This window comes from Peromyscus californicus, unplaced genomic scaffold, assembly GCF_007827085.1.
Source record: "Peromyscus californicus insignis strain IS unplaced genomic scaffold, ASM782708v3 Scaffold_6__1_contigs__length_162567912, whole genome shotgun sequence".
Taxonomy (NCBI): Eukaryota; Metazoa; Chordata; class Mammalia; order Rodentia; family Cricetidae; genus Peromyscus; species Peromyscus californicus.
Window position 1 is genome coordinate 115,953,964 of NW_026294584.1, and position 128,167 is coordinate 116,082,130.

Below are 128,167 nucleotides of genomic sequence, written 5' to 3' on the forward strand. Positions count from 1 at the left end.
AGTGTCTTTCCCTGCTGAACCATCTTCCTGACCTTAAGGTGAGCCCTCAAGGACTGAGGACTTAACTCAGCGGTGGAGCCTTACCAGCATGTGCGGGGCTCTGGGGGTGTTGACCTACACACTGAGGCTTTGGGAAGTTCTTGAGTTTAGGTCACTAGCCCAAGGTCACACGGGGAGAGGAGATGAGATAAAAATCCAGCGTCTGGATTTTCAGGCTTTTGGTCCACTCAGTTGTAGTTCTCACCAAATATCAAAGTTCGGTCCAGGCAGGCAATAGTAAGTCTGTTTTATTCTGAAAATGCACAAGGCCAGGGAGATGCCTCAGCAGGTACAGGTGTTTACCAGGAAGCCTGAGGGGCTGTGTTTCATCCATGGAATCCACAAAGGGTAAGGAGAGAACCAACTCTCAAAGGTGACCTCTGACCTCCACACACAAGCTGTGCCACACCCCCTCTCCAGCACATAAATAATAGAAGTAGATATTTAAGGAAGAAAAAGCATACTGGGCTGAATGTGGCTCATTTGGTAAAATGCTTGCCAAGCCCTGGGTTTGTATCCCAGCACTCATAAAATCAGGAATGGTGGTACACCTCCATCCTCCCAGCACGTGGGAGGTGAAGTCAGGAGACTAGCCTAAGGTCATCTTCCAGTTTGGGAAACGTAAGATCCTCAGAAATAAAAACAAAATACATCGAAGGTGGGCGGTGGTGGCCCACGCCTTTAATCCTAGCACTTGAGAGGCAGAGGTAGCTAGATCTCTGAGTTTGAGGCCATCCCGGTCGATAGAGTGAGTTCCAGGACAGCCAGGGCTACACAGAGAAACCCTGTCTTGAAAAACGAAACAACCCCCCTACTCCACCAAAAAAAAATTTTTTTTTTGAAAATGCGTTCTTTGAGCTCCAGTGATCATTGCAACAGTACACAGTGGTCGGCACCGGCGCCGTCAGTGTACGGGTGGGGAAACCGAGGCTCAGAAAGGCGAAGGGACCCACCCCACCCCACCCCCGCCCTCCCGTCGGGCTCGGCGGCGGCTTCAGCGCCCACCGGGCAGCCGCGGGCTCCGAACTCGCGCCTCCGCCCCTCGCGCCCCCCCCCTCCCCCCCACGCCCCGCCGCGCACGCGCACTGGGCCGGGCGCACTCTTGGGCGTGTGGGCGTGCGCGCGCGCGCGCGAGCGAGCGAGCGAGCGAGCGAGGACGGCCGCCGGGGGAGGGGAGGGTGCGCGAGGGAGCGTGCGCGCGCTGACGTGCCGGGCGCCATGTTGGAGGGCTGGTGGTAGCGGCTCGGGGAGGTGCTCGCTCTGTCGGTCTCGCTCCGTCTCTCGCTTCCCCCCCCCGCCCCCGGTTCCCTCCGGGACCCTTCCCCCCCCCCGTCCCCGGTCGCCGGCGTGTGGCGGAGTGTGTGCGAGGGCGGGGGCGGGCGTCGGGGGGGGGCGGGGGCGGGCGCCGCGGCCCCCGGGACGGCGGCCGAGGGAGGCGCCGGCGGCGAGGGACTCCGCGGCGCCATGGACGTCGAGAGGCTGCAGGAGGCGCTGAAAGGTGGGGGTCGCCGCGCTGCCGGCCGCGCGCGCTCGGGCGGGGGGCCGCCCGCGCCGCCCCGCAGCCCCCCGCGCCGGGCTTTGTGTGGGCCGCGGGCGTGGGGGGAGGGGAGCGCCTGGCACCGGCGCGGCCTCGTCGGGCGGCGGCGGCGGCGGCGGCGCCGATGCCGATGTCGATGCCGCGGTCGCGGCCTCTGGGCCTGGGGAGCCCCCCCCCCCGCTCGCCCTCCCCACGCCGGCCCCGAGGCTTGGCGAGCAACAGGCTCGAGAACGCTGCTTCCCAAACTTGGAACCGCGGGGGTCCCGGCGTTCTGAGAACCCCTTCTCGACACCCAAGCCGCATTTGGGGCATTGGCGGCTGGGTGGGGGTGACTTGGGGGGGGAGTGGATTCATTCAGGTATACACGGCGGGGATCCGGGCTTGGGTCGGACGCCGGGGCTCCCCTTGGGAAACTCTTGGGAAACACCGTGAAGGATGGCGTGTGAGGTGGGGTGCCCCCTGTAGGAGAACTCGCGCTGTGGGTGGAAAAGGGTGGCGTGGAGGTAGGAACTCGGGGTGGCTGTGGGTATTTGGGTGAGAGGGTCATTTTCTCTCTGCTCTCTCTCTCTCTCTCCTGCTCCCCCCCCACCCCCGGTTTGTTTTTCGGGACAGGGTTTCTCTGTGTACCCTTGGCTGTCCTGGAACTCACTCTGTAGACCAGGCTGGCCTCGAACTCAGATGCGCCTGCCTCTGCCTCCTGAACGCTGGGATTAAAGGTGCGTGCTGCCTCGCCACGCCCAGCTGAGGCTGATTTTCTTAATTGTTTTCTAATGTAGAGCAAGACTTTGAATAAAATTGGCTTGTAGAGGACATACTGATAAACGTTCTTTTCTTTCCCTTATCTAGATTTTGAGAAGAGGGGGAAAAAGGAAGTTTGTCCGGTCCTGGATCAGTTTCTCTGTCATGTAGCCAAGACTGGAGAAACAATGTAAGTAGAAAGCATGGGTTCATGGTCACAGGCCTACCTATCTTCACAGTTGTTTAGGAAAGGGGAAAAAGAAGGTTTCAGAACACTCATATAATAGGTCTGTCAAAATTGGAGACCCTGGGGATGGGTGAGACTGCCCAACTGGTTAAGGTGCTTGCTGCCAGGCCTGAGGATATGAATTTCATCTGGAAATTCCACCTAGGGAGTCCCACATAATGGAAGGAGAGAACTAACTCCCAAAAGTCGTCATTGGACTCATACACAAAAATAAATAAGTAGAAAAATATAATAAAAAAAAATGGAGATGCCTTAAAGATCACAGTAAAGACAAGACTCCTTCCTGTGTGTTGCATAACAATTGTTAGAATTTATCAAAATTTTCTGGATATCAGCTTTGGCACAAGGAGAACCTACCAGTTTGAAAGAACCATAGAAAAGAATGTTTCGTTATGGGTTCTTCATCATTGTAAACAGGTTTCTTCCCACAGTTTTGTGACTTTGATACTGATAGGGATTTGTTGTTGACATTTTTTGGTACTGCCCAGTGTCCAGCCTTTTGTTGTCAGACTAATCCATGTTGTTTAAAGTCTAACTTGGATTTGTTGTCTTGAGGACTTAAGAGATTATCTGACGCATTCCAGATGGTGAAGTTGTCACTGTCCTGACTTTCTGGGTTAGCTAACTTATTACATATGCCAACATCTTACTAGGCTCATTGCCAAATGTTGCCAATCCGAACCTATACTGTATTTTTCAAAAGGAAAAGTCTGGTTTATTCATGTGGTACAAGTTCTTTCACACTCTGGCTCAGTGACTTAGTGTAAGACAGCCTGTCTTAGTACAATAAGTCGTGTAGGGTAGGGGGCAGAGAAAGGTTATTTAGGGTTTAGTGTTGGTGAGCTCTCTGCTTAGTTTTGAGTATAATATTCAGCAAGTGATTATATATCTTCTCTGTCATTATCTCATTCTGTAGCCCTGGCTGGATTTGAACTCAGTGATCCTTACTGGCTCTGCCTTCTAGGTGCTGGGCAGCCAAGCCAGACAGTTTTAATTTTTTTGAGATAGGATCACACTCTAGCTCAGATGGCTCTGAATTATTAGGTAGCCCAGACTGACCTCAGACTCTAGGCAGATCTATCTCAGCCACCAAGTACTGGGATTGCAGATGTGAGCTGCTACCCTAGCTTTCCCCATTCTTGTCATCATCATCATCATCATCATATTGTTATTATTATTACTATCTTCACTGGAGCTGGAACCTAGTACCTCATGTGCTAGACAAGAGCTCCACCACTGAGCTACATTCTCTGCTTCCTTAAAAATTTGAATCCTTGTTTCTTTAAGGTACCTACACTGGCTTTGAACTTAGGTTCATTCTCCTTTCATCTATGTAGTGCTGGGATTACATGCATGCCCCAACATGCTCTCTGTCTTTATTAACAAGTGTTCATTTTTTACAAGATTTGTTTATGGCTGTGGTTTAGCTTTCTAATAAGTAGCTAGATTTTAGGAAGAAAATGTATCTAAGTGTAGTACATAATTTAGTAGTTATATAAGCAGAACCTCTTTAGTAGTTTATTAAAATATACCCATCGGGGCAAGAAAGGTGGTGGCACACACTTTAATCCCAGGATTTGAGGGCAGGTGGATCTCCATGTTCAAGGCCAGCCTGGTCTAGAATGAGTTCCAGGACAGTCAGGGCTACACAGAGAATCCCTGTCTTAAAAACTAAAACAGCTGGACATGGTGGTGCAGGCCTTTAATCCCAGTACTTGGGAGGCCAGCCTCTACAGAGCGAGTTTCAGGACATCTAGAGCTGTTACAGAGAGAAACCCTGTCTTGGAAAAAACAAAAGCAAAACTAAAACAAACAAATAAGAAGATGAAAATATATTCATCAACCTAATGTGACTAATATTTCTGTGCATGTCAATTTTAAGAATAGAATCCTTGCCAGACATGGCGGTGCATGCCCTTAATCCCAGCAGAGGGTTAAAGTCAGAGATAGGTAGATCTCTATGAGCCTGGTCTACATAATGAGTTCCAGGACAGCCAAAGCTACAGTGAGTCCCTTTCTCCAAAAACAAGAGAATCTTCTAGTGAAGAAAGTCATTTACTGGACTGGAGAGATGGCTCTTTGGTTAAGATCACTGGCTGCTCTTCCAGAGGACCCAGATCTGATTTCTTGCACCCACTTGTAGGCTCAAAACTCTGTAACTCCAGTTCCAGGAGATCTGATGTCCTCTTCTGGCTTCCAAGGGCACAGTGCACGATCATGGTGCACATTTTTATGTGCAGGCATAACACCCCAAAAATGGATGCAGGTCACTAGTTTTACTTATAAAGAAAAGCCTAAAAATGACTAGATGCCATCTTTCAAAAATAAATGAGTCCCTAAAATATCATTCATTGCTTACATTGTCTCTTTTCCTTGAGCTGTTGACTGGACTAAGCTGTTTCCTTATCAGAAGAAAAACATTTTATTTCCTGAAGTTTTTTTTTTTTTTCCATACAAAATTATTTTAGCTGGGTGGTGGTGCACGCCTTTAATACCAGAATTTGGGAGTCTTAGGCAGGCAGACCTCTGAGTTCAAGGCCAGCCTGGTCTACAGAGTGAGTTCCAGGACAGTTATGCCAAGTTATGCAGAGAAGAAACCCTGTTTCAGAAATAGAAGGAGGGGTGAAGGTTTATCTTAGACTGTGATGCTTATATACAAACTGCCTTAACTTTTTGATAAACATATTGCTCTAGTTGATTCTAAAAGGTAACTTTAATGTTCTGTCTTACCCTGTCCTACTGGATCACCAGGTAGCCTGCGAATCAGTCAGATTTTGAATCTTCTACTTCCTACATTGTTTGGTTATTGTGTATTAGATGTTCTGTATTAAAATGATTGGTGCTTTTATATTCTTGATTACATTTGGTGAAGTTTGGATAATATTTTCTTCCAAATTAGATGTAACCTTTGCTTGCTTGCTTATTTTCCACTTCTCCCTGGGGTAGAACCTGGGCCTTGCATCTGTTAGCCCCCTGCTCAGCCATTGAGTCATAACTGTAGAACCAGATAGTGATTACATTGTTTTCCTGGTGCTGGGGATCACATCCAGACTCTTCTGCATGCTAGGCAGGTACTTCACCACTGAGCTCCATCTCCAGCCTAATACTGTGGAGCTTTTCAATGGACTTTCCCCATAACAAAAATCTCTGGTTCTGGAGATGGAGTGATTGGATTAGTATATCCCGAAATTGTTTCATGGGTCTGTCAGTACACACTGGAAAAGGTGGAGATAATGCCAATGTTACTTCCACAAAAGAAGAATGTTAAGTTTTAAATGTGTATGGGTGTTTTGCCTGCATATGTGTCTGTGCACTGTGTGAATGCCATGCCTACCATGATCAGAAGACAGTGTGTGAAGTTACAGATGGTTGGGAGCTGCCTTGTGTTTGGAAATGAATCCAGGTCCTCTGGAAGAGCAATAAGTACCCTTAACTATTTTAAGCATCCAGCCCCAAGAATGTTACTTTTTTTAAACAAGATGTACCCAATTTGTAGTGCTCACCCACCAACCCATTTTGAGACTTCATCTTGCTGTGTAACCATAGCTGTCTCCTCATGTGGAGTTGGTTTCTAGACAAGATCTCTTTTGTGCCACATTCAGGAGCTCAGTGTGAGCAACAAAGTGGTCCCTTCAGATCTTCCCTTTGCCCACTGGTAGGGTGGCCAAGAGCATGTCATTTTTAACTGCTGCTCTCAAGTTGGGCTGCCATGGTTTCTGGTGGTTGTTTTCTTTTTTTCTGTTTTGTTTGTTTTTTGTTTTTGTTTGTTTATTTTTTGTGATGATCCTTAGTTTCGGACCTTGATCTCTGTTCTTTTACTTCCTCTTGACCAGGTAGGTCTCAGTGATCTACAGCTGGTCAGCTTCTCCTCACCCTTTGGGGGTTTGTTGGGCTTTTTATTTTGTTTTCTAGTGTGTCTGACGGTGCTTTGAGAGATGAGCTAAAGCCAACAATACCATTCTTTCTGATTTCCTTCTTTAAAGAAAAACATAAATCCTTGCTAGACCAGTGCGGTGTGACAAAACTTCCTGGGGAGCGAACACACTTGTCTACTCATCCCAGATGGGGAGCCCACGGCAGACCAAAGTACAGAACTTGGTGAACTAATGAGTTTTATTGGGGTTATTTACAAGGATATATATGGGTGAGGAATTATTTATAGGACAGAAGTGACTCAGAGACAGCTGTCACCAAAGCCTACCCCAGGATGGGTGACAGCTCACAAAATGGGGTGAACCTGGAGTACCGCACAGCAGCAGCCTGCAGACAGGACAACAGATGGAGTGCCCTTTGCTGGTGTGTCGGGGGTCTGCACCTTCTCCAGGCAGCCCTGCTGGTTTCTTCTTTCAGGCAGTGGTCTGGCCTCAGAGTCGCCCTGGCAGCTTCTCTCTGAGTCTTCTGTGAAGCTCGGCTTTTCTTCCTCTGAGAGGTGACTCTGTGTTTGTTTACTAGGAGGGGTCTAGTGAATCTGGTCAGCTTCAGGGAGTTCGTAAGGTGTTTACCTCTGCTTAGGAGCTAGCCTGCAGGGTGGAATGTTTGGATTATGGAGGAAACTGTTAGACAACAACTGGTTAAAACAAGGGTACTAATAAAACCTCAAACTATGAAAATAATACGTAAAAACTCAGTATACTGCCTGGTGCTAAAGAAAGAATAGCTGGCAGTAGGGTTTGGATTGGGGGGTGGTGGGAGTTTGAGGTGGTCTAGCTGTTGTCCAGATTAGCCTGGAACTTGCTTTAGAGTTTAGGCTGGCTCCAGCTGGCAGTCCTGTCTGACCCTCTGTGTTTATATATTTGACACTTCAGGAAGGAAGGAAAGTTAGACAACTTAAAGGCAGTCACTATTACATTATTACAAACTGTGAGGCTGTTTGGTCCTTCCTTAATTTTTTTCTTTTTTTCCCCTTAATTTCCTTCCTTCCGTCCGTCCGACCAGACAGGGTTTCTCTGTGTAGTTTTGGTGCCTGTCCTGGATCTCACTCTGTAGTTTTGATGCCTGTCCTGGATCTCACTCTGTAGATCAGGCTGGCCTCAAACTCACAGATCCACCTAGCTCTGCCTCTCGTGCCCGGCCCCTTAATTTTCTTAAGGTGGGGAATGTTTTGTCTGATGTAGTACTTGTGTCTAAAATGTCCACTGTATCCTGCTTTTGTGAATTTTGTCCCCCCCCTTTAATCTATTAGTAATTAATGTTGGGGCATATTGATTTTTCAGTCTCTCTTTTTTTTTTTTTTTGAAACACATTTATCATTTGTGTGTGTGTGGGTACCAGTGTGGAAGTCAGAGGACACCTTACAAGAGTCATTTTATCTCCGTTCACCCTGTGGCCCCAGAATCAAGCTCAGGTCAGGTGGGGTGCCATCTTCCCAGCCCCAGTTTTTGTTTTGTTTGTTTTTTTATGGAGGAAACTACAGATTAAAGGCTTTGTGTTTCCCCTTTCCTCAGGTTGAACTACTGTTGATTTCCCAGTTAATTTTAAGAGTGTAGCATGTGAGACTTGGTCTGTTGTATGAGCTGTACTTTTATAAGTTAATTCATTGTCTGTACCTATAAACCGTAAAGTACATACTGCTTTTGTGTTAATTGTGTGAGCTTTGGAAGCACACCTGTGCACACACATGTGGATGCCAGAATTGGAAGCTCACTTTTTTGGCTAAGCCAGGTTGATTGGAGCTTTTAGGATCTCTGTCTCCACCCTGTAATGCTGGAGTTACAAGCTTGCAAAGCCACACCCTGCTTTTTATGTGGAAGCTGAGAATTGAGACTTAGGTCCCTTAAGTCTCTTAGCTTCAGAACTACCACCGTAGGCGCCTTCCCAACCGCCTCCCCTCCCCACCCCACAAGGTTTTCTTATTAGCATATATTACTTAATACAAAATAGGTTTCAGTATGAGGTTTTTGTTTTTAGGTAGGGTTTCTTTGTGTAGCTCTGGCTGTCCTGGAACTTACGTAGACCCAGCTAGCCTCGAACTCAGAGAGCCGCCCGCCTTTACAGTGCTCGGATTATAGGCACATGCTACCACCTCCGCCTGGCATTTTTTTTTTTTTTTTTGTAAACTCTTGCTCTGTCTCTGTAGCTCAGGCTGCCCTTAGACTTGTGATCCTCCTGCTTTAGTCTCCTTAGTACTGAAATTGCAGATGTGCATGCAACTGGCTTACATGGGAATTTTTGCTTTGGTTTGTTAACTGTCTCCCACCAAACCCCAGGAGAGACAGATTGCATGAACATATTTTGTGTAAGACATCAAATATTTCCCATGCATACCCTGCTTTAGTCTTTGTGACTGTTCTCTGTGAAGTATATGTTCTGTTTATTAAAATGGGGCAAGACGTATAAAGCTTAAGAGTGTACAGATGGTAAGCGATGCAGTTATGCTTGGGCATGGTCAATACCCAGGCCCTGTTAGAACTCATTCCTTTAGGCCCTGCTTGTGCTGTGTTCATTTGTGACATTCTGTGGGGCATTTACCCACCAACCCCACAGCTCCCCAGAGTTTTCTTGAGTGTGAACAGCAGGAAATATTAGATAGAAGGATTTATTGTGGAGAATCTTGCAGAGATAAACAGATAGAAAATAAAGGATAGCCTCAAGAGGGCCTGGAACCTTTTCCAACGGGCCCCGACTGTCTCTGCCCCAGGGTTTTTATAGAGACGCCAAGGGGTGGAGCAAAAGACCTCCTCCCCCAGCACAGCCAAGTGCAGACCATCTCAGACACCTGCACTCAGGCCCGTGGTCCTAATCATCCTCTATGCAGACCTGCTGGGTAAAGCCGCGAGGAACCCAAGAACGGGCTCTCACAACATCCTCCCTCTCCACTGCAGCAATCTTATTTAATACCACCATTAGAATTCAAAGCTTAGGTTTTTGGGTATGGGCTTCCATTATCATCATTACTTAGGTGGTGGTTGTTTAACGAAGCTGACCTTATGTACCTGCACAGCTCTCCTTTCCTTGTGGTACAGCACATGTCCTGATGTTTGAGCCTTGTGGATGAGAGAGGTGTAGGAAAGGTTGTGTATGGTGATGCATGAACACTGCTTGGAGGCACTTAGTAAAAGGCAGTAAGATAGGTGACCTGTGTGCTCTTAACATCTCATTTCGACATTTCTGGTGACCTCAAAGGCTAAACACTATGAGTAAGTAAAGTTTTTGCAGAGGCATACATTTGATTAGATTGATAGATGTTATTTTTGAAGGAACCTGCAAACCTGAGAGTGTTCCCTCTTTGACCCTGGATTAGGCACAGGCCATACCCAAACACCTGTTTTCACAGGGAGATTCTTTATTAAGCAGGGAAAACAAAGTGTCTGATTTCTGACCCAGGCAGAAAAACAGTAGCAAATGACCTTGCAGGTGTAATTTTTAAGAGGAAAAAAAGGGGGAGGTCTGTGTTAGAATGGGGGAAGATGCAGTGGTATATTTTGATTGGGCATGTTAAAGGGGACTTTTGATTCCTGGACTTTTTGATAGCTGGACCTCGGTAGTCAGTCTCAGGAGGAGGAAGTGGCCAAAGGGAATGGATTCCAAAGGGAATGGATCTTGGTGGCTATCTTTAAGAATGTAATGTAGGAAGAGGGAATGGGGGAAGGGCAAGACCTGCCAGAGCTATGGTTACCATGCTAGGGCCTGCTAGAGCCCTTTCAATTTTAGTTTGTAGTACATAAACCTGGCCTTTCCTTTATTAATGTGAAGAGGGCATATATTGTAGAAGTATTTGAAATTTGAGGGATATGAGACATTTTACTGACACTTGATTCCACGACTGTTCTAGTTCATATTACTGTTGTCTTTCCTGTCTTCATTCAAAGATTTTGATATTTTTTAGTCTTTGCCCCTGTTCATTTAGTAGATTCATAACTACCTTGTTGCTTGGCTTTCTTGTATTTTCTGTGGTCTGTGGACTTGCTGTCCTACTCACTGTAGGAAATCACTGGCACAGCCCAAGTTTGGCAACTTTAAAAACATTGTTGATGGGGCTGGAGAGATGGTTCAGTGGTTAAGAACACTTAGTTTTGCAGAGGACTTGTGTTTGTGTCCCAGGAGCCAGTGGCTCAAATTGTCTATGTAACTCCAGTTCCAGAGGAGCTGACATCCTCTTCTGACCTCTATGGGCACTGATGGCATGCACATGGTACACAGGCATACATGCAGACCAAACACTCATACTGCCAGGCAGTGGCAATGCATGACTTTAACCCAGAATTCAGGAGGCAGAGGCAGGTGGATCTCGTGAGTTCGAGGCCAGCCAGGGCTACATACAGAGAAACCCTATCTGGAAAAACCAAGCCCAAACAAAGCACTTATACTGATAAAATAAATCTTTTTTTAAAAATTTAAAAATGGGGCCAGGTGAGAGGCAGAGGCAGGTGCATCTCTGAGTTCGAGGCCAGCCTGGTCTACAGAGTGAGATCCAGGACAGCCACCAAAACTACACAGAGAAACCCTGTCTTGAAAAACCAAAAAAAAATTAAGTGTATGCTGACAATATTTTCCGTTTTTCTTCATGGGGTAACTTCAGTTTGTCATTTAAGACTGTTCAAAAGACTCTCTATAAACAGGCCTGCACCACTTAATGGGGATACTTTCTGAGAACCTTGTTGGGAGTTGCTATTGCAAACATAGCAGATTGCAGTCAGTGAGTGGGTTCTCTTGGTGTCTGAGGCTACAGCTGGCACCATGCAATTTGCTGTTACACAGTCAACTTTGCTTTAGCTAGATATTCTCTAGCAATAAAATGTATGTAGATCAGTGAGTCACATGTTTTGTTTTGTTTTTTGTTTTTTTTTGGTTTTTCTAGACAGGATTTTTCTGTGTAGTTTTGGTGCCTCTCCTGAATCTCTCTCTGTAGACCAGGCTAGCCTTGAACTCACAGAGATCCGCCTGGCTCTGCCTCCCGAGTGCTGGGATTAAAGGCGTGTGCCACCATTGCCTGGCCAGTCACATGTTCTTATCAAGTATTATGCATCGTAGTAACCCGTATAAGTTGGACTGTTCTAATATATGCAGTGCAATGGATTGTTGGGAAATTCACAAGGACCATCTCGTGTTGTTAAAGCAAATTATTTTGATGGCATAACTGTGTCATATTAGGCAATAAAGTTTTTCATTTCCATTGTATTCTCTTAGTGCTCTGTTGATGACCAAAATACAGCTATGTAGTGTATGACTGAATATTTTATATGCAAATTTTTTCATGATTTCATGTCTTTCTCCATAGATACTTCCATGTTTCATATATATGCATTGATAGTTTTTACACTTTCGTAGCTGAGTGAGCAGAACTTGACTTGCTCTTTAGTGTGGCACACAGAGAGCTAGGTTAAAAGATAAAAGGAAAAGCTTTTCCTTTGTTTACACACACAAAAAAAACTCATTTTATGTACATGCTAGTACAGATAGGTAGGGGGAGGGGTTGGGATGGGTGTTGGTCTTCAGTATCGATAGATAGATAGATAGATAGATAATCTTCTGAGTGCTGATATTAAAAGTGTGTGCCGGGGGCTGGAGAGATAGCTCAGAGGTTAAGAGCACTGGCTGTTCTTCCAGAAGTCATGAGTTCAATTCCCAGCAACCACACGGTGGCTCACAACCATCTATAATGAGATCTAGTGCCCTCTTCTGGTGTTCAGGTACATACAAGCAAGCAGAACACTGTGTATAGATAATAAATAAATCTTTTTTTAAAAAAAAAAGTGTGTGCCATCACACTTGGCACCTTGACTTTGAGACAAGTTCTCACTGGGACCCTGGATTCACCAATTAAGTTAGGTTGCTGACTACAAACCCTCGGAATCCTCTGTCTTCAGCTATCCAACACTGAGATTACAGGTACACATCACCATGTCTAGATCTTTCTCCAGACCCAAGACAATACTCTTAACTTTAGAAAATATGTGAGCCTGGCGGCAGTGGCCCCAGTGCTTGGGAGGTAGAGCGAGATCCAGGACAGGCACCAAAACTACACAGAAAAACCCTGTCTCGAACCCCCGCCGCTCCCCAAAAAAGGAAAAAAAAAATATGTGAACCTTGACTATGTATGTGTAAGTATCTAGATCTTAGATTGTCGAAGAAAACGGTGATCTTGCCTTTTAAAATCTTTTTTGCTGTTCTATTCTGCATTATGAATATTACGTTAAAAGCAGATCTCATGCCTGCTGTGGGATATTCTGTATGCTGTGAATGTTGTTTTGATTGGTTGATAAATAAAAAGCTGATTGGCCAGTAGCCAGGCAGGAAGTATAGGCAGGATAAGCAGACGAGAATTCTGGGAAGAGGAAGACAGAGTCAGGAGACGCCAGCCAACTGCCCAAGGAGAAACATGTAATGGGATGCAGGTAAAGCCACGGAACATGTGATGATAGATAGATTAATAGTTATGGGCTAATTTAAGATATAAGAGCTAGCTAGCAAAAGGCTTGAGCCATGGCCATGCAATTTTAATTACTATAAGCTTCTGTGTGTTTACTTGTGGGACTGGTGGGTGAGAGATTTGTCCGACCACTGGCATGCTGGGACACAGAAAATCTGACTGCACATGCCAAGCTAGGCTCCTTTGGTTGTCTGATCGATCATATCATCTGTCTCTCTGTCTCAGTGTGTGTGTTTAGTTTTATATTATTTTGGAGTCAGGGTCTCTAGTTCTGGTTGGCCTGGAACTCGGAACTCAGAGATCTTCTTACCTATGTTTAACGTGCTGCTGGGGTTAAAGACATGCACTGCCTTGCTTAATATTTTTTAAAATTTTTATTGGACATGGTTCTGTTAGCCCACAAAGAGCTTGAACTTTTTGTCCTTATTTGCACCTGTAGTCTATCTTCAGCTTCCAAATACTGGGATTATAGGCCTCTGCAACCACGTCTAGCTTGCTTTATTTATATATGTATTTATTTGGGACTAGGACTTGTTTTGTAGTCCCAGCATTCTTGATACTTGTTGTGTTTCTGTCAGGCTGGCTTGGAACTTGTGATACTTTTGTTGCTGTCTCTCAAATGCTGGGATTATAGGCATGCACTGTCAATCTACCTGGGATCATGCATTTTGTATCATTAGTCTTCAAAGTAGTAGACTTAACTATTTTCACTTGGCCTGCTTAGTGAGAAGCTCTTTTTTCCCAGTTTTTTTAGACTGAGAAGTCTAAGATGAGGGTATCTGTTGGGGTGTTCTCTGTTATGTGGGTTGGTCGAAGAAAGGTTACTCCAAGATGAAATTTTAAGGCCTATGTGGCAGCAGGAAGATCCAGCCTCTGATGAACCGAACTGTACTGAATTTCAAACCGCTGGACAAAGGCATATTTATTGATTGTTACACAAAGTTTTTTTTGGGGGGGGGGTAAAGTATTTGCTCATACCAAGGTCCCTAATCTAATCTCTATGTCTCTCTAAAGGAAAGATTCACATGCCCACATGACTTTAGCCCTTCATTGTGTGCCTCTTGAAGTACACAATACTCCTAGAGCTTAAGGTGTGCCAGAATCATCTTGTGATGCAAAAGCCTTAGACTCCCCCTCAGAAAAACAATTCTACAAATCACAGAAAACAATCAATGTTTTCCACAATGATTCTTTAGGTGTAGAAAACAACTATTCACTCTTAATGTTTACCCCAGATACAGTGACTGCTAAATTCCTACAACAGGTATCATTAAGGTCCTGTGGTGGTGAAACTTTGTTGTCCGCCTTGTCAATATTTCATCACACTTCAGAGAATGTCAGCTTCTCTTGTCTCTAGGCACTAACCTAATCATGAAGGTTCTATGCAGATGACTTCATGTAGCCATAATTACCTGTGAAAGGTACCATCTCCATAAGTCATTGCATTGAAGTTTTAGGGTTTCAAATTATATGAATATTGTAAGATCAAATTGAGTTGATACTTGGCCAGATTTGTGCAATAAGTGAATCTCGGGTTTACTCATTAAATTGAAGTATGGGTGTGTCTTAGGGTTTTTATTGCTGTGAAGAGACATTTATAAAGGAAAACATTTAATTAAGGTGGCAGAGGTTCAGTCCATTGTCGTCATGGTGAGGAGCCTGGCGGCATGCAGGCAGACATGGTGCTAACTACATCTTGCAGGCAACAGGAAGTGATCTGTCACACTGAGCCAAGCTTGAGCAAAAGAGACCTACCCCCACAGTGACACACTTCCTCCAACAAAGCCAGCCATACTTACTCCAGCAAAGCCACACTTTCCTGATAGTGCCACTCCTTATGAGCTTATGGAGGCTAATTACATTCAAACTATCACATTGTGCAGTGTTGAAGATGGCATTCTTTTCAAGTGTATGTTGAGTTGTGGAAACATTGTTGCTGTTCCTTCAGCTGTGTTTAAAGATAGGAGAAGGGCCCTGCATTTATTCATTACAGCCTGTGTGGCTAGTTAGGTATTTGGACAATCTGTATACATTTGTAGTATTTGTAAAGAATTAAATTTCACTTACTCTTTTGCTCACAACCTTTATCAATAGTTTACTGTCCCAGATATACTACATTTTGAAAATTAGGCCTTAGAGGAAACTTTTATAAATTGGTTTTTCTGTTTACGTGAGATGCTTTGTACCCCTTTATTCTCCTGCCTCAGCCTCTCAAGCAACTGGAATAGTGGATATGTGCCACTGGGCCTGACTAAAAATGTAGTTCTTTAAGAAATGTTTTAAGTAGTCCTTTAAATGAGTTCAAGACCAGTTGGGTCCAGAATGAGGTTGACAAATGACTGCATTTTTACTTAAAAATGATGTGGTTTTTTTGCTATGCATTTCTAATTAAAAGGATGTAGTTCTTTTCATGTATATAGGGAGGGGTGTTTGTGTGGGTGTGTGTATGCATGCAGGCACATACATCCTTATGCTGTATATTTTTCTCCATCTTGAAGCAGAGTCTCTTTGTCACTGCAAATACCAGGTAGGTTGGTCCTCAAGCTTGTGTTGAAAGTACCCAAGTACCTTAGGGGACTGGGGAGATGCTCAGTGAGTAAAATAAGTTTCAGTGTCATGTTGTCTGTACTAGCTTTTTTAACATGTGACATACAACAGGAACATGTAAAATTGAAATCAGCTTTATTTACCTTTATAAAAAATTTTCCTGTGTTTATGAATATGTGAATTCTTTTATGAATATTTATGTGAATTATTTTTAAGATTTTGACATAATTATAAACTTAACCTGACTAATGGCTTAATTCTGTACTCTCTTTGCTAGGTAGACATTATTAAAAAAACTAAATATATGGTTTTTTGTCAGTTTTTTTAAAAGGTTTATCAGTGTTCTGCCTGCATGTATGCCTGCAAGCCAAAAGGGGGCACCACATCTCATTATAGATCATTATAGGTTGTGAGCCACCATGTGGTTGCTGGAAATTGAACTTAGGACCTCTTGACGAGCAGCCAAAGTCATTGTGGAAAACAGTGATTGTTTTCTGTGATTTGTAGAGTTGTTTTTCTGAGGGGGAGTTACAGCCTTTGCATGACTTTGGTCATAACCTCTGAGTCATCTCTCTAGCCCTCTGTTCCCACATTTCAAAGGTTTCTTTTAAATCATTTTATTGTGTATGGGGGGGTTCAGTACGTATGCATCAGTGTGTTGCCAGCACAGGCCAGAGGAACAGAACTCTCCTCTGCCACAGCAAGTCCTCTTAACACCTGAACCATCGTTTCAGCCCCCTCCCCTGCATTTTAATGTATAAATGAAGCCTTTGGAACTTCAGTTTCCCTCTCTGTCCCTTCCCCTCCCCTCTTGGGGATAGAATCTTAAAGTTAGACATGGTACTCTCATACCAAGTTTCCAACATTTTTTCCTTTATAATGGAGTATTATATTTCATACCTAGATTTAATAGCCTTAACTGTTTGAAGTTTACGAGAAGCATGTATTTAAATGTATTGAATGATGGCTCTAGAGCTTAAAAGAGCATTCACTCTTTTTTATTAAGTCTTTTTTTTTTTTTAAATACTTTTTTAAACTTTATTTTATGTGCATTGGTGTGAGAGTATCAGATCCCCTGGAACTGGAGTTACAAACAGTTGTGAGCTGCCATGTGGGCGCTGGGAATTGAACCCGGGTCCTCTGGAAGAACAGCCATTGCTCTTAACCGCTGAACCATCTCTCCAGCCCGAGCATTCACTCTTAAAGGATATTTATTTATTGTGTGTGCCATGAGCTGGATCCTGGAAACGTGACTGGGGTGACTAGGAAAATGAACTAGGACAGTCACACAGACAAGCATACCTGAAGGCTAGCTGGTATCAGGTGGGTAGGAGTGCCCTGATGGGGATGCTCCTGAAGCCCTTGCTGGGCTGGGCAGTTCAGCTAATCTCAGTAGTCTGAATATACTGCTTTTAGCCAAAGGCTAAAGGCTTTGACATTTCTGTGAGCCTGATTTGGGGAAAGCCTTGCCCTGGCCATGCCTATGTCAACAATACATATTCTCTCAGGACTTCATCTCACGTGTGTGCCACACATGTGCATGTGCCTCACAGAAGACAGCTTGCAGGAGTTGGTTTCACCATGTATGTAGGTCTTGGGGATTGAGCTCAGGTTGTCAGACTTGTAGGGTGAGTGCCTTTGCTGCTGAGCCATCTCCCTAGCCTTAAATTATGCCCCCCCCTTTTTTTAAAGATTTATTTATTTATTTTGTACACAGTGTTCTGTCTGCACGTATCTCTGCAGGCCAGAAGAGGGCACCAGATCTCATTACTGATGGTCGTAAGCCACCATGTGGTTGCTGGGAATTAAACTCAGGACCTTTGGAAGAGCAAGCAGTGCTCTTAACCTCTGAGCCATCTCTCCAGCCCCCCCCCTTTTTTTTTTTGGTAAATTATGCCTTAAGTGTGAAAAAGTTTTACATTTTAATGGATAGTTGATATAGTTTAACATTCCTTGTCCAAAATAGAAGTTTTCTGGACTTTACTAGTTCAACTTCCTTAATCTGAAAATCCAAACCCCAAAATGCTCTGACATCTGAAGCTTTGAGCCCTGAAAGGAAAGCTAAGTTTTTCAGATTTTAAGGCTTTTTTTTTTTTTTATGTTTATTTAGGGATGTTCAAAATGTGTGTACTGTTTTGGGGTAGTAGGATTTATGGGGAAAATCACCTTAATTTGTGACTAGTTGAAGATTGTGCTATATTAAAGTCCAGATTCTCTGAGTGCTGAGGTGAGCCTTCAAGTATTGGGTAATCTGCTAGGGTGGATGTTTAAATGGCTCTTTGGGGAGTGTTCTCAAAGACTTGAGTTAATGTACTAGTGCTCTAACATTTAAACTATACAAAATAAAAATTTAAATTATAATGAGAAATTCAGAAGAGACTCCTTTACCTCTCATTTCTGTTTGAAATATGCATTCTAGATATTCTAAAAGGATACTTGGGTTTTAGGAAGTATAGTTAAGTATAAGGTCCTTTGCATAACTGATGTTGATTCATTTAAATCCAAAAGGAAACAAGAGAAGAAAAAGATACATTTTTGGGAAAGATGTTGTTAGCAACATCTAACAATGTTGATAGGAGGATAAGGTACCTGTGGAAGACTAAGCCACTGTAGTTGGTGGAGCTGTTCCTTGGGCTGTTGCCAAAAGGCTTGTTAGTTAGGCACCAATGCTTTCCCCTCCAGTTTATTCTCTGTTCTACATTTCTGAGGGAGAGTGTATGACTGATCCACTTGGATTAATCCACTTGGATTAATCCACTTTTTGTTGGGAGACCTGGTGGGCGCCATCCCACCGAAAGAAAATAGAAACAATTGGAGGTCCATCCCGCTATTTAAGTCTTTTTAGAAGAGTAGTGAGTGCAAATGAGTTGGGGAGCCAGCTCCTTTGTACATACACTGTAGCCAGCAAGCAGTGCGGTCTACTCAGTTACTAAGTAAACTCCAGTAGTTGGCTGCAATTACAGCTCTGTTGTAGTGGGAAGAGCAGCTCCTCCTTGGATCCAGATACATTTAGTACCTCAATCTGCAGAAATCTTTGAGTTGGTATTATGTACTTAATGGGATCAATCCACAGAGTCTATTTAATGATCAAAGGAATTTATTTGGGGGTAAACTCACAACCATGGAAGATTTATTGTAGGGTCTGGGAAAGCTTAACTATGTCCCATGCTGAATGGCTTGGTCCAAGATCTCAGCATCTAGAACCACAAGGTAGCCAAGAAGAGGGCCAGCATCCGAGGTCTTAAGGGTCCCTGGTTGCCACGTCCCCAGAGGCCTGTACCTCAAGGTCATAAGCAGGTGTAACAGCTACAGCTGCCTCAATAGGGGCGGGCTTCAGGGCATGGATCAAACAGCTACCTATTACACCTTAATGTTTTCATGACAAGGATGTTGCCTCCTAAAAAAAAGAAATGTATTATTCTCTCTCTCATCTCCTTTGTAGACAAGGTTTCACTATGTAGCTCTGGCTATTCTGGAACTCACTATGTGACCAAGCTGGCCTGGAACTCACAGAGATCCACCTGCCCCTCTCTCTCTCAGTCTTCCAAGCACTGAGACTAAAGATGTATGCCACTAAGGTGGACTAAGAAATAAGAAAGGTCATTTCTCATGATACATGTCTTAGCATCAAGGTATCTGATGCTTTAACAGAATTACAAAGTGGTTTTTTTTTTTTTTTCTCTGTGTAGCTTTGCGCCTTTCCTGGGACTCACTTGGTAGCCCAGGGTGGCCTCGAACTCACAGCGATCCGCCTGCCTCTGCCTCCCGAGTGCTGGGATTAAAGGCGTGCGCCACCACCGCCCGGCTCAAAGTGTTGTAGTAAGTCAATTAGGTCAAATGCCTAGGAAGGGATCAGCAGTTTTTACTGGTTGTACAAGGAGGTGAAGGAGATGAGATGGGGAGGTGGGGTCTACAGTGATCAAAGGAAGTCAGGAAATGCAAGACTCCTGTTGATGTGGGGGTCAGAAACTGTAGCTCTGATGTGGAATTTTTAAATGGAGAAAGATGAGACATGGTTACTTCAGGATTTTGTGCAAGAGAGGGATAAACCATAGCTTTGCTCTTGGGAAATCTAGCATACTTTGGAGTGCTAGGAAAATTCTCAGGAAACTACTGTAAATTTGAGGAAATGAGACTTGCAGTAGGGGAAATAAGATTCTCAGAGAATTTGGGCTTTTCCATCAGGGAACATTTGTACACCATTCTCATTGTCTTTGGATTTCAGCACGGGCTTTTTTTTTTTTTTTTTTTTTTTTTTATTAATTTATTTTGCAATACAATTCAGTTCTACATATCAGCCACGGATTCCCTTGTTCTCCCCCCTCCCGTCCCCCTCACCTTCCCCCCAACCCCCCCCCCCCATTCCCATCTCCTCCAGGGCAAAGCCTTCCCCACAGACTGAGGTCAACCTGGTAGACTCAGTCCAGGTAGGTCTAGTCCCCTCCTCCCAGGCCGAGCCAAACAATCCTGCATAGGCCCCAGGTTTCAAACAGCCAACTCATGCAATGAGCACAAGATCTGGTCCCACTGCCTGGATGCCTCCCAAACAGATCAAGCCAATCAACTGTCTCATCCATTCAGAGGGCCTGATCCAGTGGGGACCCCTCAGCCATTGGTTCATAGTTCATGTGTTTCCATTCATTTGGCTATTTGTCCCTGTTCAGCACGGGCTTTTTAAAAAGGTTTCCTGAAGTACAGTTTAATTTACTCTCTTTGGACATCATGTTGAAAATCCTCATGTGCCTTCACTGTTGAATTAGGCCCTGTGAAGTTTGAGCGCCTGTGAGCGTATGTCTGATTAAGTTGTGGCCCTCTGTTTTCCTGCTTACTTAATTCCTTAGTTCTCTAGTAGATAATGCTCCCTTGTCACAGTGACTTCATTTTCCTCCATTGTGGGCACCCATCTTTAAAGACATTCTAAGGCCTTCTGGAAAACCTCCATTCCCATGTTAGATGTGCTTGTGATACTTGATGACTTCCTTAGTCATGTGTTAAATTTGTTTTGCTGATACTTCTGGTGTGAGCTCCATGGAGTTAGCTGGACCCTTTGGCCTGCAGTCACATGGTAATATAATGCATACTTTGTGTTTTGTTTTGATATTCTTCTCCTGTACTTAAACAGTAGTGGGGGTATGCAGCATTTTCACAGACTAGGGAGGGGTTGGAGTGGGATGACAAAGGGCTGGAAGAGGTGACAGAACCAGATTCATCTCCCCCTGTGGGTCATTTTGGACCTCTTGAAAACTTTGGTCTTTACTCTTAGTGAAACTCAGGTTTGAAGCAGAGAGATAATGTTAGATTGCCAGTGGAATTGTTCTGTGGATGGTTGTGCTGAAACTTTTCAGGTATTGTAAGGGAGAGGTGGGTGTTGTTTATTCTTTTGTTCCTTCATTGGAACTGAGGATTGAATTCAGCACTCAGGCACTGCTCCACCATTAAGTTATACTTGTAGCTCCATGCAGGCATAGCTTTAATTCAGGGTAAGGAATAGTTGTGCTTTGGAATAAGTAGTACTTGGTTTTGAACAGGATTTCACTGTATGGCCTGGAACTTGCTATGTAGACTAGGCTAGCCTCCAACTCTTGGAGGCTTTGCCTGTCCTGAGTGCTGGGCTTAAAGGTGAGTACTACCATACCCAGCTTTTTGTTTTGTTTTTGAAACAGGATTTCACTCTAGGCCTAGCTGCCCTTGAACTCACAGAAATCCTCCTTGCCTTCCTAGAGCTGGGATTAAAGGTGTGCACTATCACGCCTGGCCTCAGCTATTCTTTCTATATTTTAAAGTTATAATAAGATTTTTTTTTTGACTGGAAGATGTGGGGGAAAGGAGTCAGTGGTGATTTAGGAATTTCATTAAAGGGGGAAGAAGATGGTTCAGGCAGGGACTATTGATGGGAAAAATCGGTTAAGTATCGGATACTGTTGGCAAAGTGTAAACATGAACTACATGGTTGAACAGATGAATTTTAAGGAATTAGATCCAGTTGACATACAGAGGTGTAAAAGTGACACTGGGTGAAACCACTAGCTCTACATAGAGAACAGGTAGGTTGAGCTCTTGAGTGCCACATTGGGCAGCTGAAAATGAACAATGGTAACCTTGCAGAATGCTCCTGGGAGAGCAGGGAAGTTGAAGTGTGAGTTAACCACTGGATACAGCAACATGGAAGTCACTGGTGATCTTGATAGGGACAAATTAGTTTTAGTGATAGAGCTGAAAGCCCGACTGAGAGATATCACTAGGAATTTTACTGTATAGGACAGTGAAGACATGAACCAGGAACTAGGGGAGGAGGAGTAAAGAAAAATGGTGAAGATGGGAAAAACACTGGGTGGGGTAATCTACCCGAAAGATGTGTATGTAGGTAATAAGAGGGAAGGTTGCTCATTATTTATGTAGGGTGAGCATGAGCACATAGATTGTTCATCAGGAGGTATATATGAGAAAGTAATTGGGCATTCCCTACCTATACTTCAGTATTAGAAAAGAAATAGGAAGTGAGGTCATTAAATGTGGCAGTATGCTTTTCCCTCACCAAGTACTATAGCAGGAATCTTCTTAAAAGTTCTTATTAATAAAAATCAAAGGCCGGGCGGTGGTGGCGCACGCCTTTAATCCCAGCACTCGGGAGGCAGAGCCAGGCGGATCTCTGTGAGTTCGAGGCCAGCCTGGTCTCCAAAGCGAGTTCCAGGAAAGGCGCAAAGCTACACAGAGAAACCCTGTCTCGAAAAAACAAAACAAAACAAAGCAAAAAAAAAAATTCTTATTAATAAAAATCAAACCTGGAGCCAGGTTTTGGGGTGAATGCTGGAAGATCAGAGAAGCAGAACAGGCCACAGCTACCTCACCTCGCCAGTTCCTCAGCTGATCCTGTTTCCTCAGGCTGGAAGCCTCTGAGTCCTCATCCAGAATGAATCTCAGCTGAACTGCTTCTCGAAAGCCTGAAAGCTTAGCCAGCCAAATGCTTCCTGTTCCTGGTCTTCACGCCTTATATACCTTTCTGCTATCTGCCATCACTCCCTGGGATTAAAGGTGTGAGTCACCATGCTTGGCTGTTTCCAATGTGGCCTTGAACTCACAGAGATCCCAGATGGATTTCTGCCTCTGGAATGCTAGGACTAAAGGCCTGAGTGCCAACATTTTCTAGCCTAAGTATCTAGTGACTTTTCTGTTCTCTGACCCCAGATAAGTTTATTAGGGTACACAATATTTTGGGAAACACAATACCACCACAAAGTCCTGTAATAATAAATCTCACTAGACTTTGAAAAAGCTAAGTGATAACATTTTTTCCCTTATTTTCTATACTGGTTTGCCAGTTGACATATTTATCTTTAAAGAAATAGAAATGAGTTGGTAAGTAATACTGAGAATTTTCTTCTCTTTAATAAGAGAGATTACTTAGAGTGCCTCTGAAAGTATTTCTAGGGTAGAGACTTCTTGAAGTTAGTTACTTGTTAATGTAACAGTACATATTCAACTTTACACATTTTTGTTAACTGACACATTTTCCTCTTACTAATGCCATCCCAAGATGTTACCCATATCCCTAGGTTCTTACATTTCTTTCTACTTTATTATTTTTAAAGATTTACTTTATGTGTATGAGTGTTTTGCCTATATATGTATATATGTACACCACATGCATACCTGGTGCTTCTGGAGTCAGAAGAAGCCCTTGGAGGTCAGAAGAAAACATCAAATTTCCTGGAACTGGATTTACATATGATTGTCAGCAGAAGTGTGAGTGCTGTAAACTTAATGCCGGCCCTCTGCAAGAATAGCAAGTGTCAGTAGTCTGATAGCCAAAGAAGGGAGTGTATATGTCTCCTTAGAACAGTGGTTCTCAACCTTGCCAACGCTGTAACCCTTTGATACACTTCCTCATGTCGTGGTGACCCCCAATCATAAAATTACTTTTGTTGCTACTTCATAATTAATTTGCTACTGTTATGAATCATAAGGTAAATGTCTGTGTTTTCCTATGCTCTAAGGTGACCTCTGTGAAAGGGCCATTGGACACCCAAAGGGGTTGTGACCCACAGATTGAGAACCACTGCCTTAGAGTATATTCATTCCTGCAAAACAGGCCAAGTACACCTTCTCACTCTTTGTTTTAACACCTCAATCTTGAGGTGAAACATGCCACTGTCTGATACAAATGTAAACAATGCAAGTAGGAGCCATGGTTAGACCACTTTTAGATAGTGTCAGGTGCACAGACTGCTTCTGCATCATCCCTTGGCTTTTGTGACCTTTGGAAGGGCTGGCCCAAGTAGCCCCATTGTAGATGTTTGAGACAGGACTCTCTCTGCTAGGATTATAGGCAAGGGCCTCCATGCCCAGGGATGAAGGGGCATTTTTAAAATTTAAATTGTGGGGGTGATGGACATGTGTGTAACAGTGCCCTTGGAGGTCAGAGGACAACTTGCAAGAGTTTGTTTCTCCTACAGTGTAGGATTCAGGGATTGAACTCAGGTCGTCAGGTTTGGCAGCAAGCTCCTTCTCTGTTGAGCCTCTTGCTAGCTGAGAAAGAACCATTCTTTTTTTAAAATTTAATTTTTTTTTCTATTACAGTTTGATACAGTACAAATTCTTATCCTAATAGTGAAATGTTTCACTGAAGCTTGCCCAGTGATTGAGTAAAACCAAAACTTATTATAAGCCACAGTCATCCTAGGGTCCACCCTGCTATGTAGTCTCCCTGGATCTGTGGGTTGCAGTCTGATTATTCTTTGCTTTATATCTAGTATCCACTTATGAGTGAGTACATACCATGTTTGTCCTTCTGGGTTTGGGTTACCTCACTCAGAATGATATTTTCTAGTTCCATCCATTTTCCTGCAAATTTCATGATGTCGTTTTTCTCTGCTGAGTAGTATTCCGTTATATATATGTACCACATTTTCTTAATCCATTCTTCAGTTGACGGGCATCGAGGTTGTTTCCAGGTTCTGGCTATTACGGTTAATGCTGCTGTGAACATAGTTGAGCATGTATCTTTGTGGTATGATTGAGCATTCCTTGGGTATATGCCCAAGAGTGGTATGGTTGGGTCTTGAGGTAGATCGATTCCCAATTTTCTGAGAAACCTCCATACTGATTTCCACAGTGGTTGTACAAGTTTGCACTCCCAACAGTGGAGGAGTATTCCCTTTGCTTCGAATCCTCTCCAACATAGACTGTCATTAGTGTTTTTGATCATAGCTATTCTGACAGGTGTAAGGTGGTATCTCAGAGTCGTTTTGATTTGCATTTCTCTGATTAAGGATGTTGTTCAGTATTTTGATGTCTAGTTTCTTGAGTTCTTTATATACTTTGGAGATCAGTCCTCTGTCAGATGTGGGGTTGGTGAAGATCTTTTCCCATTCTGTAGGCTGTCTTTTTGTCTTACTGACCATGTCTTTTGCCCTATAAAAGCTGAAAGAACCATTCTTGATTGTTTATTCCAAATTGATTACCTGTAGATTTTTAATTTTACCATGTTATAAAGATAGGAATCTTCATATCTTACAACTAAGTTGACAATTCTTAGAATGAAAGATCTCCCTCTTTATAATTTTGATTTATTTGTGATCTTCATTTTCTAGATACTATGCCATCCTTTCTTGGTTTTATTTGATTTCATGGAGTGAGGGAAGGCTGGACAGCAAACTGGTTAATTTTGCTTTTATTGTTTGAAGATGTGTTGCTATCACTGTCCTACTTGATGGATAGTTTCGGCATATAGTTGAAAAATCCTCATCTCTGCAGATTTTGAGGTGTCTTCCTATTGCTCTTCTGACACTGACTTGAGGTCCTCTGTGTTTCATCAGTGAAATATTGTAGGGTTTTCTCTTTGGTTCCAAGATTATGCACTTTCTCTATCATGCTTTGATATAGGTCTGTCTTGTCAATTCTTAGGTGCTACTTTCAGTTACCCTTGTGAGCTCTTTGAATTTGCAAACTGATAGTCATCCCTTGGTGTCTTCAGGGTATGGATATAGGAGCCCTGCTGATACCAAGTTATGCTCGAGTTCCTTAATATTTATTATGTTCAACCTACAGACAGCTTTTCATGTGCTGCTTGTCTTGGTGACCTCGTTGTTACTGTGATAATATCCTGACAGGAGCAGCTGAAAGGAGAAGGGATTTATTTGGGGTTACAATTTCGTAGTGACACAGCCTATGTATGGTATTGTCAGAGGCACAGCCAGCAGGAAGACTAACCTGAGTGTTTACCCTTCCAGAGGTTACAATGCTAGAGTATTCTTAAGCAAACCTTATATCTCATTGTGAGATTTCTGTTAGAGGTTCTGGGTTTCCTAGTTTCATTTTTTTATTGTAGTCCTCAGCAGAAGGGATTAGGGTTGTAGTGGTTCTTAACTGGTGGCAGTTCATTTAGCAATGTCCGGGGGATACTTTTGTTGATTGTTACTTCTGAGGAGTGGCCATTGTTCCTGGCACACATGGATAGTGGTTGGCCATGCTGCAGAAAACTTAAAGCACATAGGGTAGCTTGCCACAAGACAGGATTTTGTGGTCCTCAATGCCAGCATTGCTGAGTATGGGAAATTCCCTTTGTTGACATTTTTTTTTTCTCTTGTACTGCTGGCTTTATCCTTTTAAGGTCCAGCTTATTCCAGCTTTGTCCTGGAGCCCTCCTATCAACAGTTCTAAACCTACGTTGATCCTCCTGTAGGTTTTGTGTATTAGCACAAAAATCTCCGTCATGAATTTTCTATTTAATACAAAGTCTTTTGAAACTAATTTTGTTGATTGTGAATCTTCATGTTCCCTGAGAAAATTTATGTTGAGACAGGCGGATCTGGAACTGGGTTCAAGAGGTCCTTCAGCCGTAGCCTCTTGAGTAGCTGGGATCCACAGTCTGTGACACTACTTGCTCTTCCTCAAGACCTTTTAACTGCTCTTGACCTTGATGTTGTGGGTTGTTATGCTGACCTTGAATTTCTGACCTCCTGTCTCCATCTCCCACCTGCTGAGAATACAGTCTTATATCACCATGGCCAATTTATGCATGCCCAATTTATATTGTGCTAGGTGAGCATTTTACCAACTGAGTTATATCTCCAGCCCCAGATTTAAAACACAGAACAAAGCAAAACTGAATTTCTGATAATACTGTTAGTATGATTTGGTGCTGCTGCTGGATTGCTGCTAGGTCGTCATCATTTCCATCCAGCATTGCTTTCCGGTTGTTGGCACAGTGAAGATAGAGCCAATAGCACAGTGAAGTTGCCTGATTCCTGATTCAAGCCTGATCTCTTGAATCACAATTGGAAACTACTCTCCTAGTTTATAGGACTGCTAGACAGTCATATATAGCAAATTAATACTCTGTTTTCTGTAATTGTGTTTCGTGAATGTACATGAGAGTACTCTCTGCACAAAAAATAGGTGACATCCTTAACTTTTGTATCTCCTAGAATTGAGACTGTTTGTTCAGGTATCACCTTCACACTTTTTCTTACATTAATGATAAAATGTGAAGAAAGGATTAAGAGGTCTGGTACTGTTCCTGGGGAGACATGAACAAACCTCTGCTCACCCTTGATCAGGAACCATTGTCATACTAAAGTAAGGATATCACCAAAGTCCAACTTGGTGAGCACTGGCTCAGTTTATATTTACTGTTTTCAGTCAGTGTTCTGTTGCTGTGAAGAGACACCATGACCACAGCAACTCTTACAAGGAAAGCATTTAATTGGGGCTTGCTTACATTTTAGGCAGTGGTCCACAACCTTCCTAATGCTGTGCTCCTCATGTTGTAGTGATCCCAGCCATAAAATTATTTTGTTGCTATTTTATAACTGTAACTTTGCTCCTGTTATGAATTGTAATGTAATTAATTTCTCTGATGGTCTTAGGCTACCCCTATGAAAGTGTCATTTGACACCCCAAGGGGTTGCGACCCACAGGTTGAAAACTGCTGGTTTAAAGATTTAGTTCGTTATCAGCATGGCAGGAAGTGGGGCAGCATGCAGGCAGACAGGGTGCTGGAGAAGGAGCTGAGAGTTCTGTATCATGATCAACAGGCAGCAGAAAGAGAGAGACACTGGACCTGGCTTGAATGTTTGAAACCTCAAAGCCCACCCACAGTGATACACTTTCTCCAACACCAAGGCCACACCTCCTAATCCCTGTCAAGTAGTGCCACTCCCTAATGACCAAACATTCAAATATATGAGCCTATGTATGGAGTCATTCCTGTTAGTTGAAGCATGGATAAAGTGTTAACTACAAGAGCAGAAGTGACTCTGAGGCAGTTTTACCATCAAAAGCCAACCGCAGAATGCCTGGCAGGTTACAATAGCTGGAAATACAGAACACACTGAGCCGCTTGTAAGCAGCTGAGCAGGTCAGAGAATGTATCTTCCAGGCAGTGCAGCTTAGCTGGTCTGAGCATCTTCTAGGCTACTTAGCTTGCCTAAGAGTGTCTAGGGGTGGGAGGGAGTAAGAGAGATGGCTCAGTGGTTAAGAGCACTTGTTGTTCTTCCAGAGGGCCTGGGTTTTGATTCCCAGCACCCATATGGCAACTCACAACTGCCTGCAGCTGCAGTTTCAGAAGATCTGACACACTCTTGTAGCCTCCTTGGGCACCAGGCACCCAGAGGGTGCACAAGAAAGCATTTAGATAAAATACCCATACACTTAAAAAAAAAAAATGTCAGCAGTTCTTACTCCTTATATAAGTTTGGGGAAGATGGGTCACAGTGAGCTGGTCAATGTTAGCATTTTATCTTGGAGGAAATTACTACCCAACAATGAATAGAGATAAAATATAAATGGGGTACTTGTATATTTTTCCTTATGCATATGTGCATGTTTGTATGCCTGTGTGTATGTGTATCTTCATTTTTGTAGTCAAAGGATGATGTTGGAATTGATTTCTTTCTCCACTTTATTTGTTGAGTGGAGTCAAGTTTTTTGTTGAACCCAGGGCTTGCTGATAAAGTTTGGCTGGCTGGCCAGTCAGCTTCATGGATTCTCATCTTTACCTTCTAAGTGCTGGAATTATACATAGGCTACCATTCCCACCTGGTACTTGATTCTGGGGATCCAAGGTTTTGCCTTCATGCTTGAACTGTGTGTGCCTTAAACGTTGAGCCATCTTCTAGCCGGGGCATGTGTGTACTTTTTTGCTATGTCACATAGGCTGGGACCAGTACCCTGAATACCTCAAATAACAGTGACTGAAAAGGGAGGGAGGAAAGAACTTATTTATTTATTTATTTGTTGTTGTTGTTGTTTGTTTTTTGGGACAAGATCTCACTGTGTGGTTCCTGATTGTCCTGGAACTTACTTTGTAGACAGGACTGGCCTTAAACTCACAGAGCTCCTCCTGCCTCAGTTTGGTAGCTTGCAATTTCCCCGCATAAGTTCGTAGGGAGTGGCATCATTAGGAGGTATGGCCTTGGAGGAAGTGTGTCACTGGAGGCAGCCTTTGAGACCTTATATATACTCAAGCCACACCCTTCTGCCCGCATGCTGCCTTGTTTCCTTCCATGATGATAATAGACCGAATCTCTGAACTGTAAGTGAACCACTACAATTAAATGTTTTTCTTTTATAAGAGTTACCGTGGTCATGGTGTCTCTTCTCAGCAATATAAACCCTAACTAAAACACTCAGTCTCCCAAGTGCTGGAATTAAAGGTATATGCCACCAAACGTAACTTACTCTGTACTTTTAATGGTAAGAGATTTTTCTAGTCCACATAAGCATTATTGTGGAAATTATGAGCATCTTTATAGTGTCTGTGTCTGTGTTAAGTAATTGCAAGAGTAATTGTTAATGTTTTCTGACTTCTTTCTTTATAGGATTCAGTGGTCCCAATTTAAAGGTTATTTTATTTTCAAACTGGAGAAAGTGATGGATGATTTCAGAACTTCAGCTCCTGAACCAAGAGGTCCTCCCAATCCTAATGTTGAATATATTCCCTTTGATGAAATGAAGGAAAGAATACTGAAAATTGTCACTGGATTTAATGGGTATGCACATAATAATATTTAAAGATTTAATTTTAGATGTCATTTCTTTAAGTTTTGCTATATCTGGTTGATAATTGACTATTGTATCTCTAGTGTTTTGTGCACCCTTCATGGGGTTTCTCTGTAAGAGCTCTACTTGTCTTGGAACTGTATTTGTAGACCAGGCTGGCCTTGAACTCACAGAGGTCAACCTGCCTCTGCCTCCTGAGTGCTGGGATTAAAGATGTGCACCACCACCACCACCCAACTGTGCTTGCCAGATTTTGGTTCATAAATATTTTAAATGTTTACAGTCTTCATTGAAAAAAGAAAAAACTTGAACCGATTTTATGAGTTTCGGGGATATTCATACTTTTATGCATGCATTTATCAAGAAATATTTGAATGTTTCTTTTCTTTATTTGGTATTATTTTGATATTTGGTGAAGACTTATTTATAGTTAAGAGGTTTATTTATTTTAGAGTTTGAGTCCCCCATTATCTCAATAACTATAAGCATTTTTAATCTTTTGTAAAATATTGAAAACACCAGGAACACTAAGTGAATGTGATTACTTTAAAAGTGCTGTGCTTCCTATTAGTCATTAAGTTCTAATTTAGAACTTTATGTTTACTGAAGGAATGAGCATTTGTGGAGTTGACTGATTGAGTATTGCATTTGGCACTAGTAATTTGAAGCATGTGACAACAGTGTGAAATACAGTGAATTGGGTTTCTGTTAATAAGATTCCTGTTTATTGGGAGGTGTTACATGAAGAGGTTTTAATTGTATGGTTTTAGACCACAAATAACCTGATTCTTTTGGGGAGCTGGGGTTTGAGATGGGGTCTTACTGTGTAGCCCTGGCTGGCCTTGAATTCACAGAGATCCACTGCCTCTTTGTTCCTTGGATGTTAAATGTGTGCACTGCCATTCTCTGCTGCTGCTGCTGCTTTTTTTTTTTTTTAAAGATTTATTTATTTATTATGTGTATAGTGTTCTGCCTGCCAGAAGAAGGCACCAGATCTCATAGGTGGTTGTGAGCCATCATGTGGTTGCTGGGAATTGAACTCATGACCTCTGGAAGAACAGACGCTGCTCTTAACCTGAGCCATCTCTCCAGCCCCATTCTCAGCTGCTGCTTCCCATTTTTTTAAGTTTAGGAATTTGCCTGCACTATCAGAAGCTTATGCTCTGGCATTAGGTCTATTACTAAAACTTTTCCTGGAGATACCCTGTTGTCCCGTTAGTTATTTAACCATATGCCTGTTTATTATGAGTTTATCTGGGGCTCTTTAAAAGCACATGTGGGAAAAAAGCTATGTGTTATGTGTGTTATATGTTGCATAAAATTTATTCTTGAGCTGGATATACAGCATAAACAGACTTCCCTTGTAGAATATTTGTATATAGTACACGTATGTGTGTGTACACACACACACACACACAGACATTCCAGATATATGGGGTTAAAATGAATTATACCACTGCATTTTGAATATTGAGCTAATTTATAAATTAGTAAGAGCAAATATTCTTAATTCTATTAGAGTAGATAACAGATAAGTAGGTTATTAGATAAAGTTAAAATATTTATAATTTCTTAACCTGTTAAAACATGTATTCATCTACTTTAGATGATTTGAACAGTCATTAAATGCCTAAGCACACTTAAACATAATTGCTCTTAAGGTGTTTTTAATTCCAGTTTTCAGAATGGCTGTTTGAATTATTTACTCTAATTAGTCAGAATTTAAGTTTAACTAGTGATGCATTATGAATTTTCATTTTATATCTGCATTTTTGGTCTATAATTATATAGATATGTTGAAACAAGAAAGTCTTTGTTTTAAAGTTCTGGATAAAGGTTTTGATAATTTTTTTTAATCATATGTTTTTGCTTTCCATTGGATTTTTTTAAAATTTTAAATAGTATTTTGTGTGTGGTGTGTGCCTGTGTGTGTGCTCATCTGTGCAGCTCCTGTGGCTACCACAGGTTCTGTCATACTGTCTTCTTCCATTGCTCCCTGGTCCTGGAGCCTGGTAATTGGCTAGACTGGCTAGCCAGTGATTAAGCCCCAGGGGTCCACTTGTTTCTGCCTCTCAGCATTTGAAATACAGATGTGTGCTACTACCCAAGCTTTTGCAAGGGTGCTGGGTACTCAGATTCAGGTGCTTGTGCCGGGGCAGAGCAAACACTTTATCCACTGAGCTAACGCCCCAGCCCTGTTCCATCAGCTGAGGGTTTTTAATAGATTGTCTTTGATAAAAGTGATTATGTCTTTATTCTTTTTTAAAAATATACCCAGACATCTTACATGTGTTGGAGTCATGTTACATGCTAGTTGTATTTTCACTTTAGAAAAAACTTGGGTATTTCAATAATTAGTAAGTACATTTATAGTCTGTTGTGGTGGCTCATCACACATTCATCCTTGCACTCTAGTGTGAGGCAGGATGATTTAAGACCGCATGCAGACCAGCCTGTGCTACAGTATGAGATCAGTCTCAAAAACCCAAAGAAGAGGGGCTGAAGACATGGCAGACGGTCACAGTTGGGTTCCTAGCACCCATGTCAGGTTCTTAACAACCACCTGTAACTATACTCCAGAGGATTGAATGCCTTCTGGCTTCCACCGACATGTGACCTCAAGTGGGCATACACACATAAACGTACACACACTATCTTTTTAAAAAATCCAAAAAGGAAAGAAAAAAATGCTGTCTTTTGTGGTTCTGTTGTCTCATATGTAAACAGCTCATAATGTGCCTTTCTCTATGATTGTGAGGCTTTTTTTTGTCTTTTCCCCCTTTGGTAAGTGAAGTTGGGGAGCAGTGCTGTGAGCCATCCTTGTTTGTAGTTCGTATGGTACAGACCATCTTTTGTTGACTTGTTGCAGCTCTAGGCAAGAGCATATCACACTTTAACAGGTTGCGCTCTCTCTCTCTCTCTCTCTCTCTCTCTCTCTCTCTCTCTCTTTCTCTCTCTCTCTCTCTCTCTCCCTCTCTCCCTCCCTCCCTCCCTCCCTCCTTCCGTGTGTGTGTGTGTGTGTGTGTGTGTGTGTGTGTGTGTGTGTGTGTGTGTGAGAGAGAGAGAGAGAGAGAGAGAGAGAGAGAGAGAGAGAGAGAGAGAGAGTTGCTGGAGGTTCAAATTGAACCCTTTGCAAATTCTATACCAGCACTTTACCAATCAGCTACATCCTAGCCCTATCACAAAATGTTCATTTATGCCTCTGTGTAATAACTAGTTACTGTAGTTGTGTATGTGGCCTGTGTATGTTTTTTAGGAGTTTTGTGTACATCTCTTCTGTCTACACTTGAGGTTCCAGTTTGTACTTTTGTGAAATAAAATGGCATTTTTTCATGTGTCAGTAGTCCTTTAATTAATGGCTTTTTGTTTTTCTTAAGCTTTTATCAGCTGTGTGTGTGTGTGTGTGTGTGTGTGTGTGTGTGTGTGTGTGTGTGTGTGTGTATGGGTATTTTGTCTGCATGTGTGTCTGTGCAGCACATGCATGCATGGTGGTCTTGGAAGCCAGGGTAAGGCCTCATCAGATTCCCTAGGAACGGAGATACACATGTTCATGTGCTGCCATGTACATGCTGGAAACCAGATTCAGGTCCTCTGCAAGAGCAGCAGCCAGTGCACTTAATTGCTAAGCCATCATTCCAGCCCTGTTCTGTTTGTAATTTGCTTTTTGATTTTACAAGGGTTACAAGTAAGAGGTTGCCTTGAGTCTCAGATGAGCCTGTGTGTGTGTGGGTGTGGGTGTGTGTGTGTGTATTTTTTTTTTTTTTTCTCTCGAGACAGGGTTTCTCTGCCTTGGCTATCCTGGAACTCTGTAGACCAGGCTGGCTTCGAACTCACAGAGGTCCACCTATCTCTCCTTCCTGGGTGCTGGGATTAAAGGTGTACACCACCACCGCCCAGCTTATGCTTTTAGTTTTTGAAAGCTATAAATTAAATGCTTCATAGTATCTTGACACAGATTATAATATTTTCTAAATTATTTTAGTAAATTTTGAGTATGTAATTTTTTGCTCTTTGAATTTCAAGTTCACTCACTGTTGCTAGAGTTTTCCTGCCTGGCCCACAGTCAGGACAAATCTCTCTCACCTGCCAGTCCCACAGCCACTCAGACCCGACCAAATAAAACACAGAGACTTATATTGGTTTACAAACTGTATGGCCGTGGCAGGCTTCTTGCTAACTGTTCTTACAGCTTAAATTAATCCATTTCCATTAATCTATACCTTGCCACCTGGCTCGTGGCTTACCGGCATCTTCACATGCTGTTTCTCATCGTGGTGGCTGGCAGTGTCTCTCTGACTCAGCCTTCCACTTCCCAGCTTTATTCTCCTCCTTGTCCCGCCTACACTTCCTGCCTAGCCAATGGCCAATCAGTGTTTTATTTATTGACTAATTAGCAACACATTTGCCATACAGAACATCCCACAGCACCAGCATTATTTGGTGATTTTTTTTCTTTTATTGAAAATAGATTTTTTAAATACAATATATTCTGATTATGGCTTCTCATCTGATCTACACTTTCTCTCTTTGGTTTTTCCTAAGAAAACAGACATCTAAGGAATAATAGTAAAATAAGATAAAACAAAAACAAATTGGAATAGGACAAAACAAACAGATGAAAAAGCATAAGGAACACAGATGCAGACACACATAAGTTGACACACAGGAATCCCATGAAAACACAAAACTGGAAACCATAATATATATGCAAAGGACCTATAAAGATTAGAAAACAACCCTCAATCCAACATATGAGACAACTTCCAAAGATGCCTTCTGCTGAGCATAAGGTCCTATCCTTCGTTTCTCCAGTGAGACTCTCCTGGAGAAAAGTAGCTTTCGGTTAGTGATGAGGTGTTGTGTGTCCACTTCTTTTAGCTCTGGGACCTTATCTTGTGCAGACCTGTGCAGGCCCTGTGCATGCTGCCACAGTCTCCAAGTTCATATGTGCACCACTCGGGCTGTGTTTAAGAGACCTTAATCCTCTCTGGCTCATACACTCTTTCTGTTTCCTCCTCTGCAGAGTTCCCTGAGCCCTGAGGAGAGAAATTTGATAGAGACATCCCATTTAGGGCTGAGTGTTCCAAGGTCTCTCACTCTCTGCATATACTCTGACTGTGGGTCTCTGATTTGTTCCCACCTGCTGCAGGAGGAATAGCCTCTGGTGATGGCTGAGCAAGGCACTGACTGATCTATGAGTGTTGTAGACTATCACTGGGGGGGTGATATGTGTCCGTGTGCCCGTCCTGCACATGTGCATCTCTTCTGTTTACATTTGAGGCACCAGTTTGTACTTTTGTAGAAGAGCATTTATTTGGTTTTTATCCTTTGGATTACATACAGATTTAAAACAGGTTTGCTGTTTGCTTTATTGTTAACTCTGGTTGTTTCATGTGACTGAAAGAACGGGTTCTTTTTGTTACTTTGTTCTTTATTTACTCTGAACTTTATTGTTTCTGGGTTTTTTGTTCCTTTATTGGTTGAGAAAATGTCTGCATTTTTGTTAATTATTGGGGTAAGCATTTGTTAACTGGATAAGTATATTAATATTTTAAAGATTACATATGTGTAGTGTTCAGTCGGCATGTATGTATGTATATTCACCTGGTGTCTGAAGATTTGGAGAGGGTCTGATCCCTTGGAATTGGAGTTCCAGGTGGTTGTGAACCATCATGTGGGTGCTGGACCAAACCCAGGTCCTCTGTAAGTGCAGTTAACAACTCTAGCCCATTGAGTCTATTAATAGACTCAATGTGCTTATTTTCTTCTCTCCCCTTTTCAGAGTATAATTAGTTGAGAATTGGATAATGTGGTACTTATTCCTCCTTACATTATTCCCTCACCTTGGCTTGTGATGATAGGGGTTGGTATGATAAAATCACAATTTAGATTACTATGGACACTCAGATGATTAACTTAGTTAAAGGCTTTGACATACTGTAGATTGATTTAGGGATGTGGATCTGAGACAAACATTAATGTACTCACAAACCTTGGCTTTTTGCCAATATTGAAAGAGGCTCATTGTTCATTTTCTGCTAAGCCTTGGTATAGAAATAGCATAGTGCTTCAAGTAAAGATGATGTTATTAGACTTCCATTTCTGAATTGTGTGAGATAATTCAGTAGGAGCCTATTGAGCTTTTATTTGAGACAGCATCATGTAGGGAGCAAGTAAAATTGTGAGTGTGTTTGACATAATGACCCATGGAGTGGCAAAGCCTTCCTCTGGGGAATGTTGGCTGCAGAAAATGTGCACTTTAGCTTTCTCCCTGGATGTTTATGTCCTGAAGATGGGCTCTCCTACAGAGACTGTTCCTCCTGAGGTTAGCTGTAAATAATAAACATACTAAGCTTTCTGGGTGCTATAGCTTCTTTATTCTAGACATCCCATCCTAGCTTTCTGTGTTGATGCGTCTGTGTTTTCTTCATTCTCTCACTACCCTCAATCAAGGCTCTGGTACCTTGCAAGGATGCACTAGCTAGCGTCTTACTGTTGTCTCACTGTGTATCTCTGGCTGGTCTGGAACTCAGATCCACCTGCCTTTCTCCCAAGAGCTGATTTTGAAGTTGTGACCCACCACATCTAGCTTTCCTTTAGTTTTTGATGATAGATATTTAAGTTAGGCTTTATTAAATAGTTTGTCAGACTGAGTGAAAAAGAAAGACATTCTAAAACTGCATGCTACATATAAAAATGAATGACTCTTTGGATCTTTTTCTTTTTTTGTAAGAATATTTCATATATAAGTACTGCAAGTACATAATTTCCACCCCTCATTCTGTGGCCCTACTTTCAAATTTATGACCTTTTATATTATGTGTGTTTGTAAGGTATACAGCATACTGAGTTGAGTGTTGCTCTATGTATATGTGTTTAGGGCTAATCACTTGAGATTGTATAATTTATCAGGGGGGCTCATCCCTGGAGGAGATTGATTTTTTTCTGCATCCATTTATTGCTGTAACATAAAATAGGGTATGTATGTGTGCTTACCATATGCATACAGTAGTACCTTAAGGCCAGAACCCAGGTCCTCTGCAAGAGCAATAAGTGCTCTTAACCCTGGGGCCTTCTCTCTATGTCCTGTTCACCCATAGCTCTTCATCTGGGAGAAGGATCTTGTGTGATTTCCCCACCCATGTAGGCATATAACTGATGTTGTCATTATGCAGGTCTTGTTTGAACAACAGTATTGTTAGGACTTCATGGTGCAGCTTCCCCTGTCGTGTCTAGAAGACACTGTTCAGCAACAGGCATCTTGGTTCTCTGGCTCATGAAATCTTTCCACCCCCTCTTTGCAATGTTCTTGAGCCTTAGGTATAAGGGTTGCACAGAAGATGTTCAGTTGTGGATTTTTGTGATTTGAAAATTTGTGGGTTTCTGTAATGGTTTCCATCTGCTGTAAAAAGAAACTTTTTTGATGAGGGGTGAGCTACATTTACTTGTGAATATAAAGATAAATACTTAGAGTGCATTTAGAAATTATGCTGGTTTAGGAACATGGCAATAGAAGGTTCTCGTCAAGGATCCGTACTTTGGATCAGCTATGAGTAATTGACTAGGTTTATAGTAACAAGCATGAATTCCCTCCTATTTAGCCAGCCTTCAGTCTAGTTACACAGCTGTTGGTTAGTCCCAAGGTAAAAGTGCCATTATTCAGCCATTGGAGATAACTTGCTGGGCCAGTCATTGTGGGTTTGCAGGATTTACAGCTAGGTAGGACCACTGACTGCTGCCCTCCCTTGGCAGTTTGCATAGCACTTTTGGATACTGCTAGTCCTCAGGAAGAAGGCGGCTTCCAGGTCAGTTCTGTCCTATTCTTCCAAGTCCTGTGTCTGTAGTATGTGATAGCTTCAGCAATAGTGCCTTACCTTCCAAGGGCAATAGCTTATATTGATTGGAGAGACTGCCTGAACAACTCAGATGAGGGTTTTCTGTGCTTGGAGAACATTATCACTCTGTTACTGCATTTAAACTGTGTGTATGTATACACATATATTTATATGATTACATGTAATTGTAACTAAACAATGATTTTGTCTCTTTTGAGCATTCTTAGTGTTAACTCTCTTCTTTATAGCCTTTTCTCTCCTCTCCCGTTAGTCATGTTGTCCACCCACTTCCACTCTTCCCATTTCCTTCTTCATAGCACCTGTGTCCTCCTGTGCCCCTCTAGAGCTCCTTTTCACTACACTCCGTGGTCCCCTTCTACTCTCTGGGTTTCTGTGGTTATTCCAGTTTATACACTCACATCCATAAGTAAGAGAGAACATGTGAAATTTGCCTTTCTCGGTCTGTATTACATTAACTCATGCAGTATTGATCTACATGTGTATTAGTATTATTTTGGTTTGTTTTTTTTTTTTAAGATTTATTTATTTATTGTGTATACAGAAGAGGGTGCCAGATCTCATTACAGATGGTTGTGAGCCACCATGTGGGTGCTGGGAATCGAACTCAGGAAGGACCTCTGGAAGAGCAGTCGGTGCTCTTAACCTCTGAGCCATCTCTCCAGCCCCCTTGGTGTTTTCTAATAGAATGTCTGCTTAGCTTTTTTTATTTAGGTTGTGTCTTTGCTGTACTTTGATTGTTGATTGTTTTGTGGTTTTGTTTCTGGATATGTCAGGTAAATGCTGCACCTTTTTATTTTACATTCTTTGGCAGAATACTCTTCACTTTTAGATAGAGCTTTGGATTTAAATCAGAAAACATTTGTTTTATTATGAACATTTCCTTTACACATTTCCTAAATCTTACACTGACATAAGAATGCAAAAATAGTGTTTGTGCTAAGAATGTGAGATTTACCGAGTGTGGTATCACATGCCTTTAATTCTAGAACTAAACAGGCAGAAGCAGGCAGATACCTGAGTTCTAGGTCAGCCTGGTCTACAAAAGTAAAACCTTGCCTCTTTTAAAATAAAAAAAAGGAAAAAGGAAAAAAAGGTGATATATAAGTATAGTTTATCCAGTGAGAAACTACTATGATTTCTGTCAAATGTGTGTGGTACAGCAAAAATGTTATTATCACACACTAGCTGCATCGCTGTAGGGTAGACTATTGTATGAAAATGAAGACCTTGTGAATATTGTATGTGAATCTGAGGCTTTGCAGTTCTCTTCATAAACCACACAAGTAGATGTTAATGGAAAACACTGAAATCCAAAGATGTACATTTTCTCAGTGTTTGTCACATCTAGTACTTACAACATGACACTTAGCTGTAATTCTGATGGTTGCTAATAATTTGAGTCAAATCCTTTTTTAAAATTTATTTATTTTATAAGAATGGTGGTTTTGCTTACATTTATGTCTTTATGTACCCGCTGTGTGTCTGGTTCCCGGGATGATGTCAGATTCCCCTGTGATTAGAGTTACAGAAACTGTGAGCTGCTATGTTATATGGGTCCTGGGAATCAAACCTGAGTCCTCTGGAGAGGAACCGGTGCTCTAAACTACTGAGCCATCTTTCTGGTTTTCTCAAAACTCTTTGTAAAGTGATTATTGTCTTTTTTATTTGCTGTGATTATTCTCTATCCAGTAACAAAGTTGTTTATGATGTTCAGTAAAATGTTTGGGTGCAAAAGAATGCTTGAGAAAACAACATTCTGTTTGTCAATAAACTGACAGTTATTATTTGTGTTACCTCTCTGGTAAAGTTGAAATTGAGCGGTCAGCATTTAGAACACTGCACTACATTTTCTCCATCATGGGTTTTGACACGGTTTTCAGTGTTCTTTTATATTGCTCAGTGTCTCCTGCATTCCTTTGTTTGCTCGACACAGCACAGGACTCCATAAAGCTCACTGTGGAGCCCTGCTCCTAGTTTGTTACACTTAGGACTCAAACTATACAATTATTCCTTTGCAGTATCCCTTTTACTATTCAGCGACTCTGTGAATTGCTAACAGATCCAAGAAGAAATTATACAGGAACAGACAAATTTCTCCGAGGAGTAGAAAAGGTATGTATTCTATCACATGAATTAAAGTGAAACCTAATAGGTTCCAGAAAAGACAATGGCATGAGTTGTTTCATAGACTGTCTACTGAGTTATTTTGCTTTCTAAATTGCATTCTATGTTTCAGAGAGAAATTTATAAGCAGAGGCAGAAAAAAGGCCCAAGAGGTCCTAGGCAACCATTATTTTAAGTTTGAGGAAAGCTGCTTAATTCGGTTTTATTTGATTTATTGTTTATTTTTTTGGTTTTCTTTTCTGAGACAGGGTTTCTCTGTTTATAGCCCTGGCTGGCCTGGAACTCACTCTATAGACCAGGCTGGCTTCAAATCTAGAGATCTGCCCCTGCCTCCCAAGTGTTGGAATTAAAGGTGTGTGTCACCACAACGTGGCTTGTTTTGTTTTTTATTTTACAAACATTTGCTTTGTTAAGCATTTAAAGGAAAAAAAGCCCACCAGAAAGATGTAAGTGTTAGCAGTACGTTATAAATGTCGTTGTGGAATTCTGAATTCTGGGATTCAGAGGCACACAACCTTAGAAACTTGTGTGTAAAAGCATTTTAGTGATATATTGAGTAGAAAGCTCTAGTTCACATTATGGGTGGCAGGGTACTGCTACGATGATGATGATGATGATGATGATGATGATGATGATGATGGAGGAAATAACACAAAGATATCAAAGTGTTTGAATGATCAAAGCATTAAATTACTGGAAGGAGTAATTGGATCAGCTGAATTTGGACAGATGACTAATTCTCATATGGTAGTTGATCCTAAAACATAATTGACATTAGAATTTTTTGTTTCAAAAAAATCACTTCTTTTACTCTGGGAACAGGAATCTCAGCCCATTAACTTTGGGATTTCCGGTAGTTCTTGGGTTATCAGACTCATACATTTTGTTAATCTTTTCTGTTGCCTATTGAGTGAGATTCTGAAGAGCAGAACGCTGCAGGGTTCATCGGTACTTCAACTTGGGGACCCTTAGTAATGGATGCTTTTGATGAACAGATAGGATATCACTGGTACCTTTGCCAACTCCATGCTGCCATGTTTTACAGTGTGAGCCAAGGATTTAAACATAATCTAGGTGATAGGGCTGTGAGGGGACCTTCAAATACTCTGCTGGGATAGTTTCCAAAGGAGGACGTTTGAGTATTGCTCTATAGATAAGGAAATTCATCACTCTTGTACTAAATATTTAAATTTCAAAATAGTTTTAGAAGAGAGACTGGGGATTTGGCTCCCATAGGCATCACATTTGTTGGGGGATGCCACACCAGTGTGAGGACCAGAGTTTGGATCCCTAGATCCAATGTAAGTACTGGTGGATGTGCTGGCCTGCTTGTAATGAATTCCAGCTTTGAGAGGTAGAGACAAGGATCCACAGAGCAAGCTGACTATCTAGCTCTGGGTTTCATTGAGAGATCCTGTCTTGTTGAATGAGATGGAAGACCATTGGAGCCCTCCATGTGTAAGTGCATGTATGTACTTGTGCATGCACAGGAAAATGGAAAATAAAATGGACTGTACTTTTACATACACTACACATTGTCTGAGTTCCAAAGTATGCTTAAAAAAAAAAAACCTAGTAAGAAGAAATTAAAAAAATGAACCAACATTCTCACAGTATAGCTTGGTGAGTTTCTAGGAGTCATAATACCATTTATCTGATTTAAATTATTGAAATTATAAGAGAAAATACTTCAGCCTTGCGTGGTAGTACAAGCCTTTAATCTCAGCATCTGGGAGTCAGAGGCAAGTCCATCTCTTGAGTTCTTGGCCAGCCTGGTCTTCATAGTGAATTCCAGGCTAGCTAAGGCTTTAAAAAGGATTGGGGGGGGGTAGAGATCAGACCCTCTGAGGTGGCTCAGCCCATCAAAGCACATGTCTCCCAGGCCTGATCCTGAGACCTCAGAGACACAAAGGCATGCAAGATAAATGACAAAGCAAGCCAGTGAGTGTGCATGAGACCTCTTGAAGTCCTCCTTGCTGCTCATAGTTTTCTGGGTTTTGTTGTTGGTTTTGTTTGTAACCAGTTGCTTTCAGTTAGAATAGATGGAGGCTTAATCTGAACGTTTCAAACAAGTTGTTCAACTGTTGTGTTACTGTGCTTTGCTTTCACTCATTGAGTCACTACTTTTGTTATTTCAGAATGTGATGGTTGTTAGCTGTGTGTGTCCTTCTTCAGAGTAAGTATAGAGATTTTTCTAATTATTTTAAAATGTTAAAGTAGTGTGCATTTATTTTATATGTAACTAAATATACTTCAGTACATGTGAAATCTACCACCTGGTCGCTGAGGTGGAATGTTGCCAAAATACTGCTCAAGTGTTTCCAGTAGAGAGATTTGTACTAAAGAGACTGATTACTTACTACACTTCTGGCCACCTAGATTGGTGGCTGTTAGGTTTGGAATAAGATAGTTCATGGTATTCTCCATGGTGGACAGGTATTGTTAGTTGTCAGGATTTCTATGCCAATTTAAGGACTTGGTTCCAGGCATGTGTTCAGCCATGACACCATTAGCAATTAGGCCTCCTGCATAATTCTTTGTTGTGGGTGGATGTCCTGGAAATTGCACGCACACTCACAGAGAGACTTGAGTGCCCTGGAGTGTGTGAAGGTCGGGGACAAGAGGCCCAAGATTCATTGGCTTAATCTTAAGTGCCATTTATTTCTTAGACAATTTTGTTTTTAGAGTTCATGACTTTGTCTGTCTTGCTAAGTCAGATACTGAGATAATCCCTTCATGCTTCTTGGTAGGAAAAAAAAAAGTATGCAAAATTGATTTCCTTTTGAATTAAATGTTTTGCTTTTCTGATGAATATGAAGTTACCTAAAGAACGTTGCAGGAGATTGAAAAGCAAGTGTCATTGACTCATAGTTGTTTTTCCTCCGTGTGTGTGTGTGTGTGTGTGTGTGCGCGCGCGCGCTAGCTAATTTCCCATTATCTGTGTTTGAATTTGACAGCCCCAGCTTTTTGTTTTGTTTTTTAAAGACCCAGATTATTCTTCCTTTTAACGTGCTTATTTTGTTTCCTATGTGGTGAGTGTTTTTGCCTGAATGTATGTATACCTTGTGCATGCCATGTCGTTTAGAATCAGGCATCAGCTCTTCTGGAATTGGAGTTATAGATGATTATGAGCCACTGTGAGGATTCTGGGAACAGAACACAAGTCCTCTGGATGAGCGAGCAGCTTGTGCTCTCTTGCCTGGTGAACTATTTCTCCAGTCTTACACCCAGTTGTTATCAAAATTAAAGAAGTGAGCCATTCGTAACCCCTCCCTTCCTCTGTGTCTTCCTTTATTGCATTATTTTATTTTTTTATTTTGAGACAGGATCTTACTCTGTGGCCCTAGCTGACCTGGAACTTGCTACGTGTAGTCCATGCTGACCTTGAGCTCAGAGCTTTACTTACCTTTGCCTCCCAGTGTTGGGATTAAAGTCATGTGCTACCATGCCCAGCTGAAGTGTTTTCTTTTATTACAGGAAGAACAGTTCTAATAGTTTAAACCGAATGAATGGTGTTATGTTTCCTGGAAACTCACCAAACTATACTGACAGGTGAGAATATTGTGTGTATGTGGGGTTTTTTGTTTGTTTGTTTTTTTAACCATCTAGGGTGTTTGAGTTAGCAGGTTAACTTTTTTTTAATGCAGCATTTTATGGGGAAGATACAAGATCTATGTTGTAGGTTATACCGGGCTACATTTGCTAATTAGGGCATGGCTCTGAAAGCCAGAATTAGTGCAAGTACTTGTGATATGTACTTTAAAGGGGTAATATATATATAATTTTTCCTAAAAGTAGAAAATGATATTGGTTTATCTCATTATAGGTCTAATATAAATGGGCCTGGAACACCCAGGCCACTTAATCGACCAAAGCTTTCTTTGTCAGCCTCCTTGACAACAAATGGTTTGCCTGAGAGCACAGATAGCAAAGAGTCAGACCTACAGCCAAGTGAAGAGAAAGTCCACAGGTTTGTGTATTTTATATTTAAAGAGAGACAGAAAGAAGTGCATAGAAATTTAACATCTGTTAATGGCTTTTAGCACTATTTACTATTCACAAGGTACATGGACCTTTCTGTACTTATGGGTTCCATCTCTGGGTTTGGTAGATTCAACTAGTAAAAGATGAAAACTAATTGAGGAAGAAAATTGCTTTTGTACTGGTTATGTACAGACTTTGTCCCCTGTGCCCAGAGTGTTTACTTGCATTAGGTAGGTACTATGTCACCTAGCAGTGATGTAAAATAGAAAGGAGGCTCTGCAAATAATGAGCCTTTTATATATAGACTTGGAGCTCTTCAGATTTTGGTGCCTGGGATCCTGGAACTTCCATGGGTCCTGTGGGATGTGACCCATTTACTGTTCTGAGGGTCAGAACAGGCCTTGATGCAGCTGTAGGAGCTATGGTTTCTGTGTTAGTACAGCTGAAGGTGGATGTAGACAAGATTTTCTAGAATTTCCCAGAAAGGTTGAACTTGCCAAGTAGGTTCCAATAGGAACATCCGTGAACCGGTTCAGATTGCTTTGGGATTGTTCTGTGTTTTCTCAGCACGGGTACTTGCAGTTAATTTGACAGTGCAGTCTGTTAAGGATTCAGTTTACAGATAAGAATGTAGATCATGAGGGAAATAATTGTATTAATAACACTTCAAAAACCATCAGCAGTGATTCTCCAGGATCCGAATCCGAGGTTTCCTCACTGAGCCCTGTTAAAAATAAACATCCAGATGAAGATGCTGTGGAGGCCGAGGAGCATGAGGTGAAAAGACTGCGGTTTGACAAGGAAGGTGAAGTCCGAGAGCCAGCCAGCCAGACGGTGTGCAGTGACGGCTCAGTCAGAGCACAGGAAGCGGAAGCAGAGTCGTCCCCTCCGGAGCAGGACAGGGAAGGTCGCATCAGGCAGCACTGCACAGAAGAGGAGGATGAGGAGGAGGACGAGGAGGAAGAGGAGGAGGAAGGTGAGAGGGGAGAGTCCCCTGAGTGTGGTTGCTAACGAACCGTAGATAACAGAATTCATGAAACATAGCTGGGTGTATTTTGAAAATCAAATTTAACTACAACATTTGCTTATTTTTAGAATCTTTTATGACACCAAGAGAAATCATCCCAGAAAGGAAAAATCAAGAAAAAGAATCTGAAGACACCTTAGCTGTGAATGAAGAGCCTTCAGAGGAGGGTGCTCCCATGGAGGACTCGGAGCGGTCTCCAGCTCAGAGAGGTCCTCCCCCAGAGAGGAGGGACGGCACAGGGGCTGTGAGGAGTGGTTCTGACTGCCTGGAGACGGAAGAGCCAGGAGGGCCCAGGAAAGCTGGAGAGGGCGTCTCGGTGTCACCCATGGAGAACGACGATGATGATGACGACGAGGACACCACAGACGTCACCGACGAACCCATGGAACAAGACTTAACGACTTAGAGACACTTAGAGCAGTATTTTACATACAGTTCTGGTTTTACACTGTATCAAACTTTTAAGTAATAAAGTGGACCTTTAGTTTTACAAGAGAAACAGGCTGTAAAATAAAGAACCTTAAGAATAAACCCTGAAAGAGTTGTGCGTGGAAGAGCTGTGAATACCGGCTCCTCTAGGTCCTGCTTATTGCTGATTTTCTTGTTTTGTTTGGTTTTTGCTTGTTTTTTTTTTTTTTTTTTTCCCCTTTCTTTTGGTGTACTCAAATCAGTGGTTTGTGTATAGATTTTTTTTTTATTTAGAATTAAAGTTTTTAAACTGGAAGATAATTATAATTTTGAAAACTTTTTAAAGATGATCACATTTGGTTTATACATACACAAGGAAGATTTTTGTCTTGTCTCTAGTGGTTTCCATATTTCAGTCATAGTTTGAACTTGTTAACGTGAATTATAGGGTTTCATGTGGTTTCAGATTTTATTGTTCAACTGTACAATGGAACTTTAAGTCATATATACATATATAGATTATTCTAAGGGGGAATGTTATATTTTTCTGTTTCTATAAGAGATGAATACAGTGAATACTTTTTTATTGGTAATGACTGAGTTCACTTCTTTCAGAAGACATTTTCTTTCTCTTCTGAGTAATTGAGATAAAATCTGGCCCCTGTAAAACCCTGGCAATCTTTAAGTCTGTTGAAATACCAGGTTAAACACATTCCAAGAGATCTGTGCAAACTAAAATTCTTTTGTATACTTCTAAGGTGCCTGAGAAAAAAAAGACTTCATTATTTATGAGAAAATGTGCTTTATGTTGGGAGTTGCGTAGGAGCATTAACTCACTGTTTGGTAGAATGAGTGCTTAGGAGCCTGACAGGAAACCATCTCAGAAGAGCCCGCGGGTCCCGTTTCACTTGCTTTTCTGAACATTGTGACATTACACCTTTATTTCTAAATTATTCTGTATGCACACGGCACTGCTGTGAAACAGCACTGTACTGGAAGAATTAGGAGGTACTTCAGTAATGTACCTGAGCTAAAATGACTAAAGCTTTAGGGGTACACAGAAACCACCATGATTTGTATAACATTTTGAAGTGAATTAATATTTTTGAACATGCTTCTTCGACAGCCAGTGTTATATTTTTCAGATCAACACAAAGCACAAAGTTACTACTCTAAACTCAATATTTTCAAATTCACATATTTAAAGTCATGCAAGCTGCAACTTCCCTGTCAAAATTACTGGCTGCCAAATTTATACCTGTTTCTTCAGCTGTACCTTTTGATATTTAGAATTTTTAAATTTCTGTAAAGTAGATTTTGTAGACTGTAATGTGTTCACTGCCTTTGTGAAGCGGTATAATTGTATAATTTCGTGTGTAAACTGAATGCTTGGGCTTTCAATACAGTATTCATATAAAGCAATAAATATTAATGTTATGAAATATTCGAGTACATTTTTATCAAAATACAGAAGAATTCCTTTTTAGTTTCAGTCACCTGAGGTACAGATGGACCTACAGTAGCTGATGCAAACAGTTTCTCACATTGTATCGTAAGCTCTGGGGGATTTGGAGGGAAACCACAAAGTTTGCATTTGACTACTTAGACATTACTATGACTAAAAAATAAGGAATTTGGCTATTTGTTCATAGAGTAATATACTACTGACTGACGACCTTCAGGTTCACAGCAGCTAGATATAGTTATGAATCTGTCTAATAAAATTGAGTGTTGATTTACTGCACCCAAGAGAGGTGAAAATCAAATGTAATTTTTAAAAATTTTGGCAAAAATGTTAGAAAATGAAGCGAATTTTGAATGTGACATTCATGTGTAGTGACCTGTTACTCTATTTTGTTGAGGGATTGCCAGTGAGGACAGATTTTAACCATTTTAGGTTTAGAAACTTTGAGATTTTCCTTAGGGTATTTATGAGATTGTTGTCAATAAACCTGTTCTCTAAGCTCCTTTGACCTTTGATAGTCTTTATTTATGGTTCCATGGACCATTTGTAAACAAATCAGTTTGCTGCTGGTTAAAGTTGGGAAGATTTAGCATCATGAATGGAGGTCTGTGGTTTTATTTGTAAACTTGCAATTACTATCTTTGCAAGAGAAAATGTATTTCTTTATTAAATAAAGTATAATAATGGTGAATGTACCAAAATGACATCACTCAATTCTGTGAGAGGTCTGCATTTTAATCTATAGTTTAATAGTTTTAATATTTATTAGCTATCCTATGTTGATCATAGATGAAAGTTGTTGCTGTTTATACAGATACATGTAGGATACTGGGGAGGGTCTCTAGGGCAGCTGCAGTACTCATCACGTTGTGAAACTATGTTCAGCAGGCTGTAGATGCATTGGCCCCTTGGAAGCCCATTTCCAGAAGTGTTGTTAGATGCACTTACCATAGGCATTGTGCAAAGGAAGCATCAGTTCTAACATGAACTGAGTCATTTGTATGTTCAAAAGGCGAGTTTTAGGCACATTTCCTTCACGTATGCAGCAGATCCGTATGAGAAGATCCATGAGAATCAAGGCTTTGATGACTGAAGTAACTGGTCCTCTGATACTGAACAAATTCTTACTCATTTCTCCCTTCCCAACCCTGACGTGTAATTGGGTGATGCCAATGAGGAAAGAGTATACATGTGACTTGTTTTTGCCTTTTTTTCCCCTTTTTAAAAAGGGAACATTTTTGAAAAATGTCTTCAGTTCTGGGAATGTGGCAGAGCAAAAATGAGTAGTGAAAATATATTTTGAGTGTTGGTTCAATTTAATCCATTTACTGTTTGTTACAACTACAGCCTTTCCCGTGTGTGGCCAGAGCAATGGAGTTAGGGAGCTGTAACTATCGGCTTTGGAAAGCTGTCCCAGAAGTCTTGGGTCAGAAAGTCTGGCTGACCTGTTAGAGCATTGAGGTCCCAGTGTTTTATTTTGGCAGTGTAGATAGGCATGTATTTGTGTATTTGTAAAATCAAGTTTTCAAATAATGTATGTAATGTACTAGTTTACTTAACGGTACCTGGGCAGAGCCTGAAGCTGCTGCAATGTTTGAATGTGAAAACTGTAATGAGAGGACGGAGATGTACCTGCAGAGCCAAAGCAAATTATTTTGAGTAGTGTTTCAAATTGTCTTCTGAGAAGGATTTTCTTAGATCTTTTGGTTTTGACAAAATGAAGGTCAGTTCTTGAGTTTTGTGCTGATCGTAAGATGAATGGATGAAAAAACACCTTGTAATTTCATATGGAATTATGAAAACTAGCTTGACTGGGTTATTGGCCTAACAAGGATGCTAGTATGTATTGGCTAGAATACATATATTTCACATTTAAAAAATAATCCAGACACCAGAATTCTTTATTTCAACTTGGAGCCTAGATCACTTTGCCAAATAAATGTATTATTTTCATAATGCAATAAAATGTAAAATAGAAGAATGTCTTCGTGTGTGGAATTACTTTCTTTACTATTCTAGCACACCTGCCTCTTCTCCGTTTTCCCTCAGTTGAAGGTCCACAGGGAGGAAGCTTAATGTATGACCTAAGCACTTGAGAGCTTGAGGGTGCCGGCAGGGAGAATGCAGAGTTGTGTGGACAGTGGGGTCTTCCCGGGTACATGCAGGTTCTCTGTTGGCATGACTTGGCATTGGTTTGCATGCATTGATCTAGGTGTTGGTATCATTTGGGAACTCCCACCTTGAGGCACCTGCCTGGTAAGTGTAGTTGTCTGGAGAGGGGGTTAAAGCTTGCTTTGTGGCTTTATTACGAAATGTTACAGGTAGGATGAGTGAGTCAGGATTTCTTCTTGTTCCTAGTTGACCTTTGTGACTGGTCTCCACTAGAACTTACCTGCTAAATGATGCAGCTAGTACAGAATTGGAGGCTAGTGTAAGTTTAGAGTTGACTTGTACTGCTGGGAGTTGAGTGTTCTCTGGCTATCTTCGTAAGGAGATCGTGAAACAGGCTTTAGTTTTAGAGTTTATGGTCTTTGGGTTCTTCGCTACTCAAATTAGTGAGTAGTGAAGTATAATTTGGGGTAATTATTAAATTTGATCCTGTGTTTGATTCTCAGCACCCACATGTCTGTAACTGCCTTCCCAGGGGTTCTGACCTTGGGTACTGCAAGCATGTGGTGGGCAGACATACATGCGCACAAAACATTTATACACATAAAAAGAAAGGCAATTAAAAATTGGATAATAAGAGTTTTGGTGATGAGGTCAGGAAAACCTGCCCTGCCAAGGACGTCAGATGTGTGGTGTGGACCTCTTGAGCCCCTCTTACCCTCCAGTTTCTGAATAGCATACCCTAAAGGTGGGGTCACTTAGGCCCAGCAACAGCACAAACAAATTATGTCACTGTTTGTCCCACTGCTCTCCTTTCCACGCCCCTTAGTTACACCCTTCCCTCCAGCTAGTGCCATGGAGCACAGCACCTGAGTCAACGTTTTGATTCCTTGGGTTTGAATCCTCATGGCCACTTGTTGCCAGGGTAATTCCCAAAACAGGAGGACAATCTGTTAGGAACCACACCAGGCTCTGGCAGGTGGTAGTTGCTATGTACACATGAGGTTAGACCCCAGTACTGTGCAGTACTGTCCTGTGTCCACAAATGAAGTTTACCTTTTCAAACACAAGGTACTCATCACTGTCTGCCTGGATGCACCATAGTGGATATGGTTCACACATTGAGAACCCCGCCCCCCTATTTACTCAGCAGATCTTCGTGAATCTTGTGAATTGGTACCCTGAAAGCTGCCTCACATCATTTTAGCTACCTCATATACACATGAACCATGACTTAATCTAGTGGCTTGTAAGTGGCTTTGTGGTATGTCAACTTGCCAGTTCAAGCAGCATAAGACTTCAAACCTCATTCCCTCCCCCATTCCCTCCCTCATTCCCTGGAACACTGAACAATCCATTAAACTTTGTTACCTAAAGAATGGTTAGGATGGTTAAGCAAGGTGTGATACTTGTCCCTGGGTCTGTGGTGGAGGGAAGAAGGACTGGATGGTAAACTCCATGTTCTATTTTAAGTCACGCTGTGTGCACCTGTATTTAAGTGTAAAGTATACATCCTAGTTAGCTTTTCTGTTGCTGTACTAAAACACTGGCTAAAAGTAGCTTGTGGGAGGGAAGGGTTTATTGCCCACAGGGGACTCGGCCCCCCTACATCAATTTGCAGTTTTTTAAAACGCTCCACAGCTATGTTCACAGGCCAATGCAATGGAGGTAATTCTTTAGTTAGGGGTCCCTCTTCCCAGGTATGCCAAGTTGATAAGACTAGCCACCACAGTAAGAATATAAGCTGCCTGCTAAAGGTGGCCACTTGCCTTCACGATATTCTTGAGAGACCACCTCCAGCTCGTCACCATCCCGCAGCTCACCACGCTGGTCTTTCCTGACTTGGCAGTCCAGTTTCTCCTGAGGAATCCTATCCTTTCTCCATTGCCTGCAGTGATGCGGCTTTTGGGGAATGGCCCTATAGTGAAACAAGACAGCCGTGCTTGTTTGTGAGCAGTTTCCTGTCTCAGGTTCTGTAAAACTCATGCCCGCTACTTGTTATGAAAACAGAACTTCATTTGCACAAAGACAGATGCTTTACCAGTGGCACAGGCACTCCTTGCTGCTGTTGGTGGCTGCTGGAAATTGGGCTAACTTGTTTCTGTGGGGAATCTTCTTGAAGACGTGGTCTGTGGTGATTCTCCTCAGTACACATGCTCCACCAGCTAGAGTGACTGCACCTTGGCTCCAGCGACTCCTGTGTGAACACGGTGCTTTCTCTGGGTGGTACCAGCCACAAGACCAAGAGATGTGTCTGGATTTCCAACTCGAGACATGGGACTCAGACTTCTCTGGAAGAGCCACCCATCAGTGTGAGGCACACTGGTTTGTTTATAACTACATAGTGAGGGACTTGGGATATGCCCCAGCTAGGGATGCGGCCGTCACTGGAAGCCAAAGGAGATACATCTATGTGAAATGGCTGCAAGTGCTTGAGCCTACGGGCAGGGGCAGAGCAGGGAGGGAGGGTGTCCTTTTGTGGGATGCTTCTGAATCGGTGCACTGAGCAGAGTGTGTGATCGTCCTCCACTGAGGGGCTCGCCTTCAAAAACCCCAGAGAAACCTACACTTATTTATAAACACACCGTGGCATTCTGTTTCCGAGAGACCCCATCCCAGCAGCTGACAGTCAGCTGCAAGGGGCCGTGAGCTGAAGACGGAGGCAGGTCCAGGGCTACAGGGCAATTGATGTGGTCCTGCGGACTAAAGTGTGGCCAGAGGTGTCGATGTAAAAACCACACGGAACAAGAGATAGTTTATTCTGGAGCCATTTTGAGTGACCATGACCTGGGAACACAGGTTACCCCAAATTCCATGTTCCAACGTGGAAGCAATTTCATGTTTTATAGTTGTATAGATCACAGTAAGTCATAAATCAAGGCAAGTTTCAATACATTGGTGGATACATCAGAGGCAGGTCAGCACAATGAGATGCGGGAGCTTTTCTATAGGTCTTAGATATTATCCGATGACATTCTTAGCTTTCGGGTTGGTGGAAGCTGGTGGTCTGCTAAGTTAAAGATTCCAAAAGGTTTTTTTCTTTTTCTTTCTTTCTTTCCTTTTTTTTTTTTTTTTTCATTTTTCAAGACAGGGTTTCTCTGTGTAGCTGTGACTATCCTGGAACTCACTATGTAGATCAATCCAGCTAAACTTGAACTCTGAATTCTGCCCACCTCTGCCTCCCAAGTGCTGGAATTCAAGGCGTGCACCACAAAAGGTTTTTTTTTGGTTTTTCGAGACAGGGTGTTTTGGTAGCCCAGGCTGGCCTCGAACTCACAGAGATCCACCTGGCTCTGCCTCCCAGTGCTGGGATTAAAGGCGTGCGCCACCACTGCCTGGCTCACAAAAGGTTTTTATCCATTAGTCACAAGATGTGAGTTCTGATGCAGAGGTGGGCGAGGAATGGCTGTTCCAGAGGGCCAGAGCTAGCCCGAAATAAGCTAATCAGCTTCTGGACCTGCAACATTTCAGCCTCTCCACAGAACTGCAGTTCTGACCCGTCCATTCCGTCTCGGCAGACACGGCTTTCTTCTAAGAGTTCTCATTCACAAATTCACACTAGGACCGGAGACTGCTAGAAGGATCTTTTGGAGAGGTCAGGACAATGGTTTCATTGAGACGAGCATGGCGATGTCAGTGGAGCATCCAGGGGACAGACCCATCGTTTCTTTAGATAATTCATGAGGGAAGAGGCAATTTTTACATTTTGGTGGTTGGAAAAAAGATCAAAACAAAAAAAAAACAGGAAGGACTTCGTAACAGGTGGGAAATTATTTGATGCTCAAAAGTCAGCATCTATCTAAGTGGGTTTAAAAACTTTTTTTGATATTTATTTTTACTTCGTTTGTATCAGGGTTTTGCCTGTATGTATGTCTGTGTACCGTGTGCCTGGGGAATCCAGAAGAGGCCATTGGATCCCCTGAAACTGGAGTCACAGATAGTTGTGAATTGTAGTATAGGTGGTGGGAATTGAACCTGGGTCCTCTGGAAAAGCAGCCAGTGTTCTTAACTGCTGAGCCATCTCACCAGCCCCATCAAGTGTTTTTAAATTTTTGAACACAGCCATACTCATTAAGCAGTGGTTGTCCCAATGCATGAACACGTCTGTCTTTGAAATGTGGAGCCTCTCATGTCTACCTCGACCCCCTAAAATACAGAACCTGGCAGATGAGAGGAACCGGGCAGGGAATCAGAGGGGTCCCACCACTAGGGCACACCTGGGCTTTCTCAGGTGGGGAGTAACCTGTCGTTTCACGGAACAAGGGGCGAAGGGTGAAGTCTGTTTTCTTCTGGGTGGAGGGAGACTCTTCCTTTTTCTCCCCCCCCCCTTTTTTTTTTTTTTTTTTGTTGACAGGGTCTCTCTACAGAGCTATAGCTCTGGAACTCACTCTGTAAACCAGGCTGGCCTCCAACTCAGAGATCCACCTGCCTCTGCCTCCCAAGTCCTGGGATTAAAGGTGTTCACCACCACCACCCAGCAAGAGTTGGCTCTTAAATCCACCCCGGGGAACAAGGCCTGGACTGAACGGCACAAATCAGGGATGGTAAATGTTTCCTCAGCTCACTTGAGAAGTGTTCTATTAAAACTGGGCGTGGAAATCCGGAACTTGGAAAGCTGAGGTAGGAAGGCTGGTAGTTCAAGGTCGGCCTGGGCTGTATAGGGAGACCCCATCACAAACAGAACAAAACTCCAGCAAACTTTCCTGGTATCTTTTGAGGAATATGAAAAAAACCCATTTTATAATCCACAGACATGGAGTCATTTCACTTTTAAGATTGGCATCAAAAGTGTCACTCACCAAGTCATGTAGGCTGAAATAAAGGTCATACAGTAGCTAATTTGCATGAGCAGGCTGGGGCAACCATTTCTACTCCTCACCCAACTCAGCCTCGGGAAGTAGATGCTGCCATTGTGTCTACTGCAGAGATAAGAAAGACAGCATCTCAGAGATGTTGATCCATTTCTCTAATGACACACAGCTGTGTGAACACCAAATAGGATTTTATGATCTCAAAGGCTCAGTTTTCCCCTTTGCCTAATTTTCCTTGCCTGTTCAAGAGATATTTGTTTTTTTTTAACGATTTATTTATTTATTATACATTATGTAATCTGGCTTCATATACTCCTGCATGCCCAAAGAGGGCACCAGATCTCATTACAGATGGTTGTGAGCCACCATGTGGTTGCTGGGAATTGAACTCAGGACCTCTGGAAGAGCTGCCAGTGCTCTTAACCTCTGAGCCATCTCTCCAGCCCAACCAGAGATATTTGTAATAATTACATGTTCATTAAAAGCCCTTTCCTGGTCCCTTTTCCCTACTTCTTCTAAATTCATCCAACCGGCTTAGTGATGGCATTAACGAAATCCCCTTGGAAGTAATCCGGATGGAAGAATGGGTAGAGTTCAGACTTCTCTCGCGTCTCTCCCCTCCTCTGTCTCTGTCTCTCTCTGTGTGTATGTGCATGCGTGCAGCTATGCACACCTGTGTGTGTAGATGAAGGCCACAGATCGGTGTCCAGGCTCTCTTTCTCCCCACCTTGCTTTCTGAGGCAGGGTCTTTCTCTGTGCCTGGGGCTTGCTGCGTTGCCATGACAGCAAACCCAGGGATCTTCCTGTCTCCACCCGGCCCCAGTGTTGGGATTACAGATGCTGTGCCCGTGTTGACTAAGGTGCTGGGGATCTGACCCCAGGTCCTGTGCTTTCACGGTGAGCACGCGTGTCCACAGCCTGGCTTCAGACTCCTCTGAAGGCCCCATTATGAAGAAAGGATGTCTGGAGGTTGTGGCTAACAAGACATCCGTTTCTTCAACTGATACGCACTGCTGTAGATTTCATCCAACCGTGACTTAAAGAAACTTAGGACAAAGAATGTTTGAATGAGGGGTTGGGGATTTAGCTCAGTGGTAGAGCGCTTGCCTAGCAAGCACAAGGCCCGGGGTTCGATCCTCAGCTCAAGAAAAAAAAAAAAAAAGAATGTTTGACTGAATCTCAGTCGTCGTAAAGCCTCAGCCTCCAGGAAGAAATCAAACTTCTTGTTGTTATTATCGCTGTCCCGATATGTAGCATCCTAGCCTGCCTCCCCAAATAGGTGTTCCCACTTCGAGTTTTGTGTCTCAGACTGAAATGACTTTAAGAAAAATCGCCTGTTTGCCAGTGTCCCAGACCGTGCCCGCTCACAGATGGAGCAGACACACGGCCTCGTGGTGCCCCCTTGTGGCCGTGAGTTTATCTGCAGGAGGGTGGTGGCGGGTTTTCTGAGCTGGAGAGAGAAAGGGAGGGGGGGGAGAGAGGGGGGGGAGGAGGAGGAGAGAGAGGGGGGAGAGGGAGAAGGGGGGAGAGGGGAGGGGAGAGGGGAGAGAGGGGAGAGGGGAGGGAGGAGAGAGGGGGGAGAGGGGAGGAGGGAGAAGGGGGAGGAGGAGGCTAGGGAGGGGGAGAGGGGAGGAGGGAGAAGGGGGGAGAGGGGAGGGGAGAGGGGAGGGAGGAGAGGGGGGGAGAGGGGAGGAGGGGAGAAGGGGAGGAGGAGGGAGAAGGGGGGAGAGGGGAGGAGGGAGAAGGGGGAGAGGGGAGGAGGGAGAAGGGGGAGAGGGGAGGAGAGAGAGGGGAGGGGGGAGGAGAGAGAGGGGAGGGGGGAGAGGGAGGGGAGGGGGGAGGAGAGAGAGGGGAGGGGGGAGAGAGAGGGGGGAGGGGGAGAGGGAGGAGAGGGAGGGGAGGGGGAGGAGAGAGAGGGGAGGGGGGAGAGGGAGGAGAGGGAGGGAGGGAGAGAGGGGAGAGAGAGAGAGAGAGAGAGAGAGAGAGAGAGAGAGAGAGGTTTTCAGTCGGGACGTTTTAAGATGTGACAGTCCTGTCAAAACAATACAGTTCACCAAACTTTAAAGTTACCGCTGCATAAAACGTGGACACATTTCTCAGCGTTCTCCACCGGCCTGACAGCCAGAGATGCCAAAGCATTTTGAATGGCAACAACGAGCCAGGCAGGGGAAGGTGGGAAAGTCTTGTGCACGTGTGTGAGAACTAGGGCGGGGACCCAGAAAGCCGGAGGAGAGCTGGAGACGGCATGAGCGCAGGGGCCTGGAGCTGGACGCTGAGCTCCCGGCGAGCTTCACAAAACTTCCTTCCTGGCTTCCTCTGTGCGCGTGTGCACGGGACCTCTGCCATCGCATCGCAGGGACCCGATTTCAAAGGGAGAGGGACACAGTAGGCCAAACACACAGAATAATGGCAGTTTCATAAGGGAACGCGCTGTGGAGAGGCTAGGGCACAGGGAGGTGGTGGAAATGGGTGGAGTCACTGATGGGTAGAGAGGAGAGGTCGCCGCAGAAGGGGTGACTCAGTTTCAAGCGCCCATTGTGGTGATATTTTCTTTGTGCACCCCAATAAAGCTTATCTGGGGATCAGAGGAAAAAGCCAGCCACTATAGTAAACATAGAGGTCAGGCAGTGGTAGCACACGCCTTTTATCCTAGCCGTTGGGAGGCAGGGATTCATCTGGATCTCTGTGAGTTCAGGGCCACACTGGAACAGAGCCAGGCGTGGTGAAACACGCCTTTAATCCCAGCACTAGCCATAGAGGTCTGGAGGTCTGTACAGACAGACAGGAAGTGATGCAGCTGGGCGGAGAGAGGAAGTGAGATGGCAGAACAGAAAGGCATGTAGGCGTGGGTATACAGGAAGTAGATCTCTTTGGAGGCTGAGGGTTGGTAGGGTGAGGCTGTCTATGGCTTGTCCTATCCCTCTGATCTCTTGGTTTTCACCCCAATATCTGGCTCTGGGTTTTTTATTAATAAAACCGTTTAGCAATTCATCTTATATCCCATGCAGATGGACCACGAGGCAACAACAGATCAAGGTGACCCCATGTTTTTATTGTTTTTCGGGGTCTCATGTAGCCCAGGCTGGCTTCGAACTCACTATTTAGTCCAGGATGAGTTCAAACTCCTGAACCTCTCTCTCCCACGTGCTGAGGTGACAGGTATGTGCCAGCATGTCTGGTTTATGCAGTGCAAGAGAGTGAATCCAGAGCTTCCTGCATGCTGGGCAAGCTCTCTACCAACAGAGTCGTATCCCCAGCCATGACTGTAAATTAAGAAAAAAAAATTGGGCAGGAGAGATGGCTCAGAGGTTAAGAGCACTGACTGCTCTTCCAGAGGTCCTGAGTTCAATTCCCAGCAACCACATGGTGGCTCACAACCATCTGTAATAAGATTTGCACCCTCTTCTGTATATATAATAAATAAATAAATCTTTAAAAAAAAGAAAAAAAAAGAAAAGAAAAAATTATGTGTAGGAGTGTTTGCCTACATATATGTGTATATGTACCATGTGTGTGCCTTGTGCCTGAGGAGGTCAGAAAAGGGTATTTGATCCCCGGAACTGGAGTTACAGACAGTGGTAAGCAGCCTGGTGTGTGCTGGGAACCGAACCCAGGTCCTCTGCAAGAGTAGCAAGTGCTCTTAACCACTGAACCATCTCTCAAGCCCTGACCCTAAGATCTGTGACTTGAGCGACTGAGCTCCAGGATGTGAAGGGCTGTAAGTGAGGCCAGCGTGCTGAGTTAGGCTTGGAAAGGGAAGCCTATGCCCTGTGGGCTCATGGTTGACAGGACTGGTGAGCTGATAAGCAAGTTCCTGACGCCAGTGCCTCCCCTGACTCATGGCTTACCTGTGGACACCTTCAGGGTGCACTCCCCATTGGGGCCTGGGGTGGGGGGCAGTGTGTTGTTGGTTTTTCTTTTTACTCTTTACTCTTTGTTAATTGGGGGCCCACCACCCAGCTTCCAAATAAATCACACATGGAGGCTTATTCTTAATTATAAATGCCTGGCCTTAGCATGGCTTATTTCTAGCCAGCTTCTCTTAAATTATCCCACCTACTTTTTGCCTCTGGGCTTTTTCTTACTTCTGTGTATCTTACTTTCATTCTTACTCCACAGCTGGCTGGGTGACTGGGTGCCCGAGTGGCTGGGCGGCTGGCCCCTAGTGTCCTTCTCTCCTCCTTTTCTTGCTCCTTGATCTTCTTTTCCCCCCAGGTTTCTCCTGTTTATTCTCTCTGCCTGCCAGCCCCACCTATCCTTTCTCCTGCGTAGCTCTTGGTCATTCAGCTCTTTATTGGACCATCAGATGTTTTAGACAGGCAAGTTAACACAGCTTCACATAGTTAAACAAATGCAACATAAAAGAATGCAACACATCTTTGCATCATTAAACAAACGTTCCACAACATAAACAAATATAACACATCTTAACTAATATTCTACAACAGCAGGGACTATTCTAAGGCAAAGCAGGGAATGACTATAGCTTGTATTTCTTTGCTACTAGGCTGGACCATTCGAGAAGGAAGATGTGTGTCATGTTCCTGGATGGCCTGGAGCTTTTTGCAGAAAGGGAGGGTCAGCCTGGTAGGAATGAGGGGACCTGCTGACTATAAGACAACAGGAACATGCTTGGACCTCATGCTCTGAGCCATTTGGGGCCGTGTTGTTATGGTGGCAACTGTTATGGTGGCCCCAGAATGATGGGATGTGAAGATCCTGGTTCTTGTGGCCTCCCTGTGTGTTGAATTCTAGGAAGTATGCAGTCAAGGAAAAGGAGGACCAGAGAGAAGATCGGATCCAGCCCTGAGTGGAGGCATGAGCCCAATTGAGCCTCCAACTCATACCTCTGAAATGCCATCCTTTACTCCTCGGGGGACCAAGACGGGGTCCCTGAGGAGTAATCAAACTTTTACAAAGCTATATCCTGCTTTGGGCTTCCAGGGCAGGGATCTCCGTGGACACAAGTGGATCCAGGGTTTCATCACACACACACACACACACACACACACACACACACACACACACACACGCACACACGCGCACACGCACACGCACACGCACACACACACCATGAACTTGGGTTTAGAGAAGTTTTTGCCACTGAGTTTAGGTTGGTTCCATGGGACAGGAACAGGGGGATAAATGGAATGATTGGTAAGATAATTAATCCAGACAATGTGTACAATGTGTTTAACCCTGACATCCACCATCACAGTGTGAGACTGAGACATGGACATGGAGAGAGACGCCTTGGGAAGGTAGTTTCAACACCTTCTCCCGTGAGCTTTGTTAAGAGGCCAGTCTAGACCCTCACTGTACAGTTAGAGAAGCCCCCAGGGCTGGTAAAATGGCTTAGGGCATAAAAGCATTTGACACAGAACCCTAAGGATCCGAATTCCATCTTAGGAACACGGTAGAAGGAGAGAACTGACTCTCAGAACTTGTTCTCTGACCTCCATATGGGCGCTGTGGCGCTCAAACCCGAACACACGCGCGCGCACACACTAAAATTTTAAAAATCAAAAACGGAGAAGGCCTTCCCTTATTCATAGCCATGTGTCACTTGTCATTGCAGAGCAAGTTATGAAGGAAGTCTTAAGTCTTAAGTTACTGTCACAAATCACCCATGTTATAACACATGGGGAAATCAAAGTGCTACTCACCCGGAAGCTTCATCCCTACTGTAGCTTGCCTAGGGCCCGGAAGGTGCTGTGCATGCCTCTGGAGGAGGAAGGAAATCACCAGTCTCACCCAGGCGTGAACCCTGCAAGCAACAACGGCCGGACAAGGTACACCCACTTCTGCAATTGTGGCATAAATGTTATGGGAGTGACCAGCCACTTCCTGTTTGGATCTGGGGACTGCGTCATGAGCTGGACCCATACTTGGCACTGTTCGCAGGGTCGAGAACCTGCGGCTAGACACGTCATAGGCCCTGGGAGAGAAGCGCTAATGCTATTATTCTGCTAAATGGACACAGTATGAAAACATCTCCTAACGACTCAGTGCATCTCTCAGCCCCCATCGGAGAAGCTGCTTCTTGCAGTAGATGGTGGTTAATACGAAGATTCACAAGAGACTGTGGAGCGCTCAGTCCTAAATGGGATGAACACATCACACCCCGTATCCAAGGCTCAGCCATCTCAAGGATGTAAGAAGCAGAGGTGGCAGGCCAGCTCGGTAAATCAGTGCTTGCCAGACACAGCAGGGAAGCTGCACGTGTAAACTAGCCGCAGTAGTGACGGCATGCACAAGCCCTTCACAAGCTCAAGCCAGCATGGAGCGGAGCGGGGCGGGGAGGCGGGCAGGAAATCCCACCCCCAGCTGAAGAGCTGTTGGCAGCTGATCGCTCCCGAGAGAGGGGTGACAACATACCAGGGCAGTTCTCACTCCCAAGAGAACGCGGGTAACACAAACCGGACAAAATGGTTTAAAAAAAAAAAAAAAGGAAAGAAAACTAGACATTGCGTGTGGGGAGGTGAAGATGGAGAGTGTGGATCTTGGAGAAGCTGGGGGAAGAGAGGTGAAGTTGATCAAAATACATTGTAATAGGGGCTGGAGAGATGGCTCAGTGGTTAAGGGCAAGAGAATTGGGTTCAGTTATCAGCACCCACCATCTGTAACTCTGGATCCAGAGGCTCTGACGCCCTCTTGTGGCCTCCTTAGGCACTGCATGCATATGGTACACAGGCATGCAGATGAAACACTCGTACACATAAAATAAAAACAAACTAATCTTTAAAAATACATTGTATGAAATTATCAAAGAATTAATTAAAATATTATTTAAAACTCCTTACTGGGCAGTGGTGGTGTACGCCTTTAATCCCAGCAGTCGGGAGGCAGAGGCAGGGTGGATCTCTGTGAGTTTGAGACCAGCCTGGTCTACACAGCTAGTTCCAGGATGGCTAGGGATACACAGAGAAACCCTGCCTCGAAAAGCAAAAACAAACAAATAACAAAACAAAATAAAAAAAACCCCAAACTCCTTATCTGTATGAAATTTGAATTTCCCTCAGTATACTGTGTCCAGGTTTGAGAAAGTGAGTGTGTTTCAGTCAGGCTGCCCTAGCCTTGCTGTGTCGGGGAAAAGGATCCAGGCATGGACCCGTGCTGCGCCTGCCTGGGGTTTTCCGAAGCTCTGTGGGTGAGTTTTCCCTGCCTGCTCCATCACTCTGCCTTAGGCTTCCTCACAGCCTCAGCCGTCACACCTGGGTCCAGAGGGCGGCTTCCCAGGAGTCTGAGCGGCATCCCCGTGTGTGTGTGTGTGTGTGTGTGTGTGTGTGTGTGTGGGGCGGGGGGGGGGGGGAACACAGCTCCTGTCCAGTGTCCTTTGGCCATGGCTCCACACACACCTGCTTGTGGCTGTTCCCACAGTGGCAGAACAGGCTTTGTCAACAAAGTGGGACCTTTGGGGATTTCACCCTTAGCAGGTGGAGCAGGGTGACTCCAGATCTGGACACATCAGGGGTGACACCCCAGCTTTTATTACAGACGGCCTGGTGACTTCAAACAGAGGGAGAACATCTCCACTCGGCGTGACCCAGGTAAGGCCAACAGCTCCTGAACTGCTTGTACGTTGTCAAGCGGGGGTGATGATGTCCCTCGAGAGTCACGTGAGTTTGAAGCATGTGGGGAGTGTGAACCCACAGTGCTGTGTGTGGGCCCATCAATAAACCGAATTTGCATTTGCTCTAGCAATGACTGGACACGGAAGAGCCCCTGCTCTAAGGGAGGTGAGGCCCAGGCTGGGCCCGAAGTCCTACTCACATAGGTGCTGTTTCCCATATGGAGTAGAAAGCAGTGTTCTTACACAGTGGCCTTCTGGAGCAGGAGGATGGAGAGTTTGAGGCTAGTCTGGATTACACAGTGAGTTCCAGGCCATCCTGGGCTGTGAGACCCAATGTCGTCATGGTGGGCAAGTACTTGTACCTCATAGCCAGAGTTCCCTTGTGACTCTGCCACTTACGGTTACTCTGTAAGCTCTTCCAAGCCTCAGTTTCCCCAGTGAGGAGTGCTTTCTCATGGTGGTGGAATGATACACCAGGTGGGTTGTTGGTACCGTCTTGACTCAGCCCAGGAAGTTTTGAAGAAGATGGTCGGGGTGGTGGAGGGGAATAAAGGATGGTAGGGGTGGTGGGGTGTGTGCACTCTGTGAGATGAAGAGGCAGATCCAGAAACCATGCGAGGGCCACCTGTGAGTGGGGGAGAGGCCCTCTAGGAATCACTGGATTAGAACATTCACCTGTGACAGTCCCACAGGTGCCCATGAGTATTCTGTAGTGGCCAGGATTGAGCAATTGTTTTTGGAACTCTTTTTCTAGCTCACTCTGGGGGAAATCCAGGTTTTTCTTAACGTTTGAGCAGCTCTTTAAATATTGATTTATTTATCTTTACGTGTAAGAGTGTTGCTGGGTTGCGGTGATCCATGCCTCTAATCCCAGCACTCAGAAGACAGAGGCAGGCAGATCTCTGTGAGTTCGAGGCCAGCCTGGTCTACAGAGTGAGTTCTAGGAAAACCAGGGCTATCCAGAGAAACTATGTCTTAGAAAACAAACAAACAAACAAACAAAAAACCAACCAAACAAAAAGTTTTGCCTATGTTTATGTATGTACACCACATGCATGCAGTGCCCAGGGGCGCCAGAAGAGGGTGCTGTATCCTCTATAATTGAGTTAGTAGACTGCGGTGAGCTAGTTATTATGTGGGTGCTGGGGACTGAACCCAGGTATCAGGAAGAGAAGCCAGGGAGTGCTCGTTTCCTCTCAGCTGTCTCTCTAGCACCCTGAGCAGCTCTTTAAGCTGTGTGGCCACTTGGCCGTCTACTGCACCCGTCCCCTGCGATTTTTTTTTTTTTTTTTTCCAGACAGGGTTTCTCTGTGTAGTTTTGGTGCCTGTCCTGGATCTCGCTCTGTAGACCAGGCTGGCCTCGAACTCACAGAGATCCGCCTGCCTCCCGAGTGCTGGGATTAAAGGCGTGCGCAGCCACCACCCGACTGGGAACCTGCATTGGAACAAGCAGGGTCCAGTTCATTCTGAGGCACAGTCAACCTGGGAACTATTGGACCGATCTCTCTTCCGTTTGCAATTTCCTCCTCTGTTTAAGTGGAGTACTCACTGCAGGACCCGTGGTCAGTGGTTCAGTGTGCAGTTCCCAGGATGGGAATGGCATCTTCAGCTATATCCAGGAGCCTATAGGATGTGCAACCCCTGTCTTCTAGGTCCCAGTGAAGTGAGCCACCCTGGGACGTCCTGTCCCCTGTGCTTAACAAGCCTCCAGAGCCTTCTGCTGTTGGCCGAGCTGTGAGAAGCCACCCGTGCGCTGCAGTTTGGGTTCTGAACACGGAGCCCTTTCGTTCACCTAGAGTGTGAACTCGATGTGTTTCTTCACTTCCCATTTTCCAGGTGTGAGGAATTTGCCCTTCAATCCTCGGGGAAGTGAATCTCCCCATTTCTGAGCTTCTAAGAGAGTCTAGCAACTGAAGACATTTCTTCCCTTCCTTATATGGGATCAAAATCTAGGAGCGGGTAAGAGCTGAGTTCCATCAACACTAAGGACCAAGCCCTGTGGGGGCCAAGCCTAGGGAAGAGAGAGAGCCTTCCAGAGGGTGCCCCACACAAGGACTGCATCTTCTTGTAGTTATTAATCATTCATTTTGGTGTCTCTGGGGATCAAACCCAGGACTTCAAGCATGCCAGGCAAGTGCTCCACCACTGAGCCACATTCCCAGCTTCTTAACCAGATTCATGAAGCAGCTACTGTTAATTGTCTGAGGGAGCATTTCTGTTTGTATTTATATTTATTACAAACCAAATACCCACTTGTGGGGAGGGGGTTGGGGAGTCCTGCCCACAACTCCAGCTCCCCCCCCCCTTTTTGTTACTTAACTGTACCCAGGGTCACTCCTCCAGGTCGTGGCTTGTCCTTACACGTTTTTCTACTACCCAGTGTGAAATCTTCAGATTGATGCTCTCACAGATGAATTTCTGCCCACTGCCTAGTCTTTGGTTACTTAGGGTCGGCAGGGTGTGTCCTCTGGACTATAAAGATGGCAGAGTAGAACCCAGGAACCCAGCTGCTGCTCCCAAAGAGAGCTGGGGAACCTCCAGTCTTGGGAACAATATTAGCAAGAAAGATAGAAGAAGCGGCGTTGGCGTTGGAAACAGTTCTTTTGAAAAGTTGTTGGGGGACTCGAACTTAGTGGGTCTCCCCAGGCAGCCTCCTCCTTCCTAATGACCCCAGGCCCTAGCTGGCCGGCCCACGCATACATTGAACTGAGGCTGTCTCTCTTTGGCTTAGCGGCCTCTGATTTCTGTCCGAGCTCCAAGCTTCCCTTGGTTCTCAGGCCTGGTGGATTTCTGTGGAAATCACCTCCGTGTGTTCCGTGTGTTTCCATTAATTGGCGGCAGCTTCATCAAAGGAGGTTGCTTAAGAAAATGTTGGCAGCCAGAGGAGGCTCGGAGCTTAGATCCGGTCTTCTTACAGCAGGAAACCCTTTCTTCCCCAGCCTAAACAAACCCCAACGCTCCCCCGCCCCCCAACCTCCCCTACCCCTGGAGGCACAAGTTGGCTTTGAAATCCAAGGGAAAGTGTTCAGGTGTAGCCTTATTTTGGCACAAGCCCTAATTCCTGTTATTTTAAGAGTTTATGCACATTACCCCCGCTTCCCACATAGAACTTAATAAAAGTCACGTGTGTCCCCTCTTCGGGTTAAAGATCATCGGCATGTCTCCAAGGCCAGTAGCGGCACTCTGGATCCTGGCGTTGCAGTTCATATTATGGCCACGAGAGGGAGCACGATGCTTTGAAAACCGCTTGGATTTTCCTTCATTTCCTGGCAAAGGGAAACCCGTTTTGTAGCACCGCCCCCCCCACCCCGCCCCCTCCCCCGCCAACCCTCGCAGGTTGTTGGTACACGCGGAGCCGCTAATGAGCGATCCAACTAGAGATTGTTGCAGGGAATTTGAGAATTCAAGGAGAGACACGGCCACTAGTGTTGTTCTGTAAATAATTAATACCGCTGGTCAGCAGGTGGGTGTGGACCGTGCAGGCTGTAATCAGTGGCATTTAAAGCTTTAAGTGGACAGTGGCTAGAGGCCGGTTTTCTACCTTAATGAGTAAGTCAGAATCCGCCCCCCAGGCACCGTTAATTGTTAAGAACTGACCTTTGAGCTGGGCTGTAAAGAAGTGCGGATTAATAACATTTTGGTCCCCAGAACTCATGTGATAATTATCTTTAGCGGTCTGCAGCAGCAGTAAAGGGATCTGGGCCAGACCTTTCAGGGTAGAATTATGGATTTGGAAATCCAGGGAAGGACTGAAGGGGGCGGTCGTGTCTGTCATAGTTGGGACTCCCTTGGCTAGATTTTTGGGCCCCTGTACACTGCATAGTGTTCAGGGGTGCTGTTTAATGTTGTGATATTCTGGCAAGGCGAGAACTTTTTACCATTCCCACTATTTACTTATTTTTTTTATTTATTTACTTATTTTTAATTGAGATTTTTATTTTATGTGTATGAGTTTTTTTCTGCATGTACAGAATTGCTCTCCATGGGTGCAGTACCCACTGATGCCAGAAGAGGGCATCAGATCCCTTGGACCTGGTGTTAGATACAAAAACCTTCCTGCCTTTGCTGGGCACTGAACCTGGGTCTTCTGCAAGGGCATCCAGTATCCTTAACCGTGGAGCCGTCTCTCTAGTCCTCATTCTCATTTTTAGAGACAGGAACGGGTGGAGAACAGCTGAATATTGATTTGCTCAGGTTTTTTTAGTGGCAGCGATGGAGTTTGGTCCCTGTGCTGTGTGGCTCCGCAAGGCGGTATGTAAGGTGGGGGTGGGGCAAGGCAGGGACAAGGAAGGAAAAAAAATCCCTGCCTTCACGGAGTTTACACTATAGACAGGGACAGGGTTAAGGAAGCAAAAGAGACCTCTTTTTGTGTGTGTGTGTGTGGCCTTGCACATGAGTGGTGTATTAGTTACTCTTCTACTGGTGTGACGGAAGTGACTTAAAGACCCGGCAGGAGTCATGTGACTTCTTTGGGGACCGAGGCCTGAGAATAGCACCTTTGGCTCTCCTTGTGGTGAGACCCTGGAGACCCTGGGCCACTTGGGAAAAACCTGTGAACGGTTGGCTGCATAATTCTGGGCATGACCCCAGGAGCATATGTGCTACACTCTCCTTGCTGAGCCCATGCTAGCCATACTGCTGGCCTGAAAGAGTCACAGTAGGTCATAAAGTTTAATATTACATATTTGCATAACTGTTCTGAGGAGAATGATTTTAACCACCAGAGTCTTGGAGAAATGCTAATAGTAAATAGATGTTACCAGGAGTTAATGGGAATAGTCTAGAGACAGGGGGTGAAGTATAAGCATAGAAACCCACAGTTCCCTCATTTCTAATAACTGTGCCGATGCCCCAAGAACTTAAGGAAGAAGGACATGAGAACAAAGGATAAGCAACTATTAAGGGTAAGTTTTCAAGTTATGTTGCTTAGAGGATAAAAGGAAGAACCTAGTATATCCCCAAAGGAGATGGAGTAGTGCTGAATGTAGAATGGACTGATCCAGCTTCAAGCTGGTGAATTGACTTTGAGAACCCAGACCTCACCAGATGTAAATATTAACCACTAGAGACAAAACTGTCTCTCACCTTGCATGATGCTGTAACTGCAAAGGCACCCAATGGGCACACTGTTCTTCCTGTCCGTGTGCCTAGTTGGCAAATTTCTTTCGTAGCTTACAAGTCTGTTTATGCTTCTAACAGTAGAGTTATATATAGATCAAAGAGGTAATGGTGACCGGTGGGAAAGTTGGGGGATGGGAGGGGGAAGAGGAGAGGAACAAACTGGTGATTATTGTAACCATTTTTAGAAACATAAGGAAACACATCTGATTGTGAAACTGTTCACGCAAACCACTGAAATTGTATAAATAAAAATGGCAGCTGGGTGGTGGTGGCGCATGCCTTTAATCCCAGCACTCGGGAGGCAGAGCTAGACAGATCTCTCTGAGTTCGAGAGCAGCCTGATCTACAAACTGAAGCTACAAAGTGAGACCCTGTCTCAATAAGTAAATAAATAAATAAGAAAGTAACTTAAGGGAAGAAGCATTTCCCTATTGAAGGGTGCCGTTCATCATGATGTGGAAGTCGCAGTAGCTGGCTGGAGAAGCAGCTGGTCACACTGCGTCCCCAGTCAGGAAGCAGAGAGCCATCGATGCTGGCTCTTACCTCATTTCCTTCTTTTTATTGAACCTAGGACCCCAGCCCAAGGGATGGCCCTACCCACACTTACAGTAAGTCTTCCCCTCTCCCTTAACCCAGTCTAGAGAACCCTTCCCGGGCACTCTTGCCCTAACTGATTCCAGATCCTGTCAAGTTGACAGTATTAACTGTCCCATCGGGCAAGTGCTGCACGACTGAGCTATACCCACCCGGGAGACTTCCCATGCTGTGTAAGAGAAGCGTGTAGGGAGCGTTGATGGGCAGCGCAGTGGTTTCAGGGAAGAAAGGCCGCCTTCCAGAGGGTGTCTTTGCCTCCATCGAGGAGAGGGGATGGGTAAATGATGCCTAAGGAGACATTCCATCCATGGGAAGAGCTTCCCAGAAACAGAATCCAGCCTGTGCAAAGGCCCTGAGATGGGCTGGGCTGGGTGAGGTGGGTGTAAGAAAAAGAACCAAAAAGCAGGCATGCGAGACTGGGCTTTGTGGACCGGTGTCCCTCATGTAATAAATACCATGGACTCCCCGAACTGCTTACCCACGAGTCCATCATCGCTAGGCATATGTGTTGCTGTCAGATACAAGACAAGCCTGTGGCTGGATTCCAGCTCACATCACCTTTTTTTTTTTTTTTAAAAAAAAAAAGCATTTAATTCATCCTTGCTGGCCTCCCTGGTTCCCAAAGGAAGGCCCAGCTGCCAACTCCCTCTTTATTATAATCTCCCTCTGGCTTCCTCCATCTGCTTTGGACCCTGGTAGGAGCTGGCACCGTCAGCCCTGGCCCATCAAGCCCTACATCTTGTTTAACCTGCTGAGCTCTGACCGACCCCAGTTCAAGGGCAGGCCAGGCCTTTGGGACGGTCACACCATAGAGGAAAAGAGAAGTGGGCCAGGTGGAGGTGGAGGCTGCTGCCTGGTGCACCGTGTACGTGGCCTGACATTGTGGTGGTGTGTGGAGATACAGGGTGGGCCGCTCAGCTGTCCATCAACGGGAACTGGCCAGCTGAATTCTGATGTCTTAGTGTCGTGGAGTATCCAGCAGCCATTAAAATAAGGATCTGATGCCATATTTGGCCTAAGGAGTTAGATTCAAAGTCTCCATTTGGGGACATCATTTGGGGACTGTTTCCCAGGGGGTCTATATGCAGAGGAATCGGCTCAGAAGACAGAAGAATGGGTCTGTAGGTGAAGGGCTCCAAAGTTAGGGGTATAATCACACTGCTCACTCTCCAGGTGGTTGTTAAAGGGACAGGTGGCTGGAATGGTTTCTTTGTTTACGAACGAAAGCTCATCTTTCCACTCTTAGCAGGAAGACACAGGGAATGCGTGTTAGTTTCCTTCTGTTCCCTCAGAGGCTGTGGACCTGGCCCAGCTGGTAAGCTGCTCTCTCTGCAGCATGAGGATCTGAGTTCGATTCCCAGCGTCCCCACAAAAGCCAGGCATGGCGCTGTGTGCCTATAAGCGCCCCCACAAAAGCCAGGCATGGCGCTGTGTGCCTATAATCCCAGCAGTGGGGAGGCAGAGACAGGAGGACCCTGGAGCTCGCTGGCCAGGCAGTCTAGCTGAATTAGGAAGCTCCATGAGACCCAGGCTCCAAAGATAAGGTGGGAAGAAACTGAGGAGGACTTTTGACATTGACCTCTGGGCTCAACAAGCACACACATAGATGTGAATATACACAGGAACACACACATATGTTTTACACACATAAAATTGTGATCAGAATTAAAGTTCTGTAATATGTTATATTAAGCCAATTAATACCTTTTATAAACTGTAACATGTATCTAACATTTATTTGGTAGGTGCTGAGGGCATATATATATATATATATATATACACGTATATATATTCACAATATATATTATATATCATACACAGAGTATATTCTATGTATATACAATATATTAGATATTAAATATATATATCTAGTTGGTTGACACACTGGATTCCTGTCACACTTCCATAAACCTGATCGGTTCTTATTTGAGTCTACCAGAGAAGAAACAAAAGAAGCACCAGAGAGCCTGACTAAGCTCCCCGAGGTCACACAGCTTGTGCTGAGTCAGGATTTGAGCTCCAATGCCGACTCCAGAGCTGCACCTTCTGCTAGTCCTCCACAGGTTTCGTGCCGCAGGACTTCCCAGGACCTTGAATGGGCTATTGCACACTGTGACTCTCTAAAGCGTTCAACAGACCACAGCACCCTGCTGCAGGAACTGATGGCCCTTGGAGCTTTAGAAGGGGCCTCTAGGGAGCTAGGGTGTGTCTCAGGGGTAGAGCACTTTCTAGCAGGCCCTGGGCTCTGCAAGGCCCTGGGTTCAGTCCGCAATACCACACGTTTATATGTGCATATGTAGTATTATCTGTTCGTTCACTTGTTCATGCTTGACATTTTTCACTGTGTGTCATTGAGTGAGTTTCCCAGGCTCTTTGGGCCTCGGTCTATTAATCTGTAGCAGTAACTCTCCCCTGGGGAAGAGGCGTGAGATAGCATGTTATCTGTCTGGCAGCATTCCAGGTCCATATTGAAAGTGTCAATAGTGTCCACAAGTGTTATTGATGATATTTTGTCTCAGGATTTGCCTCTAGGTACTTTATTTGGGGAGCAATTCTGAAGAATCCTCCTGGGAGATAACATTCAGAAAGGGACAGAGCCCAGCTGATTGGGTTATCAAGCTCCTACTCCTGGGGACCTGCTGGCCACTTCTCTGAATGTCTCCCTAGGGGGCCAAGGACTGAGCCTCTGGTCCCAAACTGCTGTCATCCATGGAAGGGTTATCTAGGGGAGTGGAAGAGTCTTGATGCCCCCACTAAAGGCCACAGAGAGCCCTCTGGGATAGCAGTTGTGGTTTGTGTGAGGCCTGTGTGCCGGGCAGCGGACAGCTCAGCAGATATGGGCACCCAGGCTGTACCATCTGCTGTTGTGCGTGAGTGCCCAGCATCTCCATTCCACTCCCTGCTCTCCACCTTTGAGAATCCTGAAGGATGTCACATCCCATCCCCTTATCAGGAGAGCAGACTTGATGTCTCAGTTTTGTTCCAACTTCGGACAGAGCCTAGTTATTTTTGACAAATGCTCTCCGGGTTGACCCAGGGTAACGTCCAGATTTTGTGTGGTATAATCCTCAGCAAAGCGCTGAACACTGGGACCTCAGCACCCCATCCCCCCCCCCCCCCCCCCCCCCCCCGCTGCTCCCAGCATGCACTGCAATCTCTGCTCCCTGGGCTGCTCCAGGAAGAGTGAAGAAGTTGCGGAGAGTATCCTGGCCTGTGCTCAGACCTACTCATGTCAGTTGAGATAATTTCAAATAAATTAAACTGAGTGGATAAACGAGAAACTGAATGGTGTCTAATTAGATACAAATACAAAAGTGGTCACTTCTCAGACTGAAGATGAACACTTCAGGGCATTCAGAGTTCTGCACTCACAAGGCTGTGAGATGCTTTTTATGTTCTGTCTCCTTTGGTGGGTAGTGTTGTCTGGGTATCTCGTCACCTGTCTCCAACCTCTTCCTCATCTGCCTTTGCTCTGGGCTCTGTCTGGAAAGCACCCAGGTTGCCTTGCCAACTTTCCTCAGAGGTGGCTGTACCTGTGATCCAGTTTTTACAAAGGACAGGTCAAAGTCCTGGGGGCACTGGGAACAATTATGAGAAAAGTTGTTGTGTAAGTAACAGACTTGCCACCTTCTCTCTGTCTGGAATACAGATGTGGCAACTGGAGAGTCAGTAACCATTTTGTAACCACAAGGCTACAAATCCCCTGCTGAAGTAGGAGAGACATGCTTCAGTCTTTTGTGATGTCGCAGAGACAAAGCCCTGATGGAGAAGTACCTGTTTATTGGATTTCCAAGATAATTAAATGTTTACATCACCTAAATCACTGATACTTGAAACCCAAAACATTCCTAATCTATATTGCCTCTTCTGAGAACCTGATTTCACAATTCCCATGTGGTACCTTATGGATATGGTTTATGCAGGAAAAATGGTGAGCAGCTTCAATTAAGGGATCCATCTTCAGAGGCGCTGGTTACCATCACCTAGGGAGCCCATCCTGAAAGGTGCTGGACACCATCAACTAGAGGACCCATTCATCAAGAAGTTGGCTAATAGCTGGGCAGTGGTGGTACATGCCCTTAATCCCAGCACTCGGGAGGCAGAGGCAGGTGGATCTCTGTGAGTTTGAGGCCAGCCTGGGCTACAGAGTGAGTTTCAGGAAAGGTGCAAAGCTACACCGAGAAACCCTGTCTCAAAACAACAACAACAAAAATAACAACAACAAAAAAGAAGTTGGCTAGTACTGGCACCTCTGTATACTGTCAGTGACAATTCAGGGGTCTGTGTATGACACAGTATATCACAAGAAAAGCGTTAGTCAGACCTACTAGGTGGGAGAGTTTATCGGGTACCTGGCTCATATTTCTGACTGCTGTCAAGATCTTGAAGAACAAGAGTGATGGGAGAAACTGTCGGTGCATAGGGGGCTGGGGGAGGCGGACACAGAAGCTGAATGCACGTGGTACAAAGGGCAAGCATATAAGAAGGACATTAAAAAAAAAACCATGGCAAATTTAGCCAGGTGTGGTGGTAAAGTCCTATAATCCCTTTGGGAGGCAGAAGTAGGAGGAACTTGAGTTCAGGGCTGGGCTGGGATACAGAGAGAGACCCTGCCTCAAAAATATAAAGGATAAAGCGCCTGTCTTCCCAATACCACCAGGAGAAAAAGTACAAGGGAAATTCAAATAGAATCTGGAGTTTAGTGAATAAGATTTGCCAATACCAGCTTGGCTTTGAGAAGCGCATTATGATAATGTAAGATGCTTATGATAACGGAGCTGAGCAAGGCTCAGTTCTGTCCTATCATGGAATTGTCCTATTGTGGAATTGTCCTGTAAATCCCAAATCTTTTTAAAATGGTTAACTTAAAAATGCTACACTTGAGTGGTTAATAAGACACTTATCTGGTCCAAGTGTAGAGTACTCAGCTCTAACTGTGACGTCTGTACCTCACTCTCCCTTCTCAAGGCTCAGGTGGCCAGATTTTGGGAGCTGGAGATTGGAAAGGACCGCTGTAACACAGTGTCTCTGGACACAACTGTCACTGCACTTATGAACTCACAGTACCTGTGACTGCTTGCTCATGACCAAGTGTGGATGGGGAGGGAGGACCATAAGGCTCTATTGGGGGATTTATTAAGGCAACTCCGCGTAGTTAAAAGGAGGTTTATTTGGGGGTAACTTACAGCCAGTAAAGGGGTTGGTTACAAGATCTGGGAGAGTTGAGGTACAGTCCAGTGGGGTTCTCTGGAGAACTCCGCTCGGTCTACCATCCAGCATCCAGGATCATAAGGAACCAAGAGAGCCAGCACATCCAGATCCAGGTCTTAAGGGCTCCTGTCTCGGCCCCGCCCCAGGGGCAAGTCATAGGTAGACATAGCAGTTACCAGAAGCCTCACTGGGGTAATACTTCCAGGTCAAATCTGGAACAGCTACCCACGGCAAGGCTCCACCCCTGGCTGAGGAGCTATTGACGGTTGATGGTTACTGGGTAAGGAAGAGTCTGTTTTCCTCAGGAGTGTGGCCCATGGTAGGTTGCCCAGGTCCCAGTGGGTGGCTCCAAACCCATGTACATATGGGCAGCACTAACTGGACTTGGTGAGTTATATAAAAAACAAACTAAAGAGGACAAGAAGTTGGGAGGGGGACACAGTGGGTAGGGAGTGAGTCCAAGAGGAGTCTTAGGGTAGAAACGGCGGGGGGGTGTGTGTGTGTGTGTGTTAAATATCAAAATATATTGTATGCATGCATGAAATTCTCAAAGAATAAATCAAATATATACTAAAACACTATGCATGCCAGTGTTTATTGTTTTAGGGTCTCATTTGTGCAGGCTTGGGCTTCACTCACCAACTACCAGCTGTTTGAGAAGATGTGGGGGCTTCCAGAGCACAGCCAGCGTCCGCCCATGCTTCTCCCTTTGTGTTCGTGGACAAAGAAAATTTTACAGCAGCCTTCTCTCCTTCTCTCGTACATCTCATAGCTACCCAACCCCAAAGATGTTCATGTATTTTAACCAAATTCTTTTATTTATTTGAAATTTACATTTGCATAGTTTACTTATTTTAAATGGATGCAATTTAATTTTTACCATGTAATTTTTGATTTGATTACTTTTATTCATTGAAATTCATATTTGATTTTGTTTTTAGGTTATTATTTTATTGTGCTGGGAGGGATGAGGAACAAAGGCGGTGGTCCTGGTTGGCACAGCCAGTCCTCTGAGGTCATGCCTGTCCCACTCCGGGTGCCAGCGTGGCTTCTCCACAACTCTATTCTCAGCAGCTGAGACAGGCACAGTGGCCCATTCAGGCACACACACACACAGGCCTTGGCACAGGGGTGGGGAGGGTGGGCTCAAGACTTGGCTAGAGTTCCTGGCTGTGATGCCCTGGGCTTTGGCAGAAGGTGCCAAGCTGTTCCGTGTGTTCCTGGAGCTGGGGACATCTGTGGCATGGTCAGAGCAGATGCCCACCTGGCAAGGCACCCGGAGGACAGCAGACCCAAGACTTGGGGACCAGGCTGCTGACACCGTGGGAGCAGCTGGGTCTAGCCACATCGTATCCCAGGATTTCTCCCTGGGATGAACCCCATGGAGCTCCTTTGTTTTCGCTGCCACTTCAAGCTGGCTTTCTGTTTCTGTCACAAAGAACCACAAGACTTGTTGAACAGTCACCGTGCCTGACTTTCCAAGTTACAGCTTTGTCCCTGACCTTATCCTTGGCCCTTTCACGGTCCTTAGAATAAAACGGCCACTGCCTGGTCTTGCTCAAGACTCTAGGATCCCTTGGCCAAACATCCTGGCTCTGGCCCTTTTCTGCTATGAGCAAGGCGTAAGTCCCCAAATCCTGGGACTCCTCAGAGCCTCAGGTTCCTGGTTTGTACAGTAGAAATAAAAACCCAACCTCAAACGGCTGTTGCACTGGGCTATGGCTGAAGCTCAGTGGTAGAGTGCTTTCCTGGCGTACATGTGGACCCGGGTTCAATCCCCAGTGCTGCCAAAGAGCTGTTGAGAGGATGAAAAAGCAGTGCAGGAATGGTCCACGTGAAACATTCGAGTTGTGCTTATTTTTATCAGTTACTATTAATAAATGCAGGACGACGGCAGGATGAAAGGAAGATGCCCTCTTCTTTTTCTTTGTGTATTCCATATGCTTGCCATGCAGATGGAAATTGGGAAAATTTTAAAAGAAAGTATTAAGGGCTACTTTCTGTTTCTAGGAATCAAAAGATGAGTAAGATGTCATAACCCTGTAGTTCCTCGGGGTTAGTAGGAGCCATCATTGGCTTAAAGGGCCACCAAGAGCAAAGGACGAATACACCTGAAATAACATGGGGTCAGTTCATTAACACAGTCCATGCTTACATAGGGCTGTTCTGGGAGAGTGTTGGAAGGCTCCTAGGGACCAGAAACAGGGACACCTCTGTTTGGTACCTTTTCTTGGGAAGATGTAGACAAATGTCCATGTACTCCAGTACCAATGACAGACCAGAGAAATCATTCCACCCAACTCCAGCTTGGGAAAGCACTGAGAATATTTTGATAACTTACTGGAGAATGAGACACTTGAAGACAGTTGCATTGCTGAGAAGCCTCTCCCCAATCGGGATAACAACTCAGGTACCACGGAGCTCCCTGTGCCACTGTGGAGGAAGCAGTGTGTGTGTGTGTGTGTGTGTGTGTGTGTGTGTGTGTGTGTGTGTGTGTGTAAGGAGGCCAGAAGAGGGTATCTGGATTCCTAGGAGCTGGAGTCACAGGCTGTTGTGAGACCCCCTGCCAAACTTGGGCACCGAGACCCAAACTCAGGTCTTCTGCAAGAGTGATAAGCGCTTCCCCTTAACTGCCGAGTCCTTTCTCCAGCCCCAGATACTTGCTTCTCTAATCTCAGCGCAGGGCCTTGGAGTCTCAGAGCTTTCGAGAGCTTCCTTAGCTTTCTGAGTCTCATCCTGCTTCCCTCTAGGAAGGGATGTTTCCATTCAGAAGAAAGAACCTCAACATCAGTTCTCACTCAGGGTGAATGAGGGAGACGGAGAACTTGCCCGTTAATGTTGGGAACGGGCAGAGAGACCCGTTAATGTTGGAAACAGGCAGAGAGGCATCATGTCCACAGAGCTGACCCCAGCCTTGTGGGACATACTTGAAAGAAAAGTCATCATTTGACTGCATATTGGATGGTCTGTCTGAGAGAAAAGCTACTGAAGGGATAGTGTTGGTCACATGCCCACTCTCTGGGTATCTGTTACTTTAAATTTAACCAAAGCCTCTAGCATCAGAATTGTCATCATTTAGACGTTATATTATGATGCGTGGTTTTAAGGAAAAAAACTTAAGCGTCAGGAAAAAAATTAGTCTCTCTTGCTACTTCTAGAACTTGTCCACAGCAATATAGAGTTCTTCTTGCCTTTATTCTCTGTCAGACAAAACCACTTAGGAAGCCAAATTTAAGCCATTTCAGGATTGCAAATGTGCAAAATCTTTTATGAGAAACATTTGACCTGATTTGTTTTACTAATTAACAAATATCTCTCCCCTGGATGGGGTGTTTCACCCGACAGCACATTTTTAATCAAGGCGTAAATTGTAGCAAACCAAGGTTTCTAAGAAAACCATGAAATGCCACCTTCAACTGGAGGGGTGCACATGTCACAGCAATAACACAGCAGGGACCTGGATGAGAGGAGCCGCGAGCTCATTTGCGGGGGCAAATGAAGAGTCCACATGAAATGAAAACATCCTGCCCTGTCTGAGAACGTGAGAGACAAATGGCCACAAAGAGATTGCAGCCGGAGATTGCAGCCACTCAAGGTGAAGCCAGATTGTCACTCGAGGATGGATGGGGTCTGGTGGAGTGAGGAGCATTAAAAGAGAATTAATTTGCAGCAAAAACACAACACAGCAAAACAAAACCAAGCATCCAAAACAAACAAAAAAAGGAGGTTCCGAGAAGCACATTTCCATGTGAGTGGTAATGCTGGAGCCCAGTGGCCTGTGGGAGTCACTTAGGAGCAAGTGCCAGGGCCACGGCAGCAAGAGAGTTTGCTGTCGTTCCTTGGGGCTGCAAGTCCCAAAGAGAGATGTTGAGTCAGGGGTGGTTCAGAGCAGAGGGCTGTGATGTGCATAGGCGAAGCTCATGGCCTCTGTGCTGCAGGGAGGTGAGGCTGGACCAGGGATGTGGCTCCCGTGGAACACAGGGAAGGCATCACTGAGACTGGAGTGTCTACTTCAGGGCATTGGTACATTTCATTTTTTAAAAAAACTTATCTTCATTAATTTTTTTATAGCATGTGCTAGGCAAGTACTCTACCTCTGAGCTACACCCTTTCCCAACACAGAGCCCTAAGCACATTGAACCCTGGAAGGATATGTTCAAGTACCTGCATAAAGCAAAATTATCAGTCAAACACTTGAAGACTGAGGCGAGAGGAGTGTGAGTTGGAGGCCAGCTTGCACTACATAGAGAGATTAAGTCATTAAACTCGAACAATCAAAGACTAGCTTTTCCAAGTTAAAAATGATACACACATCAAGGCTGGTGGGATGGTGCAGCAGGTAATGGGACCTGTGGCCAAACCTGACAACCTGAGCTGGAACCCCAGGACCCAAATGCCATTAGTGTGGATGCTATGCATACGTGTGTGTGTATTTAATGTGTATGTGATACATGTGTGTATGGTGATGCATGTACCAGGACCCAAATGCCATTAGTGTGGATGCTATGCATACGTGTGTGTGTGTGTGTGTGTGTATTTAATGTGTATGTGATACATGTGTGTACATATGGAAGTTGTAGGACAACTTGTGGGAAACAATTCTCTCCTGCTACCCTATGGGTCCTGGGGAAATCAAGATTCTGCATTAAAGGGTGGTGCCTGCTTCGTTGTCTCCTTACCTCCATCTCCCCCCTCTTCCTTCTGTCACCCTCCCTCTGTACCCTTCTTTCCTGATCGAGGCCTCAGCGGAGCCTTAAATCTCAACGACATCTAAAGCTTGATGGAGTATATTAAAAATATATCGACACATTCCTATTCAAATATTTTAAAGCATTTTAAAATATAAAATCTCAAAAGTTAAATGTCCGCCATCCCATTTCCCGTGGGTAATGGCTTTTTATAGTTTGCTGTACATTTTGCTTTTAAGGCACAAGAATAACCTGCAGCATTGTCGTCATAGGAACAACTGTCCAGCAGCTTCCTTTGCCCTCTGTCATGTGACCTTTCCTGGGGAGAGAGGAACAAAGATCTATTCATCTCAGATGGAGCGCCTATGACAGGCCAAAGGAAGGGTTGTACCCGAGTCTAGCTTCCTGGGTTTACCTACAAGAGCATGGGTGACTCAAAGGGAGCTGTATCATGGAAAATCCCCCTTCCACTCTTGAGGGAGCCCACAGGGACTTCCTAGTGAGATCTGAGCTTGCTTTACCCAGCAGGGCTGTATAAGGGGATGGCAGAAAGCAGAAAGATATATAAGGCATGAGGACCAGAAACTAGAAGCTTTTGGCTGGTTAAGCTTTTAGGCTTCTAGCAGCAGTTCAGCTGAGATCCATTCGGATATGAGGACACAGAGGCTTCCAATCTGAGGAAACAGGATCAGCTGGGGAACTGGCAAGGTGAGGAAGCTGTGGCTTGTTCTGCTTCTCTGATCTTCCAGCATTCACCCCAGTAACTGGCCTCAGGTTTGATTTTATTAGTAATTACCTTTAAGATTCATGCTATATCTGGCGCCCAACATTCATGGTACGAATTCATGAAAAAGCCTCTTGCCTGTGGCCTTGTGGGCCCCAGCTTAGACCCAAGCTACACTCAGCCAGTTGTGGTGGCACACTGGTTGGATTTACTGAAAAAGGCAGAGGCAGGAGGATCCCGAGTTTGAGGCCAACCTAGGAGAAGCTTCGGCCGGGACTGAGCCACAAACAGTGGTGGGACCATGGAGGCCGAGGCTGCTGCTCCGAGTTGCTGGCTTCTTCTCATCCTGTTGGTAACTTCGGTGATGCTGCTACCTGGGATGAAGGGTTTACTGCTGCTTGTTCAGAGAATTGCCAGGATCATCGTGTTACAAGAAAGCATCGGCAAAGGTCAGTTTGGAAGTTTGGCAAGACAAATGGTGGGGAGAAATTGCTGTGAAGATTTTCTCTTCTAGGGAAGAACGTTCATGGTCCCGAGAGACAGACATTTATCAGACTGTGATTGCTCCAAACCAGAGGAGGAAAAAAAACATTCTGCCAGGAATCATGCCTAACAGCAACTTTGAAATCTTCAAAAGGATGATGGGACCCCACAACGATGATTCCACATGGACTATGGTAAAGCCATTAAGCTGATTAACACCACAGAAAGACTGACTTTGGACTACAAACTGCTCAGGACAATATTGAGAGGGCTAGCTGAGATGATCCAGCCTGACAGACTACTTGAACAAGGACTTGAAACAAGCCCTGCACTTTCTCATTACGCAGCACTGGACAAATGATACAGGACTTGACAATTAACCCCCAAAAATTTCTTTTCAGGATTCCCTAAAGAAGCCTTCATCCCCAGAAAGCAGGAAGTAATTTTAAGAATGCGACGCCTACGTTCCCAAGAGGTGGGATGGGTGTTTTTGGTTGTTTAATGAGTTATGGATATTGTCATTGCTTATGATGGTTGGTTGCAAGTTAATTGTTAATGATCAGGAAAAAAGCTGAACAACGAAATTAGATTCAGAGGTTTTTTTTTTTTGAAAAAAAGAAAAAGGAAAAGAGAATATAGATATGAGGTAGATCATTGAGTCTACTCTGAGAAAAAAGATAAAGAAATAAGATAAATGGGTAGATAATTGAATCTACTCTAAAAAGAAAAAGGGGAAGATATAAAAATGACAAAAGGTAGATTATTGAATCTATTATGAAAAGAAAAGAGAGAATATGGATATAAGATAAAAAGGTCAATTATTAAATCTACTTTTAAAAAGGAACTACTTGTTTTAAATAGGATAAGTAATGAAATTTTTTTGTCTGAGTTTATCAAATGTTACTGGACTGGACATTGTTATGTATTAATGGAGTTTTTTATCTGAGTCTGTCAAATGTTAGTGGACTAGACATTGTTAATGTAATTTTTGACTGTATATATTGTATATACTTATGGATAGTTTTTCTTGTATTATAAGCCTTTTTTTAATTTTAGACAAAAAAGGGGAAATGTGGTGGTATTGTGTTCCCTGAAATATTGTGCACTCTAATAAACTTATCTGGGGTCAGAGACAGAACGGTCACAATATTAAACATAGAGGATAGGCAGTGGTAGCACACATCTTTAATCCTAGCATTCCAGAGGCAGAAATCCATCTGGATCTCTGTGTGTTCAAGGATACAGCCAGGCATGGTGACTCACGCCTTTAATGCCAGAAAGCGAGCCTTTAATCCCAGGGAGTGATGGCAGAAAGCAGAAAGGTATATAAGGCATGAAGGCCAGAAACTAGAAGCATTTGGCTGGTTAAGCTTTTAGGCTTGTAGCAGCAGTTCAGCTGACATCCATTTGGATATGAGGACTCAGAGGCTTCCAGTCTGAGGAAACAAGATCAGCTGGGAAACTGGCAAGGTGAGGAAGCTGTGGCTTGTTCTGCTGCTCTGATCTTCCAGCGTTCACCCCAATAACTGGCCTCAGGTTTGATTTTATTAATAAGTACCTTTAAAATTCCTGCTACAGGGGATGGCTTGTCTATGTGCGTGGTTACCAGGTGTTTGGAAGGGCCTGCACTTGGGCTGTGTGGTATGCTTTGATCTAGCAAGGGGGAGGTCTTTTGCCATGTCCCTTGGCATTGTCATAAAAAGCCCTTTTGAAGAGACAGAAGGGACCGGTGGATTTTGATCCAGGTCCTCCTGAAGCTATGCTGTGTTTCTGTCTGTCTCATCTCTGCTATCTTTCTATTACAAATTCCTTGTGTCTGTCTCCTCCTCATAGGAACCCTGTAAAAGGTGGGAGCAGGTCTCCTATAGATGATGCCAGAACTAGAAACTTGGGTGCAGAGGATGTTAAGGGGGAGTAGGAAAGAACCCCTCGGAAGCAGTTGGACATGTCCAGTTTGTAGTGCAGGTTAAAAGCGGTGGTATTTTATTCTTCAGGAGCTATGACTGTAAATATAAAGCAGTATGGAAATAGTTAGGCTGTAGGGAGTGTCTCTCTCTGTCTAGGTTTCTTTCTTTCTCTCTCTCAATTTCTATCTATTAAAATTAGGAAAAAACTTAGGGTAAGGTAGAATATAGGAATATAGTGTAGGAAAAAACTTGGAAAAACAAGACAGAGGAGCTGTGTTCTTGGGACTCTGAACACAGACTCCTGGGGAAGAATTGGAGTCATGCAAAAACATTATGAAGAAAATGGGCAGAAATAGATTCCTGTGGAAGCTTTTGGCCTGTGGGCAGCTTAGATCTGAGTCCTGAGCAGCAGGGAAAACATTTTCCCTGAGGCTGATGCAGATGAGACAAAATCCTCTGCTCTGCTGGCATTGGTACTGTATGAAAACACCGTTCAATCAGGATCAGTTTCCTCTTGGCCATGAAGCCAAGTTTAGGGAACAGAAATCTTGGGAAAAACTTAGTAATTTCTCTTATTCAAAAACTGGAAGCTTTCAGGTCTTTCCTTCTCAGATCTCTTTTCTTTCTGTAAGGGCAAAATTAGACTCACCTGGAAGGAACATCTATTAGTACGGGAAAGTCACCTGTAATTGTCCTAGAAACAACAAAAAACCTCTTGGAACATGGCAAACCCTCTCTGCTAGTCCTGTCTCCTCTTCAAGCCAGTATTAGAAAAACAGCAGACACTTCGGACCCTAACCAGAGTCTCTCGTGGCCGGAGCCTAGCGAGGAGACGCCCGGGAGAGCACGGGCAGAGAGCTGAGTGGGGCAGCATCCCCCCAGGGTGGAACGGGGGCATGGAGGTAGTGCTGCCGACTTGGGGAAAAGCTGCCGGTGTGGAGAGTAGCTGCAATGGCAGTATGGACAATGCTGAGACAGAATTTGACCATACAAACCAGGCAGAACTGGGATTACAAGCCCCTGTCCCCAGAACAGAAAGCAGTTAGCCCAGGGCTGAGCCTTGCCTGTAGGCGTCAGAGACTCAGATCTATGGGTGGGTGGGTGGGTGGTGGTGGGCTTTCTGAAAAAGCTGTTGTTTCAAGTACTCTTTTCACTGACCAGTGAGGTAGGGAAGTGAAGCCCTGAAGGGTTTTCGCTTCTTGTACCAAGCACCTGTGTGAGTGCATACAGACGGGCGTGACCTGTTCTGGGGAGAGTGCCACGTGAAAAGCTTAATCTTGACTTGAGAACCTCCTGTGGCAAAAAAGCAAGAGCTTGATTTCAGCACAAATACAGACCATGTGAACAGAACTGGGAGTGCAATTGGTCACCGCTGGGTTTTCCCCTGGACCCAGAAAGGCAGCTTGGGAAATGTAGTTCATAACAGTGTGGCAGTATAAGCAGGCCCGAAGGGAAGTTCAGATAGAGCAGCAAAACGCCCAAGGGAAATACTGCCGGTACTGCACTGCCCCCAAACCCTGCCTTTTCAGCTTCAAAATGCTCTTTCCCAAGTGCTGTTACAAAGCTTAGTTTACCTCCCAGGAACAAGAAGTCAGTGAACAAAGCCTGGAGGCAATTAAAATACTATTGCCATTTGTCAACAAGCCACTTTGAAACCCTTTAGAAAGCAAGGAAAAGTGGTTCAAACACTGGAAAGTTGCTTTCGGTGTGGAAAAAACTTACAGGCAAATAAGAAACTTGGGTTGTACTTGAAATATAAGAGAGAAACATTGGCATTGTTAAAAGAGCTAATGGCAATTTTAAGATGCAGCTTCAAAAAATTAAGAAGGAGGAATTTTACCCTCAGTCACCAAATGAAGCTTGCTGGCTGCCTGAGTTCGGTATATGTGTGGAACAGAGAAATGTCAGCTCTAATAATACTGTAGCTGCTGACTAAACGGAACCTGGAGCCACACTGCTTCTAGCGGTAAATTAATGTGTGGCCCTTTAAGAAACAGTTTGAGTCTTAATTACTATGGCAACCATTCTCACCTTGAGGCAAGGCTTCTCTGGGAAAACTAACCAAAAAATGCTGCTGTAGCAGGAAAGGAAGCTTCAGCTACATTTGTTTGAATTGTGGCACTCAGGGGAGCTACAATGAGTTAAGAGACAGCCCCTGACTGGCAACCATCTGCCGCTGGGTGCATTTCTGCTGGTTCTGGAATGGCTGAAAGGGCCCATCGGGAAAGGTGACTTTGGGGGAGCAGCATTGTCCCGAGTGTTACAGCCCCCTAGCAATGGCACTCACTGAATTCCAGGGTCTAGGGAGTTGGATACAAAGACTCTAGAGCCACTGACAAATTAGGCTCTGACTTCAAACTGTCAGGAAAACTTTCAGGATGATATCAAAGTTGACTATGAACTCCAAACTTTAGAAATGAAGCAGTTTTGAGTTCACCTACAATTTTAACTGTGGTAACTCATGATTTGCAAACTGTCTTGTTGGAAAAAATTGTAGATAGTTCTGTTAAGAGATTTTTTTTCCCTAGATGTTTGCTAAAGTTTGTAAAATAGTCCTATAGAGTTTCTTTTTGAATGTAAGGTTGTAAAAGGAATAAATATGTATAGTGATATTCATGCTAGTTATAAATATGTATAGTAATGTTCATACTAGAATTATGTTAATTAATTAATTTTTGGTTTTTTCAAGACAGGGTTTCTCTGTGTAGCTTTGAAGCATATCTTAGAACTGACTCTGCAGACCACGCTGGTCTCAAATTCACAGAGATCCACTTGCCTCTGCCTCCCAAGTGCTGGGATTAAAGGTGGGAGCCACCACCACCTGGTGAATTATGTTAATTTATTAATGAACCATGGTTTGGTGAAGCTAAGGGAATCTTTAAGTTTGATGCAGTTTATTTGACATGGTTTCCATCAAGAGTTTATCAATTTAATGAAGGACTTGGCACAGCTAAGGTTGTTATAGACATCTTAGACCCATTCTAAAAAGAACATTCCATCTTTATTATCCTCTACTCTTTTAATTGGGGGTGTGGCAGCCTTGGGATTGCTGTGGTTGTTTCAAGTATTTGCAAGCTCTTGGTAGGGACCTGAGTCAGAGCTGAGTTAAGCTCTGTACCCCCTCTTGCCAGAGGCTGGTAGTCAAAGATGGGTAACTTCCTTCTTGATAGCTTCCAACCTAAGTCAGAGTATGCTTGATGGAAACTATCTCCATGATGTGTAAGGAAGATTAGTAAAGAAGGATGACCTAAGAGAGGCACAGTCTGAGGGGCCTGAGGGGCCCCTTAAAATATTAGGAGGAGGGGCCTGTGGGAACCCACAGAGGTTCCCTAGTGAGATCTGAGCTTGCTTTACCCAGCAGGGCTGCATAAGGGGATGGCTTGACCACGTGTGTGGTTACCAGGTGTTTGGAAGGGTCTGCACTTGGGCTGTGAAGCATGCTTTGATCTAGCAAGGGGGAGGTCTTTTGCCAGGTCCCTTGGCATTGTTATAAAAAGGCCTTTTGAAGAGACAGAAGGGGCTGGTGAATTTTGATCCAGGTCCTCTGCTGTGGATATCGTTCTGTATAAATAAAACACTGATTGGCTAGTGGCCAGGCAGGAAGTATAGGCAGGACAAGCAGAGAAGAGAATTCTGGAAAGTGGAAGGCTGAGGAAGGGAGACACTGCCAGCCACCGCCATGACAAGAAGCATATGAAGATGCTGGTGAGCCACGAGCCACGTGGCAAGGTATAGATTTATAGAAATGGATTAATATAAGATATAAGAACAATTGGCAAGAAGCCTGCCATGGCCATACAGTCTGTTAGCAATATAAGTCTCTGTGTGTTTACTTGGTTGGGTCTGAGCTGCTGCGGGACTGGTGGGTTAGAGAGATTTGTCCTGACTCTGGGCCAGGCAGGACCAGAAAAGCTCTAGCTACTGTCCTCCCAAAGCTATGCTGTGTTTCTGTCTGTCTCATCTCTGCTATCTTTCTATCTACAAATTCCTTGTGTCCATCTCCTCCTCACAGGAACCCTGTAAAAGGTGGGAGCAGACCTCTCACACACCCTTTCAAGCATGGGTGATGACTCCCAAAAGCTGCATCTGTGGGCTTTATGCCCAGCCTGCAGGCATCTCCCCCAGAGACTCCCTTCTCCCTCAGAGTGATTGTTCACTGCTTATATAATAGCCTTGAAGGGAGACTCTGGGTGCTTGTGGCTTCCTAAGCTTGCTGGAGTTTGTGAGTTTCCTTAGATTTTTAGAGTCTTAGGAGCTCTCACTTCCCTTCAGGAGGGAACACTTTTGTTCACAGGAAAGAGCCACACAGCACTTACTGTTGGTGGATATTGTATCTCCTCATGCTCGGTTTTGCTTGCTTCCTAAGGCTGCTGAGATGACTTTTCTGGTCTGGGACCTGTAGTCCCCTGTCACTCTATTTAAAGACTGTGGCTGTTCAGTGCATGCTATGTGGATGCATCTCTCCCTCCCCACTTCCTTACTGATGCATGCACATCTAAGAGCTCCTCTTCCTTCCATTCACACTCGTATATATCCTGGAAAGGTTAAAGCTAACAGCACTTCTCTGTAGGGTTAAGAAAAAGAGGGATCAGTGTGTGTGTGTGTGTGTGTGTGTGTGTGTGTGTGTGTGTGTGTGTGTGTGTATGCTCTCATACACGCATAATCTTTATGACTGTGTGCATATTCAGAGGCAACAGAATCTCTATCTCTATGAATTACTTATGTATGGCTATGTATATTGCATGGGCTGTGAGAAATCTATGCAGGTGGAAAGGGCAAAGGCCCTGCTTCATATGGAAAGCCTTGATAAATAAGCAAGAGGCTGGAGCCCTCACAGCCATGCTTTCAGCTATGCTGGAACTAGGCACACAGAGAATAACACAGGACTCCTGCGTGGATGAGAGAAGAGGGGTGGTGATGGGACCCTGATGCTGAAAGTCCAAGTGCAGCAATAGTGGAGGTAAGAAACGTGTTCTCAAACAAGGCCACGTCCCAGGAACAAAGGATATGGGAAGAGGGATGCTAGAAAAGAAAGCATCGTTATTCCAAATATGCTAAGAGGAAATCTGACCAGAGATAAAAAATACAAAAAGGCCAAAGTCACAAGAACAAGGGTTGGTCTTCTCTTGTTCAGTGATTTTGGGAAACCTTTAAGTATAGAACACTGTGTCCCTTGTCCTTTTCCGGTGACTGAAATACTAAACACAGCACTTCTTTTCTATTTGAGTGGAGAGAAAACTTCACAGTTCCCCTCTTTTTATTGTCTTAGACCACTGTAAACTGTAGTTGACTGGTCACAGGGGTTGTGTTTCCATTGTAGCTCGTGAGAGCCCTGCTGTAGGTGGGAGCATTATACGTGGGGATGCTGTGGCTCCTCACACTCTCACATGTTAAATTTATTCCCAGACTTGTGCTGTTGGGGGTTGCTGGACCATTTGAGAGGTGGAGCCTTATGGGAGATCTTAGGTCACTTCTCTAGCAGGGGATCATGGGATACTAACTACTCTTTATTCTTCCTTTTTGCTTCCGGGCTGCTGTAAAGCGAGCAGCTTCCTCCACTACAAACCCCTGCTGTGATTTAAACCATAGGCCCATAGCAATGGGTCCAGTCAGTCATGGACTGAAATGTTCAAAATGTTCAGCCCATGTAAACCTTTCTTCATTTTAAGTTGATTTTCCCCCCTCAGGTATTTGTTACAGTAATGGAAAACTAAGTGTCTGAGTGGTGGGGCTTAGAATGGCCTTGGTGGGATTTCCAGCTCTGTGTGTGTGTGTGTGTGTGTGTGTGTGTGTGTGTGTGTGTGTGTGTGTGTGTGTGTGTGTCCTACAGTAAAACCACAGGAGATGGTGGGATAAATAATTTGGTATGACTAGAGTGGCAATGAAGTCACTTGTTAATTTGGGAGGCTGGATAAGTGAAATGATTTATCTTGGCCCTCAGTTTACTCATTTGTAAAGAATACCCCCATAGTACTGTAAGAAATATTTGGTGGTGAATGGTTGATTACTGGAAACAATGTAAATGCTAGATAAACCTTATTTATAAATTTCTTTATTGTCCTCTTGTTCCTGTCTAACAGATTTCTTTGATATTAGATTAACTAGTACCTCAGTGATGTCTACAGACAATACACAGCCAGTTCACAAGGACTCTTCCTACTGGCTTCTGGTCTTTCCTTAGCAGTTTCATCAGTGGCAGAAGCACATCTAACTAACCACAATTGTCTGATGGGTGGTTCTCTAATGCAAGTGAGCCAATTACAGTCGCCCATTCCCTGGCTGCTGTGATTGGTCCATGGATGAACATGTCACTCAGGATTGTCCAATCAATCTCCTCTCTTGGACTTCCTTAAAAAAGAGCTCAGGAAGAAACACTAAGGTTCCTTCTGTCCAGGAATGTGGGATGTGAGTGTGCGGACCAGCCTGTATCAAGTATCTGTGGTCTTTGGTGTCAAGGAAGATTGAAGACCTGTGCCGAGACGCTCGGATGCAGGCATGGGTTTAAAGCTCCCAGTTTGTCATTTTCAGCCAGTCCTGGCCTCATTCACCTTTGCTAGTCCCCGTATTTGGGTCTTTGAACCGGATCTCCCCGACTTCTTTGATCTGAGCTGCTTTGGGTCAAGTTGTCATCTGTAAGCAAGAAAATGCTGACTCCTAGATTGTCCCACAAGCCAGGGTGTACATAGTTCAAAGACTCTTGGCTTTATGTCATGGAGGCATGGCTGGGCCAAGGGTTTCTATTTGGGAAGAAAGCTAACACCTGCACCAGCCCAAGGAAGGATGGGAGGGGAGGAGACAGGGAGGTGGACAGCTCCATTGAGAAGGGTCCAGCACAAACTGCCGGGGACTCTCCCCACCTTCATGTTCTCCTGCAGTGTCTACTTCCTAAGAGAGAACATCCCCATGCTGGGAGCAGGCGGGTATGTGCAACTAATATGATTTTCAACAAGGAAACAGTTTGTTGTGAAGTTGCAGGGAGAGGATCAGACCAAGAGCTGGTGCCCTGGGCCAGTTACTGATGATCCTGAAGACAGTGTCACAAGCTATCCAGGGCCCACCCCAAGCAGCGTGGCTGCCCCATTCCCCAGGCGGGCTCTTTAAGTATTTGTATAGGTGTTGAAAGGCAGATTTAAAATGCAGATCTGTCAAAACCACTTTGTGGTCTGGTAAAGAGAGACTGCAGACAACAGATCATGTACTAGAGAGTTTTTGACCTTAAGTAAAAGCAGATCACAGTCTTTAATCCCCCTGCCGCGTGCGTGCATGCGCGTGTGTGTCTGCTACCATGTTGCTTGCTCATATTGAACTCAAGCCCTCAGGCTTGGCAGTAAACGTTTTTACCTGCTGAGCCTCTTTGCTGGGTCAAACTGCCTGTCTTGATAGTAATTCAGAATGTCCTGTCTCTGTTACTCTGGGCAAAATACAAGCAACATGAGAGGAAAAGTTAAAATTTGGAATTCAAAGTAAAGAGATGATTCACAGAACTGCAGAAGGTGTTTGCGAATCATGTGCCCAAGGGAGGACTAGTATTCAGAATATATAAAGAGCTTTCTTAACTGAACAATAAAAAAGTCAAATTATGGGGTTGGAGAGATGGCTTAGCAGTTAAGAGCAGTTCTGCTCTTCCAGAGGACCCAAGTTCAGTTCCCAGCATTCACATCAGGTAGCTTACACCTGCCTGTAGCTACAGCTCTAGGGAATCCAGTGCCCACTTCTGGCCTCCATGAGCACTTGCACATGCTTGGCATACACACATCCACATCCACATAAATAAAAATACAATAAAATTAAAATCAAATTACTAGACAGGAAGTAGAGGTAAGAATGATCATGAATTCTAGCCCAGCCTGAGCTACATAGTAAGTCCCAGCCTAGACAAACAGGCAAAGGAAACCCTAAAAACCTCATTTTAAAGTGAACAAGGTATTTTAAATGGTGAGTGAGATGACTTAGGGAGCACATGTGTCTGCAGCCAAACCCAATCCTAGGGACCTGTTGTTGGTTGTTTTTGCTCTTTTGGTCTTTGGGAGGCCTGCCACCCAGATCTCAAACAAATCACACATGGAGGCTTGTTCTTAATTATCAATGCCAGGCAGACCTTAGCTTGGCTTGTTGCTAACCAGCTTTTCTTAAATTAACCCATCTACCTTTTGCCTCTGAGCTTTTCCCATTCTCTTCTGTAAATCTTACTCTTACTCTGTAGCTTGCTGTATAGCTGGGTGACTAGATGATTAGATGACTAGATGACTAGATGACTAGATGACTAGATGACTAGATGACTAGATCACTAGATGGCTAGATGGCTGGATGGCTAGGTGGCTGGCCCCTGGAGTCCTCCTCCTCCTCCTGATCCTTCCTTTTTTCCTTCTATATATACTCTCTGCCTGCCAGCCCCACTTATCCTTTCTCCTGCCTTGCTATTGGCCGTTCAGCTCTTTATTAGACCCTCAGGTGTTTAGCACAGTAACACAGCTTCACAGAGTTAAACAAATGCAACATAAACAAAAGTAACACATCTTAACATAGTATTCCCCAACAGGGACTTACATAGTGGAAGGATGGAATGGTCTGAAGGGAATCCTCTGACCTCCACATGAGATCCATGGCAGGAGTGGGCACGCACGTGCTCACACATGTACAATAGACAAAAAGGAAAAATTAAAAAAAAGATTTGAACAGATAGTCTTCCAAGTCAAATGCCCAATAAGCACACGGAAAGATGTTTTAAGTCAGCACAGTTGATCACTTTATACTCCCCAGGTTGGCTGTCACGCAAAAAGCTGTTGTGATGGCGGTAGGTAGAGAAGGTGGGACTGTTGTTGGAATGGAAATCCGTGCAGATATGTTGGAAACAATCAGTTCTTCATCAAGCTAAACACAAGGTGACATACGACCCAGCTTTCCCATTCCTAATTATCCACTTAGAATTAGGAACGTGTACACGGGTTTTCATAGCTGCATTTATTAATAAGCACCAAAATGTGGAAACAACCACCCAACAACAAACAAATAAGAGAAATGTGATATATCTATATCTTATAATATTATTCAGCCATAAAGAGGAACACAGCACTACCCTATATCTCAGCAGGGATGTACCTAAACATTGTGCTGTGTGGAAGAATCTCCATGGAAACCTTCTTACCCTGTGGGCCACTAAGAGACCTGCACCCACCTGAATGTGGGCTGTCACTAGTAAGAGTGCACAGGCAGCCTCTGTAGGACCCGTGAGTGACAGGCACAGAAGAACACAGGGTTTTAAGGACCGTCAATTGTGTGACTGCATTTATGTGATATGCCTAGAACAGCCAAATCCTGGGAGACAGAACATCGATGTGTCGGCCTGGGCTGGGAGAGCAGGCTGGTGGATGGCTGGTGTCAGTGTTCCTCACTTTAGCCCTCTCTGAGCCTGTGCTGGAGGAGGTCTTAAACCACAGGAGCCATTTCTCACCCGTTGACAGTGTCTACTGTAGCCCCCTAACTTCCTCGTGTCACATCCATGCCCGTATGACAGTCCCCTTCCTTTGATTAATGTTCTTTGAGGTAGATCTTGTTCCCAATGGGCTAATTGTGGGTTGGACTGAGGCCATAGAAGCCATCTCCCCTTGTGGTTTCTGTGAGGCTTGACTCTAGGTCTGCAGACATGGAAAACTGCTCAATACACAGTTGCCTTCTCTTTAATCTAATTCCTGTGTGGTTGGTGTGTGGTGGCCACATGGCCATCACAGAGTTCACTATTAATCACCACACTTGTGAATGGAGGGGACGCCGCTCCGAGGCGCAGCGAAGGCTCAGTCGGCTCAGCTGTGGCATGTCAATAAGCCATGTGATCAATGGAGAGATGGCTGTAAAATGTTCCTTCGCAACCCTGAGAAGAATGAGAGGTTTATGGTGGTGGAGCGGGATGTTGGCTATCAAAGGATCAGTCACTGTGGCCATTAAAAGATCAAGATTGAGGGATTTGTGATGGCGCTTTCGTTGCTTCTCCGGGTGCCTGAGGGATGGAGTTTGACATATGACCTTTCCTGTTGTTACAACACCCAGGTCAAATGTAAATTCCGGCTGCTTTCACTGGGAGGCAAGACAAAGCAAGCGGCCTCTTTATTTTAGGGAAGCAGTAAAAAGTTAGAAGGCCGCACAGAAAGGCTGCTGGGAGTCCTCAGGCACCGTCCCAATGCTTCACACTGTCATTTCCCCCATTTCGTAGAAGAGGACACTGAGGCACAAGAGACCAAGTGGCTTCTCCCAGGTCACACAGGCAATGAGTGGGAGAGCCAGAACCCAAACCAAGCCTGTCTCGAACCACAGCTGTTTAATCATCATTGATAAGCTGGGCTCACTGCACACAGCACAGCTCTGTACTGAAGGACTTTAGAGCTTTTAATGTGACCTGAGGTATTGATCATCTGGGGGCTGGAGGGATGTCTTAGTAGTTAAGAGCACTTGCTGCTCTTGCAAAGGATCTGGGTTTGGTTCTCAGAACTCACATTGGGTAACTCTAGCTCCAGGGCATCAGGGCATCTGGCATCCTCTTCTGGCCTCCACAGGCACTGTACGTACTTGGTGTACATACAGACAAATCTACACACACACACACACACAGAGAGAGAGAGAGAGAGAGAGAGAGAGAGAGAGAGAGAGAGAGAGAGGCATGGAGTCTAGAATCCACTTCAGAAGCTTACCGTGCCCAGGTGGAAGTACTTTCTTGGAAGAGGACACCTGTCGTTCTCACCTGGCCGGTGGCTACTGTTTCTTCTTCATGTTGCAGCCTGGTTTTCCTGGGAGTCTTGCGCTTTCCTACCCCATGCAGTCATGGTCTCTTGCCATCTCTTGGTAAGGGCCAAACATTGGAGCCAAGAGAAGCCTGCCATAAGATCCCCTCAGAATGCCGGTGGTTTTATACTTGAGTCCAAATCTCTCATACACAAAATGACAGAAGTTTCTGTCCCTGCCTGCCACGATGTCTGCATCTCTGAAGACATCTTGGTTGTGTCTTTTCTGAGAACCAGCTAGTGTATCAAACACTTATTGTCATGAGACACGTGCAAAAGGAACAGACCCGAACCTCTAGTGGCATCCAACAATATGAAAAGCTGCCTGTGTGTCTGGGCTCAGGCAGGACTCGGCTCTGCTGGCCCTACTTGGCCTTGCCCAAAGTGGCCAGCTGTTGAGAGCTGTAAAACGGCTGTGCTCCATTCTGCAGGGTGACAATCCAGGTGGGTCCTTCACAACAACTTCAGAAAGAAAATAGAGAAAGCCCAATGTATAAGCAAATTCCAATAAAAATGAAATTATAGTTTTTCTCTTTAAAATTATTTTGAGATATTGAATTCTAAGTAACAGAGCAAGAGACCATTATTTGCCCAGGTTCCCTCAAGGAGGACAGCTTATAAAACTGTAGTGTGATGTTACTACCAAGATATTGATATTGATAGAATTTAGGGATTGTTTTAGTTACTTCTGTGTTGCTGTGATAAAATACTAGGCAGAAACAGCTTAAGGAAAGGTCTATTTGGCCCCTGGTTTCAGAAGGTTGCAGTTCATCCTATCAGGGAAATGAAAACAGGCTTTGGTCTTGTTTGGCAGGAGTGTTGGGCCAGAGGGTGGTCCCATGGTGGTAGACCAGTAAACTGAGAATCCAACAATTAACTAGGGACTGGCTATATCCTTCAAAGGCCTAACTAATTGACTTCTGTCAGCAAGGCCTGAGTGCCTGTATTACCCACAGACTCCCCAAGCAGCGTCACCATCAGGGGAGTAAGTGTTCTAAACACGAGTTTGTGGGTGATTCTTCTAGTTTCCTTTCTATTGCCATGATAAATACCACGATCAAAAGCAACTTGGGGAGGAAAGGGTTTATTTCACCTGAAAACTTACAGTCCATCACAGAGGGAAGCAGAAGCCATGGAGAAGTGCTGCTTACTGGCTTGCTCTCCATGGCTTGCTCAGCTTGCTTTCTTATACATCCCAGAACCACCTGCCCAGGGGTGGCTCACCCCCACCCCCACCAGGAATCTGGGCCTGCCCACATCAATCATCAACTAAGAAAATGTCCCACAGACTGGCCTCCAATCCAAAGGAGACAATTCCTCAGTTGATGTTACCTTTTCTCAGATGATTTGAGCTTGTGTCAAGTTGACCAACCAGCACATAGACATTTCAGAATTTAACACGGCTCGAATTCAGATTGTTCTATTCGACTTGTATTCAGTCCTGTCAGATGTTGTCTATAATTTTGTCATTCCAAGAATGTTACAATTTGAAGATTGTCCACGTCATCGTCATCAGGACAACATAGCTGAAAAGTATGAAAATAAAACATAGTGACAACTAAACGCTAGCAAGATTAAAACTAGACCATCCATCCACTAGAACAATCACCCACAAACTCTTGTTACAAACCGGAAATATTATCTTCCGGGTTGGCTGATTCCCTGGCTGTTCATCCAGATTGCAAATCTTATCACCAGCTTTTCCCTTTTAATGCTGAGTAGCACTCCTCAGTATGGTTCTCTACAGGTTGTTTAACATTCTTTGACTTAAACAAATATATGGATTATTTCCAGTTTGGGGCTGTTACAAGTAATAGCTGCTTTTTGTTGCATACATGATTTTGTGGGACTATAAATGGTCATTTTATTGGACTAAATGCCCAAGAGCGTGATGCTGGGTTGTATGGAGCTGCTTGTATTCCTGCTTGCAGTGGATGGATGGTCTAGTTTTAATCTTGCTAGCGTTTAGTTGTCACTATGTTTTATTTTCATACTTTTCAGCTATGTTGTCCTGATGACGATGACGTGGACAATCTTCAAATGTTTTTATGCAGCACGTAGACATTCTTTTCCATGATACGTTCATCTTCTTACATTAATATTTTCTGCAGTGCTGGGGATCAAATCCAGGGCTTAGAGTATATTACACAAGTGCCTGTTCACTGAACTATATCCCAACTCCATGCCCATTTTTCTTTTTGATACAGGGTCTCACTATATAGCTCTGGCTGACCTGGAACTGTCTATGTAGCCCAGGCTGGTCTTGAACTCACAGAAATTCACCTGCCTTTGACTTCTATGCTGGGATTAAAGCTGTGCACTGATGCAGGGATTAAACAAGGCAACTCCATGCAGCTTATCTGGTAGTTAAAAGGAGGTTTATTTGGGGGTAACTTACAGCCAGTAAAGGGGTTGGTTACAGGATCTGGGAGAGGGGAGGTGCAGTCCAGCTGGGTTCTCTGGAGAACTTGACTTGGTCTGCAATCCAGCATTCAGGATCATGAGGAACCAAGAGGGCTGGCAGGTATGGATCTGGGTCTTAAGGGCTCCTGTCTCGGCCATGCCCCCCCCCTCCGGGGGGTAGAAGGTCATAGGTAGGGGTGGCAGTTACCAGCTGCCTCACTGGGGCGGGGCTTCAAGGTCAAAGCTGGAACAGCTACCCACTACAGTGCACCAAGCTCATACTCATCTTTTAATCAAACATTTGCTCTTAGTCTTCTGGCTTGAGGATATTTATATAGTCTGTGTATCTTTCATCATCTGTATTGTCTCCTAGATTGTGGCTTATCTTTCTGTCCCCTTATGCGGAGAATGACCTGTTTTCCAGGTTGTCCTTTTATGGACCATGCTTTTGATGGTAAATCTCACAGCTCATGTCCTCGTCCTCAGTCTTGGAGATTTTCTTCTTTGTATCTTCTGAATGTCCACAGTTCTGCTTTCTACCCTCAGTCCTTGATCCATTTTGAGCTGACTTTTGAATAATATGTAAGAGTCAGGTCTATCTTTTTTTCCCCCATGTGAACACTGTTTGCTCTGGTACTGCTCACTGGAGAGGGCATCCATCCTTCCTCCAGGAGTTGACTTTGAAGCTCTGTAGGAAATCAGCATGTCATATTATCATATTCCTTCCTTCTGTGCTGTTTATCCTGCCCTGTTGATCTATGTGTCTCCCTGCTCACCAGCGCCATATTATTTTGATGACTGTACATGTTCTGTTCCTTCATGACAAGTAGAGTGGGTCTTGGCACTTCATCCTTTAAAAAAATTCTTTTTTGAAATTTATTTATTTTTATTTTACATATATGGGTGTTTTACCTGCATGTATATCTGTGCACCACGTGCATATATTGCCTACAGAGGCCAGAAGAAGGTGTCAGATTCCGTGGGACTGAAGTTACAGATGGTTGTGAGTTGCCACGTGGATGTTGAGAATTGAACCCAGACCTTCTAGAAGAGCAAGCAGTCAGTGCTCTTAACTGCCAAGTCTTATCTCTGGCTCCCTCTTCATCCCTTTTAAAAATCCACAATTTTCTTGTCTATTCTAGTTTGTTTTAAAAAGTTTATCTCAGTCTACCAAAATTTTCTTACTGGTTTTTTGTTAGAAATGGAGTTATACCCAGAGAACTGTTTGGAGAGAAGTTATATCTTTAATAGGTCTGTTGATCAATGAACATGGTGTATCTTTCCATACATGTAGCTCTTTTTTAAAAATTTATTTTATTTTTAATAATGCAAATATGTGTATGTCTGTGTGTGGGTATGTATACATGAATACAGGTGTTCATGCAGGCCAGGAGAGGGTGCTGGATCCCCTGGAGCTGGAGTTATAGTCAGTTGTGAGTCATCAGACATGAGTACTGGGAACTGAACTCGAGTCCCCATGAAGAGCAGGAAGTGGCCTTAACCACTGAGCCATTTCTCCAGCCCCTATATTTAGTTCTTACTTGCTTCCTGTTCTTTAATCAGAAATTTACGATTTTCTGCGCATAGATCATCTGTGTAGTCTATTCCCCATACACCTGAGAACTTCATTTTCTTTGGCGTGATAATGCATAGTATTGGTTTCTTTCTTCGTCTTTTGACATTGCTGGGATGTTTATTTTTGGGAGAAATATGGTATTGGATTGTTTTAAAATATAATTATCACATGCTTGTTCTTCACACTTATTTATTTATTTATTTATTTATTTATTTATTTATTTATTTTTGTCTGTGTGTGGGAGTGAGCACATGTCACAGCATGCAGGTAGGTACAGGTTAGAGGACAGCTTGTGTGAGCAGAGTCTCCCTTCCACCATGTATGTTCCAGGGACCAAACCCAGGTCATCAGGCTTGGCGGTAAGCGCCTTTACCTGCTGAGCCATCTCATTGGTCACACTTTCATTTTAAATATTTAGTCATGTGCTGCATAATAACTGTCCATTTTGGCCAGTGATGGGTGGCATAGACAGTCTTGTTAGAGAAGTAGTCTGTAAGATTATAATGGAAACAAAAAATTCCTAGAACCTAGTACTTTTAGCTTATCTTTCTTATGTTTAGATATGTTTAAGTTTAAAAATATAAAAATGCTTACCATGGGGTTCACCATCAGTTATTGAGGTATTCAGTACGGTAGTAGATTGTACAGGTTTGTACAATAGACTGCACCACACAACCCAAGTGTATAGTAGGTTATACAGTCTGGTTTTGTGTGAGGATACTGTGCCCTGTCCACACCACACCACAACAGCCTAAGGATGCAGTCCATTTAATGATAGGAGACTGCATAGAAATGGGATTGAGTGCTGTGTTTGTGTATTGATCTTGCTCCCCGGATCCTGTGGAACTCTTTCTGTTAGTGACTCTGTTGTTTACTGAAGGACTTTCCTAGATGCTCTGGGTTGTTCTGTGTACACAGCTGCATCGGGAACAGTTGTTTTCTTCCATGACGTGTGCTTTTCCTCCTTGCTTTACTGCAGGGTTAGGACTTTCAGCGCTGTGTTAAGTAAGAGTGGAGAGGGAGGCATCTGCCTTGTTCACAGTATTGAGAGTGCACCTCACCTTGCTCCACTAGCTGGGGTTCTGTAGAGGCTCTTTATTAAGCTGAGGCAATTATTCTGTATTCTTAGCTTGATGAAGGTTTTTTTCCCCCATGAATTCCTCTTGAATTTTGTTGGATGCTTTACTGCATTACTTGATATGATTCTTCTCCATTAGCATGTTGATATGATAAGCTTTATGATCTTTTTTTTTTCATGACTGAGGCTGAGGGCATTACGGGGCAAGAAAGCACACTTGCATGTGAAAGAGGGCAGACACAAGAGGTCGTGGTGGGATGAGCACAAGTGTATGTTTGTGAGACATGGGGCTTTCATAGCAAAACCACTTCTGTAACATTCAGCCATGTTAATGACATCCATACATCTGTGAAGGGAAAGGCCTCCTTATAGTCAAAGGTCCCACCTCTCAGTATTGTTACAGTGTTGATTACATCACCACCTACATTTGGGAGGAGCTATTAAAACCACAACACACCTCCTTACATGGCTTCAGGCTCTGTAGTGTTGTCTCTTTTCGTGCCTGATATTGGTGTTTGATATCTCTCTCTTTTCTGTTTTTCTCAGACTTGCTGAAAGTCTATCAACTTACTGTTATTTTCAGAGACACTTATTTTTATATTATGTGTATGGGTGTGTGTGATACTAGAGACTTAACTCAGGACTTTGCATTTGCTAAGTAAGTACTCCACCACTGGGCTGTATCCCCAGACTTCTTATTTTTTATTTTGAGACAGGGTCTCACTGAATTGCTCAGGTTGGCTTTGAACTCATTTTTGCCTAGGTAGGCCTTGAACTTGTTATTCTTTTGTTCCAACTTCTTGAGTAGCTGGCGTTGCAGGTGTGCACTACTAGTTCAGGCTTGATTGATGTTTTTGGCCCTGGGGTCATATGCTGGTTCCACAGTCAGAATTATGTCATCTCACATGGTTTTGCCAGAGAACAACTCTACTTTATCTGAAGTTTTTACCTCTTGTATCCACTCTCCAATTCATAGTTTACCATTGATTTCCTCTAGGTGTGTTGCTTTTACCTCATCTTGTTCCCTGTAAGTCACTGTCAGCCACCTGTCACGTCAATCAGATCTGCCCTCAGTCCTACTGGGGAAGTCAAAGGGACCATGGAGTAACCACCCTGTCACTGCTGGGAAATTAATTGGGAATCAAATATTTGCCTACTTCAGGGTGATTTATCACAATTAAAAGGAGTCACTATTTGCCCTTTGGGTCAAGTCAGAGATTTCAAGGGGTTGACTGCTGGAACATGTTAATAAATCAAACTGGGGTGTGCCTTTGTGCCTGGCAGAACTTGTCCGCAGGGACATCCACAGGTGTCCAGAGGAGCTAGTTTAAAGATGGTGGTTAGAAGCATGTTGAGGGCTCTTTCTCATCTGAGAGTCCCTCAGGAGGGTACCATGTTTATAGATCAAATTTCCACCACAGCCAGCTTCTTTTGAGTTATAACTCATTGTTGTTTATCCAGAGAGTACCAGATGTGGCTTAGAATCAGTTCAGAGTTTATGATAGAGTTTATGACACTGGGAACAGCTGAATTGTATGTCTCCAGCTCATGCTCATTTCAAGATGTGCGCTGGTCAGGGTTGGGGAGATGACTCCAGCATGGAAAGTACTTGCCACCCAAACATGAGGACTTGAGTTCAGATCTCTAGCACTGGTGTGAGAAATCCAGCGTGACTGCGGATACCCATAATGCAAGGCCAGGAGGTGGGGGTGGGAGAGTCCCAGGGCTGGCCAGCCAGCAGATCTAGACAATCTGTGAGCAGCAGGTTCAGTGAGAGACCCTGTCTCAAAGGATATGGTGGAGAGTGACAGAGGAAGACAGATAATATTCATATGTGGTCTCTGCACACACATGCACATACCATACACACTGCATTACGAATGTGCATGCTTGTACACACACAGGAGATGTGGGGGGAGGGAGGAAGAGAGGTGTGCTATGGTCACATGCTTGCAGGGCAAAATCACTAGTGGAATGATTTCCCTGTCTCCGTCTGTCTTTCTTTCTCTGCCTCTGTCAGTGCTGGGGATTGAACCTATGGCCTCACAAATGCTAGGCAAGTTTTCTTTTTCTAATTTAATATTAGATAAATATTTCTAAGCCTACAGCACCCGGTATTCCCAGGTGGTCTCCCATCCAAGTACTAACATGGCCTGACCCTGCTTAGCTTCCGAGATCAGACGAGATCGGGCGCGTCCAGGGTGGTATGGCCATAGACGCTAGGCAAGTTTTCTATCACTGACCCACAGCCTAGTTTCTTTCCTGTCCCCACTCTTTAAATATTTTTTTTTTGGGGGGACGCATATAAGTGGCTCTGTAGAAGTCAGGTCCGCTATGACAGCCATATTCTAGTGAGGTGAGAAGAAACCCTGACTTCCCAGTTTGCTGTTGCTTCTGGAGAACTCAGTTCCAGAAACTGCTGACTGCTGGGATTGATTAACCTCCACTAAAGATGCAAATCCAGCAAGGGCAGGAGTCCTCCGACTAGAGCAAACCTAAAAGTTAAAATGCAACAGTGTTGGGGGCACAGGTGCTTATCTTGGGCAAGACTATTGCAGTTCAACTCTTAGGAACATTAGTTTATTTTTAAACATTATTATTATTATTATTATTATTAATTTATTTATGTGTGTGTGTGTGTGTGTGTGTGTGTGTGTGTGTGTGTGTGGCCCAGGTATTTCACAACACACATGTGGAGGTCAGAGGGACAACTTCCAGGAGTTAGTTTTCCCCTTCCTCCATGCGGCTTCTGGGTGTCAATCCACGTCATCGGACTTGGCAGCAAGGGCCTCTACTCACTGAGCTGTGCTGCAGGAACATTAGTCTTAAGGGAAGTCAAGCTGTGCTGTGCCCAAGCTTTCTCAGCCTAAGGGACATTTCTGATGCTTGCCTGCGAGGCAAAAAGGACCTCTGTAGAAGCAAAGGCCAGCAGCTCAGGACGTGATGTGGTGTTTGGAAAGTGGGGAAGGTTTCTTCAATTCCAAAGAAAGGGATGTTTGACGCAGCGTGCTTGAGCACAGCTAGCCTGGCCTGTGACAACTCTCCCAGTGAAATCAGCAGTGGCAGCTCACCTGCCTTCCGGCTGCCTTGGAGACCCTGTGACCTCTCCCCAGGGAAGAAGAGGAAAACCCTTCCATTTGGTTAACAGAAGGACCTGCGTGGTGGCTCTTGGTGCCCTCACCCACTCAGGGGCACGGCCCTGTCCCTGTTCCCCTTCCTGGCTTTACTTCCTGCTGTCCTAGCCATGGGCACCTTTTGGGCCAGCTATTCCCTACAGGTGCCCAGATTTGAGACTCAAATGGTAAAATATACATAACTGGCCATTTTACCAAGTCATCATTTATGAATATAGCTCGATTAATTTGTTTAGTCAGATGTAGAGAGGCAATAAAAAGTGATTGACTAAAAACAATTAAAACAGTAAAAGTAAATTGTTTGTGTCCATTAAAACCTGCTGAGGCCGTCAGTTGAAAATGGTGGGCCTCAACGTGAAAATTAAAACTATTGATTTCCCCCCTTATGTATGGGAATATCAGGGTTCTAATTTGTTTTGTTTTTACTGGCTGAAAGCCCCTGAGGTCGGGATGAAGGGGGGCCTTCAATAAGCTCTTCTGGTGGAGTTAATAAAGATTTGGAAAGACAAATATGATAAGGAATGGCCTCGGTGTTTTAGGGGAGAATTATGTGTCTGATCAGTTCCCAGGTTGTGCCATGGCATGCTAATATTTTGTAATTTATTGCGTTTCTGGGGCAAAATGGAAAATCAAATGCAGAATATATGATATTCATAGGGCTGAAGTTTTAGGGCTTTGCCTTAATTTATGTGAGTGAAATAGGTATTTTTTTTATTATTGTCATTTTATTTTTTTATGTGCTACACTAAATCTTGTATTCCAGGAACTGTTATTTTTTTAGTGTTCAATTAAAATACCAACATAAAAGGAATTTTTATATGGACAGATCTTGACTCCTAATAAGAATACTTGGGGAGAAAGCCCTGTGTGTCAGGTGAGGAACTTTTCAATCAAGAGACCCCCAAAGGCTGTAGAAATGGTGTAAAATGTCTAGAGACCCAGCTCTTGGACTGTCTGGCATTGTGTCAGATTGGACATTTGTCATATTAGGTTTCTGCCACTAATCAATCATATTTTGAGAATGCACACTGTTGTATTTGGTAATTAAGTGAACAATCCATAAATAAATCTGACTTTCTTTGGATTCTTAAATACAAATCAGGCATGAGTTTTGAAGAAAAGGTTGGAAAGCTACACATGCTGCTCTTTGAATGTAGCATTTAAAAAGTAGAAGGGTGCTGTATTGGCTACTTCTCTGGTGCCGCGATAAAACACCAAAGCCAAGGCAATTCATAGAAGGAAGGGTTTATTTTGGCTTCTGGCTCCAGAGGGTGAGAGTTCATAATGGTGGAGAAGCTTGGCAGCAAGCAGCAAGCATGGTGTCTGGAGCAGCAAGCTGAGAGTTCATGTCTTCAATCATGAAGCAGACTGAGCAACTGGAAACGGTCCCAATCTTTAAACTGGTACTAAGTGTTCAAGTCCATGAGCCACTGAGGGACATTCTCATTTAAACCGTCACAGGTGACTTCTTGGGAAGAGGTAGGGACCAGCAGGCATGGGAGGGGGACAAGAGAGGGTGAGAGAGGTTGAGAGGATCAAAATGCATTACACACGTCTATGAAAATGTCACAACGAAACCCATCATTGTGTATAGTTAATGTATGCTAACAAAAAACGGGAAAACGAAAAGGAAATTAGATGAAGAAAGAAAGCAGTTGCTGCGGCTGGGGGCATAGCTCAGTGGCAGAGTGCCGCCCTAGTGTGTGCTGGGTTCCACCCCAGCACCCAAACAAATAAATAGCCCAAATAAGCAATAAAACAAGATCCCAAGTGTGGCGCTGAGTGTGGCTCTCACACACTGATTTCTGAAGTCACAGTGGTTTTCGGTTTGAGAATTTCACTCATGAGCACTGTGGTTACGGCATTCCTGCCCCTCTTCTTCCCCTTCCAACTCCTGCAAGGTCTTTCTAAAAGCTCACAATCTCTTCTTTATTGTTACATGTATAAGTACATGCATATGTATGTGCATGAGTACATACATATACAGCACACATTTATATTTGACCTACTGAGTCCACTTACTTAGCTTTGCTTATATGCATATGTACCCAGGGCTGACCACTCGGGACTGGACACCTACATGGGAGTTCATCACTTCAAGGGAAGTTCAAGTGTATTGCCTTCCTCCTCTTGCTGAATCTGTGGATCAGTTTCTTCCCAGTCCACCATGAGTTGTCTTGGAGACTGTCTACTGTTGTCTGCAGAGGTTGTGGCTTCCTGTGTGACTCTCAAGGACGATGTGTGGGACACTCAGTTCTAAGGCCCTGCCTGTACATGTTCTGTTGTGAGAATGGCTGGCTGAGGCTGGAGCATGTCTTTCATGAAGGAGTTCCAGGACTTCTATTGGGGACCCACCACCACACAGGAGATTTGGCATCTGACACCTCCCAGCCAGAAAGCCTGCTGAGCGCTCAGAATCTCATTCTCATTGTCGCATGTGTGTGGAGGCCAGAGACCACCCTCGACCTTGGGTTTTGAGATAGGGTCTCTCCTTGGTCTGGGACCTGCCAAGTAGGCTAAACTGGGATGACAAGGGCACACTACCACATTCAGGCCATGTCTCAGCTGGTCTTCAGTATATGAAGGAAGCTCAAAGAAGTAAGCTAACGCTAGTGAAGGAATGAATGGGTTTGCCAGGGATGCTGAAGGCAAGCAGGCAAAGAGCAAGAGTGTCCTTTATATGGGCTGCCACCAGGGGGTGTGGCCCAGATTAAAGGTGGATCTTTCCACGTCAAATGATTTAATTAAGAAAAAACCAGCCGGGCGGTGGTGGCGCACGCCTTTAATCCCAGCACTCGGGAGGCAGAGCCAGGCGGATCTCTGTGAGTTCGAGGCCAGCCTGGACTACCAAGTGAGTTCCAGGAAAGGCGCAAAGCTACACAGAGAAACCCTGTCTCGAAAAACCAAAAAAAAAAAGAAAAAACCCAGGCCGGGCGGTGGTGGCGCACGTCTTTAATCCCAGCACTCGGGAGGCAGAGCCAGGCGGATCTCTGTGAGTTCGAGGCCAGCCTGGTCTCCAAAGCGAGTTCCAGGAAAGGCGCAAAGCTACACAGAGAAACCCTGTCTCGAAAAACCAAAAAAAAAAAAAAAAAAACCAAAAAAAAAAAAAGAAAAAACCCTCACAGTTGTACCCAGCCACTTGGGTTTTAATTCATTCCAGATGTAGTCAAGTTGACAACTAAGAAGAGCCTTCACTCCTGGACAGTTTAAGATGGTGACGGGTGAGTAGGGGTTCGGGTGCCTTTGGGATGGAGTGATTAGTCTTATCCATGGGGGACCAAGCCATGTGAACCCTGCTTGTTAGACACCAGAGAAGAGTCAAAACACTGGGTCAGTCTGATGGTCACAGGAGTGCCCAGGGCAGAGGACAGGAGGACCAAGGCCAGTTCTTGCTGTCCATCAGCTTCTAGGAATTTTTTCATGTCTTCTTTTCTTTAAACAAAAAACTGAACTTAGTGACTTATGTAAAATTCATCTTTTCTTCCTTTTCCTTTTTTTAACCCTCCTTCCCTTCTCTTCCTGCCTCTTCCTCCTCCCTACCTCACCCATCCTCCCCACTTCCTCCCTTCCTTCCTCCCTCCCTCCCTCCCTCCCTCCCTCCCTCCTTCCCTCCCTCCCTCCCACGCTCCCTCATCTACCTTCCCTAGCCCTAGCCCCACATTCCCCTCTTTAAACTTTGAAATTAGACATTGTACAGTAAAAAGGCCTCTCTCAGGGCTGATGTGATAGCTTAGCAGGGAAAGGGGCTTGCCACACGAACTGAAGGCTGGAGTTTGGTCCCTAGAACTCACAGAGAGGGAAGAGCCGACCCCACAGAGCTATTCTCTGGCCTCCACACATGTTGCAGGGCATGTGGCCTGTGGATCTCTCTGAGTGTCAGGCTAACCAAGACTCTACATAGTGAGTTCCAGGCCAGTCAGAGCTACGTAGTGAGACATTGTCTCAAAGAACGAAACAAACGACAAGCAAACAAAACCCTCCTCTTTCCCTCAGGCTTCTGGTTTATTGGATAAGTTAGGAGAACATTTATGCAAACTAAGCATGCATTTTTGTGTGTATGTAAATGCATATGTGCTGTGGGATGGTCTGTATGTCAAATGCTCTCATTGGTCAATAAATAAAACACTGATTGGCCAGTGGCCGGGCAGGAAGTATAGGCGGGACTAACAGAGAGGAGAAAAGAGAGAACAGGAAGGCAGGGGAGACACTGCCAGCCGCCACCATGACAAACAGCATGTGAAGATGCCGGTAAGCCACGAGCCATGTGGCAAGGTATAGATTTATAGAAATGGATTAATTTAAGATATATGAGCAGTTAGCAAGAAGCCTGGTACGGCCAAACAGTTTGTAAGCAATGTAAGTCTCTGTGTTTACTTGGTTGGGTCTGAGCAGCTGTGGGACTGGCCGGTGAAAGAGATTTGTCCTGACTGTGGGCCAGGCAGGAAAACTCTAGCTACACATATGTATGCATAAATGCATATCTATCTGTAGCAAGGCATATGAATTTATCTAAATACGTCTGTTTGTCCCCCCTCCTTTTTTTTTTTTTTTTTTTTTTTTTTGGTTTTTCAAGACAGGGTTTCTCTGTGTAGCTTGTGCCTTTCCTGGAACTCACTCTGTAGCCCAGGCTGGCCTCGAACTCACAGAGATCCGCCTGCTTCTGCCTCTCGAGAGCTGGGATTAAAGGCGTGCGCCACCGCCGCCGCTGCCGCCGCCACCACCATCTGGCTGTTTTTCCTTTTTTATTAACACAAGTGATCACATACTAACTACACTGATTTTGTTGAGTTTTTAAGTAGAAGCCAGCGTTCCTTTCCAGGGTGAGCTTGGTGAGCCTTTCTTAACGTTACCCCACCCCCGGTGAGGACGGCACTTCAGCATCTGTAAGAACCTGTCTCCTGGACCATGGGGAGTTCACATGGTTTGAAGACTCACCTTGGGGCTGAATCCACAACAGAGAAAGTGTTGATATTTGTCTCAGACTAAACGGAGACCTCCCCTCCCCAAGCCCAAGGACCTCAAAGCTCCCGTTTTCTATCAATTAACTGCACCAGCTGTATGTCAGTAACCCCACTTCTCATTAGGACTGGGTCTTTTTGGGAGAGCCTTCTATAAACACCCAACCTGGGTTCCGTCCTCCCCATGCCCACTGTGTAGCCCCAAGGCACATGCCTGCCTGTGATAAGTTTAGGTACAGACATGTTTTCCTTTTGGCTCAGCATCGTCCAAGGGTCCTGGTTACCACCTCCCCCACCTGTGTATTGGGCCCAGAATTGTAAATAAACATAGTTTCCTTTGATTCCTGGTTTAATCATTACCCTGTTGGGTGTTTATTATGGCGTGTGTCAGAACCCCCTGGGGAGGGAGCCAGCCTCACAGTGTGAGGTGTTTGGGTCTTGCTGCTGGAATGGAGTCCGTGATTGGCAGCAGGGCCACTACCGGTGGAAGGAACAGAACGTCCTGCATGGTGGTAATCACAGTGCTCAGTCCAGCGGGATCCTGACTGCCTGTGCACTTGTGGGCTCTGGCTTTACTAGATGAAGCCAGTGGCTAAAAGTGGCGGGCGACTCCTTTGGGATGGCTTTAAACAAAGACTCCTTTCGGGATACGTCACCAGCTGCGCCCAGCTATGAAATGCTTTCTTTCATGTCTTTTTTTTGCTTGGTTGATTTTCTAGCACTATGAATCCTCCAGGAAGCTTTGCTAAGGTGCCCATGCTTCTTCACTGGGTGCTATGATTTGAATGTGCCCCTCAAAAGTTCATATGCTGAGAAACTAGTGCCCCAATTCCCTTGTTGGCATTTGGAGATGGGGGTCTTTGGTAATTTTGATCAGAGGAGGACATCAGGGCAGAGCTCTCATCATGACATCAGTGGCTTTGTAAGAAGAGGAAGGGACACACGTGACAGTCTGCTTGCTCGCTCTCCTGTGTGATGCTCTTGCCGCAGGATGTCAAGTTCTCAGAGATCCCAGACAGGTGCAGCGTAATGCTCTTGGATTCCCATCTTCTAGAAAAAAAAAGCCAAGCAAACCTCTCACCTTTGCAGGCTCTCTGGCTTGAGGAATGTTGTCATAGCCACAGAAGACAGATAATGAAGGAAGGTCTGGGGTGGACCTGATTGTCTCACAGGCTTCCATGGGCCCCCTTGTCTTCCATTTGAGATGCATCTACAGTCTGCAGACCACCTGTTAAGTAGCTGTTGAGCAGGCAAAGTTGTATCTGTCCTGGGTACCCTTCCGCCAGCCCTGTTGGAGGTCCTGGCACCGACTGAATGCTTCTGAATAATTCTTGTAGTACATGAAGGAGGCTTAGGGCATGGGAGGGGGGCACATTCTCATCACTGGTCCCTACCCATTCTACCCTGGAAGAAGACAGCCAATGACCTGATGGAGCTTGGCCTGGATCTCTAATTTCTCAGCCTCTAAGAGTGCAGAGGTTTATTCTAGAAATTTCTGTCTACACTGTTCCTCCCTGGCCTGGCCTCCTGTTTTCTGAGTGCTCCTGTGGTCCTGAGTTCGCTTTGTCTTTGCAGCTGGATGGCAAGAGCTGGAGAGAAGGGGGTTAAGGCCTCTGCTAGGATTTGCCCACGGTTCGCAGGATTATGGTGGTTTGAAAACAAGGTTTTTTTTTTTTTTGACATAGTTAGGCATATTTACGGGGGTATCATACTTTTATTGATTCATTTACACGCTGCGAGTGATGAAATCACAGTAAATAGCATAAGCATCACCTGGGCCTTTGAGCATCTCTCTGTGATAAGGGTGTTCACAGTCCTCTCGCCGTTTTAAATATCCAGGTCATTAACTGTCTGTATTCCCCCTACAGTACAGTCAGGATGTGTACCTCTGGTCTAATTGCACCCCAGAACTCATCCAAACCCTTGTCTCCTTCCCCAATCCCCTCTAGCCTCTTGTAACCTTCATTCTGCTTTTTAATTTTCATGAAATGAAGTTTTAACTTTATTAAATCCTACACGTGAGTCATTGAAAGCATTCTGTGCCCACCTTTCTGTGCATGAGATATTCCACTTAACATCATATCTCAGTTCGTCCCTACCGTGACAGGGACAGGATCTCGTCCTTTCTGATGACTGAAGAGTTTTTCTTTGTACATATGTACCATAGTTTCTTTATCCATCCTCCATGGATAGGTACTTCCCTAGGGAAGTACTGTGGAGAACATGGCTGTGTAGACATCTCTGATACACTACACTGGATCCCAACTGCAGCACTCTGACAGGATTTCTGGATCATGTAGTTGTAGCTTGGTCATTTGGCTAGGTTGGATGAACAGTGTCTTCCTGTCCACTCTTCTCTAGCACTGGGCTTGCAGGTGTGTGCTCCATGCCTGATTTTTTATGCAGGTGCTGAGACCTGAACTCAGGTCCTTGCATTTGCATGGCAAGCTCTTTACCCACTGAGCCATGGCCCCGCCCCAAAGTTTAAAATACATTCCCCTTTATTCCTGGCTATTGACTTGTTTGAATCCCTTAAGAATTCTAGGCATTACTCCTTGGTTGGATGAATGGTTTGCAAACCATCTCTTCCATTCTGCTCCATCCAGCATTTTGTGAAAAATCCTCTCCACAGTTTGAGTGATGGAGGGCAGGCAGCTCCTCTTCCCCCTCTCCCTCTGTAGAGGTTGGAACCTGGAACTGGGCTGCGCTATAGCCAGTGAGCTATGTAGAGGCTGCCCCAGCTCCATCAGAAAGCCAGGCAGGCAGAGGTACTCTGGCAGCGAACTTGCCCTGTCTTCTAAGGTCACCTCTATCTGCTTCCGCTTCCTCTGACTCCCTGTTTTATGGTGCCTAATAAAATAGAGTGGTTATTTTACTATTTAATAAATTCTAAGATCAAAGGAAGCTCACTAGTCCTTTCTGCTCCAATTAATTAGCCTTTTCTTCCTCAAATTAGTTTTCTGGTGATGTTCTCAACAGATAAAGGTAATGCCATTTCTTTCTTGCCACGAAGTCTTAGCTTTTGATTCATTCTCAACTTTCAAATAGAAAAGAATGAGATAGAAGTTAGAACACACATGCTTTAAAATGACACGTAAAGGCCCGAGATATGGCTCAGTGGTTAAGAGTGCATTCTGCCCTTCCGGAGGACCCGAGTTTGGGTTATGCTGGGTAGCTCACACCTGCCTGTAACTCCAGTTCCAGCATGTCCAGCATCTTCTTCCGTCCTCCAGAACCACATGTACACACGTGGCATACAGTCACATAGACACTTAACTAAACAGATATATAAGTAACTTTCCCCCTCTTCATTCTCATCTCAATCAAGCATGCAATCAGGCATCTAGAAATCAGGCTGGGTATGGCATACTCCTGTAACCCCAGCACTCCAGAGGCGAGGCAGGAGGGTCTTGAGTTCCAGGCTTGCATGAGCTATCTGGTAAGATCCTGTCTCAAAAACCCCAAATGTACTAAATAAGAAGAATGCCTTCTTGCTTTTCAGTGTGTCACCTGTGGTTTGTAGCAGGGGTGGGCTGAGTGAAGAAATTAAATATAATTATATACTTTTAAAGATCTATCTATCTGTCCGTCTGTCTGTCTGTCTACATGTTTGGCTGTTGATATAATTTTGTGTGTATATGTGACCATGGAAGCCAGAAGAGGGCGCCATATCCCTTGAGCTGGAGTTACAGGTGGTTTTTTTGAGTTGACTGATGTGGGTGCAGGGAGCCGAACTCTGCCCTCTACAAGAGCGGCCCACACTCTTAATCATTGGGCCATTTCTCCAGCCCCAAGATTCAGTTTTGAAATTTGGAACTTCAGTTATTTCCGTGACAAGGTTGTCACCTGTTTCTATGGAGCAGAGTCTGTTCCGAACCGTACCCAAGTGTCCTGCTCCTGAATTACGGCCAAGGTGGCCAACAGCAGTTCCCATCTGCCTGACCTGTGTGATAGCACCAGCATAGCACGTAACCAAGGTCATATTCTTCTGTGCCATTCTGGGCATTGTCATTGAGGCAGGAGCTCTCTGTGGGTGGGTGGGTGGGTAGGTACAAAAACTGCTTTGCTCTGCTCTCTCACAGAAAGGGCTGCTGGAAACCCTGTCTGTCACGGGGCTGATGGGGCTTTTTAACTCTTTGGGGGTTCCCTGCCACTTACAAGTGAAACAGCTTAAAATTGCCTTGGTGGCGACGTAGTAAACCTCTTAGGTCAGGGTAGAGAAGTTACAGAGTTCCATACATGAATATCTTCTTGGGCTGTTCGGTGACGGGGGTTTCTGCAGCTAAAATAACCCTGGAAGATCATGAGAATGTTCGGGGCTATCAACATGCAAATACTGGCAGGAAAACAGCAGCGGACCCTGTCTCGGGGACTTGAAAGGGTGCTTGGCTGCTGTTATCTTCCCGGAAGCTACAGGCACTGAGCCAGCCCGGCCTGAGCCTCCCCCTTGTAGACACCAACTCCTTTTGGAAAACACAGCAACAAATATGTCCAGGTCAGGCTCTCTCTTTGATTTTTCTTCTTTTCACCAAAGTTTTGACTAAAGACAAACACCCTGGTGTTTGGCTCCTGAGGTGTATTACTGCTCTGCTCCCCCTTGGTGGAGGCTGGACCATCCTGTTAAACTAATTAGTCCCTTTGAAGTCCCAACCCCTTCCCCTTGACTGTCTCACATTAAGTGGGTGGTCTCCTGGCTGCGCAAGCTTTCTTTATTTTTTAATTGTTAAAAAGAAGCTTGTGTGCCATGCATATGGGAAATTTACTTAGGTGGAAAGTGTACTTACATCTGCAAGTTCCTTTGAAGTGTATTAAAAAAAATTAGATGGATTGGTGAATCAATAGCAGTATGAATAAATGGGATAAAGCAGGGACAGCCAAATATTAATTGTGGAGTCTGTATGGCAAGCATATATAGATGTCCACTGTGAAATTCAACTTTTATGTATACATGGAATTATTTATAAATAGATATTGGGTAGAGGGGCATCATGCTGCATTCCCACCTAAATAAAACCCAGGCTCACGAATACTTGAAACTCTTGATCCAGAAAGTCTTGATTTACCTGCTAACTCAGAAGGTGTTAATGACCTCAAAACTATGGGGAATTAAAAACACAACAACAGAAAAAAATAGGGGCCGGAGAACTGGCTCAGTGGGCAAAGTGCTTGCCGTGCAATCACCAAGGCCAGAGTTCGGATCCCCTGCGCCCATGAAAAAATCTGGGTACAGCAGCAAGCATTTGTAATCCTAGAGCTGGGGTCACAGAGACAAGTGGATCCCCAGAACATACTGACTGACCAGCCTCACCCAATCAGTGAGCTGCAGGCTGTGTGAGAGACTGTGATTCAAAAAGAGGAACGACCGAAGAAGATGCCTGAGTGCAATGTCTAGCACCCACATGCACAGTCACACATGTGCACATGCTCCCACATGCACATGTGCACACAAACGTGTACATGGGCATATACCATGCACACACACACACAAATAAATGAGAAGTTCTCAATTAACGTACATTCTTTTGGGGGGCTGGAGTGGTGGTGGCTCAGGGGTTAAGAACACTCGCTGCTTTGGCGGCACCTATATCAGGTCGCTCACAACGACCTCTAACTACACCTCCAGGAGATTCAATGTCCCCTTTTGGCCTTCATGGACACCTTCATTCATGTGCACATACAGGCAAACAGGCACACACACACACACATGAAGAAGAATGAAAGAACCTTACAAACATACATTTCCTTTTCCTTTCAATGCACACATTTAGAAGTTAACTAGACATAATAAACTCCTGCCTTGTCTTAAAATGTAAGTTAGCGTTGCATTAACTTACACAGTGAGCCCCCTCCCTACATCTCTCTCTTCCCACCATAACCCTTTTCCTCCTTGTAAGCACTCTCTGCAGACTTGATTCTGTGTGTCTTTCAGCTGTCCATGGTGGTGGGGGGGTAATGCTCACAATTTGCTTTTGTTACATAGGATGGGCAGACATCGTTCTGTGGCACTGCTCATGAGTCTACCACCCATTTCTGCTGGAGGCTCTATATTAATCAAGTTCTCTGAGTATGATGTAATTGGCGTAGCCAGTTTTTGATTGACAGATGTAGCAACCTCCCAGGGAAACCATGACAAACCACCAAGGACCAAGAACATGAAACCACAGATGTAGTGTCTCACAGTCTGGAGGCCGGAAGTCAGCTAGGAAGTGGACTCGGTCTCTGAGAAGTGCTTTTTCCTTGGTGTACAGAGACACCATGCTGCGTCCTCATGTGGCCTTTCTGTCCTGTGATTCTTCTTTGTCCTTTGAGAAAGTTCAGCTCTGTGGGATTAAGGCCCCAGGCTTCATCCCTAAACTATTAAAAATGACCTGAAAAGTTTCCCACATAGATTGTTTTATATATTACTCAGGGGCCTGAGTTCAATCCCCTCATCTCACATGGCAGAAAGAGAGAACTGACTCCTGCAAGTTGTCCTCTGATCTGTACACACATGTTGTGGCACAAGTCTGCCTCTCCACCAACAAAATAAGTAAAATTTAAAAAAATGAAATGCATTTTAAAAAGATGGCTTGAATTGGCATATGTGAGTTCCTTTTGCATCCTAGGGCTGTATGGGGAAGATGAGAGAAAATTGGTAAATTACATGGTAGTAATTACAGAAGTAGACATGGTTTAAAATAATTGCCTGAGAGTGAAAGAGAGGTGGCATGTAAGTATTATTTTTATTATGTGTCCTGCTGTGCTGGGATTTTTTAAAAGTTATATGTCTAAATTATTTTTGCAAAATTAAAATATTTAAGAATGGATTTTTAAAGCAGGATGTGGGAGGCAGAGGCAGGAGGATCTCTGTAAGTTCAAGGCCAGCTTGGGCTACATAGTGAGACCTTGTCACCAAAAACGTAACAAAACAAACAACTCCCTGCAAACAGAACAAAAGAATGGACTTTTACTAAAATACAAAGAATGGTAGTGTAAGTTAAAGTAACGAGTTACGTCTGTAACAAAATGCTTAATTCCTAAGGTGCGTTTTGCTAGGCATGCAGCTCATGGCAGAGCACTTGTCTACCAGAGTAAAGTCCCTAGGCTCAACCCCTAGTACCACATGCGGCATATTTTTTCTTCTCCACACGGGCTTTCTATATTTCTACCTTAACCATAGGACCCGAACGCATACAGGAGCTTTGTGGGCTCTTTTAATACAAGGTCTGCTACAGGGAAAGAGAGTGCATCGTCAGCCGGTTCATCTCTGCAGTTGCTAAGTGAAGATGGGCTCCTGGAGGAAACCAGCATCTACTGGTGTCCATAGCAAACTTCAAGAGGCTTTCTGGTCACCTGACTCCCCCGTTTTAATAATGATATGTGGAAAAGCTCCAGTCTCTTCCATCTGCCAATCATTGGCCAAGCGGTTTGATTGAAGACACAAGGAATAGGACCACTTGATCTGGCTATCCACGAAGCACAAACGACAGGCATATGAAGAAAAATTATGGAAGCCCTCAGTGGCTGCATGACCTTCAGCTAGGGAATGGCCAAGAGGCATTTGAAGAGACCCATGTGGCATCTTCACCCACTGACCTAAGTGGACTCCTTGTGACTTTGAATTCATGGTATACCTGTTTATCAGGCATGGCCAAAGGATGGTTGTGATCGGCAGAGCTGTCTGTAGCTGTTGTGCTCAGGGCAGGGGCTACAAGGAGCAAACTGCAGGGTTTGCAAAGAAATCGGGTTCAGATTTGGAGTGTCTTTATTTATGTGCCGTACGGACTTATTGTTGGTTGTTGTTTTTTTTACCCTTTTACTCTTTGATCTTTGTTCTTTACTCTTTTGGGGGCCCGCCACCCAGCTCCCAAATAAATCACACACGAGGCTTATATCACTTATGAATGCCTGGCCTTAGCTTGGCTCATTTCTAGCCAGCTTTCCTTAACTTAATCCCATCTGCCTTTTGCCTCTGGGCCTTTTTCTTTTCTTACTTTGTATATCTTACTTTCACTCTTACTCCATGGCTGGCTGTGTGGCTGGCATCCTCCTTTCCTTGTTCTCTTTTTCTCGATCTCTCTTCCCAGATTTCTCTTTGTATTTATACTCTCTGCCTGCCAGCCCCGCCTATCCTTTCTCCTGCCTTGCTATTGGCAGTTCATTTCTTTATTAGCCCAGTCAGGTGTTTCAGACAGGCAAAGTAACACAGTTTCACAGAGTTAAACAAATGCATCATAAAAGAATGCAACACAGCCGGGCGGTGGTGGCGCACGCCTTTAATCCCAGCACTCGGGAGGCAGAGGCAGGTGGATCTCTGTGAGTTCGAGGCCAGCCTGGGCTACAGAGTGAGTTCCAGGAAAGGCGCAAAGCTATACAGCGAAACCCTGTTCCGTAAAAACCAAAATAAATAAATAAATAAATAAATAAAATAAATTAAAAAATTATAAAAAAAGAATGCAACACATCTTTGCATCATTAAAGAAATGTTCCACAGCATAAACAAATGTAACACATCCTTAAATTAATATTCCACAACACCAACTAGGGAGACTTCTAACTCCTTTAAGGCTTGTGTTGCTACCTGTCCAAGGAGAACTTGGTGAGGGTCCCTAGGAGGCTCATGGGAGTGGTTCCTGGCATCTGGGGAACAGATGGTGGATGCATATTTAAGTAAGGAGAGCTGTCCTCCTCCTGGCTACATATTACCTGAGGGTCTTTGTAAAAAACTTGCCTGAGGCTATTAGAAGTGGAAGGTTTTGAGGTGGCAGGAATCTAGAAGAAATAGTATTTAGAAAAAACAAGAACAAGTACAGCAAACCCACCCCTATCCCTTCACTCTCTACCCCCCACCCCACCCCACCCCTCCCAGTACCAGTTACCCTTCTTGTTGCTGTGCGAAAATACCTGACAGCAGAAACTTAAGGAAGGAGGATCTCATGCAGCCCAGGCTGGCTTTGAACTCACAGCAATGATCTTGAACCTCTGGTTCTTCAGCTTTCACATCCTGAGTCCTGGGATTAAAGGTGTGTTCCACCATTCCTAGCTTTATATGGTTCTGGGAATGGAACCAAGGACTTCACGAGTGCTAAGAAACACTCTGTCCGCTGAGCTACATTCTCAGCTGCTGGCTTACATTTTTGGTGTAGGGGAGGCATGATGGTAGGAGTATGAGGAGCTGGTCACTTTGAGTCCATAGTGAAGAAGCAAAGAGAGGTGAATGCTGATGCCCAGCTTGCTTGCTCTATTTGGTTCATTTTGGAAGCCTAGCCTTCAGGGTGAGTTTTTCCACTTCCATGAAACCTCTCTGGAAACATCCTCACAGACACCCCAAGAGGTGTGTCTCCTAGGTAATTCTAAGTGCAGTCAGATTGACAACCAAGATGGACCGCCCTACCTACAAAGCTGATCTTAGCTGATTCGAAGAGACAGGCTGAAAACCAGTGAATAGAAGATAAAGTGGTGGATAAATTGGGAACAGTCAAACTCAGAAGTCGCCAGATTTGATGAATTGTGCTGGTGAAAATATTAGTCAGGTGCCAGTCTGGGCGCTGTTTTATTTTTTAGAAAATCAAAGTGGATTCAAAGTTGCCTTGTAATCTTTTATTTCACTCACTTGAGTTTTTCTTTTTTATTGGCGTGTATTCATTGCATAGTATGCGGTCATGGTCAGGGACATTCCCACGTGCATATACAATATGTCTTGACCACGTTCTTCTCCAGCTTCTCCAGCATCCCCATCTCCCCCTCTCCTTTTGTTAATTCCTTTTGTTCCCTAGAGAGTCTTGCTTCCACTTCTATGTCATAGACACATAGATGGTTCTGTGTTTCCATATAAAACACAGGTCCAGGGCTGGAGAGATGGCTCATGGGTAAGAGCACCTGCTGCTCTTGCAGAAGACCTGGGTACATGCTTCCTGAAGGGACAACCAGCTTAGTTTGTTGGGGACTGTCTCAGCTCTTTTTACTTCTTTCCTTCAATAAGTCCAAGATTTTTTTCCCCCTTTGCAATTAACCTTTATTTTAAACTTCATCTCTGGTTTCTTTAGCTCATTTGTGTTCCACTGAATGAATTATGCATAACTAGTACCAGATTTGTGTGTGTGTGTGTGTGTGCATGTGTGTGCGCCGAAGGAGCTTAAAATAGTAAGAGCCAACTCTCACCAACCTTGTAAATTAGACCATGAAAATTGTCATAGGAAATAGAGTGTAATTTTAAATTTCATCCTTTCCACAGGTTGACAAAACCATCTTTCCCTTATCATTAGAGGGTTCCTTTACTTCTCGAACTTGAGGTGACATTTAGGATTCTACCGTTGGCACCTGTTATTGGGGAGACAGTTGGTTTTTCCTTCCATGGGATTTGGACAAGGCCTTGACTGGTCGTTGTCAGGCTGGGCTGTCAGCTTTAAGCTGGTTTAAGATGCCGGGGAGGATTTCTGTCAGCTGCTTTGTCTCTGAGTGGCCCTTAGTGCTAAAAATAATCCTTCTCCAGGTGCTTGCAATCCAGGCTTCTTGAATTCCCGAAGCACTGTGTACCTCTGGTTTCACTGGGGATGCAGAAGCACCCCCAGCCATTTGCCAACAAAAGCACATGCCAAACCCACAGCACAAGGCTCTTGGGACTCCTGGGATTCCTCTCCGAGTGCCATAGGGCTATGTGGAGACTGGAGGTGAAGATGCTACATGGGATAAGAATGGTGCCAGCTAAGGTGACACATCACCTATCCCCCCCCCCCCTGCCCCAACAAGCAAATTTGAGGAAGCTGCTGACCAGCGCTGATTCCTGACCATCTTTAGAGGAGCTCACAGACTGTCCAGTCCCACCCTGAGTGTCTCTCCTCGGCTTTCCTTGGCTTCTGTGCACATTGATTTCTCTTTACTTTGTAAGAAATCTACACTTTACTCACAGTTTTCTTGCTTCAAATTCATTTTTTTCCTCATTATTTGCAGCTAAGCCTCCCTAGGAGGCGTGTGTTTCTCTTCATCTTTCCTGGCTCTCCAAGGCTGCCTGGCAGCTGTTTCCCAGATGCTGAGAGCTGTTGACCTGGCCTCGTGAAATATGAGGCTTTTCTAGCTTCTTGGGGACACTGAAAACTGTTCCTCCTTCTGGAAGCTTCTATTTTCTCCAACTTAGTGGTGCCAGGAGCTGTCGATTCACCTCTCTTCCTTTCCTTTTTAGGTCCCTCTTCCTGTTTTTGGTATCCAGGAATGAGACCAAGTCGTGGGGCATGTTAGGCGAGCGCTCTACCTCTGAGCTGTTCTGTCGCCTGTGTTCAGTCTGTTCCTGCTGATGAGAGCCCCTACCCACTAACACTCAGAAGCTTCTCTTCATTTCTTTCTGCCCTTCTTTCTAGGATCATTTGCATTGCTGAGCTTATTTCTGGATGCTGATGGGAATGAGGCTTTTCTTTCCTGTACAGCTGGTGGCTTTCCCCTAACTCCATCACTGTCATGGTCTTCAGTTATCTACCAGAGCAAGACATCCTTGACCTGTGTATGAATTGTTACAGTCTCATCATCATCTACTTCCTCTTCCTTCTCTTCCTCCTCTTCCTCCTCCTCCTCCTCTTCTTTTTTTTTTTTTTTTACACAGAACAGTCTTTTATTGTCAGAGCACAGCCGCAGTTATACTTTAGTGCCCACCCCATCATGTCCGTGAGAGGAGACCCTCCAGGGCACTTTCAGCTCCAGGTGCAAGCAGGAGCAACACTCCCCTCCGGAGGGCTTGAGAGCGGCCAGCTCCAGCAGCTCCCACAGTGGGCTTTTGCAGGATCCACTTGGAGTGGAGACTTTAGGTCAGCTTCCAGTGCAGGGTTCCTTCCCATCACAGCCTTCGAGCCTTCCGGGGCCGGCAGCCATTGTGTGGGACAGGAATGTTGTCTGTGACTGAGATCACTTCCAGACACCCCATGGTCAGTCCTTTGATGGCAGACCAGCTGGTCCCAAGCCTTTCACTACAACTCTGATGTGGGTCACTCCCTTTCCCGTGGCTTTCGCTGCCCTGCCGTAGCGATGCCTGCTGTCTGGGCTGTGATGCCCCTGCCCTTCTTGGCATTTCGAAAGCCTTCTGTGCCACAGGAGGTACGGGCCAGGGGCATGTTAGTGGCAGACACCACCTGGATCTGTGTGTTGTTGTGGGTTGCTTTAATGTATGCAACTGGGACCTCCTCAAATCTCATCCCTGCCCACCGCAGAGAGCTTTCCTGTCCTGGAGCTGGAGGGTAAATGCTGAAGAGGCTCGGAGCTGCTTCCTTCTGAATCTTCTGCTGGGCAGCCTCGTTTTCTAACCTCGGGGCTCCAGTGTGGATTGTCTGAGCTGGGGCAACGGCCACAAGCCTGGTCATCCCAGGTCCAGCCCAAGACCGCAGGAGCCATGACCCGGTGGTTCTTACAACCTGCATGACTGAAATGGACTCTCGTCAGCTCCCGTCCGCGGCGCCCGGCCTTGCTGGAGTCAGCACCATGAGCCTCTCCCTCTCCCAATTGCAATGGTTCGTTCTCTTCTTTTTTTTTTTTTTTTTTTTGGTTTTTCGAGACAGGGTTTCTCTGTGTAGCTTTGCGCCTGTCCTGGAACTCACTTGGTAGTCCAGGCTGGCCTCGAACTCACAGAGATCCGCCTGGCTCTGCCTCCCAAGTGCTGGGATTAAAGGCGTGCGCCACCACCGCCCGGCTCGTTCTCTTCTTTTTAAGATAGGGTTTCTCTGTCTAGCTTTGGAGCTTGTCCTGGACCTCACTCTGTAGACCAGGCTGACCTCTAACTCACAGAGATTCGCCTGCATCTGCCTCCTGAGTGCTGGGATTAAAGGGGTGCACCACCACTGCCTGGCCTCTTCTTCTTTTTAAAGATTTATTTTCAAAAAATTATGTGTATATTTGTGCTTGTATGTGGGTATGTGTATATGGGTTCCTGTAGAGGCCAGAAAAGGCCATTAGATCCCCTAGGGCTAGAGTTATAGGCAATTGTTAGCTGTCTGATGTGAGCACTGGGAACAGTATCAGGGCCTACAGAAGCTCCCTAAGTAAGGCCTTACTCAAGGTCAGAGAGTCTTTGCCCAGCAGGGCTACATAATGGGATGATTTGGTTAAGGGCGTGATTACCAGGTGTTTTGAAGGGTCTACACTTGTTGATACTTTATACCTTGGCCTTTTGCCCCTCCCCTTGCTAATGTATAAAAAGCCCATCATGAATAAAGTTGAGGCTGCTGGGTATTGACCCAGGGCCCTCCTGAAGCTATCCTGTGTCTCTGTCTTTCACATCATCTCCATCTATACTTCTAATACTTCCTCATTCCTCTCTCATCCCTCCAAGAACCCTTCGACAGGTCAGAGCTGGCCTCTGACAGAACAGAACTTGGGTTCTCTGCCTGCAAGAGCAGTTAACCTCTGAGCCATCTCTGCAGCCCCATACAAGTTCTTCTTTTACAGCACATCATGGGCTTGCCCACAGCTCAGTGTGGACAGTCCTGTTTTCCTCTGTCCCCTCATTACTCATGACTGGCTGCCTTGCAGGAGGCTCTGTTGTTCGGTGGGGACTCTCCCATGAGAACCCTGCTTCTGTGGTATGGTTGAGGGGGGTCTATATCTTTAAGACACTTTGAGTACAAACATGGTACCACTACTTAGCAGACCAAAGCATTCTGTTCTCTAGTGTCCGGATGGTCAGTCATGAAACCTCTGGCTACTTGCCAGTGCTGGAGAACTCAGTTGCAGCTCTGAGATGGGCTGACATTTGATTCTGGCTGGTCCTTTCACTCGCAGTGGGTCAGGGAGGAGAGTCTGCTATAAACGCAGCACTGTATAAACATATCCTCGCAGCAACTGCTACTGGCACAGAGTTCAGAGCTTAATAACACCATCGATTCCCAGTCTGCTTCCAGACCAGTTTGGTCTTGACCTCCCCAGGTTGGAGCTCAGACTCTGTGGGAGTTGAAGGAATTTCCTCACTTTTGAGGTCAAAGGGTCCTTGTTTCATTCTGAGTATCACTAGCCTCCTGGGGCCTCCTAGACCCAGGGACAGACAGGAGACCAGGAAGAAAAAAAACCTTCCAGCCATCACAGCATGGGTGGGTGGGGGGGGGGAGAGGGGGCAATGCTACTGCCTGAGAGGAACTGGTGGAACCCTTACAGTGATGGGCAGAATTTGATGGCATGGAGTGGGCAGAAACAGGGCTGCAAGATGACCTACTATTTGTATGGTACAGTTCTACACAGTGGTGAATTGCTCTGAATGCTACTTAAGTCCTAAATGCCAAGCTTGGCATATATATGGGCAAAGCCCCTATGTAGTCACACATTCTTTTTTATATGACAAAACTTTGTGTGTGTGCATGAGTGTGCATGCACATGGGTATGGTAGCCAGAAGTCAACCTTGGATGTCTTCTGAGTCATCATCCACCTTGTTTTTGAAGGCAGGATTTCTCACTGACGTAGAGCCCACCAATTCAGCTAGGCTGGCTAGCTGGTGAGTCCCAGGGATCTGCCTGCTTCTACCTCCCCAGTGTTGGGGTTGTCAGTGCAGGACACACACTCAGGTTTTTAAATGTGGATTCTGGGGCCTGAGTGGTCCTCATGCCTGTGTGGGAAATTCTTTATCCATTGAGCCATCTCCCTAGCCCTGACAAAACTTAAAAAGGAACCCATTTTAACCCATTTTAACAGCTTGAACATATGCTGTACTCTCCAGTAACATTGCCAAGAGTTTAGCATTGTAGAAAATGGAAGCCCTTAGTATCCGGAGTGTCAATACCACATACCCAGTCTGTCCTTAATGAGAAATTCTATTGTGATGGTCCATGTATGTTCATGAGAGCCTAGATCAGTGCTTCCGAGTGTTGTCAAATTCCTCAATGTTTAATGACAAATATATGATTTTATTTTCAACCACTACCTTTTTTTTATTCTGCATATTACAGTTAGGTAATCACATTAATTAAAAAAAAATGTACATGTTGGAAGGTCAAGATTTTAAAGGAGAGGTAGGTGTCTCCAAGGCTTACATTTACTTGGAGACTGGGGATTTGCTCCTGTGACTGAAGGGACAGTGACAAAAATACTATAATTCCCTAATTCCAAGGAGACCATTTCTTCATATTTTAATAATGTTACAGTCATGCTTACTAGGCTGATGTGAGTGCTTTGTTGCTGTGGCAATTAATTAGAAAATCAATGCACCACCTTGAACAATCGCATTAGGATGTATGGAGTCTGGGGTTTGTATCTTGAAAGTTTTTCATAATTTAGGCTTGTTCATTTTCTTTGTCTCTCTCACGTAAAACCCATTCCCCCCCCCTTTTTCCTACCAATGTGTGGATCATGATGTGTGGGACTTGTATGTTTATACTAAACTGATAGAAGCAGCAGTGGATTCGGGTTGTGTTCCACTTCTGGGTGGGAAGGCAGCTTCATGTGGTTAGGATAATGGCCCTGGAGCTAACTCTCGCTCTGCTTCTTCCTAGTTATGGAGGCCTAGCATCTTCAACTGTGAGTGAGGGGGCCTGCTGAAGGAGATACAGGCAGGAGTGGCCTCGCTGCTGCCCTGTGCTGTCTCCATCAGGGAGTGCAGAATAACACACGGTCAGATGAAACCACACCACACCTTGGGACCTTTGTTTACCAAGCAGTCACAGGCAGAGGACAGTGCGTCTCCCCCATTCTGCTGGTGGGGGAAGCTCTCAGCACTCCGCCATTTTCAGTGCTTCTGGCCAGCACCTTTCCTGCACGTTTGATTCTGGGCGCTGCTCTGGTCATCACTAGGCAACTGCAAACCCTTCTGGAACAGCAGGTGGACCCGTGCACCAGTCCAGGCACCACAGCTAGGGGGGCAGATCCAGCAGATTCCCCCAGATTCTCACACCTTGTTGAAGGGGGAGGACACCCCGCTAACATCTTAGCCACAGTCCTTTGATGTTACCTGCCAAGTTCTTGAGCATTCATTATGCCATTTAGTAAGCCATTAATTTTACCAGTCAGTCTGTTTTTGACGTTCATTATGCTAAGGAGCCCAACCTTGAGTGTTGATGGAAATCTGGATAAAGAAACTCTTGTGCTCTGGAGAAGCCCTTCTGACAGGAGGGTAGCTAACCACTTCTAGGCATGATTCTCTCTCTCTCTCTCTCTCTCTCTCTCTCTCTCTGTCTACCTGTCTCTCTCTCTCTCTCTCTCTTTTTGTATGTGTGCATGGCTAGATGTGGGTATGCATGCATGTGGAGGTCAGAGGCCAACCTTGGATGTCATGCCTCAGGTGCTGCTCACCTTGGTTTCTGAGAAAGCCGCCCCCCCCCCATTGGCTAGGAACTCACTGAGAGGTTAGGCTGCCAGGCCAGGGAGTCCCAGGCATCCACTTGTGCTCCCCTCTCCAGCACTGGGATTACAAGTGCATGCCACGTGGCTGGTTTTATATAGATTCTGGGGTTGAACTCAGGTCCTTGCACTTGCCTGGCAAACATTTTACCAACTGAGCTATTTCCCCAGGCCTGAATGTGATTTGTTTGTTTTTTTTTTTTTTTTTTTTTTTTTTTTTGGTTTTTCGAGACAGGGTTTCTCTGTGTAGCTTTGCGCCTTTCCTGGAACTCACTTGGTAGTCCAGGCTGGCCTCGAACTCACAGAGATCCGCCTGGCTCTGCCTCCCGAGTGCTGGGATTAAAGGCGTGCGCCACCACCGCCCGGCGATTTGTTTGTTTTTAACCAATTGGCTATAGAGTTAAAGCCGGACAAGCTGCCCCTTGCTTCTTGTTACACCACCCATGTGGAAGCACTTGAAAGTGAATTCTGGACCTGCACACCTTCCGGCTGCCGTGATTCCCATGAGCTAGTTCGTGTAACGTATACCAGCTACATCGGGACTCCTGTGTGAGCAAGTGGCAGGTCATCGTTATCATCGTCATTACTTTGGCCTATTTGCCAGTTTGGAGTCCTAACATGCTTATGAGTCTTATCTTTGTTCCCCAACAGTTCCCCACAGGAAGGTAGGGTACAGGGCTGGAGGGATGGCTTGGAGGCTAAGTACCAGCTCCTTTTCCAGATGACCAGGTTTGTTTCCTAGCACTCACATGCTGGCCCACAACCTTCTGTCACTTGAGTTTCAGGGTATCCAACACCCTCTTCTGACATCCAAGGGCACCAGGCACACATGCAGTGTACAAATATACATGTAGATCAAACATCCATATACATAAAATAAAATGAAAATAGTCTTAAAAAGAAGTTGGTTACAATATACATTATATACAGACTGGGTATTTGTGAATTCACTCTACTTGCTAAAATTTATTGTAATCCCAAAGTCAGTATTTAAGGGGTTCTCCTGGCCATTTGTGGACATGGACAATAGTGGAAAATTTTAGTTGCCCAGTGGGAATGTTTCTAGATGAAGGGACACTGGCACTTCCTCATACAGTAACAAATGTTGCTTCTGTGGTCTGTGGAGAGGCATGTTTTTCTCATTTCTTTGTGGCTTTTTTGGATTGCTCATTTATTGGTGTTTTCTCTGTTAAACCAGCCTCTTTCTAAGCCATCGCCGTGCTGAGGTCCAATCTAGTGTTGAGATTGTGAGGTGCCCCGTGGAGGTGCTCACAGTCAGGCCTGAGCTCCGGCTCTGCTGACTTGCCCACTATCAGTCAGAGCTGGTTAAAGATAAGCTATCTGGCCAGAAATACACGGAAAATAAGGATACACATTGATGAGTTTATGAAATATTATGACCAGACACCATACTGTAGGGTCCTAACCCTCTTTCCCCTAGGTACCATGTCCCTGTATTCACTAATACAACATTTGTGGCAAATTTGTCCAGCATACCACTGGGAAGGATGGACTGTACCATCACCAACTTCCTCCTCCTCCTCTTCCCTTTTCTTTTGAGGCAGGGTCTCACTCAATAGCCATGGCTGGCCTGAAACTCACTATGTAGACCAGGCTGGCCTCAAAACTCACAGAGATCCTCCTGCCTCTGCCTCCCTTCCCCAAACACAAATGCTGAAAGATTGCAGTCAGAGGGTGTTACAGCCCAAGCGTTGCCCACCATTTTAACATTCTCTTTGGAGAATTTTGTTAGTAGACCCCGCCTGGCCCAGCACAGCCTTCCCTGGTGGCTTTGTCCAACTTTGACTTTTGGGGAGGAGAATTTGGGACCTCACTGTTTTCACTGAGGAGGTTCCTAGAATCTGCAGTCCATTTGGTTTACCATCCTAATAAATGTTCTGCAGCGAGAGGGAGGGGCAGCCAGCCTCATCCTCCCAAAGTGTGACCGGCCTCACAGGGGACTGCACCATTTTCTCCAAGGAATTTCTGGCTTTGCCTTAAGGGCCTCATCAGTGAAGAAAGAATTGGAAACTTGGTAGCATCATAGACATTTAGTCTCTGTCTGTGGCCTGTGCCTTAGTCCTTAGTTGTGGATGTTATAACACAGGACCATGGGCTGGGAGGCCCAGAGACAACATAAATACGTTTCTCACTGTTTGAGAGGCTAGAAATTGGAAGTCAGGATAACGTCCCCTCATGAGTACACAGCAAGAAGCAACAGCCTGCATCTAGAGATACCTCAGCTGAACTAGCTGCAGGTGAACTAGCTGCAGGTGAACTGGCTGCAGGCTGAACTGGCTGCAGGTGAACTGGCTGCGGGGTGAACTAGCTGCAGGTGAACTGGCTGCATGTGAATTAGCTGCATGTGAACTAACTGCAGGTGAACTAGCTGCAGGTGAACTAGCTGCAGGTGAACTGGCTGCATGTGAACTAACTGCAGGTGAACTAGCTGCAGGTGAACTGGCTGCATGTGAACTAACTGCAGGTGAACTGGCTGCAGGTGAACTGGCTGCAGGTGAACTAGCTGCAGGTGAACTAGCTGCATGTGAACTGGCTGCAGGTGAACTAGCTGCATGTGAACTGGCTGCAGGTGAACTGGCTGCAGGTGAACTGGCTGCAGGCTGTTGTCTTCTTGCTGTGTGCTGTGAGGGGAAGTGGCAAGGGCCTGTTTTATATGGGCCTGATTCTATTCATGAGAGTGAATGTTCACACAATCACCTTCCCAAAGCCACACATCCTGCCACCATATCCTCAGGGAACGGAGAAGGGACCTTCCTTCCTTCCTTCCTTCCTTCCCTCCATCCTGGCTGTCTTTCTGTCTTTCCTCTTCCTTTCCTTTGCAGTACTATGCATCCCAGGCTTCCTGAATACTAGCTAGCACTCAGTGTTCTACCCCGAGTTAGATCCCCATCATGTTTTTTCTTTTTTTTGCTTTTGAATCTTTTATCTTTTGTGTGTGTATATGTGCATGTGCGTGTGTGTGTGTGTGTGTGTGTGTGTGTGTGTGTGTGTCTGTCTGTCTGTGTAATTGTTTGTGTGTGTGTGTGTGTGTGTGTGTGTGTGTGTGTGTGTGTGTAATTGTGTGTATGTCACAGAGCCCATGTGGAGGTCTGAGTACAATTTATGATGTTTAGTTTTCACCTTGTGGACCTCAGGCGTTGAACTAAGGTGGTCAATCTTGAGAGCAAGCAGCCTTACTCGCTGAGTAAGGCTAGTCCCCTGCCTCAACCCCTTGAGTGAGTGTATAAGCCTGTTCTACCACATCTGGCAAGAGACTGAGAATTTCAACATAGAAATCCCAAATGGTCACATCATAGTACATACAAAGATTTATTTTTTGAGGGCAAATATTCAAATTAATTGCTAACAGTTACACTGAGGGATTTCATAAAGAAATCCCATTAGAGCCTCTTTGGGGGAAAATTCTGTATTTCTGGTCGTGTATTTCATTCCCAGGACTGCCATTGCTCGGGGTGGGAAAGCAGCTTCCTTTCTCAGGAAGTGCCTCTATTCCCACTCACCCCTCTCCCCTCACTTGTCTGTCTGCTGCTGCTCAGGCCATGCATGCAGTTGTTAAATATTTTGAATAGCACCCCTGCCGAGAGCCAGGGAGTTGGTAACCCTGCTCTTCAGAGAGGCAGCCGTTAGCCTCTTCCTCAAAAACAAATTTAAATTGTGACTCCAGGGTCACTCAGTTCCACTGATTAATCTGTTAGATTGTCAGTATTCACCACCATTTCATTTACCTGGAGCGAGCTTTCCAGATTGAATGTAAGAGGAATTCAGAAAGGCCGGCTTGCATGGGTGCTTGGAGTGGGTGCCCTGGGGGACAGTCATCCTGATGAAGTGAAGAACCAGGTAGGGAGAGCTCAATCCAGGAGAAAGAAAAATCATGATGTCCGATTTCTCTGTGCACCCTGACTTGGGGGGCTCCCCACAGGATCTCCTCTGTCCCGAGGAAGGAACTCTTGGACACTCTCCTGTTCGTGCTGAACACAAAGGGATCAGGGACTCATTCTGCCATCTTTGCTCAAGGCACCACACCTGTGTCCTGTCCTCCACTCCGTGACTACACCTGCCTTTGGCAGGCAGAACCCAGCACACACTGAATTGCTTGCCTGGAGGAGACGTGTGGGTTTGCATGGCGGATAGGGGTCTTACTTAACGTTCCTCCCTCCTTCCGTATCCTGAACCTGTTGTGAGCGGATACAAGGAGCGAACTGGGCTAAATATGGAAAGAGAATGTGGCAGCAGGGTTATCTTGGCTGTCATGTTCTTAAAATATTTTGGTGTAGACAGTGTGCATATGTGTGAAGTTAAATTTAACGCATACCTTAGGAGCCGTTAGTTAACATTTCACGCATTCCTGTCTGTTTGCTTACTGCTGTATAACACCGCCCTCAAGTTGAGTGGCTTGGAAGGCAGTCCATGAAGATTGGTCACGGATCTGTGGGGCAACTGGCCAAGCTGGGCAGTTCTCACTGGGAGTACTGTGTGTTGTTGCAGCCGGGGCTGGAAGCCTCAGAAGCCTCCTCAGGGCCTGGCACTCGACACGGACTCCTTCTCCCGTGTCTGGCACCTAAGCTTGGTTGGCTGGCACAGCTGGGACTGGGTCAGGCGTATCTTTCTTCATTTGACCTCTTCACATTTGGCTGCCTTGGGCTTCCTTACGGCATCGCCATCTCAGGGTAGCTGGTGTCCCGAGAGCGTTCTAAGAGAGTCCTACTAAAGCTACAAGGTTCTTGTCACTTGGTCGCATAGTTCGCAAAACCTGGCACTTCCTGTTGCCTCCACATTGCTGTGATGATTAATTTAATGTATTAGTGTGGCCAGGTCATGGTTCTTAGATATTTGGTCAAGTGTTATTTTAGATAAAGGTACCTCTTTAAAAAGAGGAGATTAACATTTCAACCAGACTCTGAGTACAGTAAGTGCTTCTTCTAATGCAGATGGACCTTGTCTAATTGGCTGAAGGGTTCTTGCTTCCCTGTAGAGGAGGGGACTTTGGCTTTGGGATTCCAAATGCAGCATCCCCTCTCCCTGAGCCTCAAGCTTGCTGGTCTGTCCTGTGGATTTTAGATTTGTCAGCTTCCTCATGTACATGAGCCAATTCCTTAAAATCAAATCTCAGTCTCCTCTCCTCCTCGTCTCTCTCCTTCCCCACCTTCCTCTCTTTCTTATTACTCTGTATTTCTGGGGAACCATCATGCATAGGCCTTCAGCAATCAAATCCCATGCTCTCTAGTTCAGCACATTCTCACCTAAAGTTTCTCTTGAGTGTCCAAGATACCAGGATAGCACATGCCGTTAAGCATCATGTCCTGTACTTTCTAAAGCTGCTTATTGTTCCAACCATAGGGGACTGAGTGTCAGGACATGACATCCAAGTTTCTTGTTGGTGATCCCAAGGACAAAAAAGCAAGATAATCCAGGGTATTACCTGGTTATTTTGAGTCCACCTGCTCTGAGAAATGATCCCATAAACAGAGAAACAACCCGGAGCCATGTGGCTCCTGCCTACCTCTAATTATTGGCTTTCACCAATACTGCCTTCCCACCTCAAACTAGAGAAAGTTGAGTGGCCAATGGGCTTAGGTGAGTTTACAGCATGGGCCTTTTTCTCCCTTTCTGCATGTGGTCTTTGGGAGTTATGTGACTTTGATCTCCATATTTAATTGCATGAAGAAAAACTATAACATGGAAATCAGAAGCTGGCCAGGCTGGCCAGCAGCTGGCCCCAAGTTACTAGAAAGAACAAGTGGCCCATGCAACCATTATGCTTGGCAAGACTTCTATTGTCCTTGTTCAGTGTGTTGGTGGCCCATTGGATGTTGGCTGGTCCTTTCTCATTAGTGCTCCTTCCAAGTGGAGGGGGATGGTGGATGTAAGGAAGTTAGTTATTGCTCTTTCCTCTTGGGGAATGGAGACTTCCTTTGGAGCTATAACACAGAGAAATACCCCAGGGAAGTGTGGACAAATTGTGCAGCTAATCTCAGACACAACTGCATAGATGATAACAAAGCCATGTGTCTTAGTTAGGGTTTCCGTTGCTATGGCAAAACACCATGACCAAAGCAACTTGGTGTAGCAAAGGGTTTATTTTCAGCTCAAAACTCTCAAGTTACAGTCCATCACTGAGGGAAATCAGGACAGGAACTCAACACTGGAGCTGAGGCAGAAGCCATGAAGAAATACTACTTACTGGCTTGCTCCTTATGAGTCGCTCAGCCTGCTTTCTTATAGCACCCAGGACCACCTGCCAAGGATAACACCACCTACAATGGGCTGGACCCTCCAACATCAATCAATTAAGAAAATTAGCCGGGCGGTGGTGGCGCAGCTGGGTGGTGGTGGCGCACGCCTTTAATCCCAGCACTTGGGAGGCAGAGGCAGGTGGATCTTTGTGAGTTCGAGGCCAGCCTGGTCTACAGAGCAAGATCCAGGAAAGGCACAAAGCTACACAGAGAAACTCTGTCTCGAAAAAAAAAAAAAAAAACACAATTAAGAAAATACTCCACATGTTTGCCTACAGGCCAGTCATATGGAAGTATTATCTCAAATGTGGTTCCCTCTTTTCAGATAACTCTAGCTTGTGTCAAATTGACAAAAAAAAAAAAAAAAAAAGGCAACAGGGACACCCTGTGTGAGAAGAGTGGCCACGGATCACCAATATTGAAGTTATTTCAGTGTTACTGTCCTCAAGCTGGTGTTGGCTAGAACACTCTCTTTGACCCATATGCCTTAGTTATCTCCCTATAGGGATGTGAGACTCATGTAATATTTTGTATGGTTGACCCATTCTTTAGCTGCTTAGACACACTTCAGGGCTGTGAGCCCAGTAGGCACTGAATACACATTTGTTGAGTCAATGAGCAATAAGTGGTCAGGGAAGACGGTGGTCCGTTCTGGTAGGAATGCTACAAAAGTTCTAGGACCCAGCTTGGGTGACGTACACAGAGGCAAGCTACATTTAGATGAATTTGACTTGCGGGCTTTTAGAGCTGGCTTTTGAATGTTATTGTTTTTTGAGTTCTCAGAATCAGAGAGCACGTTTGCTGTTTGCACCACTCACCTATCTTACATTATAGCCGTTTCCTTCACTCTGTCCTGTGCCCTGGGAGACGGGGCCCGTCTGAAGCCCATGGCTGGGTTCTCTTGTCTTCTGGCTTCTGGTTTGTTAGCGTATGGGGAGAACCCTTTGTCTGAATAAGGATGACCTCAGAGTCTTTTTGTGGTGTCTCTTGCTGACAAACCCGTTTCTGACAGGCTAGCCTCTGCTGCAGACTTTGCGGCTCTCACACCCACTCCCTTCTTCTCTGGAGTCCTCCACTCTCTATCACACTCTTTCCCTCCTCACTTCTTCCCTAACCCTGGTTTCTACACTCTCCCCCAACATTTGTAGATCATTTCCATATTAAACACTCCTTGATTCCTAATCTGAGGGTTTCCTCTAGTTCCTGCCTGGATTCAGGCATGTAGTCCAGGTTAGTGGTGTAAGACAGGGGGAGTCATTTTGTACCCCAGCAGACATTTGGCAACATCTGGAGACATGATTGATTGTTACAAGTAGGGGTGGGTTGGGATGTGTGCTGTGGACATCTAGTGAACTACAGAAGCCAGCGTTGCTGCTGACTATCCCATGATGCACTGGGCATTCCCATGATGCACTGGGCATTCCCTGCAGAGGACAGTTATCCAGCCCCAAATGTTAATAGTGCTGTGCCTGAGAAATCCTTCTTCAGATCTTCGTGCTCATGTCCCCAGACAACTGTAACGTCAGCACAATTGTCAGCTGTGTGTAAACAGAGCAGTAAACCCACTGAAAGTCAAACTTGTAGTGTTAATTGAAAAGTCAAAATGAAGTTATTTTGCTGAAATTCAATGGACCCTCATGATGAGAATGTGGGGCTGACTGTTCTGGGGTAAATCGTTGCTTCGTTGGCTGTAACTGGAGTCTATACCCTGGGATGTGACTCATTTCTCTCTGAATGTCTGTCTACACATGCTACAAGGAAGCCTTGTCCTGGGGTACTCTGCAGGGCTGTGTTGGCTTTTATTTGGCTCCCATATAATATTCATCTGAAGATGGCCATTATTATCGGTTCTCATTAACCTGTGTCAATTGAAGTTATGCTAATTGGTGCCAATATGTTCATAAAGGCAGCCACAGAGGAGGGCCCTATGGCGTTTCCCAAGCTTCAGTCTCATTGGAGATGTTGCTAAAGACTTCAATAAATTAAGAGAGGATATTAAAATTAAATGTTTATGTGAACTCCTGAGCCCCAGGTCTATCCTGGGAGCCCTGAGAGGAGCATTGCTGGTGTTCGGTGGAAAATAGAAATGATCCTTGCTTCCTTCCCAGGGTTGATGGAGCGAAGCACAGAGAGACTGCTGTGGGGCACAA

The 128,167-nt window shown here is 44.8% G+C and overlaps 1 protein-coding gene, 1 non-coding gene and 1 pseudogene across 2 annotated transcripts; 1 reads left to right on the top strand and 2 right to left on the bottom strand.

Annotated features, from left to right (window-relative positions):
* The first annotated feature begins 1,408 nt into the window (after positions 1–1,408).
* On the top strand, positions 1,409–46,850 carry Ppp4r2 (protein phosphatase 4 regulatory subunit 2). Its single transcript, XM_052722044.1, has 9 exons — positions 1,409–1,537; positions 2,423–2,504; positions 29,298–29,468; positions 39,353–39,446; positions 41,597–41,634; positions 42,936–43,010; positions 43,285–43,428; positions 44,126–44,418; positions 44,538–46,850. Exons 1-9 carry the CDS (start codon positions 1,504–1,506, stop codon positions 44,873–44,875), a joined length of 1,269 nt encoding a protein of 422 aa, XP_052578004.1. The 5' UTR covers positions 1,409–1,503; the 3' UTR covers positions 44,876–46,850.
* A 50,641-nt stretch (positions 46,851–97,491) lies between these two features.
* Positions 97,492–97,610, bottom strand: LOC128100168 (5S ribosomal RNA). Its single transcript, XR_008214688.1, has one exon. It is a non-coding gene; the product is annotated as a 5S ribosomal RNA (ribosomal RNA).
* A 17,527-nt stretch (positions 97,611–115,137) lies between these two features.
* Positions 115,138–115,864, bottom strand: LOC128099911 (28S ribosomal protein S11, mitochondrial-like; annotated as a pseudogene).
* Between the last annotated feature and the right edge of the window lie 12,303 nt (positions 115,865–128,167).

What these genes read in the sequence shown, in the direction of transcription:
- Ppp4r2 (XM_052722044.1), top strand. Translation starts at nt 1,504, where the DNA reads ATGGACGTCGAGAGGCTGCAGGAGGCGCTGAAAG. An exon ending in TGTGTGTGTCCTTCTTCAGA is followed by an intron (nt 41,635 to 42,935) that starts GTAAGTATAGAG and finishes CTTTTATTACAG; the next exon opens with GAAGAACAGTTCTAATAGTT. An exon ending in AGTGAAGAGAAAGTCCACAG is followed by an intron (nt 43,429 to 44,125) that starts GTTTGTGTATTT and finishes AACCATCAGCAG; the next exon opens with TGATTCTCCAGGATCCGAAT.